The sequence below is a fragment of the Equus asinus genome, chromosome 20 (assembly GCF_041296235.1).
Source record: "Equus asinus isolate D_3611 breed Donkey chromosome 20, EquAss-T2T_v2, whole genome shotgun sequence".
NCBI classification, from domain to species: Eukaryota; Metazoa; Chordata; class Mammalia; order Perissodactyla; family Equidae; genus Equus; species Equus asinus.
Genome location: NC_091809.1, coordinates 19205784 through 19348933, shown reverse-complemented (window position 1 = coordinate 19348933; position 143150 = coordinate 19205784). Strand labels below are relative to the sequence as shown.

Below are 143150 nucleotides of genomic sequence, written 5' to 3'. Positions count from 1 at the left end.
TGACAATTACTGTGATTAAATGATAAGAACTACCTTCACCCAGCACTTGCTCTGCAGTGGGCATCAAGCCAGAAATCTTTACAAAGCCATGCTCGCATTGAGTAATTGGCATTTAAGGATTCCTGTATTAATTTTTATTTTTTGAGGAAGATTGGTGTTGAGCTAACATCTGTTGGCAGTCTTCCTCTTTTTACTTGAGGAAGACTGTCGCTGAGCTAACATCTGTGCCAGTCCTCCTCCATTTTATGTGGGATGCTGCCTCAGTGTGGCCCAATGATTGATGCTGTGTCCACGCCCAGGATCCGAACCCGTGAACTCCTGGCTGTTGAAACGGAGCTCGAGAACCCAACCACTGTGCCACCAGACCGGCCCCTTAAATGATTTTTTGACCGGATTGAGACTATTTCAACAAATTCTCTCTGGGCTCAAACGCTGGGTCCTTAGGGAGCCTAAAATTGTATTCTGAGGACATTCTTGAAGGAAAGAAAAAGGAAGGGGGAGAGAGAAAAAAAAAAGAGGAAACATATCGACCCCATTTGGGGATATTCTCTTAGGACGGTGGAACACATAAGCTGCAATATTTCTCCCTTTACATTGGCTCAAAGACAAATTTACACACAGCTTGACTTACCAAGAGACCCAGCACTTGGTAGTGTGAAAAATAAGTGCCGCCCTTTTTACAGACATTAGTTCATTTTTATTCTCTTCTCTGATTTTCTTACTTCAGTTTTAGCTTCTTGGGTATAGCTTTATATTGCTTTTTACTTTGAATGATGAGAGGGATATGTGCATAAATACTATATTAATGAAAACATGCCCAAAAGATACATAGTCCATCCATTTTTATGGATTGGAGGCTTTTAGGCTGAAGTGCGTAAACTCCTGGGAGGGGCATAAATAGACGTCAGATGGTCAGTAATCTTCCCAAATATTTAGGAAGCGGGTTTGAGTATCTACGTATCCTCTCTTTGCCCCCCAGAAATTAGTAGATTTCAATAGATTCTTAAATGGATCCATGACCCCCAAAATATTATGCGCCTCTGCTCTCGTTGGTATAAACGTAATTCCTGCATCAAGCAAGGCCATCAGAAAGTAGCCGTATCCCTCACTGGTGTCGCCCACTGTCAGCAAGGTTTAATCCAATGGGTCTGAACTGGTATGATTCTGACCTCCAGAGGACGTTTGGCAATGTCTGGAGACATTTCTGGTTGTCACACCTGGGGAGAGGGGAGGATGCTATGGCATCTAGTAGGAAGAGGCCAGGGATGCTGTTAAACATTCTACAATGCACAAGATAGCCCCCCAACAAAGAATTAGGGGCTCAAAATATCAATAGAGAAAGGTTGAGAAACCCAGGTTTAACTAAATTGTCTGTTGAAATCTCCCTGTCTTGCAGTCAGGGATGTTACAGGAACTAATGGTTTGAAAGCCAACGTTGCATTTACAATACTGATGCCTCTGTGCACACGATCCATTGGACATCCCTCGTCACCCCATTTGGACCTATTGCAATGACCCATCTGCGAAATTTCTTTCAGAACTCAGCACCAACCAAAGCTTAGGCTCTCTTGAGCAAGAAGTACGATTTTAATTTCTAGATACTGGGCATCTTATTCATTCAACAAGTGTTTACTGCCTGCCTGTGCTCTGTCACTGTCTTGGGCTCTGGGGACAAGCAGTGAGCAAAATACAGCCATTGCCTTCCTAAAGCTTTCACTTCAATAGGAAGACAGCCACTAAATAAGCTACATAATATATAATTACTAGCCACAAGGGAGGAGTTACTTGGGCGCAGAGGTGGAGAGGAGGTTCCTGGGCAGAGCAAAAAGCCTGTGCAAATGCCCTGGGGTGAGAAGAAGTACTGTATTTTGAAAGAACCATTGGCAACCAGAGTTGGAGGAGCCCTGAGAGGGAAAAGTTAAGTGGTGAAAAAAGCTGAGGAGATAGATGGCAACCTGATTATGAGACCTGGGCCTGGAGGCTGTGGCAAGGCTTTGATCTTTGTTCTAGAGATGGAAAGTTAAGGAACGTCTTAAGCTGTGAGGAGGATGCATTGTAGAGGGCAACAGTGGATACAGAGAAAAAGGAGACTTTGTGCAATTGTTTAGGGGAGAGCGAATGGTTGTTTTGACATCCATCCATCCATCCATCCATCCGTCCATCTGTCCATCCAGCAAACAGTCACTGAATACCAATTTTGCCCAGTACTCATGCCTTAAGTCTCTGCACGTTCTGTGGAGCAGCGGCAGCATCTGGGGGCTTGTTAGATCTGAAGAATCTCAGTAAGACCTACTGTACCAGAATCTGCATTTAAACAAATGATTTATATCTGGATTAAAATTTGAGGAGCACCAGCCTCAATATTCCCAATACCAACAAGAGTTGTCCCAAAAAGTGAGAGGAAGCATGACCAGCGCCTGCCACATGCTGTCATTTTCTGTTTGTACTATTGCAGCCTCCAGAATTGGGCTGATTCTGGGGTAGCTGTTTGTTTGCAAGGATAATTTGTAATCAATGTATGTGCTATTCAGGGACTGTTTCTAGACAAATGTGTCTTCTAAAGTACATTTGCAGTGCAGAATTTTCTAAATTACTGAAGAGGTAACACTGGCCCTCTCTCCTCTCTCTCTTTTCTGCAGGAGGAATTACTTACTTGGACACCAGAGCTCTGCTAAGCCTGGATGCAACCACAGGAATTCTTGGCGATCATCATGTACCCACATCTAAGCCTCCTGCAGAGGAGCTGTCCCAAGATGTGCGCCTCTCCCCTGGGAGACCCCCAGGGATATGTTCACTGTCCAGAGTTAAGAACATGAGTGATTCCTCTGTGGATGCCAAGAGGCACCCAAGCAAGAGAAAGCTGATGGGAAGGGCAGCGTCCAGCCCAGTCTCCTTGAGGCTACCTGTGAGGTCAGAGGGGCCTTTGAGTTCCCAGAAGCCAGGCTCCAGAGGCCAGGGATGGGACCCAGGAGGCACCAGGGCCCTGGAGCATCCAGCGACCCCTGCTCAGCCACATCCTCCACACTCAGGACTGAGACACCAGCCACACTCCCATTCCAGGACCAGAGAAAGTAAGTCTTTGCCGTTTGAATCTTCCAAGCAGATATTTTATTGGTTGTTAAAGTGTGTTATTGTCCTTAGTTCTATAGTCATTGGTTTAATAATAGTTGTGGAGGTTGTGTCTGATGCCCAGGGTCAAAGGATACTGCAGATCAATTTATGCAGGCTTCACGTGGCTCAGAGGCACACAGTGAAGGCAGACTTCAACCAAGTTGTTGCAATAAACTGTGATGATCTTGAGGAGAGCGGAAGGACCAGGATTCAGGCAGGGGGCCCTAACTTGGGCAAGGCCATCTGGTTTCTCCACTAGAAAATTGCAGCTGGATGAGAAGTAATTAACGAGCAAGGACTTAACTGATGTTTCTTCTCCCTCCTCCCAGCTTCCTCTTTCTTCCTCCTCTTTCTCTTTTCTCCCTTCCCTCCTCTTCTTCACCTCCCCCCACCTTCCCTTCTCCTCTCTCTATTTCTTATTTTCCCCTCCTCTCTCTACCTTCTCCTTCTCTGCTCGCCTTCTTTGCCCTCTTCTCCTTCCCCCTCCTATTCCTCCTTTGATTATTTTAAAACAGATTACCATTTATTTCTTGAATCCTTAAGGTCTTGGGCAAAGGCCCTGTGGCCCTTTTTTGTGAAGACCTCAAGCTCAGAGTAATTTTTTTTTTTTTTGGTGAGGAAGATTGACCCTGAGCTAACATCTGTGCCAATCTTCCTCTATTTTGTATGTGGGGAGCTGCCACAGCATGGCTTGATGAGTGATGTGTAGGTCCGTGCCCACGTTCCAAACCCACAACCCTTGGGCTGCCAAAGTGGATCTTCAAACCTAACCACTATGCCACCAGGCCAGCCCCATCAGAATGATTTTTACATATTTAAAGGGCTGGAGCAAAAACAAACTCCCCCCCAAAGAACAAACAACCCCCCCCCCAAAACAAAGAGGAAGGTACAGCAGAGACCACATAGCCCATGAAACTTAAAACAATTACTCGGGTCCTTTACAGGTAAAGTTTGCAGAGCCCTGAAATACATGATTCATATTATTTTCACCTGTTTCATTTTAGTTTTTGTTGTGTGTGGCTGCTAGAAAAGTCTAAATTACGTTGTATTTTGAATCGCTTTGTATTTCTACTGGAAGAACAGCTGGAGGGGGTTTCCAGCATCTGTCCCAGGGGGAACACATGGCTCCCTCTGCTCTTGCTCATCTCTGCCCCTCAGTGTTCTCCTGTGGGTGTAGGTCAAAGTGGGAAGGGGCGGGGAAGCCAGTGGTTATTCTTGTTGTCTGTGGCATTGGTTTGGGTTTGAATCCCAGCTCTTCTGCTTTCTGGCTGTGGACACACTGCTTAACCCATTTACTCTCAGCATCCTCATCTATAAAATGTGGACATAAGAACAATGCCTCTCCTCTGGATTTCTGTGAACATTTACTGAGATAGCATGTGGCAGACACTTAGCACAGTACCTGGCTCATGGAAATCATTAGGAGGATGGCTCCTTAAAGCCATTGGCTGGGGTGAGGTGGAGGGGGGCCAGCCGCATGGCCAAGTGGTTAAGTTTGTGCTCTCCACTTCGGTGGGCTGGGGTTTTGCCAGTTCGGTTCCTGGGCACGGAGATACACACACTGCTCATCAAGCCATGCTGTGGCGGCACCCCACATAGAAGAACTAGAACGACTTACAACTAGGATGTACAACTATGTACTGGGACTTTGTGGAGAAAAAAAAAAAGATGAAGATTGGCAACAGATGTTTGTTCAGGGCCAATCTTCCTCAACAACAACAACAACAAAAGTACACCTTAAAAAAAATAAAAAGCTATTGGCTGGGGACCCTGCAAGTCACCACCTCGCTGGGACCAAATGTGTTCTCTGGATATTTCAGGAGAGCCAGCGCAGCTTGGCCTGGGCTCTCCTGGTCTGGCCCCACCCGAACACTTCCCTGCAGCCCTTCCCAGCTGCTTCTGTGGACACTTGGGATTAGCAGCCCGTCATGGTGTTACCTGAGCTGGCTGACGCCACAGGTGTGACAGGCCATGAAGACCAGCAGGGCATGACCAACCCTGTGGCAAGAGTGAGCCCTCCAGGCAGCTGCGAAGTGCCACACAGCCCCTGTTAGGAGTGGAGGAAGTGCAGGCTGACCCCTGCCTGGCCAGCCAGCAAGAGCTGGGCAGCATGCGGTGCTGGATATTTAAAGATAGATGTGGAGCCAGCTCCCGCCCCTGCATTGCTTACCAGCTCAAAGCATCAAGCGGAGGCGTCTCGTTGGCACAAGCTTCATTCACTCACTCACTCACTCACTTGTTTAGCAAATATTTATTGAGCGCCCGCTTTGTGGCCATGCTTGTGCTGAGCAGGAAGGCTGTTCAGCGAGTGATACAATCAAGGCTTCTGCTCTCATGGAGACAGAAAATCTAGAAGGTTGCAAAATAGCGAACTTAGAGCTGGTGGGCAAGGGGCTGGGGGGCAACTTCAGACATGGGGGTCAGGGAAGACCTCTCTGAAAAGGTGACATTTGAGTCAAGACTGGAATGGCGAGAGGGATCCTGCAGAGGGGAAAGCATTTCAGGCAGATGGAACAGCCTATGTGAAAGCTCTAGGGAGAGAATGTGCTTGGCATGTCCGGGAAGCTTTAAGAAAGCCAGAGTGGCTGGGGTGTTCTGAACAAGAACGGGAGTCATCTGAGGTTGTTGATGAAAATAACCCATAACCAGTCTATAAATCAAAATTGGGGTGAGTTTATTGTCAGCCGGATCTGAGAACTAGCCTAACCTGGGGCCTTCCTTCCCCAAGGAAGGACACCAAAGCAGTGGGCGTACAGAGTGGTTATATACCCTCTTGGAACAAAGAGTATACATCACATGTGACAGGAACATCCCTTTTACAACAGTCACGAGATTGCCTAGTTGGCACAGCACAACTATTCACACAGTGTGCTAGTCACACAGTAGGTAGCAGGTCTGTTGTCTCAAGCTGGGTGGTCACAGGGTGAGTGCAGGAATCAATCCATAGCCGTGTGAGAGAATCTTATCCTTGAGGAAATGCCAGCATGGGGGAAGGTGCATCTTTATCTTAAGGCCATTTGTTCTTGTCTTTAGGACATAGCAAATGCTTAAAGCAGACATACAATGCATGCTCAATGCCCACATCTGGCCCTTTTGGAAAAAATGTCAGGCTGAATTAGATTTACACCAAACGGCTTCCTCGTATACTCCAATATCCTATTGCTTGCTGTTTGTTTATCAAGATGAGGTCAATGTGGGGGGCCGGAGCTCACTTGGGTGGGACATTTGTATCAGTCATCTATTGCTGCGTAACAAATTACCCCAAAGCTTAAACACTTAAAGTGACATTTATCTCACAGTCTCTGTGGGTGAGGAATCTGGGTGCAGCTTAGCTGGGTCCTCTGCCTCAAGTCTCTCACAGGCCATGATCTAGGCGTCTGTTGTGGCTGCAGCCATCTCAGGGCTCAATTGGGGAAGGCTTTGTGTCAAGTTCACAGTTGGATGGATTCAGTTCCTAGTGGCTGTTGGATGAAGGACCTTCGGTTTCTTGCTGGCTTTTGGCAGGAGACCACCTTCAATTCGTTGCCACGTGATCTTCTCCCACATGGTCGTTTGCTCCCTCAAAGCACGCAAGCCAGGAAGGCAACAGAGAGAATCCGACAAGATGGAAACCATAGTCTTCTGTAACCTAATCACGAAAGGGACATCCCATCATTCTTATCATATTTTACTCATTAAGTCCAGCCAACCCTCAAGGGGACGGGATTCCACAGGGGCGTGATTATCAGGAGGCAGGGATCATTGAGGGCCCCTTTCTTTTCTTATCTTTTTGTTTTTTTGTGAGGAAGATTGGCCCTGAGCTAACATCTGTTGCCAATCTTCCACTTTTTGTTTAAGGAAGATTGTCGCTGAGCTGACATCTGTGCCCATCTTCCTCTATTTTTTGTGGGATGCCAGCACAGCATGGCCTGATGGGCAGTGCTAGGTCCGCACCTGGGATCCAAACCTGTGAAACCCAGGCCACTGAAGCAGAGAGTGTGAACCTAACCACTATGCCACCGGGCTGGCCCCTAAGGGCCATTTTTGATAGTTGCCTACCGCAGCTTCCTCTGGCAGAGTGTGGCATTTGGGTCTTAATGTGAGAGCAGTGAACTGAGTAGGTGCTTACATACATTGTTTTGCCAATCTGCCTCTGGTAAAAGAAAAAGACAAAGGGTCTCAAGTTGGAAGAGGTAAGAAGGCTTGGTAGCTCTAGAGGTCAGAGTTTGGACAAGTAGAGGGAAGTTATGATTAATCACGAGAGTTGTGATGGAGTACCTTGAGTAAGGTAGTGAGGTCCCCATTACTGGACATATGCAAACAGAGGTAGGAAGATTCCATGTGGGGAATGCAGGGCCTTATAGGTTGGACAAGACCCAAGTATTTTCATGTAATTAAAATCTGCTACCATGGCACCATTGAAAAGACCACTTTTGGGAAGTTTCCCCCTGAAAGAAAATAGGAGAATAGTCTTGAATCCCTCAGAGGTCCTCTGAGAGATCTCAACCTGGGATGTAGGCCCCTTGCTCCCACCCCTGCATACCAGGGCTTAGGGACTCCTCAAAGATACCTTCCCAGAGATTTCACTGCTGCCACCTCCTTGGAGGAGGGTCCCCAGAGAAGGACGTCTCAGATGCAGGACTGTGGACGCCCTCATTGGTACATTCATCTACTTAACAAATTCACACTGAAGGACGCGCATGCACGCAAGCTTTGGACTCTGACCCACCTGGCTTCAAATCCTGCCTTTGCTCCTCCTTCATTAAATGACTAAGTTGACCAGTTTCTCTGAGCAATGGTTTCCACATCTGTACAAAGGAGAAAATAGTGCATACCTCTTAGGTTTGTTGTAAGGCTTAAAGAAATGAAACAAGACACTGCCAGTAAATGCCTTGGCACGCCGTAAGGAATCAAAAAGGAGTTAGTGGTGACTATGGTGATGAGGGTTGTTGGTTTGTTGGTTGGTTCATCTATTCACATAATCATTCAGAAAACATTTCTTGGAACTGGGCATTCACATCCCTCTGTGCTGCCACCAGCTTGGTGTCTGGTGGGAGCTGGCCTCCTTTGAGCCCTCCCCTGAAGTCCCTCCTGACTGGTCCCCTGGCGTATGGGTGTCTTATGGATGCTGTAACAAATCACCACAAACTTAGTGTCTTCGGTCAAAACCAATTTATTATCTCATAGTTCTGGAGGTCAGAAGTCTAAAAATGGGTCTCACTGGGCTAAAATCAAAGTGTTGGCGGGGCTGCATTCCTTCTGGATGCTCTAGATTCCTTGCCTTTTCCAACCTCTGGAAGTTGTTTACATTCCTCGGCTCACAGCCCCTTCCTCCATCTTCAAAACCAGCAGTGTGGCATCTGCGGGTCTCTCTCTGACTTTCTGACCCTCTGCTTCCCTCATCACATCTCTTTCTCTGACTCTGACCCTCCTGTCTCCCTCTTGTATGGACCCTTGTGATGACATTGGGCCACCTGGAGAATCCAGGATCTCCCCTCCATCTCAATATACTGAACTCCATCACATCTGCAAAGCCCCTTTTGCTGTGTAAAATCACATTCGAAGGTTCTGGGGATCAGCACACGGGCATCTTTGGGAGGCCGTTATTTTGCCAATCACACCTGGGTCCACCATCTCCTGGCCCCTGGCCCCTGTCTATTCAGATTTTTTCTAGGCTTCTCCTCCCTTGAATGAAACTTCTGCCCCAGCTCACTCTTGTCCCTGGGCTTTGGCTGCTGTTCCACCTGCTTAAACGCTCCTCTGCCCTCCATTTTTCTGATATTACTCACCCTTCAGGTCTCCACCCCGCCCCCAAGTTTCACCAAGTCCCAGATCAAATTAATCCCCCACCTCGTAAGTCATCTGACGTCAGCATGACATGCGTGCTAGTCCTTATTGCCTGCCTCCTTCAAGTCACTCTAAAGCCCCCTAAGGGCACGGGCTGTCACTCTTGTTCACTGATACGTGCTCATACCTGGCAAAGCACCTGGCAGCCCCTGGCAAAAACCTGTCAGTTTGAACTGAGTCATTGCCCCCTCCCCTCCTGCCCCTCTATTGGCTTCCTTGTTGCTATTTACAGGTGTATTGCTTTCCCAGGGCTGTTTGAACAAAGTATTACAAACTGGGTTGCTTGAGCAACAAAAATGTATTCTCCCACAGTTCTGGAGGCTAGAAGTCCACCTTCAATGTGTTGACAGGGTTGGTTCCTTCTGGGCGCCGTGGGAAAGAGAGAAGCCATTCCATATCTCCTCTCTCCTAGCTTCTGATGCTTTTCTGGCAGTCTTTGACATTCTTTGCCTTGTAGGTGCATCGCCTCAATCTCTGCCTTCATCTTCACTGGGCATTCTCCCTATGCATGTCTGTCTCTATGTCCAAATTTCCCTCTTTTATAAGGACACAATCATACCTGAGTAGGGCCCACTCTAAGGACCTCATCTTAACCTGATCACCTGCAAAAAACCCTCTGTTTCCAAATAAGGTCCCATGCACAAGTACTGGGGGTTAGGATTTTAACATCTTTTGAGGGGAAACAATTCAACTCATAATGCAAGGGTTCTGCCCTCAGAGTCATCTTTGCCTCCGTCCTTCACATAATTGAGGAAATATGGATAGAGAGACTTCCTAAGTATAATAATAAGTATAATAGACCATTGAGCTGAGGCCTGGAGACCCCATGGTAAGTCCTAGAAGGCATCTTATTCCTTCTTTCAGGATTTGCAAGTTAAGAAGGGCAAGTTTGCCTTTGGAATCCCTCTTTTTCAGACTGCATCATCCAAGAAAATGAAAATGAATAGATTTGGTAACTGCAAATAATTACCAGAATATATTTCCTTGGCCCTGTCCCCCTTCTTATTTCTTTTAAGTGTATCAAAGTCTCCCACAGGGCAATTGCAGAAAGTGTCTCATCTCATACACTCCCGGATAAACAACCTTCTGTCACCTCTCGCTGTCACTGGCTTTGCTACATGGGTGCGAGGCTTCTCATTTCAGCCTCAACAGCAACATTGCAAAGTAGGTGCTGTCATTGCTCCATTTCAGATGCACAGAAAGTGAGGTGATTAGTCAAAGCTGAGCAAAGAGCAAAGTGCAAAGTGCAAAGTGGAGGAGCCCTGATTGGAACCTGTGTGTCTGACTCCAGAGCATGTGCCTGTAACCCCACCTCCATAAATCACAGCCACAAGTTGATGAGGGAGAAAGTAGGTTCACCAGAAGGAAGGGGGTGAGTCTGACCCCAAAAACGCATAGATCATCGTGTTTTCCATTTTAAGGAGTTAGAACTTATACACCATAACATGCACAAATTTAAGTGTACAGCCCAAGGCATTGTTTTCTGATTCCTTATTGTGAAAAATTTCACACATACAGAAAGAATGTTGCAGTGAACTTTCATATACCCACCATCTAGATTCTACATTCACATTTTGCCATACTTGCTTTATCACATATCTGCCCATCCATTCATCTACCATCCATTCATCTATCTATCCATCCAAAATCCATCATCCATCATCCATCATCCTTCCATCATCCATCCATCCACCCATCCATTCATCCACCCATCCACCCATCCATCTATCCACCCATCCACCCATCCGTCATCCACCATATATCATCCATCTATCCACCCTACTGGCATTTTGTGAGTGGAGGTCAGGGATACTGCTAAACACCCTACAATGCACAAGATAGACCCATACGGTAAAGGATTATCTGTCCCCAGACGTCAACAGTGTCCAAGTGGAGAAACCATGATATCAGTAGACCTCCGATCCTCCAATCCACCTATCCATCCTCCAGAATTACCCAGCTGTGTCTGGATTTGAGATTGAGTTGGCTCAGGCTCCATAAAGGGTTCAAAAAGATCTATATATACACCAAGGTCGGAAGGAGGATGAAGCACCGAAGGGGTGTAGAAAACACAGGAGGTGCAGTGGCTGAATCTCATTTATCTGTTTATCCCCAGTGCTTGGTGCCTGGCGATTGGTAAATAAGTAAATGAACCAGTCAGCAAACTCTTTTTTATTTATTTATTTTTTTTGCGCGTCTACTGCTTGTGAGGTATCCTATGTGGTATTCATGAATCTAGGATCTGTAAGAGATAAAAACACAGAAGTGGGGCCGGCCCTGTGGCCAATGATTAAGTTCGCGTGCTCCACTTCAGCAGCCAAGGGTTTCGCCAGTTCAGATCCTGGGTGCAGACATAGCACCGCTCATCAGGCCATGCTGAGGCAGCATCCCACATAGCACAATCAGAAGGACCTACACCTAGAATATACAACTATGTACTGGGGGCTTTGGGCAGAAGAAAAAAAAATTGGCAACAGTTGGCAACAGATGTTAGCTTAGGGCCAATCTTTACAAAAAAAAAAAAAAACCCACAGATGTGTGATCACGTGGTCCAGCTCTCTTATGGAGGAAGTTACTGGATGCTCTGGAAACCAGGAGTGGAGTTAAGTATTCTGCCTGTGGGAGGCAGGGGGCTTCATGAATCATAGGCCATGTCAGCAAAGCCTTTGAAGGAATGTGTCAGGGGAAGAGAGAGAGGGCAGTCCTGGCAGAGGGAACAGCCTAGGCAAAGGTTTGGAGGGGAGAAGCCACATCAGGTGTTGGGGGGAAGGGTGGGTACTTCGGCATGGCTGACACACTGGTTTATGGGGAAATGGCGATTAGGTGAATGAGGGGGGCAGGTCTCAGGTCAAGGTGGACCTTAAGAGCCAGGCTGGAGAGTTTGAACTTGATCCTGAGGGCAATGAGAAAGCACTGAGGTATTCAGACCAGGGGCCGGGCATGGCCAGTTTTGCATTTTTCAAAGGTTACCCTTTTGGCTGGGTGGAGGGGAACTCAGAGAGGGTGGAGCTGGAGGTAAAGGATGAGTAAAGAGGCTGTTTCAAAAAGTCAGAGAAGATAAGAGCTTGACCTAAGGTGAGGTGGCTGGCAGAGAGTCAAGAATTATGTAGAAGGCTGTGAGGACAGAAAGGAAGGGGTCCGGGGCAGCGTTTCACAGCATGTGCTCCCAGAAGGCTAGCTCCTAAGGCTACTATGCCCTCATATTGATAAGTTAAAAAGAATAGGGTTCCCTTCTCAACCCCATCAAGGAAATCCTAGGATTTTAGTTATTTTTTTTTTTTAATTCAACAAACATGTGAGGGCCTACCGCATGTCATTCATGGAGGATACTACCATGAAGAAAGATGGACCCAGCCCCTGCCCATCAGGGAAGATAGAGACAATAGACTAGTAAAAAGATGGATGATAAAATTTAGAAAATTGGCATATGCTGGGGGGAAATAAAGAGGATGATGAGGTGGAGATCAACAGAGAAAGCAGTTTGGGGGTGGTGAGGACAGACTTCTCTCAGGTGACATCTGAGTGGAGGCTGGAGGGATGGGAAGGATCCAGTTGTCTAGAATTCCAGGCAGAGGGAAGAGCATGTGCAAAGGTCCTGAGGTGGCCCTGAGGGATGAGAAGGAATTCCTGTGAGGAAAGTTAGGCAGAGGAGAAACAGCATGTTTAAAGGCCCTGAGCTTGCAAAGCCTTCATGTGTGTGCAAGTTGCAGTAAGGAGACCAGTGTGTCAGAGAGAGATGGAAGAGTAGATAAAAAAGGAGACTGAGAGGTGGCTGCAGCCAGACCCAAGGGCTATGAAGGTCGTGGTGAGGAATTTAGATTTTACTCCAAGTGCCGCGTGGGAAGGGCATTGGGAGGTTTGAATAGGCGAGCCATAGAGAATGATTTGGAGCAGAGCAAGAAGAGAACCAGGAAGCCCAGTGAGTAGCGTGTTGTCATTGTTCGGGTGAAAAAAATATTCAGACAGTCTTTGGCTCAACACCACACTCTGCCAATTGCATTTTTAAAATTTTAAGTTAATTTTCAATACCTTTTTGTGGGGGTATAACATCCACCGAGCAAAGTGCACAAAATGTCTTCATTGTAAGTGCATGACTCAATGAATTTTCACGTACGCGTAACCTCCACACAACTCAAGACAGAGAACATTCCTGTCCCCTGGAACACGGCGTCTCAGCCTCTGTACTGGTGACATTTGGGGCAGGACAACTCTCTGTTGTGAGGGGCTGTCCTGTGCATTGTAGGAAGCTGAGCCTGGACGCCGGCCACGACACACTAGATGCCAGCAGCAGCCACACCTCTCAGGGTTTTTCTTTTTATTCCTGCAAGTTTTTACCTTTTGACCACCTTCACGCATTTCCCCCACCCCAACTTCCTGCCTCTGCCAACCACCAATCTGTTCTCTGTATTATTATGTTTTTTGTAGATTCCACATGCAAGTGAAATCATACAGTATTTCTGTTTTTCTATTTGCCATCTCATTTAGCATAGTGCCCTCAAAGTCCATCCATATTGTTGCAAATGGCAAGATTTCCTTCCTTGTATGGCTGAATAATATTCCATTGTGTGCATATATATATATATATATATATATATATACACCCAATTTCCTTATTCATTCATCCATTGATGGACATTTAGATGCTTTCTGTATCTTGGCTATTGTAAATAACGCTGGAATGAACATCGGGGTGCACATATCTATTTGAGTTTGTGTTTCCTTTGGATAGATGCCCAGAAGTGGAATTGCTGGGTCATAGGAAATTTCTATATTTTTACTTCCTGAGGAAGCTCCACACTGCTTTGCGTAGTGGCTGCACCAACGCATTCTCACCAATAGTGCACAAGGGTTCCCTCTGCTCCACACCCTCACCAACACTTGTTATCTCTTATCTTTTTTTTCTTAAGGAAGATTGGCCCTGAGCTAACATCTGTGCCCAACTTCCTCTACTTTATATGTGGGGCACCTGCCACAGCATGGCTTGATGAGTGGTGCATAAGTTTCCCACCAGGGATGCGAACCAGTGAGCCCCGGGCTGCCAAAGTGGAATGCGTGGACTTAACTGCTGTGCCACTGGGCCAGCCCCTGGGATCTCTTATCTTTTTGATAATAGCCATTCTAACAGGTGTTAAGTGATATCTCCCGACTGAGAACCACTGCTCCAGAAGTTTCCCTCGTGTTCTTTTTCCAGACGTTGTCCCCAGAACATTATTCTGACATCCATCTCCGTCCATCAGTCTCGCCTGTTCTTGAATTGTTATAAATAGAAACATATGATGCCTCGCCTTGTGGTCTTGTGTGGATTATATAACATCTTTGTGCCTCGGTTTCTTCCTCTGTGAAATGGGTTGATGAGTGCACCACCTCATAGAGATACCACAAGAATCAAATGAGCCATTAAGCTCTGTGAAGGGTGGAACTCAGAGAAAACATTGAGTAAATGCCACTTGTTAATACTGTGGTTTAATGTCGATACTCTCCACCCCTGGTGCCTTTCTTGCCCTGATGCTTGGCATACAGTAGGTGATCAGTAGACATTACTATTATTGTTGTCATTACTGCTGCCGTGGGGCAGCGGGGATTTGAACCCAGGCCGCCTCCAGTGCCCATCTCATTCCCTCTGGATTTCGAAGCCTGACAATCCAGCCTTGCCCGTTCTCCCACGTGGAAACTCCTTTCACAAAAATCACTGAGAGAGCCAGCCCTGATGGTCTAGTGGTTGAAGTTCAGTGGTCACCACTTCAGCAGCCCAGATTCATTTCCCAGTGGCAGAACCACACCATCTGTCTGTCAGTAGCCATGCTGTGGTGGTGGCTTACATAGAAGAACCAGAAACACTTACAACTAGAATATACATCCATACTCTGGGGCTTTGGGGAGAAGAATTAAAAAAAAAGAGGATGATTGGCAACAGATGTTAGCTCAGGGAGAATCCTTCCCTACAAAAAAAAAAAATCATCACTGAGAGCTTCTCTTGAGTTTCCTCTACTTCTGCCTTTTTTTGTGACGTTTGCAGGGAGACTCTCTCTTGTCCTCAAAACCCACTCCTCCTGCTGGTTCAGTGATGACACCAAGAGTTTCTCCTCCCACTTCTCTGACCATGCCCCTCCATCTCTACCTCTAGCTTCCCTCCCTCTTTCTGCCCAGGCAGTGTCCTCAGCCCTCTGTCTGTCTTGCTTGGCCAGCCCAGCCCAGCCCTGACCTTGCCCCTCTGCCCCCAGCAATGCCACCTGATAGGCAAGGCCGGCTCAGGCTCTGGTCAGTCTGGGAACAGTAGGAGCCTTTGCTCCTTCTCTGATGCTGTGGTTCCCTCCAAGCACACACAGAAGGGCAGGCGGAATCTGAGAGGAGGGCAACCAGGAACGTATCTCCATCATCCCCAATTCCCAAGCGGTCCTGCTGACGTAGATAAATCCTTTTCGGGGCAGAAAGGGGCCTACGGGTCCTACTCCATCTCTGTCATTGGTGCAGGAACCACTAAGCTGGGAGAGACAGAATAAAGAGACGCAAAGGGTATTTGTAGTCAAGATTAAGTAACTAAATACAAATATTATTGTTATCTTAAATAATCAAGATTATTTATGGTGGGTAGGCTCAGATCCCAGACCGGCGTTATCCAATAGAAAGAGAACCCAAGTCGCATATGTCATGACAGATTTTCCAGCGGCCATGTTAAGAAAGTAAAAAGGACACCGGTGAGTGAATTTTAATCATATATTTTATTTAACCTGATAGACCCAAATATTTATCATTTCAATAAGTGACCTGTATAAAATTGACCAAGAAGATGTTTTACATTCTTTTTCTCATACTATGTCTTTTAAATCTGGTGTGCATTTTAATCTTGGTAGAGCATCCCAATTCAGACATTGGGTTTTTAATCTGAACTACTAGATCTGTGTTTAGATGGTATGAAATTCCAGTTGAAAAAGTACACTCACTTGCCTGAGCTGTTCCAAGCCTACTCACATGGTTGCCAATAACTGCACTGATGAGAGTTTTCTTTTTTTAATTAAGACTAAATAAAATTTAAAGTTGATTCTTCAGTCACACCAGTTACCTGGGGCTCATAGTGGTCCTGTTGGATGGCACAAATGTAGAACATGGATATTATCATAGAAAGTTCCAGTCCACAACAGCCCAGCTTTGGACCAGGGTTCCTCAGTGGTACTATTGACATTTGGGGCTGGATAATTCATTGTCAAGGGGGCCTGTCCTGTGCACCAACGTCCCTGTTTTCTGCCCGCTAGATGCCAATAGCAGCCTCTCTTCCTGCCATGACAACCAAGAAAGACTCCAGGCATTGCCAAATGTCCCCTAGGGGAAGAAAATAACCCTTGGGTGAGAAACACTGTGCTAGATCAAAGCCGAGTTCAAATCCTAGCTCTGCTACGTGCTAGCTGAGTGACTTTGGACAAATCCTTGAGCCTTGGCGTTCTCATCCATGCAATGGGGGCAACAACTAGCAACCATGGAATGGTGTTGGAATGGAATTCCATGGAATGGAATTGGTGTGAGGATAAAACCCAGCTTCAGCATCGTGGTGATGACTGGAAGCAATGCCCAGCGCATAGGAGATGTTAAATAAACAGTGGCTGTGTTCACCCATCATGAACCTAAACCGTTTAAGCTCTGTGTGCCCCTCTTCAAAGTGATGCAGCTCCTGGATCCTGAGGCCTCACAGACCGGTGATGCTCGGAGGTGCTCTCTCTCGCTTCCTAGAGAAAGAACTGAATCACTTAATGGGAAGATTTTGGGAGTCCAGGGCTCTGGGGTCTAGTCTGAGGTCTATCATTGATCTTGCAGGTCCTAATGCCTTTGGGGGGCCCAATTTTCCCCTCTGTGAGATGGGGGGAGTAGAGCACAGTGATCTTGCACAGGACCTACTGACTTGGCACTTGTTTCTCTGTGATTGTTTTCTTAAGAGGGAGGGGGTCCCTGGGCAGAGAAGCAAGGGAGGGGGTGTGGACAAAACCCAGACTCCACTTCCGTCTTCCCACTGTCTTTCCTCTGGAACACATCCTTCTCTCCACCTCCTGTGGCCCCGCTGACTCCAGCTTATCCTTCAGGTCTCGGTGTATGTGGCATCTCCTCTGGGAAGACTTCCCTGATTCCCTGCCCCCTCTCAGTCTGGGCCTGGCATCTCCCACATACGTCTGTGCTTCTGCCACCCCAGCTCAATCCCCTGCACTTGCTCATCTGTCCATCTGGGCCAGGCTGTGTGCCTGGAGTGGAGTTGGGGCCTGAGGTATGAATCTGTCCTGAGAATGAATGAATGAACGAGAGCAGGGCAAGCAGACGGGAGAGAGTAGGTTAGCAGGAAGTTTCCTGGGACGTAGAAGGCCCTGGGAGTTTCTGCTAAGCTTGCCCTGGCCCCAGATGCATGCAGTTTGGCTCCGGGTACAAGAAGCAGGAGTGGTATGAGGCCCGCTGGAGTGTCCACTGCCTGCCACCTTGGCACTGTGCATCTGTAAGCACCTTCGCTTGGATGAGAAGATAAACCCACCTGTCGGGTTGTTAGAGGCGTGTGAGGAGGGGTGGGAGAGAGGGAGGGGTGAGGGTTTCCTCAGTGCTTGGATGAGGGAGGAGTGTTGGGGGCACTGAGGAGTATGGTACCCAAGGAGGATCTCCCTGGCAATCTGTGCTGGGCAGATGGCAGGAGAGAGGCCATTTCTGGGGTTCTTTCTTATCATCCCAGCCCAAGCCTGGGATGATAAGAAACCTGTGGGGGCTGTGGTCTTGTCAAAGAGGAGGCAGAGGGTCGGCCCCGTGGCCGAGTGGTTAAGTTCGGGCACTCCGCTTTGGCAGACCACGGTTTCGCCGGTTCGGATCCTGGGCGCGGACATGGCACCGCTCATCATGGCCACGTTGAGGTGGCATTCCACATGCCACAACTAGAAGGACCACAACTAAAATATACAACTATGTACTGGGGGATTTGGGGAAAAAGCAGGAAAAAAAAAGAAGGAGAAGATTGGCAACAGTTGTTAGCTCAGGTGCCAATCTTTTTTAAAAAAAAAAAGAGAAGGCAGAATCCCAGATCCATTTCCTGCCCCCATGCCAGCCACTCATGCTCCTCTCTGTTCCTGGCAGGGGCAACTGATGGGCTTGGCTGGGGAGTGAGTCCCTGCAGCCCCTGTGGGTGCCATGGGGGCCTAGAGGCGTACAGGGGTGGCAAGGGGTAGTGAGGGGTGACTCTTAGGGGCTCCCCAAAGTTACAATAAGCCCGGCCCTCAGCTCCCCTGGCAGCCAGGGAGTTCTCACACGGGAATGCATTATCGTTTCCGCTCCCCCACATTCCAAAACCCTCAGAGCCAGCCATGCCTCCCCCAGGGAGTGTCCACCCAGCTCTTGTCTGGTAGTGCCAGCCCCTGAGCAAAAAGGTGTCAAGTAGAACCTAGGGGGCTTTGAAGAATGGCACAGATCTATGTTCAGGTCCCTGTCCTCCTTTAAGCCCGGACAGACCCACGGGGGTCTTTCGGTTTGGCAACAGATGTGGAAGTCAGGCTTTGCTGGTGGATAAGGGTCCCCTCATGCCCCCCCTCACAGAGTATCCGCCAGCAGGTGTTAGTCACCACTCGGGCACTCAATAATGCCAGCTGACCTTTGCCAGCAGCGGCACCACAGCTCGGGCAGGCCCTGCCCCTCTTGGGAAGCTCAGCAAGGCGTGTCCTTACCGCCCTCCCAGGATCAGGGGCCAGGCTGGGCTGGCTTCAGTTTCAGGGACTTGTTCAAGGGTGAGGAGCACAGCCAGGCGGGCGGGCAGCAGCATGGACCGGGAGGGCCCCCGGCACCCGGGACACCACCAGCGCGGGCACCTGCTGGCTCTGACTGTCACTCTCCTCCTCACCTGCGGGCCAGGTAAGTAGAGCTGGGCTGGGGCAGTGGAGGAGTCAGGCAGATTCCTGGAGGAGAAGAGCAGATGTGGCAGGTGCCTCAGGCTTCCCAAGCCCCCACGGGGGCAACCAGGAGGTCTTTTGCTTTTTGGCAAAGGCCTAAATCACAGCCGGCAGGTAAGGCTGCCTTTTCTGGACTGACTTAGGCAAGTTCACAAAACTTTTCCTTTGTGTATCAAGTATCTGCCAGGATCAGTGAAGACGCCCAGGCATTCCTTCATTCATTGGCTCCCTCACACGCTCATTCCTAGGGTTTCTTAACTGACACCTGCGCTCCCAGCACCTGTGCCCAGCTCTCAGGAAGGAAATGAGCAAGTCGCACCTCTGGGCTTCCCGGAGCTCCAGGCTGGTGGGCGAGGCAGACAGGTACCCAGTCCCTGGGAGTACGAGGCTGAGCAGGAGTTTTGCCATCTTAGGGGCCCTGAGAGGAGGTGTTGGGGTTGGTGGGGATTTCTACAGACATGCTTAGCAGAAGAGGAGGAAGGGACCCTCCCGGCAGGAAGAACTGAGTGGGCAATGGGCAGGAGGCAGGAAGCTGCCAGGTGGGTTTGGGTAGTTCAGTGTCACATGAGCGCATATGGGCTGTGTGACGGGGGGATGCTGAGGGGAGAGGTGGAAGCAGACAGGCAACCTGTGAGGGTTGGGGAGGTGTGTTCTTACATCCCAAGGGGGACTTTGCAGGCCTGTTGCTCATATTGAGGATCAGCTGATCAGCTTGGACCTTGCTGTCCAGAGAAAGCCCACTGGCCTCAGGGAATGGTTTTGGTGTTGGTGGGAGGGACCATGCTCTCTACACTACAGAGAGAAGGTCCATGATCCTCCACATGTGGCTTCCAGGGCTGCCCAGACACCCAGACTGTTTTGCTCCCACAGTCAGGACTTTCCAGCCAAATCCCTCTAGTGTCTAAGGTAACCTGAGGCTTGTAAAAAGGGAGCATCTATGATGTGCGAGGTGCTTAAATCTCTGTTCATTTACTCGTCCCAGGAGAAAGGACTGTCCTCAAAGCTTGGCTGGGAAACGGAGGGCCTGAAGGAGAGTCGTGGTGGGAGCATCTTGCTTCCCCATCCTGAGAGGCAGCCTGGGAGCCACCTGTGGGAGGTGGGGGAGGGGGGCGGGGGGGGGGAGGCTGCAGCTCCTGGAGCAGGTGGGGAGAGTGCCCCAGTCTCCCAGTCCTGAGTCACCAGCTCTGGCCCCAGGAAAAGCTTTGTGGTTGGATGCCATTGTGAGGCATCCACACAATGACCTGAATGGTGGGCGGGTTTGTACGGGACAATCTCACCACCTCCGATGGGGTGTGTCCCCCTAACCTGTCCCCAAAGCACGTTGCCACAGACAGAGGCTGTTTAACTGCTTGTGTCCCCGAGGTTCACTCAGAGTCTGATGCTGGGGACTCTTCGAACTGGGTAGACCCCTGCTTCTGTCCCAGAGATTGTTGGTCACCTCAGTTATGGGTTGATATCACTCCTGACCACCCCATCATTTCCACAGTACACAGAACATCTCTCAGGGCCTGGATTCCCCTGGAATCGGTCCAGACCCCTCTAGGACTACTGACTTAAATGCTGGAAAAAGCTCCCTTAATCCCTGAGCAGGGATGAAAAGAAATTTAAATCCAGCACTGACAGGCTGTGTGTCCTTGGGCTGGACACCCAACCTCTCTGAGTTTCCATCTGCCGAAAGAGTCATTAAAAAAAAATTCAGAGCTGGAGGAAATTTATTCCTCACTCACCTCTCCCTCCACCCTGAACCCTGTCTGTCTGTCTGTCTTCTTCCACACTGGTATCCTGTGCTCTTCCCCTCCTTGCCCCTGGGGCTGAGACACCCCAAGATCCCAAAAGACCTCAGTAAATATCATTTTGTATTATGCATCTACTGTGTGTCAGGGAGTTATCTGTGTTATCTTGATTGAGCCTGCGTAGGTGAGAAGAAGGGCGCCTTTGCCTCCCATTTTACAGAAGAGGAAACTGAGGCTCAGGGAGGTTAAGCCTTTTGATTAAATCACACAAGGATCTGAATCCCAGTTTCTAGATGATTCTTAAGCCCCGAACTTCACCCTCTGCCTGGGAAGAGAATGAGGGTTGACAAAGATTTCTCCTCTCCTGGCAGCTTCCTGGCACTTGGTTGCCTGCCCCCCCAGGGAAGACAAGTGGCCCTCTTCCGCTGCCCCTCCCAACAGGGCTCCCCGAGGGCCCTGATGGCATAGAGCATATAAAGATCATGCTGTGCTCTGCTGAGCATCTTCCTGGGTCCCTGGACAGGGGTCATCACCCCAGCCTGGGCCTGGCCAGAGATATCGAGTTCCATGGAGGGGGATTATGAAAGGAGGGGGCATCGATGGGAGCAGGTGCATGCTCGGAGGGTGTTAGGAGCTGACCTGCTCTGGCCAGAATTTTAGTTCATCTTTCACACCTGTGACGTGTCTCCAGGAAAAGAGGAAAAATTTGCTGACGCACCCCCTGATCCTCAAGGGACAGAGTCACCTTTCTTTCCAGTTACTGGGTGGCCTCCCTCGAAAGGAATGTACTGGGTCCAGCTGGGCGTGGCAGGGCAGCCCTGGGGTTCTTCACGCCAACTTGTCCTTCTGGTCACTTGACGCTCCCAGGGCTGCCACAGGTCGTTCTCCTTCTGGAAGACCCAAAGTTTCAGAAGGCTAGACACCATGGCTCAACTAGGAACCCATCCACTCTGCACAATAGACTCAGTGGTTGAGATGACCAGCCCCATTTTTCAGGCGAGGGGACAGAAGCTCAAAGAGGAAGGTCCCCCCTGTAGACAGAGAAGAGCTGAGCTTTGAGCTCAGGTTGTCTGACTCCAAACACCCCACTCTGCATCTTCCTGCCACTGACCAGGTCGGACTCCTCGGCACAGGTACCAACCTATCTCCTCATCTTCCTGCTCAGAGCTCAGAGCTGTCCTCAGGGGTCTTAACTCATCATAGGCCCAGAGCTGTGGGGGGCAAGGAGCAGGTCAGGAGGGCACACCCTGGGAGGGTGACCAACCAACCGTCCTGGTTTGCCTGAGAATGAAGGAGTCCTGGGGAAGTGGGACTTTAAGTTCTAAAATTGAGAAAGTCCAGGGCAAACTGAGATACATCCACCCTGGTCCGTTTCCTGTACTTATTCCATTCCTGGCACCACTTCTACAGCTTGTCCCAGCCCGTGGCACACAGTAGACGTGTAGTAAATATTTGTTGCATGAATGAAGGAGGCAAAATCTCACTTGGTGAGAACTACTGTTCGACTACCTCATTCTCCAAAGTCACAACAGATGCCATGACGCCCTGGGGGATGCAAGCTCATCTGCAGAGTGCAAAGCAAATACGCCAACTTCTCGGGCTGCCAGCCGTGGCATGAAGACAAGCAAACATCTTCTCTGACAGCTGCAGCCTCCTCTGAGAGCCCCAAGACAAACCCAGCCCTCGGTTCCCCAGAGGTTCCTATAGAAGCATCCAGCTTTGCCACCTCTCCCTCTGCAACCCTCTTCATCCCTGCAGGGCACTCTGAAGGAGCCCCTGCGTTTGCGTCAAGAGGTACCCAGAGGCACTGCCTCTTCATCCAAGGCTCTGTCCTTGATCCCATCACGGTTTAGCTCCTCTGTCTTGGGAACATCCTCAGGGACTATATCCAGACTATTTTTTGAGTCCCTACCCTCTCAACAGCTGTGTCTCTGAGAAGCATGGCTCATCTGGGGCCATGTTCCTTGGAGGGTGCCCTGGACACAGAGGACAGCCTCCCAAGCTGGGGAGAAAAGTGGCTGGAGGAGGGTCAAGCCTTAGACGTTGCCTCCTTCCAGCGTCACTCAGTTTGCAAGAAATGAGCCACCACCCTCTGCCATGTGCTGGAAGCATGGAGGTGGCAGCTTCCTCCTCAGTGGCTGAGCAGGAATCCTGAATTATGGCCGCATTTCTGTTTCAGGATCTGTTCTGGGCTGTCTGCAACTCCCTCCTTCCTAGATTCCTTATCCTCATCTTCACACTCAGCTTCATTTCTGCTTTCATCCTTTGCTGCATCCTCATCATCTTATCAACACTATCATCATTACTGATAAGAAACAATCTAGCTGTAGGGGCATTCTTTTTTAAAAATCTTGAGTCTCTAAGCCTTGTGTGCTAGTCAGCATCCCTTGGGTTTTCAAGAGCAAACTCCTGCAAGGTCCCCAGGAGTCTGGGAGTCCTGCCCCCTCATCTCCAGGGAAGGCATTTACATCTGATGGCACTCCAGCTGCTTATAAGCAAGGGTGAGGAGTCTCAGCTCATGGGTTAGGAGAGCCTGCGATTTGCCTGCCCAGAAGGGAGAACCAGTCCTATGGCATCTGAGACCTGGCAGGGTGGATGAAACCACACATAGAGGTGTTCCCAGCAGCACTCAGGAGTAAGATGTGGAGTCCGAAAAACACAGCCCCAGATGTCAGCTTTGCCCTTCGTTTGGCTATGTTACCACGGAAAGTGACTTCACCACTCTGTGCCTCAGTTTATCAAAATGGAAACAATTTCACTGACTAAAGGAGAAAGAATATATAAAGTGCCCAGCATGGATAGCCCCTTGACCATTCATAAATGGGGACTAAAGATAATAAGACCAAGAAGTCTCAGGAGACAACAAATTCTGGACCTGCAGGTCGCTGCACCCTTTTCTACACTTTCCTTATGTCCATCCTCTGGGGCTCATTCCTGCTTTCTGGGGCGGCACGATTGAGCACTTGGCTCAGTGGGACCTGGGCAGGTGAGAGCGACCTGCATCTTAGAAGTGCCCAGGTCAGTGCTCTGCCCCTCTACTAAACTTCGAGGGTGGAGAACACCCTAACCTGGACCCTGTGAGAGAACACAACAGGACTATGCTTAGGGCAGGACAGAAGGTCACAGAGAAGTAGGTCACAACAGGACAGGTTGTGGACACTGGCTCCAGAGCCAATCCCGCTACGAAGCCGATCCCTGCTAACCCTTGGAGCAAGACAAGGAGGCAACCTTTGCTTTGAGTTGATGCCCCCAAAGGATTCAGGCAGTGCACAGGCCACCTCTTTTTAGGATATGTGTCTTCTTATTAAGCCAGTCAATATGAGGGGACGGGATGGCTCTTTCACAGATCTCTCTCCTCCTCTGCGTTTTAGGAAGCTGGCTCTTTCCATCCTAGAAGCTTACAGTGATTGAAATAATTGTAATTAATTATTATATTATGTGGATAATTTAGTGCCATTCAGCAGGTGTGTGTGCATGTGTGTGTAGATTTTCTCATTGAAGGCAGGAGCCATGCACCCCAGATGATGCTGTGATCTCCTGGGCATAGCGTTCCCCAGGGACACTGGATTCCTCTCTCCTGGATCCAAAACTAGATCCACTCGGCAGGCAAATTCCAAGGATTTCATTGTTGAAAAGGCAACTGAGAGAGGTCAGGAGATGTGGGCACAGGCTAGCTCTGTTCCTCCTTCCTGTCCTCATATAAGGAGCTGCTGCTTCCACCTACTTCCTGATGGAGGTTGAAATTTGGGGATGTGCTTCTTTGCTGGGAAGTCAAAGTGAACCTGAAGAATCTTCCAGACACTTCATGGGAGTTTCTGATCTTGAGGCCAGTCAACAAATGATGGATTACTGAGCACGCTTTCTGTGCCAGGCGCTGTGCCTGGTGCTAGAAATACAGCGGTGACAAGGCAGGCACAGGGGAGTCCAGAGGAGGGGAACTTCACCAAAGCCTGCTCAATCGACAACCCACATACTTGGCTTCCGTTTTGGAACCCTTGCTATCCGGTCACCTGCCAGCAGACTGACCTTCCTTTTTGCTTCCCAACTTTTAATCAGCAGACTGTTCAAACATTGAAAGAAATAGTGCCGTCAATATCCATAGACACTCCACCCAGGTTCAATAGCTTTTGGTATTTCACTCTCTTTGCTTTATCTTCTTCGCCGGGTAATTTCAAACTAAGTTGCAGGCACCACATCACTTTTCCCAGTATCTTAGCTCTTCCAGGCTGCTATAACAAAAATACCACAGACTGGGCGGCTTGCAAACAACAAAAATGTATTTCTACAGTTCTGAAGGCTGAGAAGTCCAGGGCACCGACAGAGTTGGTGTTGGTGAGGGCCCACTTCCCAGTTGTAAATGGCTGTCTTCTGGCTGTGTCCCCGCATAGTGGAAGGGGTCAAGGAGCTCTTTCTCTGCAACTTATCATTATTAACCCATGCATTTTAATTTTTCATGTGTTACAATCAGTCACTGTCATTATTCTTTTGGATGCTAAAAGTGTCCCAAATTGGTCTTTCAGGGTGCCTGCCTGCTGGCTTTGACGCCTACTATTTTCTGGACATGGTGCTAGCCCTCAGTGGGGGTTAGGATGTGAAGATTAATAAGCCATGGCCTCTGATCTTAAGGACTTTATAGACTCTTCTGTGTCCTTGTAACACTATCTCATTAGATTTTGCGCAATTCCTTGCTTTCTAGCAGAATTACCTTTGGAAAATATCAATCTGGTTATAACCTTGCCCTTTGCTTCAGACCCTCCAGGAATCTCCCATTGCATTTCAGACAAAATCTATGCCTCTAACCTTGACTGACATCATTAGCCCTTGCCTGCCTGGCTGATCTCACCTCATTCTTCAGTCCTCCTTGCTCCATGCGCTCCGGCCATGCTGGAGCTTTCTTGAAGTTCCCCAGATGGGTCGAGTTCATCCCAGCCTCTGGAACAAGGGCTTTTGCCTATGTTGTTCCTTCCACCAGGAAATGCTTTCTCTGTGAAAAGCAACTTCTCATCTCTCAGGGCCCTCCTTAAATATCACCTCCTAGGAGAAGTCTTCCCTGATCACCCTACAGAAAATCTCACACTGTCCCATTCATAGAGTTACTTCAAAACCCTCTCCACTCCCTGCGAGGACGTTTTTCATTGATCTGTTGGATGAGTTGTTGTCCAGTTCACCCACCAGAATGTAAACATCTTGAGGGAGCAAGGACCTGTCTTGTTCGTCACTCTGTCCCCATAACTTAGAATAGTGGCTGCTCCATAAGAGGTGCTCAAGAGATACTTTCTGGTTGGATGAATGTGGGACAGAGGGTCTGAGACAAATGAAATGGTGAATGAATGAGTCTTTATGTAGAGATTCCAATGGAAAGAACAGAAAGTTCAGAAGAAAAGATTTTCCTTCATGCTGCTTCTTGTGGAGATAACCGACCTGGGTCCATCCTCCATAGGGGTGCCATGGAATGCAGTGGCCTTTGCCCAGACCTCAGAGCAGGTGACATCTGAAGCTACCAGACAGTCAACACATAATCCTTCATCTTCAGCACCACTCATCAACTCCATGGGTAGGTAATAATAAAGGCCAGTAACAACTAGCGTTTATTAAGTTCTCCCTCTCTGCTTCACATGCATCACTTCACTGCATCTTCACAAAAGCCCTATGTTGGTATCTCCACTGGAGATATGAGGAGACAAGGCTCAGAGAGGTTAAGTGACTTGCCTTGGGTCTCATAGCAAGCAAGCCACAGATCCAGGATTAGAATCCAGCTGAGTCCATTTCTTCCAGATTCCTCCCACTGTGCATTTTCTTTCCTGTTCTGCAGAAGAAAGTTGCAATTGCCTTGATTTTAGAGGGAGGAGATAATGGATCTCCGGGAAGTGAATTGAACTGGAGGCCTGTGTGTGCAGACTCCATTTCTTCTGCCTTACTCATGAATGTTGGCTTCCTTAAGAGCAGACAGGAGAGAGACAGCCTGGCCCTTGTCCCTTTCCTTCTGATCCTACTGGCCATCCACTCATCTTCTCTCTCCATGTCTGCACAGTGTCCTGGATGCAAATGGTGTTGATGGACCTCAATCTGGGCCCAGCCATCAACTCTGTCACACACATGGGCAAGTTTCCTGTGGCCAGGACACTGCCCAGACATCCTGTTGGCAGGAACCAGTGCAGGCAAGAAGAGGGAATTTGAGGCCCAAATCCCACCTGTGTTCTTCATGCTGCCCTCCATTCCTTGCCCTGGGTGATGTGTCCTCCTCATTCCAGGAGTCTAGTTCATTCCATATATTTGGATGACAAAGACTTCATAAGCAACACAGTAGAGTAGTTCACAGTACAGACACTGGTGCCAGAAAACCTGGGCTCAAATCCCACCTCTGCCACTTCCTGGACTAGTGAAGTAAGCTCCCTGAGCCTCCAGTTTTTTTTATCTATATTGTGAGAATAAATGTGTGACTGAGTAGTTACAGAACCTAAATTAAGCTAGATGTTGCCTCAAATACAGTGCTTCTCAACTAGGTGTGATTTTGCCTTTGGGGGACAATGGGAAATGTCTGGAGATGAAGTAGTTGGTTGTCAGTGGTAGGAGGACAGAGGCTGCTGACATCTGGTGGGTATAAGCCAGAGATGCTAGTAAGCATCCTGTCCTGGCTTCTTCCAGTCCCTTCTCCTTGCAGGTAGAGTGCTCGGTCCCTACTGTCCTCTGTGCTGGAGTTCTTGGCATTAGGGGTTCTGTCTCCTCAGGAATATTGGTCTCAGTGTTCTCCTTCTATCTGCTTATCTCTGTCAGGGCCTCTGGGAGCATTTACACTAGTTTCTGGTCTCTGAGACACGCCAGTGAGACCTTTCTGTGCTCCATTCCCAAAACTTCATCCATCTCTTTAATTGCTTATACAATGGTGACCTGATATAATCACCCCTAAAGGCCCCTGCCTCCTAGATCTAGCAAGCTTTCCAAATCATGATCTTTACTTTGTTTTGAGATTTTACTCCTTACAAGTTGGAGGACAGAAAGACAGCATGTAACCTCAGGTTTGGATTTTTTATCAGAAGCTTCTCAGATAGAATTCTCAGTTCAGGGAAAGAATGAGCTGATGTGTGTACCATAGTGCCCTCTGTGTCTGAGATGGTTGATCCTTGTACCTTCCATTGCCCCCTGTGGAGACCATCATGCAAAGCTTAGACAGTACAATTGAAAGAGGGGCTTTTGGGATAGCTGGTGGCACTCAGGTACTGGAGAGAGCTGTGTGTACTATGGATGTATAGAAAATATGATTTCATTCATATTACGTCTGCATTCGGTTGTCCTGGCAAAGTAGAATGACATGATGGTGGAGAGCTTGGCTTGGGGTTCATTACCATGTGTTGTCAACATAAGAAGCAAATTCACTTGTTATTTTACCCTCAAAATGAGTTTCTTCAGGAATAGCCAAAAGAATCGTAATTCAGGATATGCATGCTATGGCAAACTATAGGCAAATCCAGAGAACAAAGGAAGGGAGCTGGTTTTATAGAGAAAAGGGTGGAGTAGGGAGGGATTGTTCTGAACAAAAGTCCATTGGGCGAAAGTAGCAGTTGAGGGGAGCGACAGCTTTTCATTGACTGAGATGCAGTGTTTCTCGTTGGCTGAGCTGTGCCATTTCTCATTGGCTGAGATGCAGTGTTTCTCATTGGCTGAGCTGTAGCATTTCTCATTGGCTGAGATGCAGCGTTTCTCATTGGCTGAGCCGTGGCATTTCTCATTGGCTGAGCTGCAGCATTTCTCATTAGCTGAGCTGTGGGGTTTCTCATTGGCTGAGCTGCAGCATTTCTCATTGGCTGAGCTGTGCCATTTCTCATTGGCTGAGATGCAGCATTTCTCATTAGCTGAGCTGTGGGGTTTCCCATTGGCTGAGCTGCAGCATTTCTCATTGGCTGAGCTGTGGGGTTTCCCATTGGCTGAGCTGCAGCATTTCTCATTGGCTGAGCTGTGGCATTTCTCATTGGCTGAGATGCAGCATTTCTCATTGTCTGGGCTGTTGCCCGTGTAGAGAGAAATCTTCCTTTAGTAGTAAAGTAGTTATACTACCTGTCGGAGATACGAGTGTTTGTCTATTCCTGTTTGGAGTAATTGACCATTTATGATAGGGAGTGAGAGCTCCCCCTACAGGCCTTGCCGACTCAAATTTAGTTAAGATTTCTTTTACTAATTTCCACAGTGTCAAACACTATTTGCATATATTAATTTATTCAATAGTAAGAACTTTATGGGATTGTTATGAAGAGTCAGTGAGGCAATGCATATAAAGAGACCTGGCACAGAGTTCTTGAACAGTTTCTTTCTTCCATTATTATCATCATTATCTCCATCATTCCCTACCATCTGGAGGTGACAGCTTTCTGCAGGACAGATTATCTACAGATTTCTAAGGAAGCTGACATCATCTTTAGCTCAGCACAACATTTCTATGAGTTAAGCCTCTATATTAAGTAGAGACTTAACACATATGAATGAATCAATGAACTTTACTTCCATCCTGTTAATATAATACACATGCCCAGGTTATATTCTCAATGAGTTGAATTCGTTCATGCGTTGATTCATTCATGCAACAAATGGATATGAAACTCTGTGGTATGTAAGTGAGATGCAGATTCCAAAGACAATTTCCATCCTTCAGGCGCTTCTGGTCTATTGCAATATGTCACCAAATAGTTGAGATACAGTATGATAAGTTTGATCAAAGAAACACACGTTGGTGCTGAGAGAACGGACAAGAGGATCATCCCACTGGGAAAGGGCTTCTCTTTTAGGTTCCTGGACCCGATTTCCAATGTGTACGTGAGGGAGGGCTCCCCACACAATGCAAAGCAATGCTCTAACACCAGCAGGTGCCTGGCAACCATCCCCCATCCTTAGGAGACCAAGGAGCTTTCCAAAAGTCACGTCATTAACATAACAAAAGACACCATGATGACTCAGCACTTAGGAAATTCCAAGGGTTTTAGGAACTCTGTGCAGAAACCGGGACAAAAACCAATCTATATTTCTAATTATAAATCGCAACATCACAGCTTCAAAGAAGACTTTTCAGAGGAGTGGATACTTGAGCCGTGCAGTTTTTAAATTAACTTCATAGGAGGAAAAAATGAACAGTGGTATGAACTTCCTTTTCAGACTTTCCTGAACCATCTGATGTTCTAAAATGAGCATTACTTTTGTCTTCAGGGGGAAAAAAAGACATTGTTAAAATGGAAGTGATGCATGCTCATTGTAGAACACTTGAAGAATTCAGTAAAGATAAAAGAATGAGAAAAATAGCTTAAGCTGAATCATCATGGAGGAATAGGAGTTAATTTGTGAAAAGGGCATGGTAATAATTGCAGACAGAGGGAAAGATGAGTGAAGAATTATGATTTGTTTGGCTGGGGAACTGCAAGAATGTATCTGTGACTTACAGAGGCCAGAGAGAGGTAAGGTTGGAGGGGGGTGTCTGGACCTCAGCACTATTGACATTTGGGGCCCAGTAATTCTTTACAGTGGGAACTATCTTGTGCATTGCAAGGTTGTTAGCAGCATCCCTTGCCTCTGACCACTAGATGGCAGCAGAAACCACTAGTTGTGAAAACCAATAACTAGCAAAAACCGCATAGACATTACCACATATCCCCTGAGTGGAACAGTCATACACGGTTGAGAACCACTATGTTAGAGAGAGAGAGAAAAGGAGACAGACCATACAGACACAATCTACTGAGGAATCCTATGGTGTAGGCACTGAGGACCCACTGAAAGGTTTGCAGGAAGGAACTGAGATGGTCAGATTTTCATTTTACAGAACTATCTATGGTGAGAACATCCTTTCTCTTGCAAAAGTTTGTGTGTTCTGGGTCAAAAGGGTTGCTCTATTTGCACCAAAATCCAATAGATACGGTAGCTTTTGTGGACACAGATTTGTCCAGGAGAAGCACAGAGATCCCAGCGGCATCTCCCAGCACAAAAAATGCAAGAAGCCCAGTAGCAGAAAGCCACCACCTGTTAGAGGACTACTCTTACACTCACATCCTGAGTAAAGTCGAACAATGCATGCTTGAACCCACAGGGCACACTGCGTCAACTGCTGCTAGACCCTCCTTGACGAGACAGAGCAAAAGGGCTGAAACCACAGTGGAAAAGGTTACTAAACCCACCAGAGACAATGTCCCAGTGGATATAGCTAAAGTTGTGACCATCGTGAAGAAGACGGACCAGTCCATTACATCCTTAGATAAGATGAAAGAAAATACTGTAAGTTTGAATGTCAAAAGGACGACACAGTCCTTACAGATGATGAACACTACACTCCATGAGTTATCGTCTAGAAGAAGTAACAATTTAAAGCAAACAAAAACCCCCAAATTGAATCAAGCAGTAATGACAACAGTGGGAAGGACCACGTCCACGACATCAGCAGAGCTCCAGTCTAGGAGCAACGCCAAGCACTCTCCCACACCCAGAACATGTGGAGCTGAGTGTACAACCTTCCCCACCGCAACAGGTCACCCTGAGGCAACATCCCAAGGCAGCCATGACTCAGACCCAGCAAGGACAGCGCCCGACGCTGCGCCCACGACAAAAAACAGGGGCGTGGTAAGCTTAGAACCACCGAAAGGCTCCCATCGAATGCTGAGGGGCACCATGTCAGTGACGCCAGGAACTTTGGAGGCCTCCGCAGGTCCCGAGGCAGTCCGCCCTCCCGAAAAGGCGGCCGCGACCCACGTGGGCACCGCCAGGCCCGGCCCGGCGTCCCAGTCCTCTGGCCCGGCGGCCTCGGCGGCCTCGCAGCCCTGGAAAGGCACCTCGGCCCCGGCCACCTCTGCCGCCGGGACGGCCACCACCGTGGCCCCGTCAAGGCCTGGCTCGGCCGAAACGACACAGATGGAGGCAGAGTCGGGGTCCGCCCGGGGCCCCGGGCTCACGGACGCCAGCACCTTCCCCCAGCAGCCCGGCTCGGCCGCCCGGACCACCTCGGCTCTTTCCCAGGCGCCCACGGCTACTCCGACGGGGGACCCCGGGACCGCGGCCGTGTCCTCCAGCAGGCCCTCCAGCCCGGACCTCGCTCGGTCCACGACGTCGGCAGAGCTCCGCGCGGGCGGCACCGCCTGGCCCCCTCCCGCCCCCAGCACTCCAGGAGCTGCGGACACGACCGTCCCCAGCCCAACAGGTCCCCCTGAGGCCACCTCCCAAGGCGCCCGGCCCTCGGACCCGGCAGCCACTGCCCCCCGCGCTCTGGCGAGGACCGCCGACATGGGCGGCGCCAGCTTGGAACCTGGCACAGGCTCGCCTCCCAGTCTGACGGGCAGCGCGGTTGCGACGCCCGCCACTTCGGAGGCCTCCGCACGTCCCGAGGCAGTCCGCCCTCCCGAAAAGGCGGCCGCGACCCACGTGGGCACCGCCAGGCCCGGCCCGGCGTCCCAGTCCTCTGGCCCGGCGGCCTCGGCGGCCTCGCAGCCCTGGAAAGGCACCTCGGCCCCGGCCACCTCTGCCGCCGGGACGGCCACCACCGTGGCCCCGTCAAGGCCTGGCTCGGCCGAAACGACACAGATGGAGGCAGAGTCGGGGTCCGCCCGGGGCCCCGGGCTCACGGACGCCAGCACCTTCCCCCAGCAGCCCGGCTCGGCCGCCCGGACCACCTCGGCTCTTTCCCAGGCGCCCACGGCTACTCCGACGGGGGACCCCGGGACCGCGGCCGTGTCCTCCAGCAGGCCCTCCAGCCCGGACCTCACTCGGTCCACGACGTCGGCAGAGCTCCGCGCGGGCGGCACCGCCTGGCCCCCTCCCGCCCCCAGCACTCCAGGAGCTGCGGACACGACCGTCCCCAGCCCAACAGGTCCCCCTGAGGCCACCTCCCAAGGCGCCCGGCCCTCGGACCCGGCAGCCACTGGCCCCCGCGCTCTGGCGAGGACCGCCGACATGGGCGGCGCCAGCTTGGAACCTGGCACAGGCTCGCCTCCCAGTCTGACGGGCAGCGCGGTTGCGACGCCCGCCACTTCGGAGGCCTCCGCACGTCCCGAGGCAGTCCGCCCTCCCGAAAAGGCGGCCGCGACCCACGTGGGCACCGCCAGGCCCGGCCCGGCGTCCCAGTCCTCTGGCCCGGCGGCCTCGGCGGCCTCGCAGCCCTGGAAAGGCACCTCGGCCCCGGCCACCTCTGCCGCCGGGACGGCCACCACCGTGGCCCCGTCAAGGCCTGGCTCGGCCGAAACGACACAGATGGAGGCAGAGTCGGGGTCCGCCCGGGGCCCCGGGCTCACGGACGCCAGCACCTTCCCCCAGCAGCCCGGCTCGGCCGCCCGGACCACCTCGGCTCTTTCCCAGGCGCCCACGGCTACTCCGACGGGGGACCCCGGGACCGCGGCCGTGTCCTCCAGCAGGCCCTCCAGCCCGGACCTCGCTCGGTCCACGACGTCGGCAGAGCTCCGCGCGGGCGGCACCGCCTGGCCCCCTCCCGCCCCCAGCACTCCAGGAGCTGCGGACACGACCGTCCCCAGCCCAACAGGTCCCCCTGAGGCCACCTCCCAAGGCGCCCGGCCCTCGGACCCGGCAGCCACTGCCCCCCGCGCTCTGGCGAGGACCGCCGACATGGGCGGCGCCAGCTTGGAACCTGGCACAGGCTCGCCTCCCAGTCTGACGGGCAGCGCGGTTGCGACGCCCGCCACTTCGGAGGCCTCCGCACGTCCCGAGGCAGTCCGCCCTCCCGAAAAGGCGGCCGCGACCCACGTGGGCACCGCCAGGCCCGGCCCGGCGTCCCAGTCCTCTGGCCCGGCGGCCTCGGCGGCCTCGCAGCCCTGGAAAGGCACCTCGGCCCCGGCCACCTCTGCCGCCGGGACGGCCACCACCGTGGCCCCGTCAAGGCCTGGCTCGGCCGAAACGACACAGATGGAGGCAGAGTCGGGGTCCGCCCGGGGCCCCGGGCTCACGGACGCCAGCACCTTCCCCCAGCAGCCCGGCTCGGCCGCCCGGACCACCTCGGCTCTTTCCCAGGCGCCCACGGCTACTCCGACGGGGGACCCCGGGACCGCGGCCGTGTCCTCCAGCAGGCCCTCCAGCCCGGACCTCACTCGGTCCACGACGTCGGCAGAGCTCCGCGCGGGCGGCACCGCCTGGCCCCCTCCCGCCCCCAGCACTCCAGGAGCTGCGGACACGACCGTCCCCAGCCCAACAGGTCCCCCTGAGGCCACCTCCCAAGGCGCCCGGCCCTCGGACCCGGCAGCCACTGGCCCCCGCGCTCTGGCGAGGACCGCCGACATGGGCGGCGCCAGCTTGGAACCTGGCACAGGCTCGCCTCCCAGTCTGACGGGCAGCGCGGTTGCGACGCCCGCCACTTCGGAGGCCTCCGCACGTCCCGAGGCAGTCCGCCCTCCCGAAAAGGCGGCCGCGACCCACGTGGGCACCGCCAGGCCCGGCCCGGCGTCCCAGTCCTCTGGCCCGGCGGCCTCGGCGGCCTCGCAGCCCTGGAAAGGCACCTCGGCCCCGGCCACCTCTGCCGCCGGGACGGCCACCACCGTGGCCCCGTCAAGGCCTGGCTCGGCCGAAACGACACAGATGGAGGCAGAGTCGGGGTCCGCCCGGGGCCCCGGGCTCACGGACGCCAGCACCTTCCCCCAGCAGCCCGGCTCGGCCGCCCGGACCACCTCGGCTCTTTCCCAGGCGCCCACGGCTACTCCGACGGGGGACCCCGGGACCGCGGCCGTGTCCTCCAGCAGGCCCTCCAGCCCGGACCTCGCTCGGTCCACGACGTCGGCAGAGCTCCGCGCGGGCGGCACCGCCTGGCCCCCTCCCGCCCCCAGCACTCCAGGAGCTGCGGACACGACCGTCCCCAGCCCAACAGGTCCCCCTGAGGCCACCTCCCAAGGCGCCCGGCCCTCGGACCCGGCAGCCACTGCCCCCCGCGCTCTGGCGAGGACCGCCGACATGGGCGGCGCCAGCTTGGAACCTGGCACAGGCTCGCCTCCCAGTCTGACGGGCAGCGCGGTTGCGACGCCCGCCACTTCGGAGGCCTCCGCACGTCCCGAGGCAGTCCGCCCTCCCGAAAAGGCGGCCGCGACCCACGTGGGCACCGCCAGGCCCGGCCCGGCGTCCCAGTCCTCTGGCCCGGCGGCCTCGGCGGCCTCGCAGCCCTGGAAAGGCACCTCGGCCCCGGCCACCTCTGCCGCCGGGACGGCCACCACCGTGGCCCCGTCAAGGCCTGGCTCGGCCGAAACGACACAGATGGAGGCAGAGTCGGGGTCCGCCCGGGGCCCCGGGCTCACGGACGCCAGCACCTTCCCCCAGCAGCCCGGCTCGGCCGCCCGGACCACCTCGGCTCTTTCCCAGGCGCCCACGGCTACTCCGACGGGGGACCCCGGGACCGCGGCCGTGTCCTCCAGCAGGCCCTCCAGCCCGGACCTCGCTCGGTCCACGACGTCGGCAGAGCTCCGCGCGGGCGGCACCGCCTGGCCCCCTCCCGCCCCCAGCACTCCAGGAGCTGCGGACACGACCGTCCCCAGCCCAACAGGTCCCCCTGAGGCCACCTCCCAAGGCGCCCGGCCCTCGGACCCGGCAGCCACTGGCCCCCGCGCTCTGGCGAGGACCGCCGACATGGGCGGCGCCAGCTTGGAACCTGGCACAGGCTCGCCTCCCAGTCTGACGGGCAGCGCGGTTGCGACGCCCGCCACTTCGGAGGCCTCCGCACGTCCCGAGGCAGTCCGCCCTCCCGAAAAGGCGGCCGCGACCCACGTGGGCACCGCCAGGCCCGGCCCGGCGTCCCAGTCCTCTGGCCCGGCGGCCTCGGCGGCCTCGCAGCCCTGGAAAGGCACCTCGGCCCCGGCCACCTCTGCCGCCGGGACGGCCACCACCGTGGCCCCGTCAAGGCCTGGCTCGGCCGAAACGACACAGATGGAGGCAGAGTCGGGGTCCGCCCGGGGCCCCGGGCTCACGGACGCCAGCACCTTCCCCCAGCAGCCCGGCTCGGCCGCCCGGACCACCTCGGCTCTTTCCCAGGCGCCCACGGCTACTCCGACGGGGGACCCCGGGACCGCGGCCGTGTCCTCCAGCAGGCCCTCCAGCCCGGACCTCGCTCGGTCCACGACGTCGGCAGAGCTCCGCGCGGGCGGCACCGCCTGGCCCCCTCCCGCCCCCAGCACTCCAGGAGCTGCGGACACGACCGTCCCCAGCCCAACAGGTCCCCCTGAGGCCACCTCCCAAGGCGCCCGGCCCTCGGACCCGGCAGCCACTGCCCCCCGCGCTCTGGCGAGGACCGCCGACATGGGCGGCGCCAGCTTGGAACCTGGCACAGGCTCGCCTCCCAGTCTGACGGGCAGCGCGGTTGCGACGCCCGCCACTTCGGAGGCCTCCGCACGTCCCGAGGCAGTCCGCCCTCCCGAAAAGGCGGCCGCGACCCACGTGGGCACCGCCAGGCCCGGCCCGGCGTCCCAGTCCTCTGGCCCAGCGGCCTCGGCGGCCTCGCAGCCCTGGAAAGGCACCTCGGCCCCGGCCACCTCTGCCGCCGGGACGGCCACCACCGTGGCCCCGTCAAGGCCTGGCTCGGCCGAAACGACACAGATGGAGGCAGAGTCGGGGTCCGCCCGGGGCCCCGGGCTCACGGACGCCAGCACCTTCCCCCAGCAGCCCGGCTCGGCCGCCCGGACCACCTCGGCTCTTTCCCAGGCGCCCACGGCTACTCCGACGGGGGACCCCGGGACCGCGGCCGTGTCCTCCAGCAGGCCCTCCAGCCCGGACCTCACTCGGTCCACGACGTCGGCAGAGCTCCGCGCGGGCGGCACCGCCTGGCCCCCTCCCGCCCCCAGCACTCCAGGAGCTGCGGACACGACCGTCCCCAGCCCAACAGGTCCCCCTGAGGCCACCTCCCAAGGCGCCCGGCCCTCGGACCCGGCAGCCACTGGCCCCCGCGCTCTGGCGAGGACCGCCGACATGGGCGGCGCCAGCTTGGAACCTGGCACAGGCTCGCCTCCCAGTCTGACGGGCAGCGCGGTTGCGACGCCCGCCACTTCGGAGGCCTCCGCACGTCCCGAGGCAGTCCGCCCTCCCGAAAAGGCGGCCGCGACCCACGTGGGCACCGCCAGGCCCGGCCCGGCGTCCCAGTCCTCTGGCCCGGCGGCCTCGGCGGCCTCGCAGCCCTGGAAAGGCACCTCGGCCCCGGCCACCTCTGCCGCCGGGACGGCCACCACCGTGGCCCCGTCAAGGCCTGGCTCGGCCGAAACGACACAGATGGAGGCAGAGTCGGGGTCCGCCCGGGGCCCCGGGCTCACGGACGCCAGCACCTTCCCCCAGCAGCCCGGCTCGGCCGCCCGGACCACCTCGGCTCTTTCCCAGGCGCCCACGGCTACTCCGACGGGGGACCCCGGGACCGCGGCCGTGTCCTCCAGCAGGCCCTCCAGCCCGGACCTCGCTCGGTCCACGACGTCGGCAGAGCTCCGCGCGGGCGGCACCGCCTGGCCCCCTCCCGCCCCCAGCACTCCAGGAGCTGCGGACACGACCGTCCCCAGCCCAACAGGTCCCCCTGAGGCCACCTCCCAAGGCGCCCGGCCCTCGGACCCGGCAGCCACTGCCCCCCGCGCTCTGGCGAGGACCGCCGACATGGGCGGCGCCAGCTTGGAACCTGGCACAGGCTCGCCTCCCAGTCTGACGGGCAGCGCGGTTGCGACGCCCGCCACTTCGGAGGCCTCCGCACGTCCCGAGGCAGTCCGCCCTCCCGAAAAGGCGGCCGCGACCCACGTGGGCACCGCCAGGCCCGGCCCGGCGTCCCAGTCCTCTGGCCCGGCGGCCTCGGCGGCCTCGCAGCCCTGGAAAGGCACCTCGGCCCCGGCCACCTCTGCCGCCGGGACGGCCACCACCGTGGCCCCGTCAAGGCCTGGCTCGGCCGAAACGACACAGATGGAGGCAGAGTCGGGGTCCGCCCGGGGCCCCGGGCTCACGGACGCCAGCACCTTCCCCCAGCAGCCCGGCTCGGCCGCCCGGACCACCTCGGCTCTTTCCCAGGCGCCCACGGCTACTCCGACGGGGGACCCCGGGACCGCGGCCGTGTCCTCCAGCAGGCCCTCCAGCCCGGACCTCGCTCGGTCCACGACGTCGGCAGAGCTCCGCGCGGGCGGCACCGCCTGGCCCCCTCCCGCCCCCAGCACTCCAGGAGCTGCGGACACGACCGTCCCCAGCCCAACAGGTCCCCCTGAGGCCACCTCCCAAGGCGCCCGGCCCTCGGACCCGGCAGCCACTGGCCCCCGCGCTCTGGCGAGGACCGCCGACATGGGCGGCGCCAGCTTGGAACCTGGCACAGGCTCGCCTCCCAGTCTGACGGGCAGCGCGGTTGCGACGCCCGCCACTTCGGAGGCCTCCGCACGTCCCGAGGCAGTCCGCCCTCCCGAAAAGGCGGCCGCGACCCACGTGGGCACCGCCAGGCCCGGCCCGGCGTCCCAGTCCTCTGGCCCGGCGGCCTCGGCGGCCTCGCAGCCCTGGAAAGGCACCTCGGCCCCGGCCACCTCTGCCGCCGGGACGGCCACCACCGTGGCCCCGTCAAGGCCTGGCTCGGCCGAAACGACACAGATGGAGGCAGAGTCGGGGTCCGCCCGGGGCCCCGGGCTCACGGACGCCAGCACCTTCCCCCAGCAGCCCGGCTCGGCCGCCCGGACCACCTCGGCTCTTTCCCAGGCGCCCACGGCTACTCCGACGGGGGACCCCGGGACCGCGGCCGTGTCCTCCAGCAGGCCCTCCAGCCCGGACCTCGCTCGGTCCACGACGTCGGCAGAGCTCCGCGCGGGCGGCACCGCCTGGCCCCCTCCCGCCCCCAGCACTCCAGGAGCTGCGGACACGACCGTCCCCAGCCCAACAGGTCCCCCTGAGGCCACCTCCCAAGGCGCCCGGCCCTCGGACCCGGCAGCCACTGCCCCCCGCGCTCTGGCGAGGACCGCCGACATGGGCGGCGCCAGCTTGGAACCTGGCACAGGCTCGCCTCCCAGTCTGACGGGCAGCGCGGTTGCGACGCCCGCCACTTCGGAGGCCTCCGCACGTCCCGAGGCAGTCCGCCCTCCCGAAAAGGCGGCCGCGACCCACGTGGGCACCGCCAGGCCCGGCCCGGCGTCCCAGTCCTCTGGCCCGGCGGCCTCGGCGGCCTCGCAGCCCTGGAAAGGCACCTCGGCCCCGGCCACCTCTGCCGCCGGGACGGCCACCACCGTGGCCCCGTCAAGGCCTGGCTCGGCCGAAACGACACAGATGGAGGCAGAGTCGGGGTCCGCCCGGGGCCCCGGGCTCACGGACGCCAGCACCTTCCCCCAGCAGCCCGGCTCGGCCGCCCGGACCACCTCGGCTCTTTCCCAGGCGCCCACGGCTACTCCGACGGGGGACCCCGGGACCGCGGCCGTGTCCTCCAGCAGGCCCTCCAGCCCGGACCTCACTCGGTCCACGACGTCGGCAGAGCTCCGCGCGGGCGGCACCGCCTGGCCCCCTCCCGCCCCCAGCACTCCAGGAGCTGCGGACACGACCGTCCCCAGCCCAACAGGTCCCCCTGAGGCCACCTCCCAAGGCGCCCGGCCCTCGGACCCGGCAGCCACTGGCCCCCGCGCTCTGGCGAGGACCGCCGACATGGGCGGCGCCAGCTTGGAACCTGGCACAGGCTCGCCTCCCAGTCTGACGGGCAGCGCGGTTGCGACGCCCGCCACTTCGGAGGCCTCCGCACGTCCCGAGGCAGTCCGCCCTCCCGAAAAGGCGGCCGCGACCCACGTGGGCACCGCCAGGCCCGGCCCGGCGTCCCAGTCCTCTGGCCCGGCGGCCTCGGCGGCCTCGCAGCCCTGGAAAGGCACCTCGGCCCCGGCCACCTCTGCCGCCGGGACGGCCACCACCGTGGCCCCGTCAAGGCCTGGCTCGGCCGAAACGACACAGATGGAGGCAGAGTCGGGGTCCGCCCGGGGCCCCGGGCTCACGGACGCCAGCACCTTCCCCAGCAGCCCGGCTCGGCCGCCCGGACCACCTCGGCTCTTTCCCAGGCGCCCACGGCTACTCCGACGGGGGACCCCGGGACCGCGGCCGTGTCCTCCAGCAGGCCCTCCAGCCCGGACCTCGCTCGGTCCACGACGTCGGCAGAGCTCCGCGCGGGCGGCACCGCCTGGCCCCCTCCCGCCCCCAGCACTCCAGGAGCTGCGGACACGACCGTCCCCAGCCCAACAGGTCCCCCTGAGGCCACCTCCCAAGGCGCCCGGCCCTCGGACCCGGCAGCCACTGCCCCCCGCGCTCTGGCGAGGACCGCCGACATGGGCGGCGCCAGCTTGGAACCTGGCACAGGCTCGCCTCCCAGTCTGACGGGCAGCGCGGTTGCGACGCCCGCCACTTCGGAGGCCTCCGCACGTCCCGAGGCAGTCCGCCCTCCCGAAAAGGCGGCCGCGACCCACGTGGGCACCGCCAGGCCCGGCCCGGCGTCCCAGTCCTCTGGCCCGGCGGCCTCGGCGGCCTCGCAGCCCTGGAAAGGCACCTCGGCCCCGGCCACCTCTGCCGCCGGGACGGCCACCACCGTGGCCCCGTCAAGGCCTGGCTCGGCCGAAACGACACAGATGGAGGCAGAGTCGGGGTCCGCCCGGGGCCCCGGGCTCACGGACGCCAGCACCTTCCCCCAGCAGCCCGGCTCGGCCGCCCGGACCACCTCGGCTCTTTCCCAGGCGCCCACGGCTACTCCGACGGGGGACCCCGGGACCGCGGCCGTGTCCTCCAGCAGGCCCTCCAGCCCGGACCTCACTCGGTCCACGACGTCGGCAGAGCTCCGCGCGGGCGGCACCGCCTGGCCCCCTCCCGCCCCCAGCACTCCAGGAGCTGCGGACACGACCGTCCCCAGCCCAACAGGTCCCCCTGAGGCCACCTCCCAAGGCGCCCGGCCCTCGGACCCGGCAGCCACTGGCCCCCGCGCTCTGGCGAGGACCGCCGACATGGGCGGCGCCAGCTTGGAACCTGGCACAGGCTCGCCTCCCAGTCTGACGGGCAGCGCGGTTGCGACGCCCGCCACTTCGGAGGCCTCCGCACGTCCCGAGGCAGTCCGCCCTCCCGAAAAGGCGGCCGCGACCCACGTGGGCACCGCCAGGCCCGGCCCGGCGTCCCAGTCCTCTGGCCCGGCGGCCTCGGCGGCCTCGCAGCCCTGGAAAGGCACCTCGGCCCCGGCCACCTCTGCCGCCGGGACGGCCACCACCGTGGCCCCGTCAAGGCCTGGCTCGGCCGAAACGACACAGATGGAGGCAGAGTCGGGGTCCGCCCGGGGCCCCGGGCTCACGGACGCCAGCACCTTCCCCCAGCAGCCCGGCTCGGCCGCCCGGACCACCTCGGCTCTTTCCCAGGCGCCCACGGCTACTCCGACGGGGGACCCCGGGACCGCGGCCGTGTCCTCCAGCAGGCCCTCCAGCCCGGACCTCGCTCGGTCCACGACGTCGGCAGAGCTCCGCGCGGGCGGCACCGCCTGGCCCCCTCCCGCCCCCAGCACTCCAGGAGCTGCGGACACGACCGTCCCCAGCCCAACAGGTCCCCCTGAGGCCACCTCCCAAGGCGCCCGGCCCTCGGACCCGGCAGCCACTGCCCCCCGCGCTCTGGCGAGGACCGCCGACATGGGCGGCGCCAGCTTGGAACCTGGCACAGGCTCGCCTCCCAGTCTGACGGGCAGCGCGGTTGCGACGCCCGCCACTTCGGAGGCCTCCGCACGTCCCGAGGCAGTCCGCCCTCCCGAAAAGGCGGCCGCGACCCACGTGGGCACCGCCAGGCCCGGCCCGGCGTCCCAGTCCTCTGGCCCGGCGGCCTCGGCGGCCTCGCAGCCCTGGAAAGGCACCTCGGCCCCGGCCACCTCTGCCGCCGGGACGGCCACCACCGTGGCCCCGTCAAGGCCTGGCTCGGCCGAAACGACACAGATGGAGGCAGAGTCGGGGTCCGCCCGGGGCCCCGGGCTCACGGACGCCAGCACCTTCCCCCAGCAGCCCGGCTCGGCCGCCCGGACCACCTCGGCTCTTTCCCAGGCGCCCACGGCTACTCCGACGGGGGACCCCGGGACCGCGGCCGTGTCCTCCAGCAGGCCCTCCAGCCCGGACCTCACTCGGTCCACGACGTCGGCAGAGCTCCGCGCGGGCGGCACCGCCTGGCCCCCTCCCGCCCCCAGCACTCCAGGAGCTGCGGACACGACCGTCCCCAGCCCAACAGGTCCCCCTGAGGCCACCTCCCAAGGCGCCCGGCCCTCGGACCCGGCAGCCACTGGCCCCCGCGCTCTGGCGAGGACCGCCGACATGGGCGGCGCCAGCTTGGAACCTGGCACAGGCTCGCCTCCCAGTCTGACGGGCAGCGCGGTTGCGACGCCCGCCACTTCGGAGGCCTCCGCACGTCCCGAGGCAGTCCGCCCTCCCGAAAAGGCGGCCGCGACCCACGTGGGCACCGCCAGGCCCGGCCCGGCGTCCCAGTCCTCTGGCCCGGCGGCCTCGGCGGCCTCGCAGCCCTGGAAAGGCACCTCGGCCCCGGCCACCTCTGCCGCCGGGACGGCCACCACCGTGGCCCCGTCAAGGCCTGGCTCGGCCGAAACGACACAGATGGAGGCAGAGTCGGGGTCCGCCCGGGGCCCCGGGCTCACGGACGCCAGCACCTTCCCCCAGCAGCCCGGCTCGGCCGCCCGGACCACCTCGGCTCTTTCCCAGGCGCCCACGGCTACTCCGACGGGGGACCCCGGGACCGCGGCCGTGTCCTCCAGCAGGCCCTCCAGCCCGGACCTCGCTCGGTCCACGACGTCGGCAGAGCTCCGCGCGGGCGGCACCGCCTGGCCCCCTCCCGCCCCCAGCACTCCAGGAGCTGCGGACACGACCGTCCCCAGCCCAACAGGTCCCCCTGAGGCCACCTCCCAAGGCGCCCGGCCCTCGGACCCGGCAGCCACTGCCCCCCGCGCTCTGGCGAGGACCGCCGACATGGGCGGCGCCAGCTTGGAACCTGGCACAGGCTCGCCTCCCAGTCTGACGGGCAGCGCGGTTGCGACGCCCGCCACTTCGGAGGCCTCCGCACGTCCCGAGGCAGTCCGCCCTCCCGAAAAGGCGGCCGCGACCCACGTGGGCACCGCCAGGCCCGGCCCGGCGTCCCAGTCCTCTGGCCCGGCGGCCTCGGCGGCCTCGCAGCCCTGGAAAGGCACCTCGGCCCCGGCCACCTCTGCCGCCGGGACGGCCACCACCGTGGCCCCGTCAAGGCCTGGCTCGGCCGAAACGACACAGATGGAGGCAGAGTCGGGGTCCGCCCGGGGCCCCGGGCTCACGGACGCCAGCACCTTCCCCCAGCAGCCCGGCTCGGCCGCCCGGACCACCTCGGCTCTTTCCCAGGCGCCCACGGCTACTCCGACGGGGGACCCCGGGACCGCGGCCGTGTCCTCCAGCAGGCCCTCCAGCCCGGACCTCGCTCGGTCCACGACGTCGGCAGAGCTCCGCGCGGGCGGCACCGCCTGGCCCCCTCCCGCCCCCAGCACTCCAGGAGCTGCGGACACGACCGTCCCCAGCCCAACAGGTCCCCCTGAGGCCACCTCCCAAGGCGCCCGGCCCTCGGACCCGGCAGCCACTGGCCCCCGCGCTCTGGCGAGGACCGCCGACATGGGCGGCGCCAGCTTGGAACCTGGCACAGGCTCGCCTCCCAGTCTGACGGGCAGCGCGGTTGCGACGCCCGCCACTTCGGAGGCCTCCGCACGTCCCGAGGCAGTCCGCCCTCCCGAAAAGGCGGCCGCGACCCACGTGGGCACCGCCAGGCCCGGCCCGGCGTCCCAGTCCTCTGGCCCGGCGGCCTCGGCGGCCTCGCAGCCCTGGAAAGGCACCTCGGCCCCGGCCACCTCTGCCGCCGGGACGGCCACCACCGTGGCCCCGTCAAGGCCTGGCTCGGCCGAAACGACACAGATGGAGGCAGAGTCGGGGTCCGCCCGGGGCCCCGGGCTCACGGACGCCAGCACCTTCCCCCAGCAGCCCGGCTCGGCCGCCCGGACCACCTCGGCTCTTTCCCAGGCGCCCACGGCTACTCCGACGGGGGACCCCGGGACCGCGGCCGTGTCCTCCAGCAGGCCCTCCAGCCCGGACCTCGCTCGGTCCACGACGTCGGCAGAGCTCCGCGCGGGCGGCACCGCCTGGCCCCCTCCCGCCCCCAGCACTCCAGGAGCTGCGGACACGACCGTCCCCAGCCCAACAGGTCCCCCTGAGGCCACCTCCCAAGGCGCCCGGCCCTCGGACCCGGCAGCCACTGGCCCCCGCGCTCTGGCGAGGACCGCCGACATGGGCGGCGCCAGCTTGGAACCTGGCACAGGCTCGCCTCCCAGTCTGACGGGCAGCGCGGTTGCGACGCCCGCCACTTCGGAGGCCTCCGCACGTCCCGAGGCAGTCCGCCCTCCCGAAAAGGCGGCCGCGACCCACGTGGGCACCGCCAGGCCCGGCCCGGCGTCCCAGTCCTCTGGCCCGGCGGCCTCGGCGGCCTCGCAGCCCTGGAAAGGCACCTCGGCCCCGGCCACCTCTGCCGCCGGGACGGCCACCACCGTGGCCCCGTCAAGGCCTGGCTCGGCCGAAACGACACAGATGGAGGCAGAGTCGGGGTCCGCCCGGGGCCCCGGGCTCACGGACGCCAGCACCTTCCCCCAGCAGCCCGGCTCGGCCGCCCGGACCACCTCGGCTCTTTCCCAGGCGCCCACGGCTACTCCGACGGGGGACCCCGGGACCGCGGCCGTGTCCTCCAGCAGGCCCTCCAGCCCGGACCTCGCTCGGTCCACGACGTCGGCAGAGCTCCGCGCGGGCGACACCGCCTGGCCCCCTCCCGCCCCCAGCACTCCAGGAGCTGCGGACACGACCGTCCCCAGCCCAACAGGTCCCCCTGAGGCCACCTCCCAAGGCGCCCGGCCCTCGGACCCGGCAGCCACTGGCCCCCGCGCTCTGGCGAGGACCGCCGACATGGGCGGCGCCAGCTTGGAACCTGGCACAGGCTCGCCTCCCAGTCTGACGGGCAGCGCGGTTGCGACGCCCGCCACTTCGGAGGCCTCCGCACGTCCCGAGGCAGTCCGCCCTCCCGAAAAGGCGGCCGCGACCCACGTGGGCACCGCCAGGCCCGGCCCGGCGTCCCAGTCCTCTGGCCCGGCGGCCTCGGCGGCCTCGCAGCCCTGGAAAGGCACCTCGGCCCCGGCCACCTCTGCCGCCGGGACGGCCACCACCGTGGCCCCGTCAAGGCCTGGCTCGGCCGAAACGACACAGATGGAGGCAGAGTCGGGGTCCGCCCGGGGCCCCGGGCTCACGGACGCCAGCACCTTCCCCCAGCAGCCCGGCTCGGCCGCCCGGACCACCTCGGCTCTTTCCCAGGCGCCCACGGCTACTCCGACGGGGGACCCCGGGACCGCGGCCGTGTCCTCCAGCAGGCCCTCCAGCCCGGACCTCGCTCGGTCCACGACGTCGGCAGAGCTCCGCGCGGGCGGCACCGCCTGGCCCCCTCCCGCCCCCAGCACTCCAGGAGCTGCGGACACGACCGTCCCCAGCCCAACAGGTCCCCCTGAGGCCACCTCCCAAGGCGCCCGGCCCTCGGACCCGGCAGCCACTGCCCCCCGCGCTCTGGCGAGGACCGCCGACATGGGCGGCGCCAGCTTGGAACCTGGCACAGGCTCGCCTCCCAGTCTGACGGGCAGCGCGGTTGCGACGCCCGCCACTTCGGAGGCCTCCGCACGTCCCGAGGCAGTCCGCCCTCCCGAAAAGGCGGCCGCGACCCACGTGGGCACCGCCAGGCCCGGCCCGGCGTCCCAGTCCTCTGGCCCGGCGGCCTCGGCGGCCTCGCGGCCCTGGAAAGGCACCTCGGCCCCGGCCACCTCTGCCGCCGGGACGGCCACCACCGTGGCCCCGTCAAGGCCTGGCTCGGCCGAAACGACACAGATGGAGGCAGAGTCGGGGTCCGCCCGGGGCCCCGGGCTCACGGACGCCAGCACCTTCCCCCAGCAGCCCGGCTCGGCCGCCCGGACCACCTCGGCTCTTTCCCAGGCGCCCACGGCTACTCCGACGGGGGACCCCGGGACCGCGGCCGTGTCCTCCAGCAGGCCCTCCAGCCCGGACCTCGCTCGGTCCACGACGTCGGCAGAGCTCCGCGCGGGCGACACCGCCTGGCCCCCTCCCGCCCCCAGCACTCCAGGAGCTGCGGACACGACCGTCCCCAGCCCAACAGGTCCCCCTGAGGCCACCTCCCAAGGCGCCCGGCCCTCGGACCCGGCAGCCACTGGCCCCCGCGCTCTGGCGAGGACCGCCGACATGGGCGGCGCCAGCTTGGAACCTGGCACAGGCTCGCCTCCCAGTCTGACGGGCAGCGCGGTTGCGACGCCCGCCACTTCGGAGGCCTCCGCACGTCCCGAGGCAGTCCGCCCTCCCGAAAAGGCGGCCGCGACCCACGTGGGCACCGCCAGGCCCGGCCCGGCGTCCCAGTCCTCTGGCCCGGCGGCCTCGGCGGCCTCGCAGCCCTGGAAAGGCACCTCGGCCCCGGCCACCTCTGCCGCCGGGACGGCCACCACCGTGGCCCCGTCAAGGCCTGGCTCGGCCGAAACGACACAGATGGAGGCAGAGTCGGGGTCCGCCCGGGGCCCCGGGCTCACGGACGCCAGCACCTTCCCCCAGCAGCCCGGCTCGGCCGCCCGGACCACCTCGGCTCTTTCCCAGGCGCCCACGGCTACTCCGACGGGGGACCCCGGGACCGCGGCCGTGTCCTCCAGCAGGCCCTCCAGCCCGGACCTCGCTCGGTCCACGACGTCGGCAGAGCTCCGCGCGGGCGGCACCGCCTGGCCCCCTCCCGCCCCCAGCACTCCAGGAGCTGCGGACACGACCGTCCCCAGCCCAACAGGTCCCCCTGAGGCCACCTCCCAAGGCGCCCGGCCCTCGGACCCGGCAGCCACTGGCCCCCGCGCTCTGGCGAGGACCGCCGACATGGGCGGCGCCAGCTTGGAACCTGGCACAGGCTCGCCTCCCAGTCTGACGGGCAGCGCGGTTGCGACGCCCGCCACTTCGGAGGCCTCCGCACGTCCCGAGGCAGTCCGCCCTCCCGAAAAGGCGGCCGCGACCCACGTGGGCACCGCCAGGCCCGGCCCGGCGTCCCAGTCCTCTGGCCCGGCGGCCTCGGCGGCCTCGCAGCCCTGGAAAGGCACCTCGGCCCCGGCCACCTCTGCCGCCGGGACGGCCACCACCGTGGCCCCGTCAAGGCCTGGCTCGGCCGAAACGACACAGATGGAGGCAGAGTCGGGGTCCGCCCGGGGCCCCGGGCTCACGGACGCCAGCACCTTCCCCCAGCAGCCCGGCTCGGCCGCCCGGACCACCTCGGCTCTTTCCCAGGCGCCCACGGCTACTCCGACGGGGGACCCCGGGACCGCGGCCGTGTCCTCCAGCAGGCCCTCCAGCCCGGACCTCGCTCGGTCCACGACGTCGGCAGAGCTCCGCGCGGGCGACACCGCCTGGCCCCCTCCCGCCCCCAGCACTCCAGGAGCTGCGGACACGACCGTCCCCAGCCCAACAGGTCCCCCTGAGGCCACCTCCCAAGGCGCCCGGCCCTCGGACCCGGCAGCCACTGGCCCCCGCGCTCTGGCGAGGACCGCCGACATGGGCGGCGCCAGCTTGGAACCTGGCACAGGCTCGCCTCCCAGTCTGACGGGCAGCGCGGTTGCGACGCCCGCCACTTCGGAGGCCTCCGCACGTCCCGAGGCAGTCCGCCCTCCCGAAAAGGCGGCCGCGACCCACGTGGGCACCGCCAGGCCCGGCCCGGCGTCCCAGTCCTCTGGCCCGGCGGCCTCGGCGGCCTCGCAGCCCTGGAAAGGCACCTCGGCCCCGGCCACCTCTGCCGCCGGGACGGCCACCACCGTGGCCCCGTCAAGGCCTGGCTCGGCCGAAACGACACAGATGGAGGCAGAGTCGGGGTCCGCCCGGGGCCCCGGGCTCACGGACGCCAGCACCTTCCCCCAGCAGCCCGGCTCGGCCGCCCGGACCACCTCGGCTCTTTCCCAGGCGCCCACGGCTACTCCGACGGGGGACCCCGGGACCGCGGCCGTGTCCTCCAGCAGGCCCTCCAGCCCGGACCTCGCTCGGTCCACGACGTCGGCAGAGCTCCGCGCGGGCGGCACCGCCTGGCCCCCTCCCGCCCCCAGCACTCCAGGAGCTGCGGACACGACCGTCCCCAGCCCAACAGGTCCCCCTGAGGCCACCTCCCAAGGCGCCCGGCCCTCGGACCCGGCAGCCACTGCCCCCCGCGCTCTGGCGAGGACCGCCGACATGGGCGGCGCCAGCTTGGAACCTGGCACAGGCTCGCCTCCCAGTCTGACGGGCAGCGCGGTTGCGACGCCCGCCACTTCGGAGGCCTCCGCACGTCCCGAGGCAGTCCGCCCTCCCGAAAAGGCGGCCGCGACCCACGTGGGCACCGCCAGGCCCGGCCCGGCGTCCCAGTCCTCTGGCCCGGCGGCCTCGGCGGCCTCGCGGCCCTGGAAAGGCACCTCGGCCCCGGCCACCTCTGCCGCCGGGACGGCCACCACCGTGGCCCCGTCAAGGCCTGGCTCGGCCGAAACGACACAGATGGAGGCAGAGTCGGGGTCCGCCCGGGGCCCCGGGCTCACGGACGCCAGCACCTTCCCCCAGCAGCCCGGCTCGGCCGCCCGGACCACCTCGGCTCTTTCCCAGGCGCCCACGGCTACTCCGACGGGGGACCCCGGGACCGCGGCCGTGTCCTCCAGCAGGCCCTCCAGCCCGGACCTCGCTCGGTCCACGACGTCGGCAGAGCTCCGCGCGGGCGGCACCGCCTGGCCCCCTCCCGCCCCCAGCACTCCAGGAGCTGCGGACACGACCGTCCCCAGCCCAACAGGTCCCCCTGAGGCCACCTCCCAAGGCGCCCGGCCCTCGGACCCGGCAGCCACTGGCCCCCGCGCTCTGGCGAGGACCGCCGACATGGGCGGCGCCAGCTTGGAACCTGGCACAGGCTCGCCTCCCAGTCTGACGGGCAGCGCGGTTGCGACGCCCGCCACTTCGGAGGCCTCCGCACGTCCCGAGGCAGTCCGCCCTCCCGAAAAGGCGGCCGCGACCCACGTGGGCACCGCCAGGCCCGGCCCGGCGTCCCAGTCCTCTGGCCCGGCGGCCTCGGCGGCCTCGCAGCCCTGGAAAGGCACCTCGGCCCCGGCCACCTCTGCCGCCGGGACGGCCACCACCGTGGCCCCGTCAAGGCCTGGCTCGGCCGAAACGACACAGATGGAGGCAGAGTCGGGGTCCGCCCGGGGCCCCGGGCTCACGGACGCCAGCACCTTCCCCCAGCAGCCCGGCTCGGCCGCCCGGACCACCTCGGCTCTTTCCCAGGCGCCCACGGCTACTCCGACGGGGGACCCCGGGACCGCGGCCGTGTCCTCCAGCAGGCCCTCCAGCCCGGACCTCGCTCGGTCCACGACGTCGGCAGAGCTCCGCGCGGGCGACACCGCCTGGCCCCCTCCCGCCCCCAGCACTCCAGGAGCTGCGGACACGACCGTCCCCAGCCCAACAGGTCCCCCTGAGGCCACCTCCCAAGGCGCCCGGCCCTCGGACCCGGCAGCCACTGGCCCCCGCGCTCTGGCGAGGACCGCCGACATGGGCGGCGCCAGCTTGGAACCTGGCACAGGCTCGCCTCCCAGTCTGACGGGCAGCGCGGTTGCGACGCCCGCCACTTCGGAGGCCTCCGCACGTCCCGAGGCAGTCCGCCCTCCCGAAAAGGCGGCCGCGACCCACGTGGGCACCGCCAGGCCCGGCCCGGCGTCCCAGTCCTCTGGCCCGGCGGCCTCGGCGGCCTCGCAGCCCTGGAAAGGCACCTCGGCCCCGGCCACCTCTGCCGCCGGGACGGCCACCACCGTGGCCCCGTCAAGGCCTGGCTCGGCCGAAACGACACAGATGGAGGCAGAGTCGGGGTCCGCCCGGGGCCCCGGGCTCACGGACGCCAGCACCTTCCCCCAGCAGCCCGGCTCGGCCGCCCGGACCACCTCGGCTCTTTCCCAGGCGCCCACGGCTACTCCGACGGGGGACCCCGGGACCGCGGCCGTGTCCTCCAGCAGGCCCTCCAGCCCGGACCTCGCTCGGTCCACGACGTCGGCAGAGCTCCGCGCGGGCGGCACCGCCTGGCCCCCTCCCGCCCCCAGCACTCCAGGAGCTGCGGACACGACCGTCCCCAGCCCAACAGGTCCCCCTGAGGCCACCTCCCAAGGCGCCCGGCCCTCGGACCCGGCAGCCACTGCCCCCCGCGCTCTGGCGAGGACCGCCGACATGGGCGGCGCCAGCTTGGAACCTGGCACAGGCTCGCCTCCCAGTCTGACGGGCAGCGCGGTTGCGACGCCCGCCACTTCGGAGGCCTCCGCACGTCCCGAGGCAGTCCGCCCTCCCGAAAAGGCGGCCGCGACCCACGTGGGCACCGCCAGGCCCGGCCCGGCGTCCCAGTCCTCTGGCCCGGCGGCCTCGGCGGCCTCGCAGCCCTGGAAAGGCACCTCGGCCCCGGCCACCTCTGCCGCCGGGACGGCCACCACCGTGGCCCCGTCAAGGCCTGGCTCGGCCGAAACGACACAGATGGAGGCAGAGTCGGGGTCCGCCCGGGGCCCCGGGCTCACGGACGCCAGCACCTTCCCCCAGCAGCCCGGCTCGGCCGCCCGGACCACCTCGGCTCTTTCCCAGGCGCCCACGGCTACTCCGACGGGGGACCCCGGGACCGCGGCCGTGTCCTCCAGCAGGCCCTCCAGCCCGGACCTCGCTCGGTCCACGACGTCGGCAGAGCTCCGCGCGGGCGGCACCGCCTGGCCCCCTCCCGCCCCCAGCACTCCAGGAGCTGCGGACACGACCGTCCCCAGCCCAACAGGTCCCCCTGAGGCCACCTCCCAAGGCGCCCGGCCCTCGGACCCGGCAGCCACTGGCCCCCGCGCTCTGGCGAGGACCGCCGACATGGGCGGCGCCAGCTTGGAACCTGGCACAGGCTCGCCTCCCAGTCTGACGGGCAGCGCGGTTGCGACGCCCGCCACTTCGGAGGCCTCCGCACGTCCCGAGGCAGTCCGCCCTCCCGAAAAGGCGGCCGCGACCCACGTGGGCACCGCCAGGCCCGGCCCGGCGTCCCAGTCCTCTGGCCCGGCGGCCTCGGCGGCCTCGCGGCCCTGGAAAGGCACCTCGGCCCCGGCCACCTCTGCCGCCGGGACGGCCACCACCGTGGCCCCGTCAAGGCCTGGCTCGGCCGAAACGACACAGATGGAGGCAGAGTCGGGGTCCGCCCGGGGCCCCGGGCTCACGGACGCCAGCACCTTCCCCCAGCAGCCCGGCTCGGCCGCCCGGACCACCTCGGCTCTTTCCCAGGCGCCCACGGCTACTCCGACGGGGGACCCCGGGACCGCGGCCGTGTCCTCCAGCAGGCCCTCCAGCCCGGACCTCGCTCGGTCCACGACGTCGGCAGAGCTCCGCGCGGGCGGCACCGCCTGGCCCCCTCCCGCCCCCAGCACTCCAGGAGCTGCGGACACGACCGTCCCCAGCCCAACAGGTCCCCCTGAGGCCACCTCCCAAGGCGCCCGGCCCTCGGACCCGGCAGCCACTGGCCCCCGCGCTCTGGCGAGGACCGCCGACATGGGCGGCGCCAGCTTGGAACCTGGCACAGGCTCGCCTCCCAGTCTGACGGGCAGCGCGGTTGCGACGCCCGCCACTTCGGAGGCCTCCGCACGTCCCGAGGCAGTCCGCCCTCCCGAAAAGGCGGCCGCGACCCACGTGGGCACCGCCAGGCCCGGCCCGGCGTCCCAGTCCTCTGGCCCGGCGGCCTCGGCGGCCTCGCGGCCCTGGAAAGGCACCTCGGCCCCGGCCACCTCTGCCGCCGGGACGGCCACCACCGTGGCCCCGTCAAGGCCTGGCTCGGCCGAAACGACACAGATGGAGGCAGAGTCGGGGTCCGCCCGGGGCCCCGGGCTCACGGACGCCAGCACCTTCCCCCAGCAGCCCGGCTCGGCCGCCCGGACCACCTCGGCTCTTTCCCAGGCGCCCACGGCTACTCCGACGGGGGACCCCGGGACCGCGGCCGTGTCCTCCAGCAGGCCCTCCAGCCCGGACCTCGCTCGGTCCACGACGTCGGCAGAGCTCCGCGCGGGCGGCACCGCCTGGCCCCCTCCCGCCCCCAGCACTCCAGGAGCTGCGGACACGACCGTCCCCAGCCCAACAGGTCCCCCTGAGGCCACCTCCCAAGGCGCCCGGCCCTCGGACCCGGCAGCCACTGCCCCCCGCGCTCTGGCGAGGACCGCCGACATGGGCGGCGCCAGCTTGGAACCTGGCACAGGCTCGCCTCCCAGTCTGACGGGCAGCGCGGTTGCGACGCCCGCCACTTCGGAGGCCTCCGCACGTCCCGAGGCAGTCCGCCCTCCCGAAAAGGCGGCCGCGACCCACGTGGGCACCGCCAGGCCCGGCCCGGCGTCCCAGTCCTCTGGCCCGGCGGCCTCGGCGGCCTCGCAGCCCTGGAAAGGCACCTCGGCCCCGGCCACCTCTGCCGCCGGGACGGCCACCACCGTGGCCCCGTCAAGGCCTGGCTCGGCCGAAACGACACAGATGGAGGCAGAGTCGGGGTCCGCCCGGGGCCCCGGGCTCACGGACGCCAGCACCTTCCCCCAGCAGCCCGGCTCGGCCGCCCGGACCACCTCGGCTCTTTCCCAGGCGCCCACGGCTACTCCGACGGGGGACCCCGGGACCGCGGCCGTGTCCTCCAGCAGGCCCTCCAGCCCGGACCTCGCTCGGTCCACGACGTCGGCAGAGCTCCGCGCGGGCGACACCGCCTGGCCCCCTCCCGCCCCCAGCACTCCAGGAGCTGCGGACACGACCGTCCCCAGCCCAACAGGTCCCCCTGAGGCCACCTCCCAAGGCGCCCGGCCCTCGGACCCGGCAGCCACTGGCCCCCGCGCTCTGGCGAGGACCGCCGACATGGGCGGCGCCAGCTTGGAACCTGGCACAGGCTCGCCTCCCAGTCTGACGGGCAGCGCGGTTGCGACGCCCGCCACTTCGGAGGCCTCCGCACGTCCCGAGGCAGTCCGCCCTCCCGAAAAGGCGGCCGCGACCCACGTGGGCACCGCCAGGCCCGGCCCGGCGTCCCAGTCCTCTGGCCCGGCGGCCTCGGCGGCCTCGCAGCCCTGGAAAGGCACCTCGGCCCCGGCCACCTCTGCCGCCGGGACGGCCACCACCGTGGCCCCGTCAAGGCCTGGCTCGGCCGAAACGACACAGATGGAGGCAGAGTCGGGGTCCGCCCGGGGCCCCGGGCTCACGGACGCCAGCACCTTCCCCCAGCAGCCCGGCTCGGCCGCCCGGACCACCTCGGCTCTTTCCCAGGCGCCCACGGCTACTCCGACGGGGGACCCCGGGACCGCGGCCGTGTCCTCCAGCAGGCCCTCCAGCCCGGACCTCGCTCGGTCCACGACGTCGGCAGAGCTCCGCGCGGGCGGCACCGCCTGGCCCCCTCCCGCCCCCAGCACTCCAGGAGCTGCGGACACGACCGTCCCCAGCCCAACAGGTCCCCCTGAGGCCACCTCCCAAGGCGCCCGGCCCTCGGACCCGGCAGCCACTGGCCCCCGCGCTCTGGCGAGGACCGCCGACATGGGCGGCGCCAGCTTGGAACCTGGCACAGGCTCGCCTCCCAGTCTGACGGGCAGCGCGGTTGCGACGCCCGCCACTTCGGAGGCCTCCGCACGTCCCGAGGCAGTCCGCCCTCCCGAAAAGGCGGCCGCGACCCACGTGGGCACCGCCAGGCCCGGCCCGGCGTCCCAGTCCTCTGGCCCGGCGGCCTCGGCGGCCTCGCAGCCCTGGAAAGGCACCTCGGCCCCGGCCACCTCTGCCGCCGGGACGGCCACCACCGTGGCCCCGTCAAGGCCTGGCTCGGCCGAAACGACACAGATGGAGGCAGAGTCGGGGTCCGCCCGGGGCCCCGGGCTCACGGACGCCAGCACCTTCCCCCAGCAGCCCGGCTCGGCCGCCCGGACCACCTCGGCTCTTTCCCAGGCGCCCACGGCTACTCCGACGGGGGACCCCGGGACCGCGGCCGTGTCCTCCAGCAGGCCCTCCAGCCCGGACCTCGCTCGGTCCACGACGTCGGCAGAGCTCCGCGCGGGCGGCACCGCCTGGCCCCCTCCCGCCCCCAGCACTCCAGGAGCTGCGGACACGACCGTCCCCAGCCCAACAGGTCCCCCTGAGGCCACCTCCCAAGGCGCCCGGCCCTCGGACCCGGCAGCCACTGCCCCCCGCGCTCTGGCGAGGACCGCCGACATGGGCGGCGCCAGCTTGGAACCTGGCACAGGCTCGCCTCCCAGTCTGACGGGCAGCGCGGTTGCGACGCCCGCCACTTCGGAGGCCTCCGCACGTCCCGAGGCAGTCCGCCCTCCCGAAAAGGCGGCCGCGACCCACGTGGGCACCGCCAGGCCCGGCCCGGCGTCCCAGTCCTCTGGCCCGGCGGCCTCGGCGGCCTCGCAGCCCTGGAAAGGCACCTCGGCCCCGGCCACCTCTGCCGCCGGGACGGCCACCACCGTGGCCCCGTCAAGGCCTGGCTCGGCCGAAACGACACAGATGGAGGCAGAGTCGGGGTCCGCCCGGGGCCCCGGGCTCACGGACGCCAGCACCTTCCCCCAGCAGCCCGGCTCGGCCGCCCGGACCACCTCGGCTCTTTCCCAGGCGCCCACGGCTACTCCGACGGGGGACCCCGGGACCGCGGCCGTGTCCTCCAGCAGGCCCTCCAGCCCGGACCTCGCTCGGTCCACGACGTCGGCAGAGCTCCGCGCGGGCGGCACCGCCTGGCCCCCTCCCGCCCCCAGCACTCCAGGAGCTGCGGACACGACCGTCCCCAGCCCAACAGGTCCCCCTGAGGCCACCTCCCAAGGCGCCCGGCCCTCGGACCCGGCAGCCACTGCCCCCCGCGCTCTGGCGAGGACCGCCGACATGGGCGGCGCCAGCTTGGAACCTGGTACAGGCTCGCCTCCCAGTCTGACGGGCAGCGCGGTTGCGACGCCCGCCACTTCGGAGGCCTCCGCACGTCCCGAGGCAGTCCGCCCTCCCGAAAAGGCGGCCGCGACCCACGTGGGCACCGCCAGGCCCGGCCCGGCGTCCCAGTCCTCTGGCCCGGCGGCCTCGGCGGCCTCGCAGCCCTGGAAAGGCACCTCGGCCCCGGCCACCTCTGCCGCCGGGACGGCCACCACCGTGGCCCCGTCAAGGCCTGGCTCGGCCGAAACGACACAGATGGAGGCAGAGTCGGGGTCCGCCCGGGGCCCCGGGCTCACGGACGCCAGCACCTTCCCCCAGCAGCCCGGCTCGGCCGCCCGGACCACCTCGGCTCTTTCCCAGGCGCCCACGGCTACTCCGACGGGGGACCCCGGGACCGCGGCCGTGTCCTCCAGCAGGCCCTCCAGCCCGGACCTCGCTCGGTCCACGACGTCGGCAGAGCTCCGCGCGGGCGGCACCGCCTGGCCCCCTCCCGCCCCCAGCACTCCAGGAGCTGCGGACACGACCGTCCCCAGCCCAACAGGTCCCCCTGAGGCCACCTCCCAAGGCGCCCGGCCCTCGGACCCGGCAGCCACTGGCCCCCGCGCTCTGGCGAGGACCGCCGACATGGGCGGCGCCAGCTTGGAACCTGGCACAGGCTCGCCTCCCAGTCTGACGGGCAGCGCGGTTGCGACGCCCGCCACTTCGGAGGCCTCCGCACGTCCCGAGGCAGTCCGCCCTCCCGAAAAGGCGGCCGCGACCCACGTGGGCACCGCCAGGCCCGGCCCGGCGTCCCAGTCCTCTGGCCCGGCGGCCTCGGCGGCCTCGCAGCCCTGGAAAGGCACCTCGGCCCCGGCCACCTCTGCCGCCGGGACGGCCACCACCGTGGCCCCGTCAAGGCCTGGCTCGGCCGAAACGACACAGATGGAGGCAGAGTCGGGGTCCGCCCGGGGCCCCGGGCTCTCGGACGCCAGCACCTTCCCCCAGCAGCCCGGCTCGGCCGCCCGGACCACCTCGGCTCTTTCCCAGGCGCCCACGGCTACTCCGACGGGGGACCCCGGGACCGCGGCCGTGTCCTCCAGCAGGCCCTCCAGCCCGGACCTCGCTCGGTCCACGACGTCGGCAGAGCTCCGCGCGGGCGGCACCGCCTGGCCCCCTCCCGCCCCCAGCACTCCAGGAGCTGCGGACACGACCGTCCCCAGCCCAACAGGTCCCCCTGAGGCCACCTCCCAAGGCGCCCGGCCCTCGGACCCACCAACTATCTCCTCCTTGTCACAGTCTCACTCCTTTTTTACTCACCGTTTTTCACACTCAGAGAAGACCTCTCTTTTCAGTTCTGGTTCTGCCCCTGTGTCACGCACGTTCCATCCCTCTCCAGGAGAAAGCAGCTTTCCATTTTCCTCAGTGCCCTCCCACTTTTTCCAAACAAGCTTGGCAACTATAGCAAGTTCCTCTTCGTTTCCTGCCTCCACCACATCTGCCAAGGTGCCCACTTCGGAACCCTCTTCAGATACAGCGGAAATCCTTCCTTCCACTTTCACAGCAGTTAACACTGCTCTGACCAAGAGTTCTGGATATGATCTCCCCTCTTCTTTCACAATCCTCTCTGAGCCGTCCACCCTCACATATTCAGCATTCACTGCCCCATTCATGAAAGAGACATTCATTTCCTCATCACCTCCTTCCTTCTCTGAGACTACAGCTTTTGAGAGAAAACTTCTTTCTCATTTGACTCGTGGACAGAAGGAACCAAGCACAGCCCTGGACTCCAGCTCATCTACACCCGGAAAAACACTTTCTTCTCCTTTCCCCACTCATCTTTCAATGAATCCCAAGACTGATGCCACCTCTTCTCTGAAAATATCTGTCCCTTACCACCTTCCTTCTTTCCCGTATACTGAAATCCCCATGAAAACCGTCACCCACTTTTCTGCTTCTCTCCCCATTACAGGGTCCACTTCGGTGACCTCCTCCCCTTCTGTTCCTGTATCTGAAAGTGCTCATCACCTAAGCACAGATATGGTATCTTCCGCTGAGACGATTTTGGCCAACACATTGACACCTTCTCTGTCAGAGTCTATGGCTTCCTTTACCACACCTGGACTTCCTCATGCCAGCTCAGCTCCCTTCTCAGTCAGTTCATTTTTTAGGACAGTATCAGGTCTTGGGGATGTTACTATGTCCACCATTGCAGAGAGCCTACCTTCATCAGCTTCAACACCCTCCCCCTCTTCAACCTTCACTACCACTCACTCTTCAACTAGCCCAGTGCTCCATGAGATTACTTCCTCAACTGCTACCCCACCTACAGCGGACACCGACCCCAAGGCAGAGAGCAGTACTGCTGAAGGACCCTTGGTTATGGCCAGCACTTTGGAGACGTCTTCTCCGTCAGTCAGGACATCTTTATCACCCGTTATGGATACCAGAATGACAGAAAGTGTTGACTTGGCAATAGTGACAAGTTCTTCTCAGGTTCTTCCACACTCAACACAGTTGACAAGTAAGGACCCACAGCTCCTATACTCCCAATATTTGGGGCTCATAGGAAATGGTTCCTTTCCTGAGAGGTAAAAAATGAGTTAATTAGGGGTTTATTACTGCACCAGAAACTCTTTTAGCAAACATTTGTATATCTATCCTCAGTTCCAGGCACTGGAAGAGGTACTGGGGAGACAAAGATAAATAAGCAACCAGCTGAATAATTATGGTACCATGATAGATGTTCTAACATTACTAATAATGCTGCTGCTGATAATAATAATTATAACAAATGTTTACAGAGCACTTATTCTGTGTCAAGCACTGTCCCGTTATTTAATTCTCATTTGAATTCACTTGGAAGAAGGGACTCTTATGATCCCATTTCACAGATGAGTAAACTGATGCAGAGACGTTAACAGCAGCTCAAGATCACAAAGCTGGCAAGTGATAAGAACTCAGACCACGTGCCACTAGGAATCCATGTTCTTAACCATTAGTCTATGCAGTACTGCTCAGAGAGGTAGGAGGAAAAGCTAGAGATTCTGGAATCACAGAATCCATAGGAAGGGAGAGTTTTAGGAAGGAGGAATGGTCCGTTCTGTCAAATGCTACAGGACAGCCCAATTGAAATGAGTTGAGAAATTCTTTGACAACGTGTGGGTCCTCAGGGATGCTAATGAAGGGAATAGCAGTGAGCTGTAGAGGGCTAGAACAACACCTAAAATAATACAGAGATACAGGGGAGGGATTCCGCCTTTGAGTTGAGCTTGTTTCTATATTGAGAACAGTGTCAAAGGGAAGGGAAATATGAAAGAAAATGGTGTGCAAATGAAAATCAAGGGAACAAAGTCCTTTTGGACATGGGAGGGACCCAAGCCCAGGAGGAGAAAGGCCACCTCCAAGAGATCAGTAGATGAAGGAGGGATACTATTCTTCTGAAAAGTTAAATTTGATCCCCACTTTTATTCTGGACACTAGTCCAAAGAGACCCTCCAACTATTGCAGCTGCTTCACTAAATATCTGTAGGAGGATGACGTGATTCTCTCTCACACTAGTTTTAACAATTCACAGCAAAGTTAGACACATCGATGGCTATTGACTCATGTCTTCAAGCATGGCTCAGTAGTTGAGTCATGGATGTTTAGTAAGGAAGTCATGAGTTGGATGGTAAGAAGGTAGAAGTGTGGTTGGATGGGTGGAAGGATGAAAGGAAGAATGGAGAGATGGATAAATGAAAGAAGAAAGGCTGGATATATGGAAGGAAGAAGGGATGGATGTATAGAAGGAGGAAAGGATGTAAAGAAGGAGGGATGGGTGGAAGGGAGGATTCAAAGAAGTAAAGATTGAGGAAAAGAGTGATGAAAAGGTGAAAGGAAAGGAGAAAGGACACATAAAAGGACAGATGCATGGTAGGAAGAAAGGATGAAAAGAAAGATGGAACGAAGGAAGAATAGATGGGTAGATACAGGGATAGATGGATGAATCTATGGGTGGATGAATGGATCCATGGACAAATGTGGCCACTTATGGCATATAGCACTGGCTTAAGTCCATACAAATGGACTTGAGATGAATTGAGTTGTACAGTGAATTAAGTGGATCCATTTAGACAGTGCTGTCCTGGATGAGATGAGTTACCGTAGGTTTCTTCCCCGCCCTCACCTGCAGGGACTGATGGCATCATAGAGCACATCACAAAGATACACAATGAAGCAGCACATGGAGGCACCACAGGACCAGTTTGTGTCCCTCCAGCATCGCATCATCTGCTAGTCTTAGAGATAGGTTCAAGTTCACTTACTTCCCAGTAATCCCACTTGTGGCCTATTTCCTATGTTAGAGAGACGAAAGGTTTGTTTATTTAAAGAAAGAATTGTGTGCAGTTGCCATGGGCTTCCCTGTCTTAGCTGGATCTTTGTCTAATGTTTACTAGGTGGATATTACCAATTTTCCTTTTCTCATAGCATGCTGAGTAAGTTTAGTTCAAGGTTAGATATGTCAACTTTACAAATTTGACCCAGTTTAACTTACTGAAAATAGTTATTAATAGCTTTCTGTGTGTTCAAAGAGAAAAATCTGGTGAAGTGCTTTGCCATTGCTCATCATCATCATCAAATACATATGAAGCTCTTTAGGATATCTGCTCTCAGAAATATGGTTTTTAGGATATTCTGAGCAACACAGGGACACTGCTTTATCATCAGAGTCAAAATCTCCTTCATTTTGTCCCTCCCCCTATGCCAAGCTCCCGAAGACTCTGTGGTCTTTATAGAGAAGCTCCACGTACTTCTTCCTTCCTCCTGGGAACCATTTTCTGAAGCCCTGGTCAGTGCTTTCTGTCTCAGCCAATGCCACTTGACTCTTCTTCAAGGCTGAATTCCAGTCAGCTTTTGTATTTCCTGGCAAATTCAATGCAGTATAGGTTTATTTTGTAGTAGAAACACAAAAAGTAGAAGCAATAGTAACAGTAGTAATAATATGCAGCAGCAGTAGTAGCGGTAGCAATAACTCCAGTAACAGTCGGTAAGGGTAGCAGTAGTAACAGGAGTAATAACAACAGTGATAGGTGGTAAGAGTAGTAGTAACACCAGTAACGGTAGGTGGCAGCAGTGATAGTAGTAATAGTGGTAGTAGTTAGTAGCAGTGGTGGTAATAACAGTAGCAATAGCAGACAGCAGCAGTAGTAGCAGTAGCAATAACTCCAGTAACAGTCGGTAAGAGTAGTGGTAGTAACAGTAGTAATAACAACAGTGATAGGTGGTAAGAGTAGTAGTAACACCAGTAACGGTAGGTGGCAGAAGTGATAGTAGTAATAGTAGTAGTAGTAGCAGTGGTGGTAACAACAGTAGCAATAGCAGACAGCAGCAGTAGTAGCAGCACTGTCTTATTGTGAGCCACGAGGCACTTTGCTTGGTGCATTGTTATCAGCACACTGAGACGGCCACTGTACCTATCCCTACTTTATAAAAGAAAATGGATGTCGAGCAGGATTTGGTAACATCTATTCAGTGGTGGAGCCTGAATCTTAGTGCAAGACTACCTTATTCCAGACCTCCCCATTCTTAAGCACAATGATACATGATCACTCTTAAGTCAGAGGAGACCTGCCTGTGTATACATCCATCCATGTATTCATTCATTAATTCATTCACTCATTCATTCATTCAAAAAATAGTTGTTGAGAACGTAGTGTATGCCAAGCAGTCAGACATTAATAGCTATTACCAAGAAGACTGTGAGGGGTGGTACAGTACTGGTTCAGACAGTATGAAAAGGAAATATTGAGGAGAGACATATGAATTCTTACATGAATTTGTAAAGGTAAATTTCAGCTGGCATTTGAAAAGGGGCTGAACATAAGAAGTCTGATGAGAAATAGACATGTCAGGCAGAGAAAACAGCTTGAACAAAGGCTCAAAGGCTGGAGGGGACCAGAGAGTGCTCAAGAATTCATGGGGGAGTTACAGCCTAAGATGAGGCAGGTAGGGCAGGGGAATGGCAATCACAATTCCTTTTCCCATTCCAGAAGCATCGCAGGCACATCCTGGGCGGAGACATTTCTCTCTCTTTCCTCATGTGGAGAAAAAATAAACTACTACCAGTCCAGTAAGTGGTAATAATTTTGTCTAAATTGTGTGTCCATCCCACAATTCACAGGACTACCAACAGGAGGGACGGAGAGGGCAGAGACAACTGCTACAGCGCCTTTGACCGCCAGAGTCTCTACTCCCACTTCAAGAATGCTGACTTGTCTCATGACTTCCAGTAAAATGGCCAGCACAAGCACAACTGGAGTGACCATCACAACCCCAGATGTTACCCCTGATGTTCCTGAGATGACAACCTTGTTGGTCACCAGACCTAGAGCAGAGACCAGCACAGCAGCTCCCAGGACAATGCCACCTATTTTCAATAAAGGATCAGAGACCATGTCCTCACTGGCCCCTAGTTCTGGGAAAGAAATGAGTTCAGCTGTTCCAACTCTGATTGTTTCCCTTGCTGAGCCAGAGGCCACAACCTCATGGGCCATCTATCCTGCAGAGACCAGCTCAACTGTTTCCAGCACAACTCTGAATGTTTTCCATAGTGACTCAGACAGCACACCCTCAGCAGCTACCAGTTCTGGGGAAAAAGTGAGTTCAACTGTTGCAACTCCGACTGTCTCCCCTGATGTACCGGGGATGGTGACCTCACTGGTTACTAGTCCTGAGGCAGAGACGAGTATGGTTATTCCAACTCTGACTGATTCCCAAGATCAACAAGAGACCGAAGCCTCATGGGTCACCCATCCTGAAGCACAGAACAGCTCATCCATTCCAGCTCCAGCTGTCTTCTCTAGTGTGCCAGGGATGGTGACTTCACTGGATACCAGCTCTGGGGCAGAGACCAGCCCAACTGATCAAACTCTAACTGTTTCTCCTGGTGAGCTAGATACAGTAGTCTCATGGGTTACCCATCCTGGAGCACAGACCAGTTCAGACATTCCAACGCTGGCGCTCTCCCCTGGTGAATCAAGGGTAGAAATCTCAGTAGTCACCAGTCCTCAGGAAGAGACTAATAGAACCTTTTCAACTGTGACTGATTCTCCACACAAACTAGACACAGCAGCCTCGTGGGTCACCCATCCTGGGACAGAAGCCAGTTCCATTGTTCCAACTTTGGCTGCCTCCCCTGGTGAGCCAGATACAACAGCCTCATGGGAGCATTCCTCAGAGACAAGGACACCTGTTTCCAGAACAACTTGGAGTTTTCCCCGTACCGAATTAGACACTACATCTTCAACAGCCACCAGCCTGGGAGTGGAAGCCAGTTCAGCCATTCCGACGATGACAGTCTCACCTGATGTACCAGCTTCAGTAACCTTAATGGTCACTAGTTCTGTGACAGACACCAGTACAACTTTTTCAACTCTGATTGAGTCCCTGAAAGAACCAGATACAACAATCTCCTTGGTCACCCATCCTGAAGAGTCCAGCCCAATTGTTCCCAGGACAATCCCCAATGTTTCCCATAGTGAATCAGACAGCACACCCTCGATGGCCACTAGCCTTGGGATGGCAGCCAATTCAGCCATTGCAACTCCAACTCTCCCCCCTGATGTATCAGATATGGTGACCTCAAAAGCCACTAGTTCTGGAACAGATGCCAGTATAGTTATTCCACCTCTGACTCTTTCTCCTGATGAATCAGAAAACACAGTATCATGGGTTACCCATTCTGGAGCACAGACCAGTTCAGCCATCCCAACTCCGACTGTCTCAGGGATGGTGACCTCGCTGGTCACCAGTTCTGGGGCAGAGGCCAGTACAACTTTTCCAACTCTGACTGATTCCTCACACGAACCAGAGACCACAGCCTCGTGGGTCACCCATTCTGGGACAAAAGTCGGGAAAGCTGTTACAATGCTGACTGTTTCCACTGGTGAGCCAGATGCAACAGCCTCATCGGTTACCCATCCTGTGTCACAGACAAGTTCAACCATTCCAACTTTGTCTGTTTCCCCTGGAGTATCAGGGGGGGAAATATCACTGGTCACCAGTCATGGGGCAGAGACCAGTACAACTTTTTCACCTCTGACTGATTCCCCACATAAACCAGAGACAACAGCCTCATGGGTCACCCATTCTGGGACAGAAGCCAGTTCAGCTGTTCCAACTCTGACTGTTTCCTCTGGTGAGACAGATACAATAGCTTCATGGGTCACTCATTCCACAGAGACCAGCATACCTGTTTCCAGAACAACTCCAAATTTTTCCTATGGTGAATCAGATACCACACCCTCAATGGCCATCAGTCCTGGAGCAGAAGCAAGTTCACCTATTCCAACTACAACTGTTTCTTCTGGTTTACCAGATATGATGACCTCACTGGTCACCAGTTCTGGAGCAGAGACCAGTATAGCTTTTACAACTATGACTGATTTCCTACATGAACTAGAGACCACAGCCTCATGGGTGACTCCTTCTGAGACAGAAGCCAGTTCAGCTGTTCCAACTCTGACTGTTTCTTCTGGGGAGCCAGATACAACAGTCTCATTGGTCACTCATCCTGAAAAGACCAGCCCAACTGTTCCCAAAACAACTCCCAATGTTTCCCATAGTGAATCAGACACCATGCCCTCAGCTGCCACAAGTTCTGAGGCAGAATCCAGTTCAGCTGTTCCAGCTACAACTGTCTCACTTGGTGTACTAGGGGTGGTGACCTCACAGGCCACTAGTTCTGGGGCAGAGACCAGTACAACTTTTCCAACTCTGACTGATTACTCACATGAACTAAAGACCACAGCCTCTTGGGTCACCCATTCTGGGACAGAAGTCAGTTCAGCTGTGACAACTCTGACTGTGTCCCCTGGGGAGCCAGAAACAACAGTCTCATTGGTCACCTATGCTGCAGAGACCAGCCCAACTGTTCCACAAACAATCCCCAGTGTTTCTCATAGTGAATCAAACTCGACACCCTCAATGGCCGCTAGCCTTGGTGCTGAAGTCAGTTCAGCTGTTGCAACTCCCACCATCTCCCCCAGTGTATCAGATATGGTGATCTCACAGGTCACTAGTTCTGAGGCAGATGCCAGTATGGCTATTCCAACTCTGACTCTTCCTCCTGGTGAACAAGTGACCACAGCCTTCTTGGTCACCCACCCCAGTGTAGAGACAAGCACAAATATTCCTGCTTCAACTGTTCTTCCTCATTCACCAGAGACCACCCCCTCACCATCCATCCAACCTGGGTTGGAGATTAGTGTAGCTCTTCCCACTCAGACTGTTTCCCTCAGTCCACCAGAAACAACATCCTTCACCACACCTGTGACCGAGACCAGCATAATTGACCTAGGTCCAACTGTCTCACTTGCTGTTCCTACGGAAACAGCCTCACTCTCCACCCATCCTGGGACAGACATCAGCACAACTATTTCAACTTCAGCTCTCTCCCCTGATTTACCAGAGACCACAGACTTATTGGTCACCATTCCTGCAGCAGAGGCCAGTACAAGTATCCCAACTCTGACTGTTTCCCCTGCTGTTCTCAGGCCTGCCAGTACCCCTGCAACAGCTGGTGAGCCTCACACTGTAACTTCATGGAGCACAGACACCTCACCACCTGCAACCTCAGTGGGACTCGAAGAATTTACCGAGACTGTGACAGGGGACACTGTGACCTTGATAGCATCACAGACCCCAACACCACCTAAGACCAGTCATGGAGAGGGATCAGGTTCTACTACTATCCTTAAAAGTACAACTGTTGAGACCACTAACTTAGCTTCCACAGGTTCAGGCCCCACAGTGGCCAAGACCGCAACCACCTTCAATACACTGGCTGGAAGCCCCTTTGTCCCTGTGACCACAACTGGGACGTCCACCTTGGCCCCTGTGAGTGTGACTTCAGGAACAAGTAAGAATAACTTTTTTTTAATTGTGGTTGTGTATATATTTAGATAATAATATTTGCCATTTTAAATGTACAATTCAGCAGCATTAATTACAGTCACACTTTGTGCAACCATCACCATTTCCAAAACATTTTTTTATCTAATGGGTAACAGGATCTGTGTACCCATTAGACAATGACTCCCCTTTCACCTCCCCATTCAGCCCCTAGTAATCTGTTTACTATCTCCATGAATGCACCTATTATAGATATCTCACGTAAGTGGAATCATATAATATATTTGTCCTTTTGTGTCTGGCTTATTTCATTTAGCATAATGTCTTCAAGGTTCATCCATATGGTGGTATATATCAAAACTTCATTCTTGTTTATGGATAAATAATATTCCATCTTATGGACATACCACATTTTATCTGTCCATTCATCTATTTATGGACACTTGGGCCGTTTCCACCTTTTTACTACTGTGAATAATGCTGCTATGAACATGGGTGCACAAGTCTGTTTGAGTCCCTGTTTCCAATTCTTTTGGAATACCTAGAAAAGGCATTGTTGGGTTGTTTGGTGAATTAGTTTCTTAGGACTGCCATAACAAAGTATCACAGACTGAGTGGCTGAAGCAACAGAAATTTATTGTCTCACAGTTCTGGAGGCTGGAGGGAAGTCCTAGGAGAATGCATAGAATGTGCACCTTGGAGTCATTCCTTCTGGGAGATGAGGGAGCTAGAGTATTTATACACCAACTCCCATCAGTCATTGCCCAGCATGCTCCCTGGGCCTGTTAATTCCTCCATGACAAAGAGATTCAGGTGCTGGCATGAGCTGAAATGTTACCCTTATGAGCCAAAGGGATGTGGAAGTAGGGTGATCAACTCATCCCACTTTGCCCAGGACTGCCACACTTTTAAAACTGAAAATCTGCATACCAGAAACCCACATAGTCTTGGGCAAACTGGGATGGTTGGTCAACCTATGTGGGAGGGTCTTGGACAGTGACTACTCCACAAAGTGTCTCAAGTAGGACAGCCTAGGCCAGACCCCAACTCAGCACTGGAGTTATAGTGTGTCCTCAGAGCCTTATTACCCCCCTGACCCAAGGCCTGACTCAAGACTGGCTTCATTTTACTCTTCCCCACACCCTGCAGCTGCAGTTCCTTTCTTGATGCCTTTTACCGTCAACTTCACCATCACCAACCTGCACTACACAGAGGACATGGGAAACTCGGGCTCTGAGATATTCAATGCCACTGAGAGACACCTGCAGCACCTGGTGAGAGAGTCCCCCACCAATGCCCATCTCTCCCCAATCCCACCACACCCTACTGTCTTGGTCCCTCCTGCTCATCTCCTTTTCATTCTCTTCCAGCTCGAGCCCTTGTTCAAGAACAGCAGCATTGGTTTCCTCTACACTGGCTGCAGACTGGCTCTGCTCAGGTGAGACCTCCTCCAAAGCATCTGCAGAAACCCCAGTTCTCTTCTTTCTTGATCCCCCACACCCTGGTCAACCACGGCTACTTGGGCCTTTGCTGAGAGACGGTATATAAGTGGATCCAAAGTGCCTATGTTTGAACCCCAGTTATCCCATTTGCTAGCTGTGTGACCTTGGGCGAGTCACATAACCACTGTGTTCTTCAATCATATTATTTATAAAATGATGATAACAACCGCACTTTACTCTTGGGGTTGTTAACCGTTCATCACAATGCCTGGTACATTGTGAGTGCTCAAATAATGGGATCTTGTATTACCAGCTGGTGTAGCATCTTTAACAACTGTGTCCCCAGAGTCCCTGACACTCTCCCTGCTCCAGCTCATCTCTACCCTATTGAGGACAGACTCTACACACTGCAGCTCTGCCCTTTATTCCCTAAAAATAGGTAGGGACTTCCTTTCCCAAAGAAGTCTTACTGAACCAAAGAGAAAAGCAAACCAAATATTCAGTACAGGCAGTATATATTGCAATTTAAAAACTCAAATGGACCTTAACTCTGCAGAAATGGCCTGTCTTCTCCTCTCTGCCTCTGTCCATCCAGTGTCCTCTGAGGTCAGGGAGCTCAGGACCCTTTCCTTACACTTCATGGACCCTGCAGCCTCTATTTGGGGTCTTCCATCCAGCCAACTCAAGTTGTCCTGCCAGAGAGGGGGCTCCTCTACCCACATGGTTCCAGGAGGAGAGATTTTTGGAGTACTGTAGATAAAAATTGTCCTCAAAGGAGATGCACCACCACACCGGCCCTTATCACTCCATAAGATGGGGAAGCTGGGGGAATCAGTAATAATAATATTGCCCACACTACATGCTGCCCGATAATCTAAGTGGTTTACATGTTTTCATTCATTTCAGCCTCAGAACAACACGATTATTATCCCACCTGGCAGATGAGAACACTGAGGTTCAGAGTAGTCAAGCTGCTTGCTTGAGAGGAGCCAGTATTTGAACCGAGGTGTTCTGGCTCCAGAGTCCCTGCTTTTAGCTGAAATAGTAGCAGAAATCAAGCTTTCTGTGCTCAACAACATTTACATTCTTAGAAAAGTACTCAGAACTCCAAAGAGCCTTTGGACTTGGAGGTTATATCTGTCCAAATTTACTGTATTAGAAATTAAAACTGAGAAATTTTATAAATATTTATTCATTAATGATTAAAAATAACAAACCCATTACATGTTAACAGAAAGAACATATTTTTATGAGCAATAGCTATATTACCCCCCCCCCAAAAAGCATAATGAGAAGAAGGCCATTGTTTATATTTTTGCAGATCTTTTTAATGTCTGGCTTAGTAGAAGACAACAGGATATCTACTTTTGCATTCAGTATTTTACAATATTCCACCTCGTGGCCTCTGGAAAAAATTTCACTGTATATTCCTGAGAGAATGAAAGTGAAAATAATGTTTTAGTATTATTTTGAAAATATATTTTACTTGGTGGATGCCCTGTAAAAGTTTTGTGAACAGGGTCCCTGGACCACACTTTGAGAACCTCTGCCCTACACTATATGGGCGTAAAATGGGAATTCTTTGAATAGCATGGATAATAGCAAGCAGAATTCCCAGGCAAGAGAAGAAGGGGATCTTTCTCCGTACCTGTAAAGCCCTCACTTTGGGTGAATCACTGTAGGATCAGCTCAAATTCAGGGTGAAGATATTTTTGAACCACACTGTCCCCTTGTTACTTCTTAACTCATTTTCTCTGTTTTTCCCCAAACTTGGTTGCCTGCCCATAATGTGTTCCCAAATTGTTGACCTCAGCCTTGAGATCCACCAACTTGAAATAAAGTCCCTGTTTCAGGCCCCATGATGGTTGTTGACAGCATCACAGCCAGTTGTGGAAGTGATTCACTCACCTTCCCCAAGGTCTCCAACCTTCCTGTTTTTTCCCTTCCACATGCTTCCTGGCCCCAGGATTCTCAGGATTTTCTTCACTGGGAGCTCCATATGCCCAACCCCATGGCCCAAGCAGGACTCACCTGTTACTGGAGTGGACACCATGTATATTTACTTTCATGAGTGGACAAGGAGCATTCTATGGGCTGGTAGTGGGAAGAATGAGCTTGAAACAATTAATAAAAAGAATGGGGAGCAGCAAAAGAAAGCTAGCTAAGGAATAGCCCTGGTGAACACTGCATTTATGAAGATGAGGGGTCTGAATACCCACATGAGACAGAAAAGATGTGTTCAACAAAGCAGATGAGACCCAGGGAACAGCTCTGACATCGAAACCAAGGGCTACAATAGAGGAAGGAGTTGTCAAGAGTATCCAACTTTCTGATGTCTCTGCATGTCCCTATTCTCATGTCTCTCCTTCCTCAGGGCTGAAAAGGATGAAACAAGCACCAAAATGGACATGGTTTGCACTTACCGCTCAGATCCCACAGGCTTCAGGCTGGACAGAGAACGGCTGTACTGGGATCTAAGCGAGCAGACTCATGGTGTCACTCAGCTGGGCCCCTATACCTTGGACAGGAACAGTCTCTATGTCAATGGTGAGTAATTATTCTGCAGCTTGGGTCTCCTCCTGTTTCCCAGATGGGGTCTTCTTGCAGTACAACTCCTCTTCACTCATGTTCATAGCTCTAGACCAACCTAAAATTTCCATGGGGGATCAGTTCTCTCTCTTCGTAACATCTAAAAAGCACCTTTCAAGTTCTGGAAATGAAGGTTTCCCCCATAGTCTTCTTCATTTCAATGGCCATTCACAGAATCCCCAGTAAAGCATGCAGACGTGAGAGAAGGAAGAGGGTAATGCATGCCCATGATGGCCATTGGGGTTAACTCTCCCACAAGAGGCAATGGGTTCCCAATGCAGTGACTGTTCCATTTCTTTATCTTCTTTATGGCAGCATGTGGTCCTGTACCCATTCTCCAAGGGCCAGCTGGAACCACATCCCACCTGAGAAACAAACAAAGCTGTTAGTAATTTTTTTTAGCAATAAATTCCTTTGCAACAATGCTCTTAGCAACAGCACCCACAGTAATACCTATACTGAAGACTAATATTTTTTGAGGGATTCCTATAGTCCAGAACATTATGTATATTATGCCTGACTAACCCTGCCCAACACTCTGAGGTATTATGTATATTTTCCAGAGGAGCAAACAAGGCTTAGGGAGGAAAATCCATTTCCCCAAGATTAGGCAGCTAATACATGTGGTAGAGTTGTGACTCGAACCCTCAATTGACTCTAAAATCTAGGCCCTCTAACTGCTAGGCTATACTGCAGACTAACCCAGCTAGAGCGAGCCTCAAATCTCAGGATGGGAAGTCATATCAAGGGACCTATAATGTACAATTTCAACTAAAGCTCAGTTAATTATCTCCACTATATCACATTGGACATTTTCTTTCTACCTGGATTAAAACTTGTTCTGTATTTCAACAGTCCTTGGCAATTACTTTAAAGCAGTAGTTACCACTGTGGGTTTTGGTGAATTACAGGTCTTCTTTAATTAAGCCCTAGTCTTGCCTTTTTATCCTATGTGGCCCTGAACAAGCCTTGCATCCTCTCTATGGTTTAGTGTCCATTTTCAGAATGGAATTTTTTAAAAAATCACCTGAGACTAGTGTGAGAGTCAGATGAGACAAAACCCAAATAACTCAATAGATCACAGAGTTCTACTTGGTCCAGCCTCAGATAAGACTTTCATTTCAAGAAACCCAGTCAGACCATCAAATATAAAGCAAGTCTAAGTTTTATTAGCATTACTTACATAGCATCAAAGACGATCCAGTCCATGATCCAGAACCATATTTATTCAAATACTCCTTTCCCCATTTTCTCTTATTCTCCAACTTTATAATCTCTGGCTGACCTCTGAGTCTTTCCCCTCTCCGTAAATCATTCCCTCCCTCTCCCTCTCTCTCTCTCTTTCTCTCTCTCTCTCTCATCCAATTCAACATTACAGAAGTCCAAGAACTACACTGTCACAGATCAAGCTGTCTTTGGAGAGTTGGGTGTGGGGAGAAACTCAGAGAGCAAGGACAAAATTATAGTCAATGGAAGAAAAATAAAACAAAAATAAGGCTGGAAAGACTCACGTAAAATTGTTGTCCTATTATTCATTTGATGAGGTTGATACCATTCCAAGCACCTAGTAAACCCCACGTGATTGAGAGTGCTATGATCATTATTGTCTTTGTGGTTAATGGTAATGAGGATGAAATACTGTGAGCATCAGAGAATGAGGCAGTTAACTCATATGGAGTAGCCATCATTATTTATTGATGAATCTCAGAGAAACACTCAGGAAGGTCTATGCAGTTGTGCTTCTAGTCCTACCTCATCACTCTTTTCTCAACCTTCTCCTATCATCTTACTCTTCCTCTCTGCCTCTCTCTGCAGGTTATAACCATCGATACTGGATTCCCACCACTAGCAGTAAGTAATGAGGGTGAATGTCTCTTCACCCCTGGGGCCCTTGTTCCCTAAGCTTGCCCCCCCCTGGGAGGAAGTATCCCATATGCCCCAGGTTCGCAGTCCCAGATGCCCAAAGTCTCGGGCTAAGCCAAGCTAGAGATGCAAGTTCCCATGAACGGCTCTGCCATCTCATTGTTTCATGATAGGGTTCAACAATTTTTATACATGTTGAATTTTCTTTCAGCTCTGGTGACCTCCACATTCTCTCCAGGGCCTCCAGCATCTTTGACATCCACCCCCAGCTCTACAGGTAGGAATCTAATCTGTGAGTCCCATCAACTGCCATTCAGTGGCTGATGAATTCCTACATGGTCTGGACCCTGATGCCAACCCAGCCTCAGTCTGTCACACTGTCTACCTTGCTCCCTAATCTCTGGCCACACCAGCCTCATCTCTGTTCCTTCAGGGCTCAAACATCTCTCCATGCTCAGGGCCTTTGTACTTACTGTTCTTGAAACCCAGCTGTGCCTGCTTCCTCCTTGTCCTCCAAATCTCAGCTCAGCATGCTCTTACTCAGAAAACCTCCTATAAAGTAGCATTTCCTCATGTCTCACACAGAACTAATCTCTATGACCATTTCCCCCATGGAAATTACTACCCTTTGGATTTCTTGATTGCTCAAGTATTTGTGGTCCACGACCTGAGCCCAAAAGGTCTTGGTCCCTCTCTTCCCACCAAAATTTCCGTGACTTGTCAGCCTTTGGACACTCTTGGGTGAGACGGTTGAGGTTCCCTTTTAAGCTGACATCACACATCTAAAAATGAGGTCCCTTGTCCTCCCACAAGCAGCTGAGGAGGGAGGGATATCCTCAGTCGGATATCCCAGGCCTCACTTACTGGAGACTATGGACCAAGAGATGGCATTAGTCCCTTTCCCCAATATTCAGATCAGGCCTAACACTGTGATGGGTCTCCTCTCTCTCTCCCTCCAGCAGCAGATGTTGGTCCAGCCTTGGTGCTGTTTACCCTCAATTTCACCATCATCAACCTGTTCTATACATCAGACATGGGGCACCCAGGCTCTGCAAAGTTCAATTCCACCGAGAAGGACCTGAATCACCTGGTAAGAGTCTGTCAGTGCCTATGCTGGCCTGCCTTACCCTTGTGCCACCCAGTCCCCTCAGCTCACCTCCCTCTCCCTCTTCCCCAGCTTGATCCTTTGTTCAAGAGCACCAGTGTTGGCTCACTGTACTCTGGTTGCAGACTGACCTTGCTCAGGTAAGACCTCCCTCCCTCACAATATGAAGGGCTGTACTGTCACAGGCAAGCTCACTTGGAGGTGAGGATTTGAAGATGACAACTAGAAGGCAAGAATCATAAATGATTGGAGCCTTCCAGGAATTCAGATGTGGAAGGTTTCCCCTCCGGCTGAGTGCATCAGAGAGGGCTTCCTGAAAGATGTGGCTGTCAAAGGTCTTAAATTATTTGGATAAGCAGATTCGCAGAGCATTCATACTCATTGGTGAGAAAGGGCAGCAATGACTCATTCAGAAAACATTAAATGAGGCACTTTAGGCCATGTTCTGTGACAGGTGATAAGGGCACTGAGAAAATCAGTCATGGGCCCTTCTCTCAAAGTGCCCACAATGTAGAGAGAACAACAGCCATATGGACTTAAAGCCGTAATATGAAGAGGGTTAGTACAATAATACAGCACTACACAGGGGCCATAGGAGCCTAGAGAATGGACTTTGAGCTCAACCTGGGGGAGTGGAGTGGAGGCTGTCTGGAGAAAGTGATGCCTGAGCCAAGTTTTGACAATGAGGTGTGCATTAGCCAGAAGAAATGCTGCCAAAGATATTTTAAGGGGTGGCATATCTTAAGTAATAGGACAAATGTGAGAAATATCCCAATACATGAGAAAATTTCTATGAAATTGGAGTGTGGGGCAAACAGCAATTGAATGAAAGAAAGAAAGAGGGAGAGAGAAAGAGAGAGAGAAGGGAGGGAGGGAGAGAGGGAGGAAATGAGGCAGGGAGAGAGGGAAGGCAGGAAGGAAAGGAGAAAGGAAGGAGGGAAGGAAGGAAGGGACGGAGGAAGGAAAGAGAGATATAAAGGAAGGGAGAGAGGGAGGGAAGGAAGTTGGTTGGCTGGGGGACTGACTGAGTGATGGATGGGTGTATGGGCGTGTAGTTGCAAGAAAGGTGGATAAATTGTGGGATGACTTTGGAGTAGTAGATATCGCCAAGAGTTCAGTTGGAGCTGAGGTCAAAGGCCATACTAAGGAGTTTTCATAGTATTTTGCACAGCAAAATGTTAAGCATTAATGGTTACAAGGTCCACATGTGTGAAGTCACATCCCGTTTCTGTCACTAGCCATGTGATATTTGGTAAGTTCTATATGACTTTGTTTCCTCAACTATAAAGTGGGAATCATATCAGCATCTATCTCATAGAGTTGCTGAAAAGATAAAAAGAGATAGCAAATGGAAGAGTAGGACATCTTGTACATGTCCCATGAATATCATCAACCAGTAGATGTTCCATAAATATTAGTTATACTTATTCAGAGCTGTGGGAAATCATGGAGCTGTTGTAAGCAGAACCCTGATATGATATCATTTTAGGTAGAGTGCTGGTAGGTATGGGGATGGAAAAAATTAACATGATGATGGGACAGGATATGGGGAGACCTGTGAGATGTTGGACTGGACCTGGATATTGCTTAGGTTGGGGTATAATGGTTGGAGAAAGGTCCAGGAAGCCTACTACATCTCTGGCTCTGGCACTGATGTGGAAACATGGGAGGAGGAGCAGGTTCTGTGTTTTTAGGGGGGAAGGTGATGAGCTTAATTTGGGATATACAGAATGTGATAGATCTGCCAGAATCCCTGAGGCTGTCGGTTACATGGCACAGAGCTCAGGAGAGAAGTCTTGGATAGAGAGAGCAAGACTGGATCTCATGATAATAAAGGTGGCAGCTGAAACAATGAGTATGAACACAGGACCCAAGAATAATGAAGGGCAAAAGGATAAAAGTTGGCTGAGGATGAAGGAATGGAGATAAACCACTTTATGGAGTAGGAAGCTACCTAGATAAAGAGGACCCAGAAAAGAATGTGCCTGAGAAATCAGACAAGGCCCAGTAAAGAGAAATGTCATAAAACCGAGGGTCAATTTGAAAGAGAGAGTTGAACAAAGTATATAACTCTCCCACATCTCTGGATGCCCCTATTCCTATGTCCCTGCCACCCTAGGACTGAGAAGAATGGGGCAGCAACTGGAGTGGATGCCATCTGCACCTACCATCCTGATCCCGTGGGTCCTGGGCTGGACAGAGAAGAATTGTACGAAGAGCTGAGTCAGCTGACTCGTGGTGTCACCCGCCTGGGCACCTATACTCTGGACAGAGACAGTCTCTACGTCAATGGTGAGTGCCTGTGCTGCAGCTGGGTTCTCCTACAGTCCCATGTCTCCCTATACCAGTAGTTCTCAACTGTGGGAGATTCTGTACCCCAGGGGACATTTGACAATGTCTAGAGACATTTTCATGTCATTACTGGAGGGGTGCTAACGACATCTAGTGAGTAGAGGCCAGGAATGCTGCTAAACATCCCACAATGCACAAGGCAGCCCCCTACCATGAAGAATTGTCTAGACTAAAATATCAATAATGCTGAGTTTGAGAAATTGCTGTATACAGATTCATAGTTCTGGTACAAATCTAGAATTTCCTTGAGGACTTATTTTTGAATGCTTAACACACCATGGGAGGCCCATTTCCTTTCTCTTTTCACCTCTTCAGATGAAATGTTTCCTCTTCCATATTCCCACTGCTTCCCGTAGGAGTCCAACTGGAGTGTGCAGACTCTGGGGAAAGATGATGCAGGGCCCTGTGTTTGTCTTCCTGATGGGCAGTGGGTGCCAAGTTCAGCCCTCACTCTACTTCATTCTCTCCGTCATGACAACTTAGGGCAATTTTCGAAGTTTCCACAGGCAAGCTGGAATGACACTGACTTCCTGAAACACCACCACACTTAGCAAACACTCCATGAATAATAGCTGTTTACACAACACTGTTGGTGACAGTGTCCCTAACAGGAATGCTAACACTGTGACTAATAACTATAATAGTGGCTAATTCTTATCAAAAGGTTTTTATATGCCAGGAATTTTGATAAGGTCTTTGTTTGTATTATTTCATATTAATGTTACCCAAAACCCTGTGAAGTTATCATCCTTATTTTTACAGAAAGCTATTATTCATTCAGGCGGGAAATCATTTGCCCAAGATAATACAGCCATTATGCATGGCAGAGTCAAGACTCAAACCCAAGATTGAATCTAAACTCCAAAATCCTAACCACAAGGCAACACTGAAGACCATTCAGATAGAGAAAGCCTCAAATCTCAAGACAGGAAGGGGCATTGACGACCTCTAGCCAAGCAATCTAACCTAATGCTTGATTAGTTATTTCCCCTCCATATCAACTTAGAAACTTCCTTTATACATGGTTTGAAATATATATATTGCTTTGTGTTAACAATATCACATCCTATTTTGTGTCCATAGAAAGTTTAATTCAAGGATTGGGACTAACTTACAGCAGTAGTTAATGTATGGGGATTAATGAGCTGTTCTGTGTGATGCTGGACAAGCCATGTCATCTCTCTAGGTTTTAATATTCCATTTGTAGAATGGAATAAACATATATACCAGGCAGGATTGTCCTAATAATCAAAGGAGATAATTCAACAATAACCCAAGTAAATCACAGGGCTCCTTGGGTCTAGTCTTTACTCACATCTTTCACAGAGCATCAAAGGAGATGCAATCTAGGACCCAGAGAAACAGTCATGGAAAATTATCTTTTCCCTAATTCCTTTAAGGCTGAAATTTTTATATCATCACCTGACCTCTAAGTCTCATCTCTTTATTACTATCCAACCTCATCTCCAGATTTTCTCTGAGATTCCAAACCACATGTACATTTCCCTCTCTCCATCTCACTATATTTTCATTTCCACATACCTCATCTCTCAACCTGCCACAATTTTGTCAATTCTATATCACAAAGAAACAGAAACTAAACTAGAAAAATAAAATCACACAATAAAATTTTGTAAAGGGAGAGGAGCTGAGCGAGTAGGGATAAAATTATCTTTATGGATTGAGAGAACGTGGATAAAGATGGAAGACAAAGTAATTCCTAAATTTTCCCCATTACCCTTATAACGTGTTCAGCATTATTTCTGCATGGTACATTCCCAATAAATAAGGGAAGCTATTATTATCATATTTTGAATTTGGCAATGTTAGCGATGATGTTCAACACTATTTTCAAAGGACAAGGGACATAAGAGGCACCACATAAAATGTAGCTGTTGTGGTTCCTTCATATTATTGATTGATAGTATTCATTATAGATATTATTCATTATTGAAATTGTTTTGAATCTCAGAAAGTTTGTTAATGACGCTCATTTCTAGGTCTACCATCCACCACTTCCTTGACTCTTACCCATCATAACAATCCTTCTTTACTCTTTTCTTCCTATTTACAGGTTATAATCGTCGGTACCGGACCCCTACCACCAGCAGTGAGTATTTAAAATTGTGAAACTTCAATGCCCACTGGACCTTTATTCCCCAGAGTGCCTTCTTCAGGAGAGAAGCTACCAGTGCCCCCTCCCCAAGTGCTGGGCCGCAGCCGCAGAGCAGCTCCTAATCAACCCAAGGTCTTCCTCTGAGTCAAGAGAGAAGCCCAAGTTCCAATGAACAGCTTCCGCCCCACATTCCTTCAGGATGAGACTCAATCATGTTTCCTCTGTTTCTTCTTTCTCAGCTCCAGTGACTTCTACATTCTCTCCAGAATCTTCCACATCTCTCTCACCCATCCTCAGCTCTACAGGTAGGAATCTGCTCTCTGGGACCTATGCAACTTCAACACTGTATAGTCTGGTCTCTACTAACCCCCCGCCTCAGCCTGTCCTACTCACTCTCTCCCTTACTCACTAAACTTCGGTCACATCAGATACTGGTTTGTTCTTCTAGTGTCCTAACCTCTATCTGGCCTTTATACTAGCTCTTCCTGGAGGTCAGCTATGCCTGACGCCTTATTGCCTTTCAAATCTCAGCTCAACCATCACCTTCTCTGAAAGCCCTTCCTGACCACCTTGTATGAAGTAGCACCTCTGAATACGCACCTGGCCCACAGATTTTCTCTATCGTATCACCATGAGTATTTCTTTCATGGAATTTACTACTATTTGCTTTATTCAGTCTTTATGTATTTGTCTTTTTGGAGCTGAGCACCTAGTCCACATTCACTTTATATTTATTGCTTGAATGAATGGATGGATGTAGCAATCTCTGTTTTTGTCCACATTTGCAGATTCTATTTGAACACCCAGAAAATCATTGAGGGTCTTAGTCATGAGTTTGATTCTTGCCTTGTCTCCTCAACTTGTCCAGATGTGGATCTGAGGGCTCCTGAGTCTCTGGGAACATCATGCAGAAGCTTGATTTATGCCATAAAAGCTGGCTTGTGGCTAGCCCCGTGGTGTAGTGGTTAATTTTGGGACACTTTGCTTCAGCGGCCCAGGTTCGTGGGTTCAGATCCCAGGTGTGGACATACACCACTCATCAGCCATGCTGTGGTGGCATCCTGTATACAACATAGAGGAAGATTGGCACAGGTGTTAGCTCAGGGCGAATATTCCTCAACAATAACAACAACAAAGCTGTCTTACCCATGCCATTAAGATTTATTGTAAAAGCTGAGTCTATGGCTCTTTTTCATGCTAATATCATGACCCAGACTGGGCATCTCTGGCCCTTAACCCTGCCTTGTGAGTCTGGAGTTATGAGATATAAACTGGTGTTCTGTAATTAGAATTCTGCTTTCAAACATTCTGTGTTTTGTAGTCAAGACACTGCACACTATCTATATGCTTTAGACAGGATGCACACTCCCCCTTCTGACTGCTCCACCCTGATCAATTCAACCATTTATGCAACATGACTGGCTCCTGTAGGCTTTTAAATATGTGACATGTGCTATAAACCAAATCATTCCATGACTGGTGATGTCTTTTTTCTCTAGATACTTTCACGACTTGTTTTTCATCTTTGGTTTTCAGCAGCTTGATTATAATGTTTCTGGGCATTGCTTTCTTTGAGTTTATCCTGTTTGGGATTTTCTAAGCTTCTTGAATCTGAAAATGCATGTTTTCAAGAAATTTGGGAAAGTTCCAGCCAGTATTTCTTCAACTTATTTTTCTACACCAATTTATTTCTCTTGTTCTGGTCCTCCAATGAAATGATATTGTCACATGAGTCCCTGAGGCTCTGTTTATTTTTTTTATCAATCTTCTTTTCTCTGTCCTTCAGATTTAATAATTTCTATTGATATATCTCTAAAATCACTGACCCTTTTCTCTATCATCTCTATTCTGCCCATCAAGTGAATTTTTTTTATCTCAGATACTGTATGTTTCAGTTTTAAAACTTCCATTTGTTTTTTTTTATTGAGGTCATAATAGTTTATATTGTGAAATTTCAGTTGTGCACTATTATTTGTCAGTCACCATATAAACATGCCCCTTCACCCTTGTGCCAACCCCTCAACCCCCATTTCCTCTGGTAACCATTTCATTCCTCTTTTTTAGTTTCCATTTCTCTTCTGAGAACTTCTATCTTTACATTTATTTCAAGTGCGTTTACCTTTAGCTCATGAATCATGGTTACAACAGCTGCTTTAAAGTCTGTACATGACCATACCAACATCTGGTCACCCTGGAGTTTGCATCTGTCAGTTGTCTTTCCCTTGAAGACTGGATACATTTTTTTCTGGTTCTTAGTATGTCATGTAATTATGTCACAATATATTGTGAATATATATTGTGAACGTTATGTTTGTGTATACTCCAGTTTCTATTAGCAGGAATGTTTTTCTTGTTCTTGTTTGTTTGTTTTAACAAGTAATCATATCTCCTCTATGGCCCACAGGAACCCCATTTTCTAGTTCCATCTGGTCAGAAATACAGGATTTCTAGGATAACTTTATCTATCTATTCCCTCATTCCCTCATACACAGTTCTATGCTAAGATCTGCCTTCCGAATAAACTTGTGAGAGAAAATAAGGATGAAAAGAGTAAAACTCACCCTTGTTCAAGTCACTTCAAGTTTTGACTGCCCTCCACAATTTGCCTGTTTTTATTTACTTTTCAGCATCCGGGGTAATTGATTTTTGTATTTTGTCTAAATGTTTTGATTGTGATCACTGTGGGTGATGGGCTGTAATGAGCTTATTCCACCTTGACCAGAATTTTAACTCATTTAGTCTTTGCCCAAACCCTAGCAGGAAGCTACTACCATTACCACTATTTTACAGAGGATGAAATTGAGGTACCGTGTTATTAAGTATTTGTCCAGTAAACCATCTAGTGAGTAGCAGAGCTGGCATTCAAATGCAGACAGTCAGGCTCCAAGGCCAAACTCCCAACCTTTACGTCATAGGGGAGATGTGGATTTTCTGGGGAAAATATATTGATTTTTTATGTATATTGTTGTTTCTTAAAATTTTTAATTGTGATAAAATACACATAACATAAAATTTACCATCTTAACCACTTTTCAGTGTATAGTTGAATAATGTTAAGTATATTTACACTGTGAAACCAATCTGTAGAGCCTTTTCATCTTGCAAAAATGAAACTCTATAGCCATTAAACAGCAACCGCTATTCCTCTTTCCAAGCCCCTGGTACCCACCATTCTACTTTCTGTCTCTGTGAATTTGGCTATTCTAGATACTTCATATAATACTGTATGTGGAATGATACAGCGTTTGTCTTTTTGTGACTGGCTCATTTCACTTGGCATAATGTGTTCAAAGTTCATCCATGTTGTAGCATGTCAGAATTTTCCTCCTTTTTAGGGCTAAATAATATTCCACTGTATAGATGCATCATATTTTGTTTATCCATTCATCTGTTGATGGACACAGGGTTTGCTTCCACTTTTTGGCTGTTGTAAACAGTGCTTCTACGAACATACGTGCACAAATAGAAAGATACCTATTTTTGAGCCAAAAAGATATTATAGCTGGGCCATTTCTTTGTCTTCGGGACTTCGGAAAATTTATTCTGTCTAATCTTCGTTTCCCTATTTGTAAAACAGAACTGGTAAGACTTACCTCTCATGACTGTGGTGAGGGTGAGCTGGCATCCTGTGGATGACGTGCCCAGTACAAAGGCTAGCACATAGTTAGTGCTCACACATGAAATATATGGAGGGTGCAATCACCCAGCTCAGACATTTGGCCTATTAATTCTTCATATTCTAACCCCAGGATGACCATTCAGGTTTGGTTTTGTTTTTCCATCTTGGGGTGCTTTTGAGACAAGAAGGGGGGTTGCAATGAATATTTGCATGAGTGCAATGTGACAGTCCAGGGAAAATCAAGAGATGTGATCACTCTATCTAAAATCCACCTTCAAAGATGGTTAATAAAGCTGAGGCAGGGGCCATTCTTATGAGAGGAACAGGCTTGACCACTCAGCAGTTGCACATTTTCTCAAGGAGAAGCCAGAAGGCTAAGGGAGAACTCTGCCCCGGGGGCAGCAGAGTGACTTTGCTTCCATTCCTCCCACCAAATGTCTGCCAGTTGTTTGTCTTCACATATATTCAGCTGAAAAGAGTTGAGGTTCTTTTTCCAGCTAAAATTATCCATCCAGTGTGGAGGCTCCTCTCCCTCTTTAAGTTTGGCTGGATGCAAGGGGGACACAGGTGGGACATCTCAAACCTGATTCGCTGGACACTAAGTCTAAGGACAGCCTCAAACCCATTGCTTACAGCCATTCCAGCCAGAGATCATAATGAACTCCCTCTCTCCCTTTCCAGCTGCAGGCATGAGCCCTTCTCTGGTGCCCTTCACCCTGAACTTCACCATCACCAGCCTGCACTACACAGAGGACATGGGGCCCCTGGGATCTGAGCTATTCAAGACCATGGAAAGGATCTTGAATCGCCTGGTGAGAGCCCCTCCAGTGTCTGCTCTTGTCCTGCCCAGCACCTTGGTCCATCTACTCACCTCCATCTCTTTCATCCCCAGCTCAAACCCTTGTTCCAGAACAGCAGTATCGGTCCCCTCTATTCTGGCTGCAGATTGACCTTGCTCAGGTGAGACTAGACTTTCAGAGTAGACACGAAGGCAATGTATGGGGGAGGTTACCACAAACTGGGCCCTAACATCCTGCACCCACTATCCCAGGGACAGCTGACCACCAGCTCCCACTCTGCCTCACATTGTGTTCTGAACCAGAAGATGCAGAATCCTGTTAGTCTCTCCATCCTAGGAGATAAAGTTGAACTTTTCAGAGAGATCTTTTTTCTGGAACTCATCAAGAAAATAATTAGTCAGCCATGTCTGCTTCATCACAACAGAGCAGTAGTTTTCGATCAGGAGTGATTTCGCTCCCCAGGGGATATTTGGCAATAATATCTGGAGACATTTTTTGTTGTCACAACTCAAAGGTGGGTGTTGCTGGCAGTATCTAGTGACTGATGCCAGGGATGCTACTAAATATCCTAAAATGCACAGGATGGTCTCCCAGGGCCAAGAATTACATGACCTGAAATGTCCGTGGTGCCAAGCCTGAGAAACCTTCCTCTAGAGGATTCATAATTCTCTCTCCAGCTTTTCCTAAATTTTGACGAATGATTGGCCTGTCTGTTATACCCAGCAAGCCCTCCCTTCTCCTACTATCCTCCAATAATGACCAAATCTTGCTTTCTGATCAAGCAGAGGTGGACTTGGGATGTCTGCCCACCCCTAGAAGGATTACTGAGCCATAAAGCACGGTGGTTATACGATTTTATTTGGAGTCTGACATGCCTATGTTCAAATCATAGCTCCCCTGCTTCAAGGCTGTGTGACTCTGACAGGTTACTGAACATCTCTGCACCTCAGCCTCACCACCTATCAATTGGAGGGGCTCAGTTTGCTTTTCTGCATAACAAATTCAGCCCACAATTCTGCTGGATGGTGATTTGGGCCACATTCTACTGAGAGGTTCTCCTGCCTGGGCTGGCTCTGCTGATCTCAGATGAGGCTCCTTCATGTGTCTGCAGTCAGCTGCTGGCTGGGGGACCTTGGTTCTCCTCCACAGTCTCTCATCCTCCAGCAGGCTAGCTTCAGCTCTTTCACATGCTCAGAGTTCCAAGGGCAGCAAGTATTGGCAAGCCCTAGGGCACATGTGCTTTCCAAGCCTCTGCTTGCATCATGTTTGCTAATGTCCCTTGGTCAATGCCAGTCACCTGGCCAAGCCCAGATTCAAGAGATGGGAAAATAGACTTCACTTCTGATTGGCACAAAGAATTTGTAGTCTTTTTGTGAACACAGTGAGGATTAAAATTAAATATGCTTAGCAATGACCTAACATAGAGAACATGCAGTGAATTATTCACAACCCTTCTTAGAGCCAGGTACTGAGAATGACTCCAGCATGTGGGAACCCCCACACGTGCACTTGGGTCACCTTACCCGTGTGATCTCTCCCAGTTATGGACCTTTTGTCTGAGGATGGAATGCCCCCAGAGCCAAAGATACTCACCAGTGTCCTCTAGCCATGTTGCTATGTTTTCCCGTTTCCACTGGCCCTGAGATGTTTCTGGCTCTGGAATACCACACAGCCCCATCCCCACCTCCACCCTAGGCTGCCTGCTGGCCTCAGTGTTGCCTTCAAAAAGCTGATCTCTCTCATTGCAAGGTCTATTCACACCAAGAATATTGGTCTTCTTAATACCTGATAAATATGACTCTGTTTTATTGAGGCTTACTAGTGCTGAGTGCTGTAAGAGCTATACTGTTACCTCATTTGAGAGATGAAAAGATGAGCCACAGCGAGACTGAGAGACTTACCCAGAGTCACCCAGCACTTGAGTAGCAGAGCTGGGCTTTAAGTAATTTGACGTTGTCTTCTTTCACCTTGTCAAATTCCCAGATTCCTTCCTTCCACCTGTCTGTCATGCTTCTGTTGTTAGGATGTGTGTAGCCTTGTGGCGATTGACATTTTAAAATTTGGCACAAATGTCAACATTTGGAGGTGCTACATCCTCTATGTTCAGGGACCTTGACTGTCCTATTCATTTCCAACTTTCCCCAGCACCAAGGCCATTCTAGGCTGCCCAGCAGGCCTCCTACTTTCTGTGTCTCTTCCCTCAGTGAGGCCTTTCAGGGCTCCTTCCAGAAGTCCCCACCTCCCCATCCCTGTGCTCCTCCCTGCCCAGGCCTGAGAAAAATGGAACAGCCACTGGAGTTGATGCTGTCTGCACTTACCATCCTGAACCTGTGGGCTCTAAGCTGGACAGAGAGAGGCTATACTGGGAGCTCAGCCACGAGACTCATGATGTCACCCAGCTGGGCTCCTTCACGCTGGACAAGGACAGCCTCTATGTCAATGGTGAGAATCCTTTTAGTAGGTACAAGTTGAAGCTCAGAATCTGCCCACAGAAAGGATGTGGACTCTCCAGTTTTCCCCAGGACCCATCCTATGTAGCATGTTCCACCTGAGCAATCTCCCTGATGACTCAAGGGCCCCCAAGGCCCTCCAGTTTGCAAATCCCTCTCTTCCCTTTGCATCTCTGCATCCAGGGACATGATTTGTGCACTTGTCTGAGGAACTAAAGCCTTTCTCGAGACAGATAAAAGAGAATATCCCTCCGTCTGAAGCCAAAGGCAATTCAAGAATCTGACTATTCATCTTTCTCCCTGCCAACATTTCAAAATCCCCCTTAGATCCTGAGAAACACAGTTAGCAAACCCATGTTCTGGAAATGTTGGCATAGTTATCTTCTCAAGTAAATTGCAAGCCCATGAAAACAGGGACTGGATCTTTGATTTCTCAGATCTTTAGGAGCAAAATATAGTTGCTCCTAAATCATAATGATTGAACTATCTAGACTCAAAGTCTCAGTTGGGGGTGGGGGCTAGTGGGTCTTGGGATGTGTCTTGGACATGCCTCCCCTGCTTGCATCCCAATTCTGTCCCCTTTTCTCATTGTAGGTTACACCCATCGGACCTCAGCCCCCACTCCCAGTGGTGAGTATTCAGGGCACTGATGACCATGCGCTCTGGGCCCTCTTGTGGACAGCAACCTATCCCCCGACTCCAGGGCCTCCATGGGAGAAGAAGCCAGAGCACCTGTCTGTCTTATTCAACCCCTCTACATTCAATGGCTCAGGCTGGACAGAAAAGATGCACACAGCAGCATCCATACCCCACTCAGAATCCCTATTCTCACTTCAGATCATTTCTCTTCAGCTACTGTGACCTCCGTGCTCTTCCCACGGACCTCAGTGGTGCCAGCACACTTCTCCAGCTCCGCAGGTAGGTGACTTCTCTCTCCAACACAATCTAGGAAGTCAAGGTGCTCAGCCTCAAAACTAAGACCTGGGAGTTGCAGAGAGAGGCTGCCATGAGGGAACCTGGAGCTGCCACGGGCACCCTCTGCTCTGCTCTAATCTCCTCAAGAACAGGGGACAGGACCTCCTCATCTGTCCAGCTCTGTTGACCTTGGGCAATTTACTCACCCTCTCAGTGCCTCAGTTTCCTCACCTGCCAAGTGGGAATAATAATACTCCATAAAGTCATTGTGAAAGTTAAATGAAAACGTATGTAGCAACCCAGCACAGGGACTGCCAGGGAATTTAGCTTGACAGATATTTATTGGGCACATGTTCTGTGCTAGGCAGAGGGGACAAGATGTTAAGTCCGGTGTGTCCTTCCCCTCATCAAGTTTACAATGCATTGAAGGAGACTGAAATTGAAAGTGCAATTACAATGGATAATAATTTAAAAAGATACCCATGTCGTTTGGCACTTACTATGTGCCAGGCTGTGTGCCATTCTTTCTTTTTTAACTTTTTATTTTGAAATAAATATAGACTCACAGGAATTTGCAAAAAATAGTACAGCATTCCCTGTATCCTTCACCCAGTTTCTCCTCAATGGTTAACATCTTGCCTAACTGTAGTATAATATCAAAACCAGGAAGTTAATCGACATTGTTAAAATCAAAGACTTCAGACCTCAGATTTCATCAGTTTTACATGTATTTGTGTATGTGCGTGTGTGTAGTTTTATGCCATTTTATCATATAGGCAAATTTTTTTGTAACCACTACTGCATTCCAGATACAGAACTGTTCCATCGCCACAAACATCTCCCTCATGCCGCTGTTTTATAAATCACACTCGCCCAGCCCAACCCCTGGCAACCGTTCATCTGTTCTCCATCTCTATAATTTTGTTATTTTGAGACTATCAATGGAATCACACAACATGTGACCTTTGGGGCTTGGGTTTTTTCACTCAGCACAATGCCTTTAATAAATAGTCCTTTAACCCTCATAATTTCCCTACAGAGTATGATTCTCCCCATTTTGCAGTTGAAGAAATGGAGGGAGAGACAGATTGAGGAACATATCCCTGGTCACATGGCTGGGGAGGGGCTGAGAGGGGATTTGAAACCACCATGGAATTTACCATTGTAACCATTATTAAATGTACATTCACAATGCTGTGCGACCATCACCACTATGCATTTCCAGGGCTTCTTTATCATCCTAAGCAGAGACTCTGTAGCCATTAAACACTAATTCGCCTTAGCTCCCTCCCCCAGCCCCTGGTAACTTCTAATCTACTTTCTGTCTCTATGAATTTGTCTATTCTAGGTACCTCACATAAGGGGACTCATACAATATTTGTCCTTTTGTGTCTGGTTTATTTCACTTAGTATAATGTTTTCAAGGTTTATCCACGTCATATCACGTATCAGGAGTGCATTCCTTTTTATGGTCGAATACTATTTCATTGTATATACCAACTTTTGTTTATTCATTTATCTGTTGATGAACACTTAGGTTATTTCCACCTTTTGGTTAGTGTGAATGCTGCTGCTATGAACATTTGTCTTCAAGCATCTGAGCCCCTGTTTTCAATTCTTTGGGGTATTTACCTAGGAGCAAAATTGCTGGATCATATGGTAATCTTATGTTTAACCTTTTGAGGAACCACTAAACTGTTTTCCATTGAAACTCCACCAGCCTTCCCACCAACAATGCATAAGGGTTCCAATTTCTCTACACCTTTGCCAATACTGTTTATTTCCCTTTTTTTTTCAATAATACCTATCCTAATGGACGTGCCCGCTACGGCACTTAATAGCATCTCACTTTGCTCCTTATCTTGCCTTCTGTCTTTGGTCCTAAGGTAGCCCACCTGCCTACTTTGAACCCCTGCTTCCTCAGATCTCGACCCTCCATCTCTACCCCCAGAAGTTGCCTTAGAGCCCAGCCCAGGTCTGACTCAGGCGTGGCCTCCTTTTTCCTTTCCCCCCTGCAGTTGCAATCCCTTTCTTGGTGCCGTTCACCCTCAATGTCACCATCACCAACCTGCACTACGAGAAGGACATGCAGCACCCAGGCTCCTGGAAATTCAACACCACAGATAGGATCCTGCAGGGTCTGGTGAGAGTCCCACCCACTGGTGTCAGCCCCACCCACTTCACTCATGACCCACCCACTAGCGCAAGCCCCACCCCCAGCTGTACCCCGCCCATACCACCTCCTCCTCATTCACCTCACCAATGCCCCAGCTTCTCCTGGCCTCCCTCGAGGGTTCCTTCTCACCTCGCTTCTCCTTTCTAATAGCTCAAACACTTGTTCAAGAATAGCAGTCTGAGATTCCTCTATTCAGGCTGCAGACTAACCTCGCTCAGGTGAGACCCTCCCCAAGAACACAGCTAACAGGTGGGTGGATCCTAACCTATGGGCTCCCTGCCTTTGTCCATACTTAGAACAACTACTCCCCATGGATACCAAGCATCAACAGCAACAATAATACCAGCAGTGAACAATTATGGAGACTCAAAGCACTGTGCTATTACTTTGTATTTAATCTCATCAGTCCTCACAACAGCCTCATGATACAGGAAAAGAAGGTGAAATTAAGGCTCAGAGGGATTAAGTAGCTTGTTCAGGTCACACAGAACAACCTCAGAATTTTGGGTTCTAGATCCAAACTCCTAGCCCTCAAGCAGCGCTGCTGCTCTGCCCCCATCATGACCTTGCAGGGTGTGGAAAATACCAATCTGACAACTTCTCTAAAAGAACTTTCCAGAGAATCTAAGAGGGGAGGAAAAGCAAGTGTTAGGTGAGGTGAATGGGGCGGAGGTGGTGTGGGTGGAGCATGGGTGATATGGGTGGGCTGGGGCTAGTGGGTGGGGCTTGCATCAGTGGGCGGGGCCATAGGGAAGCTTTGAGGATTACATGCTTTGCTTTGAGGATGCTTTGAGGAATATAGCCCATAGGGGTGCTTTGAAGATTAAATGACCTGATCGTGAATACAAAGTGCAGGGCATATCACATAGTAAGTATTTGATATTGGTAGTTGTTATTATGGGAGGTGTTCCATCCGTGGCCCCAGGGCATGGGAGCCCCTTCTCTCCAAATAATAGTGTGTGACTAGGTGGATGGGTAGGCGGGTCGATGTCCTGTAGCTGGAGACGGGAGATGAGACACAGAGACTTTCCTTTGGACAAGTCATGCTTTCAGACACCCACCAAAAAGGCATCTCTCTCAAGCCATTTAGTCTCTTGAAGTCTCTTTCAAAATGTCCCAGCCCTGCTGGTACACAGGATCTAGAGAGGATGACTAGCTTTCTGACCCCACCATTTGAAAGCCCCAACTCTCTGCAGGAAAACGTCACCAGCCATGCCCTGGTCACATGTCATGGGACCACTGTCACCCATTACAGCATGACCCTAGGCACCTTGTTGTGTCCATCAAAACCTGTGACAGGATTTGGATGTCGTGGTTTCATTTGGCGTCTTCCAGGATTGTTCACCCCCCTCAATAGTACCTTCTCTGTATCTTTCATACACCCAGTGATTTCAGAGGCTTCTTGCCCAGGCATGCAGGAGGCTTGGAGTTCTGTGGTTTCCTAGTTATTTATGAAGGGCATCTCCCTGAAGGCAGCAGCTCCCTTGGAAACCAGGGCTTCCTAAGATTCTGCCTTAGGGACTGGCAGAGAGAGGGAGAGAAGGATGAATAGATGGAGAGATAGTTGGACCAACCATGTGGAGGTTTTTACCCAGGCCTGAGAAGCACGAGACAGCCACTAGAATGGATGCCATCTGCACATATCGCCATGACCCTGAAGGCCCTGAACTGGACAGAGAGCGGCTGTACTGGGAGCTAAGCCAGATGACGCATGGTGTCACCATGATGGGCCCCTACACCCTGGACAGGAACAGTCTCTATGTTAACGGTGAGCAGCTGTGATTTGGTCAGAGTCTTTTCCTCCTCACTGAGCAGCCTTTGCTCTCTAACTTGAGATCACACCCCATCTGGCTCTTAGCGGCCCGGCTGTGCTCTCTGGATGTGCTCATTCAGGTGTGGACCTTGTGGTTTCTTCTTCGTCTTGGGCTTACTTCATCCTCAGGGCCTTGTTTCATGACGTGAGGGTGCTGATGGAGAATCCCCCACAGCCTCTGTCTCGTGAAACCCCCTCCATTGCACCAGGGTAGCCCTGATCCCTATTTGGTCCCCCACCTCTCCCTTAACTCTCATCCACTATCATCCCTTCTTCTTGCTACAGGTTTCACCCATTGGAGTTCTGAACTCATCATCAGCAGTGAGTATCCCACTGATGCCTAGTGCCCTCCACCTCAGGCGGGGAAGGAGCGGACCCCTCCTCAGGCACAATTATGTCCTCTCCAGGAGAGAAAGAGTTCCTGGGAGGGTACAAGTTATTTACCCTCCCCTCTTCCCCAGTTCCAGAGAGAATTCCAGCTCAATCCCCACATACAGCAAGCCCAATACATAGTCTGTCCTTCTGGCATTTCTGCCATGTGATGCTTTTCTGTTTTCGCTGATGAGGGCTTTTCCTCAGCTCCTGGGACCTCCACAGTGGACCTGGGAACCTCTGGGACTCTAGCCCCCTTCTCCAGCCCCACAGGTGAGTACAGTCGATGGCACATCTGTTAGAGAGTGCCTGAGGAGTGTGAACATCTCTGACATTAATCTCTCAAATAAAGATGAAAAGCCGTAGTAAATCTAGTGATAATGAGTGAACCAACAACCTTTATTGAGCACCTACTCTGTGCCAGGCCATGGGGATATGGCAGGGAACATAGAACAGAAAAACATCGCTGTCCTCATTGAGCTTATATTATCGTGATGATGATAATAATGATGGTGGGGTTGATGATGAGGACGATGATGCTGGTGGTGGTGCTGGTGACTGATGAGGATTTTTAGCCTGGTTAATTTTAAAACTGCAGATGAGAAGCAGGCTCTGAGGAGTGGAATTTGCTTGCCACTTTGTTGGGAAACATTTACATTTCTAAGGGAAACTTCCATCTGTAAAGATGCCTTCCTCTCTGTGCCAGGAAAAAGGGGGATGGCCTTATCTCTAGAAACTCTTAATCAATGCCAGAGGCAAGAACTTAAGTTGTTTACTGTCTGGCAACCTCATGTAACTGACCCCCCGCCCCAAATCCTCCTTTGTCTTTAGCTGAGGATAATATTCAAGCAGTGACTTCTGCCATTTACTCATTCCGGTTTGATTCTTAACTAAAAGTTGTGGGACTGCCCAATGGCCAGACCATATGGGCACTGATACCATTTTAACGTTTTTACATATTCTTTGTCTTGTAAAGAGATAACTCACATACCTATGCTTTAAATTTAGCTCTAATCCTCAATTTGGGGCAGCAGAAGCGGCAGCAGCAACATGCTGGCAGCAGCTCTGCCTGCCCATGGGTCCTGTCCCCATGCCAGCGGTGGCAGCAAGCAGCTCCCCATGCCAGCAGCATCTCTGACTGCCCATGGGTCCTGTCCCCATGCTATTCTATACTATTCTCTAAATAAAAGAGCACTACTGCCAGATCTTGAGAGTCTAAGAAATCTTTCTTTTGACTCCTCGGCTCACCGACCCCACATCAGTGATGATAATGATAGTTGTGTTGATGACATTAATGTTAATGATGATGGTGGTAGTGGTGATGGTGATGACAATAATCGTGGTAATGGTGACAATGATGATGATGGTGATTGTGAAGGTGATGATAGTGGTAGTGACAGTGATGATGATGGTGATCAGAAAGAAAACAGGCAATATCTCACATTATTGAATACTGCATACAAACCAAATGCTATGCTCAGCATCTAACTAGTATTATTAAATATGCTTTTTAAAAACTTTCTATCATTATAGACAAGGAAGCCGTGGAAACCTTTTATTTATCACTCACTTTAAATCCTGTTACTTATTTTTAAAAACAATTCTTACATTTATTAATAAGTGCAGACTCTTAGATTTTTTTCTGCTTTTGAACATTTTGTTTTCTGTTGATCCCAATGTTAAGTAAACCTGCCACATGGAGCAACTGTGTCTTACTCCTCTGTGCTTCCTTAGTGTCTACCACAGTGCCCTGTGCATGGTAGGTCTACAAGAAATGTGTAGATTCTCCCAGGAAGGGAAGGAATGAATATGCTTTCTTGTAATGTGTGGTAACAGTCCATTCCTGTCCTGGTTCAAATGTTTAATGACTCTGTTAGATTCTAACCAGGACAAATGTATGGCATCTGTGCCACCACTCCTCTCATCCATGGCAAACGTCACTAATGATAATGGCATCCATTCCTTCTGAGCTCAAAACATCTCCAGAATCCTTACCAATAAAACACACCAGGCAGTCGCTACCAATTCAACTGAAGTTGTCACAGGATTCTGGGAAAGAATTCCAGGAAATTTGGTCCCTTGATGATGAGCAAAAGGCTCCTTGGTTTTCCTGGAAGGCATCTGTGAGTTGGAAGGCTCAACTCAGGCTCAGCTGGGTCATGACTGAGAACACCAGTTTGATCCAAGCTTGATTACACTAGCTAACTAACTTCCTATTAGGTTCAGCCAATAGGAGGCATTGGTAGGACAGTGGTGGGTGGGGCAGGAGAAGAGCCAGGATATTTCTTCACCTCTGTGAGCTTCATACAGCATCTCCAGCAGGGGCTGTGTCTCCTCCATGGTCTCAGCAATCTCAGTATGCCACTCTCTCATCCCTTTGTTCCCTCAGCCCCACAGGGCTAGAGGCTTCTTGATTTTGCTAATCTCTGTGTTACCTTTTCAGGGTTTTTTTTTATATTACATTATTCTTATTGAAATACCTGACATAAGTTCTATTTTCCTAACTAGAAATATATGTGCCCAGTGCCATGGTGATGCCTCACACATAGCTGGTGCTCAATAAATATTTATGCAACAAATGAATGAATGAACTCAAATTGTAACTAGGAACCTGAGGCCTGAGTCTGGTCACATGACTGGGCCAATATAGAGGAAGCCTGGGGGTCACATTAGGTACCGCAAAATCAGAGCTCCTGGGAGAAAAACCAACTCCGTATACTAAGAGCTGTTGGGCATGACTGAAATAGTGGTCCCTGGCTGCTTTGGATTAAGAACCAAGCTGGATGGAGCCCTCTGGTGGAGAGAATGAGAGCTCATGGGTGTGAGGGCCCAGGGAGGCTGGAAGAGGGACTGGACAGAGAGCCATAGCAAGCTCAGGACAGGTTCTCTTATCTGCCTCCCCTGCTGCAGCTACAAGCCCTACCCTGGTGCCATTTACCCTCAACTTTACCGTGATGAACGTGCAGTACATGCCAGACATGGGACATCCAGGATCTGCAAAGTTCAACATGACAGAGAAGGTCCTGCAGCACATTGTAAGAGCCCCGAGATGCCTGATGCCCACTCCTCCTCATCCCTTCAAGGCCCCGTCTCCTTCTCCTCCTTACCGCTCTCTCCTTCCTCCCCAGCTTGGTTCTTTGTTCAGGAGCACCAGTATCGGCCCATTGTATTCCAGCTGCAGACTGACATCACTCAGGTGAGACACCCAGGAGTGGATGCTCACATCCCATGCCTCTGTCAACTAAAAATCTAATTCTCCTGTTATTTTACCCTCAAATAAGTTGATTCAGGAATAGCCAAAGGGATTGCAACTAAGGATGTGCATGCTGTGGTGAACCATAGGCAAATCCAGAGAACAAAGGAGGGATGCTGCCTTTATAGAGAATAACGGAGAGTAGAAAAGGGCTGTTCTAATAGAAAGTCCGTCCGGGGAAAAGTATCAGTTCATGGTGGTTTCTCATTGGCTGAGCTGTGTTTCTCATTAGCTGGGCTGTTGCCGGGTAAGGAGAGAAATCTTTCTACAGCAGCAAAATAGTTGCACTTGCCGTCAGAGGTGCAAGTGTTTGTCTTTTTCTGGTTGGAGTAATTGACAAGGTGTGTTGAGTGTGAGGGCTCCCCCTAGAGGCCTTCCCCACTCCAATTTAGTTGAGGTTTCCCTTACTCGTTTCACACCTCCCAGATTCACTTCCTCTCCTCCACCGCATACATGTTCCCCACCTGCCCAGTGTAGCAGGCTCTGGGCACCTGTGATGCTGCATATACTGAGCCCTCTGCCAGTTCCTGTCTTCTTAGACTTCCTTAAAATCCCAAACAAGGTGTAGAACATCTCCCAGGAGTTAGTGCCTTGCAATTTCCAAAATTATTCTGTAATTTTTAAGGCAAAAATGAACAGTCCTTGGGGCATGCACATTTCTAAACCCACATTTAAGGTGTTCAAAAGAGATGCAAGATTTTGGGGTTGTGCCCACTTTTTTCTTTTTTTCCCCTTGGACCAATCTGAGTGGGATGGTAGGAGGCTGGTACGTGGATGATGAACAAACATTGTGCCAATCCGAGTCCTAATTCACCTTCTTCATCTACTGATCTTTTATAAATTCTAGATATTTTGTCTCCTTTTTTTTTTTTTTTTTTTTGCCTTCCAAAGAAGGTGATTTCAACTTTGTGGCTTTTCCAGGTATTGTCATTCTTGCAAGTCGCCCTCATCATCAGTCCTGCATATGACCCCATCCCTGTGTTCCTCCCTCTCCAGGCCCGAGAAGGATGGATCAGCCACCAGAGTGGATGCCATCTGCACCTACCGCTCTGCGCCCACAAGCACTGGGCTACACAGAGAGCAGCTGTACTGGGAGCTGAGCCGTGAGACCCACGGCATCACCCAGCTGGGCTCCTTCGCCCTGGACAAGAACAGCCTTTATGTTAATGGTGAGTGAAAGCGCTGCAGCCCCGGTCTTCTCCTGCTTCCCCGTGGGTCTCACTGCAGGCAGTGTGCTCTGGGTTCATGACTCACATTCTGGATCTCCTGTCCTCTCCAGTGTGGGGAGGATTTGAGCTTGTCCCAAACTGGCCTTCACCTCTAGTTCTTTCCCTCAGGAAAAGGCATACATTCACAGCTTTTCTGGAGATATATTGAGGGATCAGACACTCAGAGAAGGAGGAGGGGACAGATGGCAGAGGGATAGACCACGGATGACCTGATATAGAAATTCTTCCCTGTGCTCCAGTGACATTCTTTGGGGTTTGTGTATAGGATCTGCACTTTGAGGGTGTTGTATAAATATTACTTAAATAATAGATTCATAGAAACCCAAAGAGCCCCAGATTTTTGCCACTTCCTCCCATCCTGCATCCTTACAAGTTCTCATCCCCTCTCTCCATCTCTTTCTTCAGGTTACACCCATCAAGCCCTGACCTCCACTCCCAGCAGTGAGTAGTAATTTGGGTCCTAGTGTTGCGTTGCCTTGGGGCCCATTTCTCCTCTCTGCTGTCCCTACTCTGGTCTTTCCCCACCTTCACACCCTGGCTCAGAAAAGACAAGCCCAGCACAGACCTGAGGCTGAACAAGAAAATGGTCTTAAGGTCCCATGATGAGTCCTCTTTGGCTGAGGAAGCCCTCCCTTCTGCCATGTTTGTCTCACTTTGTTTTCTTCCCAGTTGCTATGGTCTCTACCATCTCCCCAGCATCTTCAGCGACCCCAGTCCCCGTATCCACAGGTAGGAGCTTTCTTTCTGGGATTCCCTCCTGAAAGGTCTGCTGCACTTGGCCAGTGGGAGGTATCATGTGGAGAGCCACACTCATTCATTCATTCATTCATTCAATAAGTATTTATTTATCACTTACTGTATAAAAGTCCCTGCTCATGCAGCAGTAAACAGAATAGAAAGGGCCCTACTCTTTGATGGGCTTCCATCAAGAAAGACAGAGAATGAACTCTTGAGTGTACAAATAGGTATTGAATTACCATCAGCATGGTCTTAGGCTAAGTTTTGCAGATATGCATGGAGGGCTTCTCTCTCTCAGGTACTTAGTTTTCCTTTCCAGGAAAGAAGGGAACAGCATGAGCTGCATATGTACCTAGAAAATGCCCTCTTACAGGTCCTGGTCAGAGACTTGAGCAGACTCTGATTGGACTAAGGGTCAGCTTCCCATTCCTGGCCTCCCACTGACCCATGGTAGATTTCCATACCACCCATCGACCCTGCTGAGGGTCCTAGATGAGCCATCATTACAGCTGTCTAACTGGAGTCTCTAGTCACTTATCCTCTAGGGCCTCCTGAGGGCATTCTGACCGCTGACCACTCAGGCCCAAATGAGCCGCCACTGTAGGTGGGACCTGCCCATGGTCCCAGGTGGAGGGTTAGTGGCACAGACTCTGGGACCACAATGCCTGGGTTCAAACTACGCTATGCCATTTATAGATTATGTGACTTGGGGTAAATTATTTAACCTTCCCTGGGCTCAGTTTTCACATCTGTAAAATGGGGATAAGAATATTATGTCCTTCTGAAGAGTTTGGTCCAAGGTTTAAATGTAAATGAAGCACTTAAAACAGGGGCTGACCCATAAAAATGCAATGTAAGCATTTCTTCAAAAATTTTAAAAATCAATAAAGAGGTGGATCTCAGAGAAACAATTGGATTAAAAAAAAAAAGAAAAACCTCAGGAAAAGAGCATGCGTGTATAGATTTTAGCCAGCCCGAGGGTCAGATATGCTTGCTTCCTGCTTGATGATGCATTTACGCCCATAGTGCAATTTTCCATACTTAGCCCCAGTGCCCCTCAGTTAATGCTGATGTCTGGGATCTCCCTATGGAAACTGCTAGTCTTGGAGGAAGACCCTCCCAATGCACGTAGACAGGCATGTGAGATGCCCCACGCTTAGGCTCACTCAGCACACAGTAGGTTCAGTGGGCGTCTCTCTCCCACCCCTACTGCAGGCACTGGTCCTCCTCTGGCTCCCTTTACTCTCAACGTCACCATCACTAACTTGCACTTTGAGGAGGTCATGCATCGCCCCAGTTCCTGGAAGTTCAACACCACGGAGAGAGTCCTGCAGAACTTGGTGAGAGCCCCTCCCACAGGTGCACGCCCCGCCCACTTCTCTGCCACGCCTACCAAAGCAGAACTCACCTACCACCCTTGTCCGCGTAGATGCAAGCCCCGCCCATTGATCCCAGCCCTACCCATCTCACTTCTGCCCTGCCCACAATCCATCAGACTTCTTACTCTCCCTCTTCTCCCTCCACCTCAGCTCCGATCTTTGTTCAAGAACACCAGTGTGGGCACCCTGTACTCCGGCTGCAGACTAACCCTGCTTAGGTGAGACATCGGAATAGCCTGCTAGGGCTCCTTCAAGTGCTCCCAGACCCGAAAGTTTGTTCCACTTCCTTCCTGCTCTTCTGCTTCCTTCCTTATTTCTCTGTCGAATCCTCAAGCAGAGGTGGAATTCAGGAGGCGCTGACTCCAAGACCAACGCCTCTTCTGATTATAGCCCTGCTAAGTGTCTCCGGATCCGGCAAAGCCCATCAGCAGCATTGGGCCTCTCCTCTGGTCATCCTTCTAAATTCCCTCCTCCCCTCCCTTTGACCAGTGAGGACATTTCCTTCACGTTTTCAGTTCTGTCCCCAGGATTTCCCTAAAGAAAAACGTGCCTTTTCCACTGGCTTTAATCCCAAATTCCAGCTCTTCACTTGTCTTAAATATGAGTTCTCCTACTCCTGTGCCTTGAGGAAACAGGTTTCGAACTTGCAAATTAATAAAAATTATCCCACCTGCTTACTCTGCTCATGGTCTCAGGGTGCCTGGAAGTCAGGGCACTCAGAGGATCTAAGGCTGGCTTCTCACCTCTCTAGCAGCCTTCTCATTTCCTCTGGCCCCTTCCTGTCTTGCCCCTAGGGATCTCTGGACCCCTCCCTAGGGACTTTATTTATTGTTATCCCCCTCACCCTCCCTTCCCAGGCCAGAGAAGAATGGGAAAGCCACTGGAGTGGATGCTGTCTGCACTCACCGCCCTGACCCTTTGGGCCCCGGGCTGGACAGAGAGCAGCTGTACTGGGAGCTGAGCCAGCTGACACATGGTGTCACTCAGCTGGGCCCCTACACCCTGGACAAGGACAGTCTCTACATCAATGGTAAGGGATTGCCATCTTTTTTTTGCATTTCAACACGTCCCCCATCCTCCCCCTCCAATCTTCCCTTTCTTTCCTCCTGCACCCCCTCACCTTATCTCCCTCTACCTGTGCAGGTTACACCCGCAAGACTCAGGCTACCACCCCCAGCAGTGAGTATTCTGAGGCTTCAGAAGTCTCTAACCCTGTAAGTCCCAGCACCTAGGAATGGAAGAGGCCAGGAGCCCACTGCCTCCACTTTGCACCCCTACTGCATCCTAGCCTTGGGTGAACAGGGACCCCACACCCAAGAAATCCCCAGGCACGGCCACCCCTCCCTGGTGTCTCCAAGGTGATGGTTCCCCACCCCAGGCTCTCAGGGTTTTTTCTCTCTCCAGCTTCTATGGTGGTCACAGTTTCTGCAGGGATGTCAACCGCCTTCTCCAGTTCCGCAGGTAGGCATTCTTTCTGAAGATGCTCCCAGTAACTCCAGTTGAGCTCTAAACACAGGATGTAGGAGGAAGGGTGGAGTATGTGGCATCTCTCGGAGCCTAAACCTGACTCTGAGGATCTGATGAGACCTACCCAAGTTCCTGGGAATTTTTTGAATACCGATCCCAGCCCCAGCACTCAGAGTCCTAAGCCATTCTCTGGAACCACGTTTCCAAAACTTGTAGGTGGCCCCTGATTTCCGAATCATCCAGCAACCCTTGGTAGAATGCAAAGCAGACCTATTCACTGAGAATAGATTTGTCCAGTGGCCAGGGTGCCAAAGCCAGCTCAGCAAATGATCAATTCCCCAGTTTACCCGATTAACCAATCCACCAACAGCTTGCTTTAAGGAATATTCTTCGTGAATATGCTGAATAGATATGACTTTATCCTTCTTTTAATGTCTTTATGAATATGTTCCTTGTGAACATATGTAGTCTGTCTTACTACAGTCAATGCATACAGCCATTTTATTTTAGTGGCATTTTAAGGAATGTTTGATCTCTCAGAGTCTAGAGACCATGGGCTCATTTCAGCATTTCATGAATATTTTGTGTGTCTGTGTTTTCCCCCCACTTTTTATTAAGAAAATTGTCAAAAATAGCAGAAACGTTGAAAGAATAGGGCAAGGAACATCCATCTGTCCACCACAGTCATTGACACTTTGTCTCATTTGCTTCCTGCATGTTGCAGTGCTGCTGTAACGTGACACAGGTGTTCCTAACATGTGCTGTGCAAAAGTCACACAATGAAAACCACAGGGCTTATGAGAAAAGTGAGATTTGGAGTCAACCCTCAAAAACCTTGTCAGTGACATAAAAATTAGGCATCTAATAAAACAACAAAGTTTTGCATATGTTAAATGGTTAGGAAATACATAAATGCTACAATAAATATAGCATTTTACCCTGGCAGAGGCCTGACATTTGCTTGTGGAAGGATTGAAGCTTGTGAGTTATTGTGAAGAGGTTTGAAAGGAGGGTTACCTGAAAGCATACAGAAATTTAGAACCCAGCATGGATATGGGTATCCCTCATAACACCTGAGGGGCCCCTGATGGAGCTGGGAGATGTCTGAGCTGTGCGCATGCGTTTTGTGTATGCCTGTGTAGCTAGGTTCAGCTGGGTGCAGTTTTCTGCATTGACCTAGTGTTTCTCTTGTGTGCCTTGCAAAAGATTTTGCACATAAGCCAATATGAAATTTATATTATGTTCAAATTGTTCCCTAATGTATCAATGCCCCTGGAAAAGATCATGTTTTCAAAAGAGGCATTGTAGCAGAACTGACTGAGTATAGAAGTAGACATAATTTTTTTCTGAACCATTTAAGAGTTGCACATATCATGATGTTTCACCTTTAAATATTTCAGCAAGAATCACCAAACATCAGGACTTTGCCAATGCAACCGTAATTCCATTACCACGCTTCAGAAAATAAGGATACTTTGGGGGCTGGCCCTGTGGCTGAGTAGTTAAGTTCCAGTGCTCCACTTCGGCAGCCCAGGGTTTTGCTGGTTCGGATCCCAGGTGTGGACCCAGCCCCGCTCATCAAACCCGACTCACGACATGGCCTCTCCTCCACTTCCCCCCCTGCAGCTACTGGCCCTGCTCTGATGCCCTTCACCCTCAACTTTACCATCACCAGCCTGGGCTACACAGAGGACATGCAGCCGGGCTCTGCCAAGTTCAACTCCACAGAGGCAGTCCTACAACACCTGGTGAGAGGCCCCTCCTCCATATCCCTCCTTTCCAACTTCCTCCCCACCCTCTTGAGTCTCCGTGCTATGCTGTTGGAAGACACAGAGGGCTCAGGAGGCAGACAGGCCCAGATTCAAAACTTGGTGCTGCCACAGACAAGTGACTTGACTTTGGAGTAGTGATCTCGCCTTTTGCTACTGCTTCCTCGTCTGTAAACTGAGATAACAAAAGCGCTTATCCCAAAGGGTCCTTTTGAGATAAATGTGGGATGAGATGACTAGGGAGCTATTGTTTTATTCAAAAATACTGTGTCTTAAGTGATGAATAATTTTACATTTATTTTCCATTCACCCACTCTTTTCCCCTCAGCTCAAGTCCTTGTTCACCAGCAGCAGCATCGGTTCACTCTATACTGGCTGCAAACTGACCACGCTAAGGTGAGTCTTGCTCTTTGTCTTGCTTTTAGTGGTATAGTAAGTGTGGGTGTGTTGGGTTGGCCAGGGCCCAGACTAGGGTGCACAAACAAGGTGCCCAGGGCACAAAATTTATTTAAGGAGGTGCTAACTCTGTACTTGCACAGCCCTGAGACTGAGCACTCCTTAGAGGTTGTATCTAGGTCTTCGCTCACCTCGCTCGCGCTGTTCCCAGCTCTGGGGCTAGTCCTGCGCACTGCCCTCTGTAGCCCATCTTAAATGCAGTCAGACAGTCAGACTCTCCAGACCTGAGTAAGCCATCCATGATTTCAGTTTCACCTAGAAGGATATGGACAGAAAACGGCATACCAGCAGGACAGCACTGACATTTATTTTTTGCAAGAGCCTTCTGGGCAGCCCAAGGGCTATATTTTTGGCCTCCTGAGTGACAGTTCACGTGCAAGGAAATTAAATCTCAATGGATAGGTACTGAAGCCACCCTGGGTTAGATGCCCCATGTCCCAAAGAGGAACCAGTCCTTTATGAAAGAGCTGCCCAGTTATCAGGGTCACCACACATGCAAGGAATCCCACAGCTATAGCTTCCTGCCAGGTATTGATGTCTATTTACAGTCTTTCCAGAAAAGATGTAGGTCCTCAACAAGGATCATTTTCAGCATAAGCAGCATCACTGGGCATAACAACTGACACTGTGCCCTCGTCAAGTCTCTAGGATGACAGAACTAGTGCGGAAGTAGCTCAAGGCTGCTTCCATCCCGCTGAGGTGCAAGAGACACTCCATTTCTCCACTATAATGCTCTCTGGCAGTGCCACCTGCTACATCTCCCAGGTTATCCCTTCAGGCCTCGTTTCTCCTGCTGCCCCAGAGAGCTGTTTCTGCAAGAGGCAGGTGGGCAGTGGGTGGGGATCTCTGCCATGCAGTATTTCATGCTCAGACGCTCAGATCCAAAGACTGGGTTGGATCATCTTTCTGAGAGCTGATGAGTCTCTTTTGAGAGCTGCTATCCACTCTTGCCAGGCATTGTGGCTGCTCTGTAAACATTTGTTTAATTAAGCAAATAATTAATTAACGAGCACTTATCATGTACCTGGCACCAGGGCTGAGTATTTTATGTCAATAATTTCTGAATCCCATCACATTCCAACAAAGTGGTTACAGCATTATCCATGCTGCAAAGATGGGAGAACGGAGTCAAAGAAGCTTACGTGGATTAGTCAACAGGTGACAGAACTAAGGTTTAAACCAATGGTCACCTGACTGTAAACTCCACTCTGGTCTTTTGTGACTTGAAGATGCTCCTTTTCTTGTGAGCGGCTCATGCCTGGACCAGGAGAGCAGATAAGCAGGCGTCCACATACAAGTGGGCTGATGAAAGGATGTCCTACCAGACATGCCCTTCTGTCCTAGCCCAATACCCATGTCCTTCTCTCCCCAGGCCTGAAAATGGTGGAGCAGCCACGGGAGTTGATGCCATCTGCACCCACCGTCCTGACCCTGCAGGCCTCAGGCTGGACAGGGAGCGGCTCTACTGGGAGCTGAGCCACCAGACCCATGGTGTCACCCAGCTCGGTTCCTACATCCTGGACAGGGACAGTCTCTATGTCAACGGTAAGTGTCCGGTGGGGGCAGGGGTCTCCTCCTGTACCCCAGGTGGCTTCCTCTGTTGCTGCTCTGAGCTCTGACCAGAGGAGGCATCCATGTCTGCTTCTAGATTTCTCTCTCCTCAGTCTTTTCCTTGTGAGGTCCTCTTTCGCCACCAAGGCCTACATCACACACATAGAGAGATAGAAAGTCAGAGAAAGGTTATAGGAGGCACAACTCACTGTCTGGAAGAGACACAACCTCCTGATGGCATCCATTCTTCTGCCAATGGCCTAGCCCCTTCACCCCGTCCTTCAGCCTTTCAAACATCCCACCTCACTCTCACTCTTACCCACTCTCTGCAGGTTACACTAGACCAGCTTTGACCTCCACCCACAGTGGTAAGTGTTCAAACCCTAAGTGGCCCCATGCCCCTCCAACACCTTGTGGGGGCAGCTAGTCCCTCCTCCCCAAGTCCAGGGCCTCATGGAGGAAGGGTCCTGGTTACTCACTTACCCCCACCTCTGCCTTCTGTGACTCAGGCTGGGCATCAAGCCCTCTCTCTCTGGCATCTCCAAGGTGATGAGATGGCATCATTCTCATTTCTGGTGCTCTCTCCTCAGTTTCTGTGGCATCCACACCCTCCTTGAGAACATCCACGGCACCAATCTCCCTCTCCAGCTCTACAGGTGAGAACCTTCTCTCCATGTCTCCTTCCTTCCCACCTACTTGCCTCCATGTTTAGCAATGAGAAAGACAAGAAAGTACACACAGGCAGGTCAAAGCAAGGGGACAGGGTAGGGAGGATGAACCTTTGGGGCCACACCCTCACCACAGACCAGTCCAAGGCCATCCCTGGGTTTGGAGAGCTCTGTGACTCCAGGTGTTCAATCCTAAACTGAAGGAGTGGCTCCTAGTAATCTACTCTTGGCTTTCTGTTAAGGTTTTGTATCAGTTAGCTTGCTTACAAACAACATAACCAATGACCCCCAAATTTAATGGATTAAAACAATCATTTGCTGCTGCTCGCTAGTATATTGGTCAGCTGGGCACTCCTCTAGTCTGAACTAAGCTTCCTTATGTATCTACAATCACCTGCAGATTGCTAGTGACTCTGCTTCTGGAGGATGCCTGACTGATGGTTAGGGTGCCGCAGTTCTCCTTCACATAACCTCTCATCATCCAACAGACTGGCTTTGGCTGGTTCAGATGGTGGTCATGGAGCCCCCAACACCGAGGAAGGGCAAGCCTCAATGCAAAAGCACTTTTCTCACCTCTGCTTGCATCACGTTTCTCTTGTCCCATTGGCCAAAGCAAGTCATGGCCAAGAAATAGACTCCCACGTCTTGGTGGAAGGGGCTGCAACACCACACTGAAGGGTGTAGATGCAGGGAGGTGAAGAATTTGTGGCTATTTTTACAATCTATCCCAGGTGACCTACCAGGGACCAGCTTGTGACCATGTTGGCCTTAAGGGACCTGGAGGGGTCAGTTAGTGAGAACAGACCCAGCAGTGCATTCTAAAACAATTCCCAAAGCTTCACCTTCTGCAACAACTGAATGGGAGTAGTCAAGGGTAAACCCAGAACTAATTCCCAAAGGGCAGAGACTAAAGGGGTCGGCAGAGAAAGTAGACACAATGGTAACAATGACAACAAAGCAATAACAGCAGCTTTCATTGTCACATAACCGAGGCTCTTCTTTACATGTATGACCTTCAACCCCTGCAGGTAGACACTGCTATTTCTCCATTGAAGAGAGGCATAGAGTGGTTCTTGGCAAGCTCAGTGATTTTCTGAGGTCACACAACCAATAGATGGGCAGGACTCAACTCTAAGTCATTCAAACACTAGAGTCAGAGCTTCTGCCCTAAAATAGCTGTGTGATGTTGGGGAAGTGATTTAACCTCTCTGAAGCTCATTTTCATCCTCTGTCAGTTGGGTATAGGTAACAGGACTCACCTCCAGGGGTTGGGTGAGGGGTGAGGAACACATGAGATCCTGGATGGAAAGTGCTACATAGCACAGAGTGTAGCATAAACTAAGCTCTTAACAAACATCAGCTGTTATTATTGCTGCTATTTTTATTGTCATTTTTATTATCATTACTATTAATAGAATAATAAAATAAAGCTTCCCATTCTGGGAGGAGACATTCTGAGCTCTTGCACCAGATGTGAGTGCACTGGGCAACTGAGATGTGGATCCAGACTCTCCTTGATGACCCCTAAATCTAGCTCAGGTGGTGACTCAGGGTGTGACTTCTCTCCTAACCTCACTGCAGTCTCTGGACCTGACCTGGTTCCCTTCACCCTTAACTTTACCATCATCAACCTGCGCTACATGGAGGACATGCAGCCTCCTGGCTCAGCGAAGTTCAACAAAATAGAGAAGGTTTTGCAGCGCCTGGTGAGAGTCCGCCTCTCCCCTGCCCCTCCCACCTCTCCCTGCCTCCCAACTGATGCTGGCCCTGCCCACCTCATCCTGGTCCTGCTCTTGTCCTATGCAGTCTTTCTACTCACCTCTCTCTCCTTCAACAGCTCAGACCCTTGTTCAAGAACACCAGTGTTGGTCCCATATACTTTGGCTGTAGACTAACTTCGCTCAGGTAAGACCTCCAGAGAAGACGGCCCGGTGACACATAGTGGAGATTCTTACCCACAGTCCTCTAGGTCTGGGGCCTCCCATTAGCCTCAGTCCTTTGCAACTCTCCACCTGGGACAGCTACTGTGCCTCAGGCTCCTGACCCCCAGGCCCTGCTCTGGACCTTCCCATCCTCTTGAGCCTCAAATCTCCCATGCATTATTGACTAGGAACAAAACGACAAAATGTAGCACCCCAAAAGTATGCACCAAATTCCTTCATAAAGGACACACCCACAGACTCCCGTGCCTCCAACCCCACACAGCATATAAACATTTCTGAAGGCTAACATACAGCGAGCACTTAGTATGTGTCAGACTTTGGGGTTCTTGACACACAGTCACTATTGACATTCTGGGTTAGATAAATAAAGTTGTGGATGGCTGTCCTCTTCACTCTAGGATATTCATCAGCATCTTGGCTTCTGCCCACTAGATGCCTCCAGCACTCCAGTTGCTCAAAGTTGTGACAACCAAAAATGTCTCCAGGCATTGCCAATTGTCCCCTGAGAGTGCAAATCCAAGGGGACAGCTATATGGTTCCCATACATCATCTCCCTGAACTCTTTTAACATCACTATTAATATCCTCATTTTACCGTGAAGCGTTAAGGCACAGAGATGTTAAGGAACTTTCCCAAAGCCAGTAGTTGCCCATTGGTAGAGCCAGGATTCCAACCCTGTCTCCTCAGAGCCCATGCTTTTTCTGCTAAGCTTTGCCTCTTTTCTTTTGGAAGAACCATAGGTTCACATCCCTTCCCCATGAGCCCAGCCTGCAATTCTCTGCTCCCTTCTGGTGCAGACTTGTGGAACTCCCTAGTTCAGCTAGTGATGGGGGTTCCAGAATATGAATAGCCAGCTCCATTCTGAGGTCTCTAGAAGGTTTAGCTTCAGTGGGCATCTCCCTGGAATTTTCTCCATGCCTCCAAAATTAGAATTTGAGAAAGGATTTCCTCCCTGAAGTGCTAGGAGAGAGAGAGATGGAAGGAAGTCATCTTTCTTAGAGCCTAGCCTAGGATGCTGATGCACCCACAGCAAAAGGGGCCTCCCCACTCCCCTGGCCTGGAGTTCCACAGATTTTCTTTCCTTCCACAGATGTTGCTTGAGCACCTGCTGTGTCCAAGCTCTGCTCAGCTCTGAAAACTCGATGGGGACCAAAGCATAGACTCTGCCCTCAAAAAGAGTGCATCATGTTAATGATCTATAAATGTATGCAAACATATGTATACATATTAACTAATAGTAAACATATAATTAATAGTAACAATAATGGAAAATAAAATAATAGCAGCAGACGCTCACTTAGCACTTAGGATGTACCAGATACTATTCTAAGCACATTACTTCTATCCATAGATTTAATCCTCACAAGATACACGTGGGTACCATGATTACACCCATTTTATAGATGAGAAACCAAGGTCCAGAGAGACTTGAAGTGCTGAGAGGTGAGAGAAGTATAGTGGATCTAGGAAGAACTGAGATGGGAGCTCATACCTGGAGAGCAGTAGGCGATGGCCAGGAGACACCACTCCATGCCGGGAGGAGTGTTTCAGGGAGAGGGAACACAGGTGGAGAAAGCAGTGGCTAAGGTAGAGAGAGCATGCAGGACAGAAATACTCAAAAGCAAGGGGAAGGTGGAGAGGTGAGCCGGGCAGGCCTGGATGCCGTGTTGTGCTTGTTGGGACGTTGGGCTTCACCCACAGCCAGTAAGGAGCCAAGGAAGGATTTCAGCAAATGTCTGTTGACAAGAGCCCCAGCACTTTCCAACTTTCCCTACGGTACCCCCCACAACATTCTCAAGGACCTTCCACAGATGACTCCTCATTGTCTCTACCCCTGTATCCCTCCCTCCACAGACCTGAGAATGATGGAGCAGCCACTGGCGTGGATGCTGTCTGCACCCACCACCCTGACCCCGTGGGCCCAGGGCTGGACAGAGAGCAGCTGTACCGGGAGCTGAGCCAGTTGACCCAAGGCATCACCAAGTTGGGTCCCTACACCCTGGACCAGAACAGTCTCTATGTCAATAGTGAGCAGTGGCCACCTTTGCTTTGCTGAATTATTGAGCCTGCATTCTCACCCTCCATGCCTTCTTTATTCCTTCTCCACCTCCAGCACCTTCTCTCTCTCTTTCCCTCTCTCTCTGCAGGTTACACCAACCAGACTTCAGAAACTACTCCCGGTGGTGAGTACTCAGTGGTCTTCTGAAGGCCCCCACCAGGGAAGGAAGCAGCAAGGCCCTGTCCACATCTCCAGCTGTCAGGGAGGGAAAGAGTCCAGGACACAGGCTGGGAAATCATTTCAATGAGTCATCTGTGAATCACCTCTGTGTTATCTGCTGAACACAGAAAAGTGGCCACTAAATGTTGGTTGGGTGGATGGATGGAGGAAAGTAAGTGAACAATTGAACTGAATAAGAATGGTGGGTTGTAGACGGTCTCCTTTAAAGCTTCATAGCTTCCAAATCTTTCCCTCTTTCCCCTGAAGCATTTGATGGTCTAACATTGTCCATACTGGTTATTCTGGCATCACCCCAAGCACCCTCAGCCATCGCTGTGGTCTCCAGCGAGATGGCTGTGGTTCTCAGGGCTATGGTGCCAGGCCCTGCCCCCATTCAGCTGGACTCAGCATGGTCTCTCCTCTCCTTCCCCTGCTGCAGCCACAGAACCACCCCTGGTGCCTTTCACCATCAACTTCACCATCACCAACCTGCACTATTTGGAGGACATGTGGCCTCCAGGCTCTTTGAAATTCAACACCACAGAGAAGTCCCTGCAGTCCCTGGTGAGAGCCCTGCTCACTCCATCCAGCCCCACCCATTGATGCCAGCCCTGCCCGCCTCACCTCTGCCCCACCCATTGATGCCGGCCCCACCCAGGAAGCCAATTCCACCCACCTAACCTCCATCCTGCATACTGATGCCAGCCCTGCCCACTCATGACCACCTCTCAACTCCTGCCCCATCCCCTGGTGCTAGGCTCGCCCTCTTCACTCTTGCCCCACTCATCAGATGACCATCTTGCCCTGGCTTTCAACCTATCTATTTGCTTCCCATTCCCTCATCCACAGCTTAGACCCTTGTTCAAGAACACCAGTGTGGGCCCCCTGTACTCCGGCTGCAGACTGACTCTGCTCAGGTGAGACCTTGGAATAACCAGCCAGGGCTGACTCCAGTGCTCTCAGACCTGAGGAGGAGTTTGGTTTGCTTCCTCCCTGACCTCTCTGTCAATGTCCTCCACAGAGGTGGAATTCAGGAGGCACTGACTCCAGGACCAACACCTCATCTGATTGTAACTCTCCCTGCTAAGTGTCCCCAGATTCTGCAAAGCCCATCAGCAGGATTGGGCCCTAGCCTGGTCATCCTTCTGAATTCCCTCCTCCTCTCCCTTTGACCAATAGGGGCATTTCCTTTAGGTCTTCAATTCTGTCCCCGGGATTTCTCCCAAGACAAGCATGGCTTTTCCACTGACTTTAATCTCAAATTCCAGCTTTTCACCTGTCTCAAGTATGAGCTCTCCTGTCCCCCTGCCCTGAGGAAGTAGGCTTCTGCCTTGCAATTTAATGGTAATTTTCCCACCTACTGACTCGGCTCACAGTTCCAGGCTTGCTGGAAGTCAGCGCACCCAGAGAATCTAAGTCTAATTTCTCACCTCTCTACTAGCCTTCTCATTTCCTCTGTCCCACCCCCAGGGATCTCAGGACTCCTCCCTAGGGACTCCATTTATTGTCATCCCCTTCACCCTCCCTTCCCAGGCCTGAGAAGAATGGGGCAGCCACTGGAGTGGATGCTGTCTGCACTCACCGCCCTGACCCCAAGGGCTGGAGCCTGGACAGAGAGCGGCTGTACTGGGAGCTGAGCCAGCTGACACATGGTGTCACTCAGCTGGGCTCCTACACCCTGGACCGGGACAGTCTCTACATCAACGGTGAGGGGCTGTCATCTTTCTTTGCATTTCAACAGGTCCCACATCCTCTGTCTCCATTCTTCCCTTTACCTCATCCCGCCCCCACCTCAACCAATGTCCCTCTATCTGTGCAGGTTACACCCACAAGATCAAGGCAGCCACCCCCAGCAGTGAGTATTCTGAGGCTTCAGAAGTCTCTACAACCCTCTGAGTGCCAGCCCTTAGGAATGGAAGAGGCCAGGAGCCCACTGCCTCCACTCCCCATCCCCACCTCACCTCCAGGCTCAGAAAACAAGGACCAATGCCCTTTAAAGCCCCAGACGTGGGCACCACCTTCTTGGCATCTCCAGGATGATGAGGTCCCCAACCCAAGTCCCTGGGCTATTTTCTCCCCAGCTTCTGTGATGATAGTGTCTTCATCAATGGTGAAGAGCTGTGTTGGGTGTGGGTCTCCTCCTCCACACTGAGTGGGCTGTGCTGCAACAGATTGCGCGCCAAGTTCACCTCTATGGGGGCCTCACATTTCAGAGTGCTTTGAGCAAGTCTTTAGCCTCTCCGAGGATGGGAGGGTGGATTTTCTCTCTTCTAGGTGAGCACTCTGTCTTCCTTTTAAGAAGCCACAGCTGTGATGGTCCAGCTGCCATCTCTCCAATGGCCGAGTTGCTTCTTCATTGTCTCTCCCTCCCACCTTCCTCAGCATCGCTCCCTCTATTTGCAGGTTACAGTCATCCAGCCTTAGCCACCACCCCAAATAGTGAGTATTTCAGACTTCTGTGCACCTGTGACCACTGTCCTGCCCCCAGAAATGGGAGCTGCTCAACCAGCCAACTCTTCCCCACTGTCATTCACCATCTGGACGGAAAGGAGTCCAGAGGACATGCATAGAAATGTGGCCTGAGAGGTAACAGGACTTATCTCCCACCTCCCACCTCACACAACCGAGGATGATATCCTAACTCCAGACTAAATGGTGCATAGAGAGAGGTGTACATTTTATAACGAGAGCCACCACCACTGCCACCATTTCCTTAAAGGTATAGCACACTTTGGATGCGATTCCTGATTGTTTTTTCCCTCAGCTGCTGTGACCTCCACATCCTTCCCAGTGTCCTTTCTGGCTCCATCCCCCACATCCTGCTCACAGATAGGAAGGCTCTTACTGGTACCAAAATCATTCGTACAAAATCATTTGTACCAGATCACTTCTTCCCTCGTTGCTCACTCATCTGAGGTAACTCATCCATTTCTGTGGATTTCAGAGATCATCTAGCTGCTCTGAATCCAAACCCTGAGTCCAGCCCACACCACACAGCAGCTCCTGACCCTTGGTCCACCCACCTCCTGGACATCACCCAGTCTGTGGCCCTGGAGTCACCATCTTCTCCCAAACTTGCTCTATCTCCTGATCACCAAAGGCAGGGACATGGGCGCCAACCTGCACCCTCCCTCCCACTCACCTCCCTCATCCATCCATCACCAAATCATCTCTTCTCCCTTTGGGATCTCTCTCGAGTCCTTCCTTTCTCTGCATATGCATCACTCTGCCTTTATTCAGCCACTGCCATTTTTCACTAGGACGACTGCAGTAGCCTCCATTCTGGTTTCCTACAGTCCTCCACACGGCAGCTGCAGCGTCCCTGCCAGTGTACCTATGTCCATATGATTCCTGCCTGATTGACAATCTTTGGATGATTCCACCTGCTCTACAAATTGTTTTCAAACCCCTGTGCTGCATAGTCACTCCCTCCTCTTTTGGGACTCAGAGAATCCCTCCAGCCTCACATCTAGGCTTCCCTGTGACCATAACAAAAGGACTTCAAGTTCCTTGAGTTCACTTGCTCTGTAGTCCTGCTGGGCCTTTACCTAGGCTTGTCCTTTTGCTTGAGCTCTCTTACCACTTGCTCAGCTCCTGTGACCTAACTCTTACTCATGCTTTTGGTCACACCTGAAATGATGCTTCATCTGGGAAGCTTTCCTCAGTCACTGGTTGGCTGCTCCTCCTGGAACTGCCTAGCCCCCAGTTTCCACTGAAGCATAATGGTCTGGTCCACACAATTGAGAGATTATGCTCTATTTGTCCCATAAGAGCCCAGCACCGAGCCTCACATACATTAGGTGTTCAATAAATGCTCACTGAGTGAATGAGTGAAGGTTCTTGATATCTTTGGAATTCCATAATGTTCTCCTTCAGGTCCTGTAGCCCATGACTGTATTTAGTCCTCTGCTGCTGCCCCTTGGTTAGAGCCCCAGGCAACCCTGGTCATTATTATGGTCCCAAGTGGACACCTTTCTCTTCCTCCCCCACTGCAGCCCCTGGCCTCACCCTGGCGTCCTTCACCTTGAACTTCACCATCACCAACATGCATTACACAGAGGACATGGGGCGCCCAGCTTCCTCAAAGTTCAACGCCACTGAGAGGATCCTACAACACCGGGTGAAAACCTCTTGATGACCACTGTTAGCCCACCTCACTCCTGCCCACATAGCCACTCAGCCCTTCTGCTCACTGCCTCCTCTTTCTCCACCAGCTCCGGCTGTTGCTCAATAAGACCAGTATCGGTCCCCTCCACACTGGTTGCAGACTGGCCTCACTCAGGTGAGACACCAGATGGAATGATTCGTTGGATCAGGTGGACCTTCGTTCACCAGCCAGGAGGGCTCAGTTGCTGGGCATGCTCCTGGAACCAGTGGCCTCCAGCACCCACCGTGATCTCTTCATGCCTTCTTCAAGCCTAGTGGATGAGAATGCTCAAGGCTTGGAAATGAGGCATTGTGTTTAGAGTTTATGGAATCCCGATGATATTTAGTTTCAAATGAAGGCTCTCTTCTTAGAAGAGGGCTAGCCACTGTATCCTGTCTTCAAATTCTAATTAAAGTGTTTTCTGTCCTTAATTGTGAGGGGGTTGTCTCAGACAAGAAACACTTAGGATAGCCCCTCCAGACATCAGACCGAGCCCCTCAGCATCTCCATCAGCCTCCTCCCTTCCACTTTCCACACCCGGAAGGACCCCTGCTCGGTATCCCACATCCCCATCTTCTTCCTTCCCCAGGCTTGAGAAGGGTGGAGCAGCCACCAGAGTGGACATTGTGTGTACTTTTCACTCTGACCCTGCGGGGCCTGAACTGGACAGAAAGCAACTCTACTGGGAGCTGAGCAATGGGACACATGGCATGACGCAGCTGGGCTCCTTCACCCTGGACAAGGAAAGCCTCTATGTCAATGGTGAGGGGCTATAGCCATGGTCTCTCTCCTAGTCAGAGATTTATGTTGCCTCCATTTCTCTGAAGTAAGCTATGGTCCATCTTTTTCTCCTTCTGGTCTGGGTTTAATCTTCCCGTCACAGGGTGATCATTAAGTCCAGCCACCTTCTGACTTGTTGCCTCTCTTAAATGTCCCTCCACTGCCTCTTCCATTCTGCTTCTCCCACAAAGGTCCCTGAATCCTCCCTCTCCCTTAATCCTTTGTGTTCACTCCAACTCTTGCTCAGCTCCTCTCGCCATCTCTCTACAGGTTACACCTATGGAGCTGTAGCCCCGACTACTACCAGTGAGTATTTCTGGCCTTATCTCCTGGGCTCTTTCCCCATTTGGGGTTGAGGAGCAGTTGTTCTCCTTCACCCCATGCCTTTGGTGAGGGAAACTCCGAAAGAGCCCCTAATTCATCCCTTCTCTCTCTCCCAGGTTCTGGTGGAGAGTCCTAGCCCAGGGTGAGAAAACCTTAGACACAGACGTGTTCTCCGCCCCATTCTGCCCTCACATGGTTTTCACTTTAATTGTCTTACAGCCCTGCCCTTGGTCCTCCTTTCTTCTCCTTTTATTCCTATCTCTGCTTGTTGATCTGAGAGGTTCTCCACATCAGTGTTGTACCAGTTGTGGTTGGATTTCCAGTGAACATTTGTTGAAACTGATCACCTTCCAGGCACCATGCTAAGTTACACACTGTGTTAGTTTGCTATGGCTGTCGTAAAAAAATACCGTATGCTGGGTGGCTCAAACAACAGAAGTATATTTTCTCACAGTCTAGAGGCTGGTGTCCAAGTTCAAAGGACCATCAGGGTTGGTTTCTCCCAAGGCCATCTCCTTGGTTGCAGATGACCGCCCTCTTGCTGCCTCTTCATGTGACTGTCCCTCTGCACACACATTCCTGGTGTCTCTCTGTGTCCTAATTTCCTCTCCTCATAAGGACATCAGTCAGAGTGGAATAGTGCCCGTCCCGCAGCCTCATTTTAACTTACTTACCTCTTTAAAGGCCATATCTCCAAATACAGTCACCTACTGAGGGACTAGGAACTAGCTCTTCAAAATATGACATTTGGGGGTACACAATTCATTTCAGAACACATACACTCCACCCTTTAATTCTGACTGCAACCATGTCACTTGGCTCCATTTCACAGATGAGGAAACCCAGACTCAGAGAGGCTTTCAAGTCACACAGCAAATAAATAGCAGAACCTGGAGTTCTTATCACTCTCAAATTTGTGATCCCACTCTTGATGCTTTTCACCATCAGTTAATTTATTCCTAAAGATATACTGATTTTAGGTACACACCTATTATATGCAGGAACTCCCTTTGCATCCCCAGCAAACCCTTGTAGGTTTTCAAGGATTAATTGCCCTTGCATTAGGGGTGTGTTTTCTCAATCCCCTCAAACTATCCCTGGGTCAATCACTGGCCTTTTACATCAAAGCAGCCTCTCTCACTCCTTCCAACCACAGCAGGGTTCTGGGCTCCTGTAGTCCAAAAACAGGTGTCTTTTCCCAAATTATAGGAAGAAAAATAAGTTAAAAGTCAGCTCCATTGACTCCTTTGTTTACCACTGTCCAGTCCTTGGAATAATTTCTGAGCATTTTAGGACCAAGTCAATGTCCATGGAGGGAAAGCAAGATGGACGGATAGAAGGAAGAAAAGATGAATGGAAGGAGAGAGGGAGAAAAGATGGATGAGCAGATGGAAGGAAGAAAAGATGAATGGAGGAAAAAAAAGAGGAGAAAGGGAGGAAAGATGTATAAATAGATGGAAGGACAAAATAAGGATGGGAGGAAAGAAAAATGGATGGATAGATGGAAGAAAAGATGGACAGAAGGATGCATAGAGGGAGGTATAAAGGGGAAGAAATAAAGAAGGAAAGGAGTGAGTTAGGAAGGAATGATGGATGGATGAATTGATGAATGAATGGATAGATGGATGGATGGATGGCTGATGGGATGGATAAAGGATTGGATGAAAGGATGGGTGGATAGTTAGATAGATGGTGGAAGAAAGCAAGGAAGGGATAGAGGGAAGAAGAAGAAAAAATGAATGGGTAGGAGGAAAGATGGAAGGAAGAAAGGGGAAAAGGAAGCTTGGAAGGAGTGATGAACAGAAGGGAGGAAGAGAGGGGAGTTTTTCTCCCAGAGTTTTGTCTTGACTATTTAGCTGCTGCATTGCTTATCTTTACTAGAGTCAGGCCACAGGACTTCTGGTCTTGCCTCAATCATTTGTTCTACTTCCCCTGGGCTCTACACAGGTCACCCCAATTATTGAGCACTGCGCCAGAATCAGTCTGAGCAAGAGCATAGCAGGTAGCAGGAGAGTTCACAAGCAAGGACTCGGGGGTCAGAGGACCTGGGTCCAACCAGACTCTCCCTCCCTCCAGTGATGTGACCCCGGGCAGGCGACCATTTCTGTACTTTGGTTTCCTCCTTTGTTTAATGTGGGTAATTCTAGTACCCAGCATATATTTATCCGTGTAAAAAGCTCTGTACATACTAAGTGATCAAAAAGCATTTGCTTATTTATTTTATGTAATAAACCCTTACACAGTGTTTACTCCATGCCCAGCACTGTGCTTAAGTGCTTTACAAATATTAACTTGTTTAAACCGCATAACAACCTTTGAAGTAGGAATCATTATGATCTCATCTTACAGATGAGTAAATTGAGGTGTGGAGAGGTTGGTTATAGCTGCTAGGATTGTTGGCTTTTCTAACCAAATGCACAGAAGATTGGCATACCTAGTTATAAGGGCAGGAAAGATAGATGATAGGCTATGGTTGATAGGTAGATAGATAGATAGATAGATAGATAGATAGATAGATAGGTGATAGATAGATAGGTGATAGATAGATAGGTGATAGATAGTGATTAGATAGATAGATAGATAGATAGATAGATAATAAATAGATAGATAGATCTCCTCTTCTGATGACCAGATATGCCAACCTTCTATGCAGAGGTCTAAAAAGCCAACAATCCTGGAAGATATAGATATAGATCTATCTATCCACATAGAGAGAGAGAGAGAGAGACCGAGGCACCGAGAGACAGAGGTAGACGGGTAGAGCAGAGAGAATGTGGTTGAAAATCTCTGGGGTCATCAGTTCTGCATCAGTGTGGCAAATTGGAGCTTTTCCTCCTGGGAAAGTACAAGCCACGAGTGTTTTCACAGAGCCCTCCACTCCTGCATCTGGGAGGGAAGGCCATCTCAACCCCCCAAATCATTAGCCCTGCCATTACTTGCTACTGGAGTGTCTCCATTAACAAGTGACCCTCAGGCTTATGTGGAGGAGGATGTGAGGCTTTTGAAGCCCCAATCTAGGGTGGACGTAGGGCCCCCTGACCTCCCCTCGAGCCTCTCTCTGCATTTACCATAGCTGGAGAGGTCAGTGAGGAACCATTCACTGTGAACTTCACCATCGACAACCTGCGCTACTCAGCGGACATGGGTCGCCATGGCTCCCTCAAGTTCAACATCACAGACACCCTCATGCAGCACCTGGTGAGAGGACTCTTCCCCCTCCCGCTCTCCGTGACCCATCCTTGGGGCTGTTGCCCACCCCTGACCACCACTGGCTCTCGCTTCCTCTCCAGCTCAGCCCATTGTTCCAGAGGAGCAGCCTGGGTCCCCGCTATGCAGGCTGCAAGGTCACTTCCCTAAGGTGAGAATGCTCCCCCGCCCCATGACCCACCACCAAAGGACATGGACTTCTGACTATGGGGGCCACCCCCAGTTGCCACAGGCTATTCTTGGAGGGTCTTTTTCTGCATCCATTTTTTATTACATTATTAATTTTTGAAATTGTGAAAAAATACATATAGACATAAAATTAACCATTTTAACCATATTTAAGTGTGCAATTCAGTGGCATCGGTTACAGGCACAATATTGTGCATCCATCACCCCATCTAGTTCCAGAACTTTTGGTCACCCCAAGCAGAAACTCTGTACCCACTAGGCAGGTACTCTCCCATCTCTGGATCAGGTTGCGTTCTGTCGGGATTTATGAAGCACTTCTCCATTCCTATTCTCATTCCGCTGATGCCGATGGTACAGCTCCTCTGAAGCAGGTGGTGAGACCCACAGGGACAAGACGAGGACCACCCCTTCCCTCATCTAGTGGAGAAAACAGATACTAAGCAGGAGAATAAATACCTGTGTAAGGTGATTTCAAATGAGGTAAGGTGATGTGGAGCATAGATATAGAGTGATAGGAAAGCAGCTTAACCAGGGGACAGGATAGCGTCTCTGTGGAGGTGACTTCTGAACTGTGACCCAATTGGTAACAAAGATTCAACAATTAAAACTGTTCCAGGCAGGGAAACAGCATGTACAAAAGTCCTGAGATGGGAATGAGCTTGGCATGTTCAATGAACAGCAAGGATGCCAGTGTGGCTGGAGCAGAGAGGGAGAAAGAGAGGGGGAAGAGAGGGGATTTGAGATATCAGCAGGGTCTACACCGCGTAGAGTCTTGGAGGAAATTGATTTTTTGTATCCTTTCCTTTTTTCTATTTTATTGAGGTCATAATGGTTTACAATATTGTGAAATTTGAGGTGTACATTATTATTTACCAGTTTCTGTATAGACTGCATCATGCTCACCACCAGAGGTCTGATTTTTATCCGTCACCCTATATATGTGCCCCCTTACCCCTTTTGCTCACCCCCCAGCCCCATTCTGGTAGTCACTAATCTGTTTTCTTTGTCCATGTGTTTGCTTATCTTCTATATATGAGTGAAATCATGTGGTGTTTGTCTTTCTCTGGCTTATTTCACTTAACATAATACCCTCAAGGTCCATCCATGTCTATCCATGTTGTTTCAAATGGGATGACTTTGTCTTTTTGTGGCTGAGTAGTATTCCATTGTATATATATACCACATCTTCTTTATCCACTTGGGTTGCTTCCACATCTTGGCTATTGTGAATAGTGCTGCAATGAACACAGGGATGTGTAAGTCTCTTTGAATAGTTGATTTCAAGTTCTTTGGATAAACAACCAGTAGTGGGATGGCTGGGTCATATGGTATTTCTATTCTTAATTTTCTGAGAAATCTCCATACTGTTTGCCATAGTGGCTGCACCAGTTTGCACTCCCACCAGCAGTGTATGAGGGTTCCCTTTTCTCCACATCCTGTCCAACATTTGTTATTTTTTTGTCTTGCTAATTATAGCCATTCTAACAGGTTTAAGGTGCTATCTCATTATAGTTTTGATTTTCATTTCCCTAATAATTAGTGATGTTGAAAATCTTTTCATGTGCCTGTTGGCCATCTGTATATCTGTGGAAAAATGTCTGTTCATATCCTCTGCCCAATTTGTGATCTGGTTGTTTGTTTTGTTGTTGTTGAGTTGTATGCATTCTTTATATATTTTGGAGATTAACCTCCTGTCAGATGTATGATTTGCAAATATTTTCTCCCAGCTACTGGGTTGTCTTTTCGTTTTGTCACTGGTTTCCTTTGCCTTGCAGAAGCTCTTTAGTCTGATGTAATGCCTTTTGTTTATATTTTCTTCTGTTTCCTATGTCTGAGTAGACATGGTATTGAAAAGATGCTACTAAGATTGATGTCAAAGAATGTACTGCCTGTATTTTCTTCTAGGAGTTTTATGGTTTCAAGTCTTTAATCCATTTTGTGTTACTTTTTGTGCATGGTATAAGATAATGGTCTACTTTCATTCTTTTGCATGTGGCTGTCCGGTTTTCCCAGCACCATTTATTGAAGAGACTTTCCTTTCTCCACTGTATGTTCTTGGCTCTTTTGTCAAATATTAGCTGTCTGTAAATGTGTGGTTTTATTTGTTGGCTTTCAGTTCTGTTCCATTGATCTGTGTGTCTGTTTTTGTACCAGTACCATGTTGTTTTGATTACTATGGCTTTATAGTATATTTTGAAGTCAGAGATTGTCATGCCTACAGCTTTGTTCTTTTTCCTCAGGATTGCTTTTGCTATTCGGGGTCATTTGTTGTTCCATAGAAATTTTAGGATTCTTTGTTCTAAGGAAATTGATTTTTTAAATTGTGGTAAAATATACATAACATAAAAATTACCATCTGAATCATTTTAAGTGTCCTTTTCAGTAGTATTATGTTCACATTGCTGTGCAACCAATCTCTAGAACTTGCAAAATTGAAACTATATCCCTTAGAGAACGACTCTCCAGTTCCCTCTACCCCCAGATTTTGGCCACCACCATTCTACTTTCTGTCCGTATGGACTTGACCACTCTGGGTACCTCATATAAGTGAAATCATATGTATTTGTCATTTTTTTACTGGCTTATTTCACTGAGCATAATATCCTCAAGATTCATTCACGTTGTAGCATGTGTCAGAAGTTCCTTCCTTTTAATGGCCAAATAATATTCCACTGTGTGTATGTATCATCGTTGGTTTATCCATTCATCAGGACTTTAGTTTTTACATGGAGAAGTAATGTACTGGAGGCTTGGGCTTCAACATGACAACAGTGAACTATGCTGTTCCTTTACCTGACCACATGGAGATCACCATCTGGAGGAAGTAGGGACAAATAATATATGCTCACACAGTGGGTGACCAGGGCTGTGATGGGGGAAGCATGGGCACTGTGGGAACCGGAAGAGGCCCCTGAACCAGCTGGCAGGGTTCTTAGAGGAGGAGGAGGAGGTGTCTAAGCTGAGACCTGAAGGATGAGCGGGGAATTACCCAGGTAAGGAGAGAAGGGGAGAGACTTCCAGACAGAAGTCACTGTATGTGCAAAGATCCTGGGGTGAGAGAGTATGGCCCAATGGAGAAACTGTGAATGGTTCAACAAGGCTGGAACACACAGTGTGAGATGTGTAGTGACCACAGCAGGAGAGGTGCCAAGTGGGCTGCATTCCCCTAAAGGTCAACCTCTCCTTCTCCAGGTCTGTGAAGAATGGTGCCAAGACAGGAGTGGACATCCTCTGCACCTACCGGCAACCCCCTAGTGGCCTGGGTCTGCCTGCCAAGCAAGTGTTCCATGAGCTGAGCCGGCAGACCCGTGGCATCACCCGGCTGGGCCCCTATTCTCTGGATAAAGACAGCCTCTACCTCAATGGTGAGTGGTTCTCAGCCTACCTCACTGGGGCCACGCCTGAATCCTAGAAGGCTCTTCATTTACCAGTCAGTTCTCTAGGGGAAAACTTGGGACAAACTCAGGTGTGAATCTCGACTCCACACTGACCCCACACAGCCACCCTGAAAGGCTGGTCCTTGATTAAACCCATTTTGCAGATGAAGAAACTGAGGCTCAGGAAGGTTAAGTAATTTGCCCAAGTGAGTGTAGCTTGAGAGTGGTACAGCCAGGGCATGAGCCCCAGTTGTCAGCATCCAACGCTGTGCTCCACTCGACACATTAACTCATAGAAGAGTCTTTGAAGGGGGCCCTGGGGAGAGCAAACCCAACATCTCTCTCCCCTCCCTGCTTTCTTCTCAGCCTCAACCAGGGATGGGCTTCCCTCCTGGGTGGGGCCCTGAGGCCAGGAGGGAGGCAGGCTCTCTGAACATCTGAAGGGCCCAAGCTTTGGACCTACTGGACATTAGCCTAGAATCCAGGAAGGGACAGCATTTACGATGGTGACTCTCATTTTGGGCTCTAAGATGCAGAGTTTGGCCATGGGGAGGTTGATTGGAATGACTCAATTTCCCTCCTCTCTGTGTCCAACCTGGTAATGGCATTTGGCAACTCACACTGCCTTATCTCCATAGCCCCATCAGGTGGGAGGAAACGATCCTGGTCCTGTATGACCCATTTTAGCAAAGAGGGAGATGGAGGTACAGAGAAGAGAAGGGACCTGACCACACCCCCAGGAGGTCTGTGGCCAGTCTGGGTCTTGATGTTCTGAGTTCACATCTGTTCCCATCACCTCGGCCACTGCAAGGGCCAGTTTAGGATTTTCTGCTCGTAAACCGCACAATGTACATGCTTCATTTTGTTCACTCGTTCAGCATTGACCAAGCATCTACCATAACCCAGGCCTTGTGCTGGCACAGGGATGGAGGTTGGCTACACGCACAACAGTCCTAATGTAGCTCCAGTGAGGCAGAGACTGTTATGTTCAGTGCTGTCTTCCCCAAATGTAACGGAACCTGGCACATTGTAAGCTCTCAATAAATACTTATTGGATGGAGGGATAGACTGGAGGGAGGGTGGAGGGGCAGATGGTGGGACGGATAGATATGTTGGGGGATGAATGTGTGAACATAAATATGACGGGAGCCTCTTGTTGGGGGCATGATGGAGAGGAGGGTAGGGAAAAATAATTTCCAATCAAAAGATCAGGAAAGCCTTTATTAGTGGAGATGATGTTTGAGTCTGATCTTAGAAGACATGTAGATGAGCACGTTGTACAGAGGGAAGGGCATCCAGGCAGGAACCCCACATGGACAAAGGCATAGAACATTTGAGATTGTTTTGCCATCTCCCCTTAACATGTGACTTTTTGGTTTCCAGGTTATAATGAACGTGGTCCGGATGAGCCTCCTACAAGTATGTATCTTTGCCACCAGTGCCCATTTCAGCCTCAATGGGTCTTGACAAAACTTAGGCCTCTCTTCTGAGTGTCAGTGGGAGGAAGAATGCTGAGTCCTTGGCCTCTGTTTGGACCTGCAGCCATGGTGTTGGCTTTCTGAATTTTCTACATCCCTCTAGGTTAGAAAAATAAATTTGAACAAGCGTTCCCTATAGGGATAAGGGTTGAGGTCAGATAATGACCTTGTAGTCCATGCCCCCTGAAAGCAAAATCTCCTACAGGGACCACAAAAGCCATCTCTGTCATGCTGAAAATTCTGGTGGCCCTTCATTTGTTTGACCAAATTTTCCCATTCATTCTTTCAGGGGTCCATTCATAATCTTTTAACCTATCCATTTTTCCATCCTCCCAGTTATCCCTTCTCTTGGACTCCTTCCTTCCTTCCTTCATCCATCCTTTCATCCTTCTATCCATCCATCCTTCCAACCATCCTTCTGCCCACTCACCTCTTTGTCCTTCCTTCCTGCTGTCCTTCCATCCTCTTTCTTCCCATCCCTCCAACTGCTCTCCTTGTCTTTATTCTTCTTGCTTCTCTCTGACCCTTCATTTGTCCATTCTTCCTCCATCCATCCAGGTATCCCATCTGTCTGTCCATCTTTCTGCTCATCCATCTGTCTTTCCTCTGTGTTCAGTCTCTCTCTTATTCACCCATCTCACTTTCTTGGGTTCATCTCACCCACAAGCTTGCTCATCCCTCTACTCACACTGTCACCCCTTCCCTCACTCTCATTTATGGTTCACCTGTGAATGGTGGTCCTGGGAGACCACTGCTACAACCCAGGTGAGCCTGGGGGCTTCTCCCACTCTATCCCTCCTTGATGACAGCCTTTTCCACAGCTCCTGAGCCGGTCACCACGTTCCTGCCCACTTCCTCATTACCTGTGCAACCAGAAGCCACCACAGGTATCTGGGGTGCCCCTTTTATTTCCCAAGAGAGGCTCTCCAGCCCCACACCTCCACCTGCCAATTGTAAACCAGGATCTGGGAAGCCAAGGTGTGAAATTATGGTTTTAAGGCAATCATGCTAATCACAAAGATTATACCAACAATGAAGTCTGATGCCGTCCCTCAGAGAGCCCCTGGTCTTGTGAAATTAGCACACTATTATAACACAATGTGGGACGTTTTGAGGAGAGGCACCTGGCATAATTTGAAGAGGAAGAGCTTGCTAGAGAAAGTTTCACTGGAATGGAGTCTTCAAGAGTGAGTAGGAGGGATCCAGGTGCATAGAGGATGAAGACTTTTCCTGGCAGAGAGGATTCCATGAACAAAGGCTCAGGGGCCAGAAACAGCATGGTGTATGGAGAGGATTGAGAGCAATGTGGTTTCCATGAAGCATAAATCTTAACCCAGAGTAGATGGATAAACTGAGACTGAAAGGTCGGCAGGAACGTGCTTGGGAAGGGCCTTGAGTGCCAAGTCAAGAAGCTTGAACTTAATACTGAAGGCCATAGGGAGCCATGGGTGGTACTAGAGCAGTGGCAGCCCTAGTGAGATTTTCACTTCAGAAAGATTTTTCTAGTGTTCCGTGTACAGAGCATCCTTTAGACAAAGCATCCAGTGAGCCTGCTGGAGTTTGGTCCAGGTAAAAGAAGGCAAGACCTGAGCTGGGACAGACATGGAGAGCAGGAGTATATGTGAGGACCACTCTGCAAGTGGAATTGGTGTTGCTGGGAGGGAGGAAGAGCTGAGCACATATGCTGTTTCTGACTTGGGTGACCACATGAGTAGGTGGTGTACCACTGGGTGTGAAGACAGCAGATTGTAATGAATCCAGGACTCTGATCTGGTCTCAGGCCAGCTGTCACTGACAGCCATAGCTTTCCCTCTCTTCTTGCAGCTTTGGGACACAACCTAAAGACCCTCACAGTCAACTTCACCATCTCCAACCTCCAGTATTCAACAGACATGAGCAATGGCTCAGCCATGTTCAACTCTACTGAGAGGGTCCTGCAGAGCCTGGTAAGATGCTGGCCCCAGCAGCTCCTGGTAGGCTAAATTCTAGCCAGCCCCTCCCCCACCCCCTGTCCCTCCTGCTCACCCTCCTCCCCCTTCCTCCCCAGCTTGGATCCTTGTTCAAGAAGAGCAGCCTGGGCCCCTTCTACTCGAGTTGCAGGCTCATCTCCCTCAAGTAAGACCTTTTCCTGAGCATTTGCCAGTAACGACCTCTTTTGTGACTGCCCCTCTGTCTTCCCACTGTCCTCCCGTTTGCTCCTCCCTCCTTCTGGCCCCCACCCGCAAAGGTTTCAGGACCTCTCTCTATAGTCTCCACATTCCTCTCTCCCCAGGCCTGAGAAGGATGGGGAGGCCACCAGCGTGGACGCTGTCTGCACCTACCACCCTGACCCCGTGGGCCTCGGGCTGGACAGAAAGCAGCTGTACTGGGAGTTGAACCAGCTGACCCACGGTGTCACCCAGATGGGCCTCTACACCCTGGTCAGAGATAGCCTCTTCGTCAATGGTGAGTGTTCATGTGGACTTGGATTCATATGATCGCTACTTGTCCCTGTTCTATTTTATTTTCTATTTAACAAATCAGCCCACGTTCTGGTTGGGGGACACCCTCCCCAAACCCCCATGGGGAGGGTCCCTGCTATCATGTCAGTCAAACAGCATGAAATTCTTTGATCAAGTAATGTAATTAATTTTAATTCAAAACCAAAATCTCTGACCCATGGGGTCTCTTGGGACAGCGAGTCTTCTCTGTGATGTTCCTCGAGGCCAGTTTCTTACCCAGGGGTGACTCTGCCCCCAGGAGATAGTTGGAAATGTCTGGAGACATTTTTCATTGTCACAGCTGGGGGAGGGAGCTCCTGGAATCTAGTGTATAGATGCCAGGGACATTGCTATTATCTTCCAATGCACAGGACACCCCCCAGGACTTATACAGCCCCAAATGTCAGTAGTTCTGATTGTTCTGCGAGTGAAAGACCTCACTGCACGTGGTCCCCCAGTTCCTAAATGGGCACCAGACCAACACTTACCACACTCCACTGCAATTAATTGTTTAATTATCCAACTCCCCCCTCGCATTCTGAGCTCTACCACATTAGGGACATTAGGTTATGTCTAGTGAGGTTCTATATCCTCTGTTCATAATATGTGGGTTCATCATGGTACCCAATAAATGAGTGAAGGAATGATCAAATGAGAGATGAGTATCTTAGGCCCTCATATTTGGGAATCCATTGTAGCTCACATTCATTCATTCATCAAACACATATATATGACCATTCTGTTCCAAGCCATGTGCCAGGTACAGAGTTAGAAGATACAGGTTCTTCCCCTGAAATTCACAGTGAAAGTGAACTAAAGATTTTTTATGGACAAAAAAAGGGCATAAACACTGTTATTAACAGGGTGCCATGGGAGTTGGGAGGAGGGACAAGTCAAGGAGGGCTTCCTGGAAAAGGATTTTATGTTCCCTAAACTGTGCTGCACGCTGGGACATGGCAAGAACAAGATAGATGAGTCCCTACTCTCATGGGGCTCCATTTCACTGGGCTCCTGAGGCATGAATAGGAGCTTTCCAGGAAAAGAAGAGGGTAGAAGAGCATTCCAGGAAGCTGGAACTGCATCAGCCCAGCAGAAAACCTCAGCTCAGGAGAATTCTTGTAAAATTCCAGTTCTCCCCCACTTTGGGGTGACTTTCCATTTGGAAACCCTCACAGCCCCCAGCTTGTGGGCTTGATTCTGGATGATTCTGACAGTAGGCAGGAGGCCCCTGGGCCACCATGCTTCTGTGCTGAAAGTTGAGAGTCTCTGCCTGTCTATTCTTCCTCTCGGTGGCTGCAGGCTATGCCCCCAAGAGTTTATCTATCCAGAGAGAGTACCAGCTAAATTTCCGCATCATCAACTGCAACCTCAGCAGCCTGGAACCCACGTCCTTGGAGTACACCACCCTGCTGATGGACATCCAGGACAAGGTGGGTGTCTCCCCATTTCCCATCTCTCCTTGCCCTGGAGGCCCCTCTCATTCCTCCGTCTGACTTACATTTATTAAGTGATTGTCTCAACTCTTCACTTTCTCTGTGTGCTCCGGGTTCTCTCAGGTTCCAGAGACAGTGCCCTAGCTGCCTTCCCCATTCCTCAGATGGGTAAACTGAAGCTAATAAAGGGGAGCTGTGTGCTTAAGATCACACAGTGAGTTAGGGGCAGAGAAAAAATGTGAACTCAGGTCTCCTTTTCTACAAGGCCTGTGATCTTTCACTGGCTCTAGTGGTCCCCTGCAGCCCCAGGAGAACTCCATCTCACCCACTCTCCTTATCCTTTGTTCTAGGTCACCAAGCTCTACAGAGGAAGCCAGCTACGAGACATATTCATCTCCTGCCTGGTCACCGACTTGACGTAAGTTGAAGAGATTGGAAGCATTGGCTGATCTGGCAGCTGTTGGCTCTGCAGTGATGACATTGACCATGGTCAGTCTCCTGCTGAGCACTTTTGTGCAAGATCATCTCATTTAGTTCTCACAACGGCCCCCATGAGGTGGATACAATGATCATCCCCATTGTGCAGGTGGGAAAACTGAGGCTCAGAGAAGTGAGGTGAACAGCCCAAGAACTGTCACAGTTGGGTTTGATCCCAGGTCTCTGAGGGTTGGATGGAGGAACTAGGACGTCTACACTTGGGCAGAAGAAGGTCATAGGACACAGTGCTGACTTTGAGTATTTCCAATCTTCAGTTCCTTCATCTTTAACATGAGGATAATTGTAACAATACCTTCCACCAGCGTGATGGTGAGGGAATGTGTAAGTCAATTCTTAGAGGTGCTCCATAGATGTTCATTATTTTTCCTGTTATTGCTTCTGTCCCCAAGTCCTGGAAGCCTTCCCTTTTTGGTCAGGGTCTCTTCTCTAGCCTGGGGGAAGAGGCAGCCAGATAATCCCCCACTGCTTGCCCCTAGGTGTCTGGTTGTATAAAGCAGGAACTGGGGAGACACTGCTGGTGTTGGGTGCTGTCTGACTTCATGTGGTCTCTGTCTCCAGGTTGGATTCCATGTTGGTCACCATCAAGGCACTGTTCTCCTCCAATCTGGACACGAGTGTGGTGAAGCAGGTCTTTCTAGACAAGACCCTGAATGCTTCATCTCACTGGCTGGGTGCCACCTACCAGTTGGCGGACATGCATGTGACAGGTGTGAGATGAGGGGGCTAGCATTAAGCTGGAAAATATTAGTCTATGCAGATGGATGGGACTTCTGAGTAACAGTGGAATGGATCGAGGCTCCAGAGGGAAAAAGGAGGCTTTCTGGAAGCTCATCTTGATGACCCACGGCAGTGTGTCATCCAACAGGAGGCATGAAGAAAAAATGTAGCAGTTGCACCCAAGGGAATGGTTACTTTTCACATGTCAATTTTTCCAACCCCAAATGTGAAGGATCCTGGGTTTCCTTCTTAGGTCCCCAGTTATGAGTTATTGATTGATTGATTCATTCATTCATTCATTTATTCGTGCATTCAACGAACAGTTAATGAGGGTAAATAGGCACTGGTGATACATTGTGTTAATTGCTGTAATGGAATGTCAAGAGCCCATGGGAACCCCAAGGAGGGGCACACAGCCCTGTCTTGGAAAGTTTTCTAGAGGAAGTGATGAAGAAACTGAGATGTGAGATATGATGGAGAAAAGGACCTAGCCAGAGGGAAGAGATGAGGAATCATGCTACATGTGTCTGTAATCTAGAAAGTAGATGGATCATGGCATATTTGAGGAAGCTGTGAGAAGTTTGGTGTGGCTGGAGCATACACTTTGACATGGGAGAGGTGACAGTTGAGGCTAAACATGTGGGCAGGGAATTTCTTGGGCATTGGAGTGGTTTGTGGAGGAACATGACACACTCAGAGTTCTGCTTTAGAAAGCTCATCCTCTGACGCTGTGTGGAGAATGAATTGGGAGGGGGAAGAAGACCAGAGGCAGAAAGACCCATGAGGAAGCTGGGTCAGCAAAGGTGTATGACAGATGCCCGCTGGGGGATCAACACCTGCGCTTGCCATCTAAGCCCCAGAGAGGCCCAATATCCTCTTCCCCACATCCTAGTGAACTCATAATGCTTGGTGGAGAGTTGGACAGGTAGACGAATGAATGGATTCAAGGTGGACAGGCAAATGGAGGGTCTTCTGTAGCCCACTTTTAAAAACCCAGCTCAGGTCACATTTCCAGGAATAAGTAGACTGGCTGGAATGATCCATTTGTTAAAACCTTCCCCAGATAGGGGACTTTTGTACTTTCTTTTCTTTTATTGTAGAACTGGAGCCGACAATTCATCTACCGACAGACAAGCCAACAAGTAGTCCCAGCTCCCAGCACTTCCAGCTGAATTTCACTGTCACCAACCTACTTTATTCCCAGGACATCGCCCAGCCAGGCACCAGCAAACACCAGCAGAACAAGAGAAGTATTGAGGCTGCGGTGAGCATGGGGTTGTGTGTCCACTCTGTTCCCAAATAAAGACTGACCTGTGGATCCTTGGGAGTCAGGGGGTGACTGTTCATAACAATTCATAAAGACAGGTCCTTATTCCCATTTTATAAATTAAGAAACAGACACAGAGAGCTTCAGTAGCTGGCCCAGGGTCACATAGCTAAGTCAAACCTTAGAACAAGACAAAGACGCTGGACTAGCGTTTTTGAGACAAGAATGAATAGATGGGGAAGTGTGCTCTGTGGCAGAAAACTCTCTGATGCCACTGGACCCGGGATTCTGACCAAGGAAGTGTTGCCCTGTCTTTCAGCTCAACCAGCTCTTCCGAAATAGCAGCATCAAAAGCTATTTTTCTGACTGTCAAGTTTCAGCATTCAGGTGAGTTCCAACTCAGGACCCAATCACTCTGGAGACTTCTGTTGTCCTTTAAGTAAAAGTGTCTCCATGCCATAATCTCCCAGTACCTATCTCTTATGGAAGAGAGCCCTAGGAATACGAAGCTGTTACCTAAAAAACGGCTTCTTCCTAAAGCAGTGAGCACAACTGCCTGAGAGACTCGAAAGACCTTCTGTAAACCTTAGCAAACATGGCAATGCCTGGCGCTGGGAGCCATGGAAATGGTGTATAGAAACACTGCTTCAAGACATCACCTACTACAGTCAGGATCCATGGAAGGTGGGGGGCTAGAACTGGTTGCCATAGAATCCGGCAGTCTAACTCTGCTGTCCAAGAGTGGAGCCACTAACCACTGAGGCAGTTTAAATGTTTTATACTCCTATTGAGATACGATTCACATACCGTATGTGTCTGTGTGTGTGTGTCTGTGTATTTATGATTTTTCTATATACAATATTGTGTCATCTGCAAAAAGAAATAGTTTTTCATCTTCCTTTCCAATCTGGATGTGTTTTATTTCTTTTTCTTGCCTAATTGCCCTCATTAGAACCTCTAGTACCCATGATTAACATATGAGATGAGGGCAGACATCATCGTCTTGTCCCTGGTCTTAGGGGGACATTTTTGGTCTTTCACAATAGAGTATGATGTTAGCTGTGGGTTTTTCGTGAATGTTGTTTATTAGATTGAAAAAGTTTTCTTCTATTCCTAATTTGTTGAGAGTTTTTTAGTTATGAAGGATGTTGTATTTTGTGTAATTCTTTTTTGTCCGTGTGGATCAAGATTGTGTGGTATTTGTCCTTCCTTCTATTAATATGGTGTGTTACATTAATCAGTTTTTCAGATATTAAGTCAAGCTTTCAGCTAGAGGTGAGAGATTGAGACCTTCTCAAGTCCTTCCTGGGCGTGCACACAGCCCTGAATATTTGTGGCCTTCTAGATCTCCACAAATGTGTTGGATATTTTCAAAGTTACCCATGAATATCTCGTTCCCCCAATTTTTCTTTAATGTTTTTGGCTCACCTCTTGCCTGCCTCAACTGCATCACTCACTCAGGGAGCTAGAATGTAAAACAATTACCACTGATTGTTTTTAGCAAGTGTCCTTGGAATGGACTTTCCTCACTGAGCAAGATCTGAGTTAATTATGGACAAGCCCTGAACACGGGGCTCTTTCAAGGAGCTGCCAGGCAGGTCAAATAGTGACAGTTCAATGGGGATAGGTCTTTTGGGAACTTCAAACCCATTATGGCTGCTAGGCTGCTGGTTTTCACAGCTGGCATGGTTCTGAGACTGATGGCTTTCAAAGATATGGAGGATCTTGTGAAAGCAGGCAGGGAATAGTGCAAGTTATAATGCCACAACGTTTTCTGCCTTTAACAAGATGCCACCGTTTTTCTTAACTCTGTTGCATGCCTTTGATGAATTTCTAGACTTCTGAAAAAGTTGATTTTGACCATTTTTGCCAGTGTTCTTGTTGTTTTAATGCATTTGCAGAAGTTCTTACTCCAACATTTCAAAAATGTTGTCTCTGGGGCTATTTATTTATAAACTAATTACATCAAATTAAATTCCATGATGGGGCTAATAATGACTGCATTGGACAATGCAGACACAAATGTTTTTAACCTTGCAGAAAGTTCTCTTAGACAGGACTTAGAAGCAGGGAATCTAGAATCAGGGTAGAATTCCAGACACCCTTGTTCATCCCTTGTGCGCTTCCAGGTCTGTCCCCCACAGTGACCACACTGGGGTGGACTCCCTATGTGCCTTCTCACCATTGGCACGGAGACTGGACAGAGCTGCCATTTATGAGGAATTCCTGCGGCTGACCCAGAATGGTACCCAGCTGCAGAACTTTACCCTGGACAGGAAAAGTGTCCTTGTGGATGGTAAGGCTCCTTGGTCACTGGGGAAGAAACCGACGCCTTTCCTGGGAATCTGGAGGCCTGGGGCTGAGACAGCATTGAACTTTCTGAGGCTGGCAGATGGCAGGCTTTTACCCATCATTGGGAGTGAGAAAAGGACACCCAGTAGAATATAGGAGGTCATTGCCTTCTGCTGGACAGCTCTGTGACCTCAAGCTGATCAATTCTCCTCTCTGGACTTCTGTTTCCTTATCTCTGTGCTGAAAGCCACTTGGCCAGATGGTCAGTGAGGGCCTCCAGCTGTGTGTACCAGCTTTGGCAGGTGTAGGGTGTGGACCTGTTTTCTGATCTGCAGGTTGTATAAAAGCAGACAATGGGCCTGACTTGGTCCACAGCCTGTAGTTTCCAAGTCCTGCTCCAGATCAGCACCATACACTAGAACTTCCTGCAGTGCTGGAACGTTCTATATCTGTGCTGTCCAGTGCATAGCCACATGTGGCTGTTGAGGACTTGAAGGATGATACTGTGACTGGTTTTTATGGTTACTGAGTTTTAATGCTGCTGAGGTACCAGATTTATTTTATTTAACTAAGATTAATTTTAATTTAGAAAAGCACTTGCTGCTCCATATCAGACAGCGTATCTCTAAGAGATTGTCTAGGGAGAGGGTGTACAAATAGCGGAACATGCAACCCTCCTCCCGTATCCATTGGCTGCTGTGTGGCCCTAGCCTCCTGGAGCTTATGTTGTAGTTGGCCATAACAAGAATAAGCAACCGGAAATTTAAATTATTTGATGTGAACCAATCCATGCTTGGGGTGGTAATCAGAAAAGTCTTCCTGGAGGAAATTACATTGCAGGTGAATCCTGGATAATGAATATAAAGCAACTCAGTATAGGAAAAGGGGATGAATGTGTTTGTAGGCAGAGAAGAAAGCATTTGAGAATTTACAGCTTTAGAGAGATCCCATGTCAACTATTATGACCCATTCGCCCCCTGACCATCATTAGATGGCACAGCCCAATTTCAGTCCTCCATGCCTACAGGTGTGAATTTGATTTAATTTATTGCACTTTTGTAGTGTGATAATGGCCTTGGATTATGTAGCAATGTGTCCTCATTTTTTAGAGATGGAAAGTAAAATGGGGTGAAATATCATGAAGTCTACTTTAATATTTCAGTGAAAATATGGGATGAAGCAAGAGTGGCAAGTGTTAGTAATTTTTATGTTGGATGAAATATTGTTTTAAGTGAATGAAATATACATTGTTAAATCTAGGTCATGGACGTTTATGAGATTGTTCTCTCCATTCTTTGTGCTTGAAAAGAGTAAAACACATTCACATGCATTCTTCATTTCATTTGCTTCCAGGATATTCTTCCAACAGAGATGACACCTTGACTGAGAGTCCTGGTAAGCCTCCAGGAAGCCCCAGCCCAGGGTGGGGAGGGAGCATCTTGATGCTGTGCCCCATCAAAGAGAACCACTCGCACGGGGTCTTGGATAATGATGAGGGCTGGCCAACCCATGTCAAGCATTGTCGAGGCACAGTGGTGGGACGGGAGAAGCTCTGGGAGAATGACAGGAGGTGGCTCACCCAAGCACTTGTCTCCCCAGACCTCCCCTTCTGGGCCATCATCCTCATCTGCTTGGCAGTACTCCTGGTGCTTGTCACATGCCTGATCTGCTGTCTCCTGGTAAGCCAGGAAGTGTTGCCTGTCTTCTTACTATTGGGTTGTAAGAGCTCTTTACATATTATAAATACATGTGCTTTGCTAGAGGTATGTTTTGCAAATATTTTCTCCCACTCTGTGTGTGGCTTGCCTTTTCCTTTTCTTAACAACATCAGTCATTTGGAAAATGCAAGTGAAAGTCATAAGGCGATAACACCACACCTGAGAAGAGCTAACATTAAAAAGACTGACTATAGAAAGTGTTGGTGAAGAAGTCAAGCAACTGGAATTCTCACTGGTGCTCGTGCAAAAGAGCTTGGGTGCATCTTTAAAAATGACATGCACCTAAGTAGCCATTCCACTCCTAGGAATCCATCCAGGGGAAGTAAAAACATGTGTCTTTACATAGACTTGTACACACATGTTCATAGTAACTTTACTTATAGTAGCCCAAAATGGAAAACAGCCCAAATGTCCACCAACAAGTGAAGGGATAAAGAAAGTGTGGTGTATCCCCACAATGGCTTACTATTCAGCCATAGAAAGGAATGAATTCTTGATACATGCAATGACATGGATAAATCTCAAAATGATTAGGCTGAGTGAAAGAAGCCAGATAAAAATGAGCACATCTATAAACACCTCCTGGAAAATACATGTGAATCTGTAGGGATGGATACCAGACCAGTGGTTGCCTAGGAATGAGAATGTGTTTGCAAAGGGCAGGGAAGGAGGAATTACAAAGGAGCATGAGGAAATTTGGGGAGGATGGGCGTTCCTTGTCTTGATTGTGGTGATAGTTCAGTGTCATAATCAAAACTTAAATCATTTACTTTAAATGTATAAAGTTTATTGTATGTCATTAATACCTCAATTAAGCTAGAGCTTGTGGGTTAGGGAGAGCTGAAAGAGGGAAAAGGGAAGGACAAGAAGGACCAAGAGGGGGGCCGGCCCCGTGGCGCAGCGGTTAAGTTCGCACGTTCCGCTTCTCAGCGGCCCGGGGTTCGCTGGTTCGGATCCCGGGTGCGGACATGGCACTGCTTGGCAGCCATGCTGTGGTAGGCGTCCCACGTATAAACTAGAGGAAGATGGGCACGGATGTTAGCTCAGGGCCAGGCTTCCTCAGCAAAAAGAGGAGGACTGGCAGTAGTTAGCTGAGGGCTAATCTTCCTCCAAAAAAAACAAAAAAAACAAAAAAAAAGAAGGACCAAGAGGGAAAATTAAGTGGAAAAAAGGAAGAGAGGGACACAGGAAGCATCAGGTCTCTGTGTCTTTGGTATCTCCTTGCTCTGGAGTCTCCCATACGGGGCAGCTGACTGGTCCATTCTGATGCTTGATCCTCACTTCACAGCTCACCATCTGCCGGCGGAAGAAGGAGGGCGGCTATCAAGTGCAACAACAACGCCTGGGCTATTACCTGCCCCACCTTGACCTGCGGAAGCTGCGATGACTAGATCTGCCTGAGACCCCCTTTTCCCAGCCCGGGTCCAGAGGAGCTTGGCTGGAACAGAAATAAACCACATTGGTCAGACACAGCCTTCAGGCTTTTCTAAACTTGACCCCTGACTGGTTCACAGGGGACTCAGATAAAAGGTTTCCCCTTCTTTAAGACCTGAAGGCAACTGAAACTTCTGTACTGTGGCTTCACACCATTTCATCCCTCAGGGACACGAGAACTGGTGAAACTGGCACAGAGATTGTCATCATATAAAATCAAATCCCCACCTCAGTGCGAGGTTTCCTTTCTCAGGCAACTTTGGAGCACTCTCCCCTTGCCTCTGTGCCAGCCATCACACCCCTCTCAGTTATTCCGTATTTTCCCATGCCCTTGAAGCCTTGGCAGTCTCAGGTTTCCTATATCTGCTTCATTCTCTGAAGCTCAGGTTCACCAGGACTTCCAGATCCATCTGCCTCGGTGGCTCCTCTCCCTGCTCATAGGTCCTTCAAGATGGGAAACAGGCCAAGATGGAAGGAGTGGGTCAGACGTGACTCTGCAGTCACATTGGGACCTGGGAGCTGAAATAACTAGGTGTCTGGGAAGCCTGAATCCCAGAGTAACACCAAGGCTCTAGAAGGAGAGTGTCTGCTTTGGATGTAAAAATGAATAAAACTCTGCTGTAAAAATCTGAAGGAAAAGAAAGACAGTCTTTTTTTCATCTCTTTCTGCACAGAATCCATCTAGACTTACAGTAGATGCTCCCCAACAAGCAGCCCAGAGCATCCCAGGCATGAGGCAGGCTGCACTGTCCTGTGGTGGGTTTGCAGGAATCAATTATTTCAACTGTACACGCTTTGCAGACCACAGCTGAAGCTCCCCAAGGGCTAAGAATTAAAATCACTGTCATGCCAACTGCTCAGTCTTCAGGGTGTGAGCTTCACATTCTCAGTCTTAAGCAGTCATTCTCTTGAGAATACACTCTCTGGAGATTATAGTAATAATAATAGCTCTCATTATCGACTATTTAATGTCTGCTAAGCAACATGATCGGTGAGCTCTGTGCCTTCAGTCAGTTACACTCAACATTTTTAGGATTTTATTCCTATTTTAAGCTAAAGATATGGAGGCTCAGAATTATTAAATAACTTGACAAGGGAGGAAAAAATATTACTACAAAGCTAAGTTAAACCCCTAGCCAAACTGTCTGTCAGAGAAAGAAAGACATTATCTGACATACAGGCAGACTCAAAGTTGACTTCCCGCAGGCTTCAGTGAAAGAATCGACAAAGAATGTACGTCAGGAAGAAGAAATGTGAACCCAGGACAACATAACAGGAGTCATAAGTAAAAGAAAAATATAGGGCATCTAATTTAGTATTAATTTTTTTTGAGGAAGATTAGCCCTGAGTTAACATCTGTTGCCGACCCTCCTCTTTTTTGCCGAGGAAGACTGGCCCTGAACTAACATCTATTCCTATCTTCCTCTACTTTATATGTGGGACACCTCCCACAGCATGGCTTGACAAGCAGTGTGTAGGTCCACACTCAGGATCCGAACTGGGGAACTCTGGGCCGCCAAAGCAGAATATGTGAACTTAACTACTGTGCCACCAGGCCGCCCCTCCCCCAATTTAGTGTTAATTTTAAAACAATACATTAAAAACACACTCTAGCCAAATTCCAGATGATTGCCACATGGAAGAATAGAAACGAGAAGATTTAACTAAAAAATAACTGATTATTTAGGGAAGATATAAATACAAAGATATTCTATTATTGTTTAACACATTGCTCTCAGAAACTGATAAATCTGTCAGACAAAAGTAATGATAGAGGATTTGAATAATACAACATAGTTGATCAGCCAATAGACAAATTCCAACCCACAGTGGCTTATTGTGAGATTTATTGCTGAAAACAGTCTTTCTCTTGATAGCATGATACCCCAAATACATGTCAATTTTCATGAATTCGATTTCTAACACATATAAATCTAAAAAACCGAGGGAAGTCTGGTGTTTCATTATATGCAACTATGAATCAACGTGCAACAAATAACAGAAAAACAGAGACCCAAATACAGATATCTTTTTTGAGAACACAGATGTGACAGCTCTTTAATGAAATATTATGTTGGAATCTGTTGGAATATTACACAAAAAAGATAATCCACTTGGCCTAGGTAGGTTTACTCTGACTGTGAGGGCAAAACTCTAAAGAATCCTATGACTTTGAAAACTCTCTGTTGACCTTAAAATACAAATAAATAATATACTTACAAAAGGAAAATGAGAGAACAACATGAAAAGATCTCCTTTCTCTCCCACCTGAAACCCAATCTCTCACCTCAAAAGGATCACTGTCTATATTTTCTATGTCACACCAAAGAACTGAGTGAAAGAAAAGTATTGGTATATTCTAAAGTTTCTAGAGCTCAAAGCAAGAAAACATTAGGAACACTGCAAAGAGGCATCAATATCATGTGGTGTTCCATGTCATCTGCGCCATCTTCTCTTTTTTTCATAGTGTTTGTCAGGATGTCCTTCTTGGCCCCTCACTCTCTCCGCCTCACTAGCAAGTCTGTCTGAAACCAACGTCATTGTCAGTCTCTCTCTTGCCATCTTCACTTTCCCTTCCTGTTTCCTGATATCTTCCTCAGTCACCAGAAATTGTTTACAGAGTTGCTGGGGGATGTCCAGACCAGCTCTTGGAATCATCTCTGCAAAATCTAAAGACCTGAAAGGGGCAGGCATGGGACTGGAGTTCAGACCACCCATGAGCACGCCTGGCAGGGATGTGCCTGTGCAATTGGGTGTAAGGTTGTGCAAGGCTTTGGCAAGATCCAGAGGGCTTAACAGTTCTCCTGCGCTGCTGCAGGCCTGCAGCCCTTGCAGTCTCTTCTGCGAGCAGACTTGTTGGGACCGCTCCAAGGTTTCTTCCCATTGATGACATCTGATCTCATTGCCAGGATGGGATGTGATTCTAGTAACTGGCCTCTGGAAGATGTAACTGGACAGCCTCAAAGGGATGGAGGTGCTTAACCCAGGCTTTGGTTTGGATTGGTTCCTCTGTGAAGACTTGACCATCATACTCATTTTCCTCTTACCCTGTAAAAATAAATTGTGAGATTGGATCAAAATGATAAATGAGGGGCTGGCCCTGTGGCTGAGTGGTTAAAGTTCCACATGCTGTGCTTAAGAACACTGGGTTCATGGGTTTGGTCCTGGGTGCGGACCTATTCCATTTATCAACCATGCTGTGGTAGCATCCCACATACAAACTAGAGGAAGACTGGCACAGACGTTAGCTCAGGATGAATCTTTCTCAGAAAAAAAAAAAAAGCACACCAGTACTGAATACGCATTAATAGTAATAATTAAAAAAAATAAATGAAACCTGCCTTTTTGGGACAATTATCTCAGCTCTCTTGTACTTCCACCATCCCTCGCTCCGTGTGGGGATAGATCTGACCTGTGTCCTGGGACATCATCAAAGAGATGTGGGTCAAGACCAGAAAGCTTACAGTCAAAACTCAGGACTACTCTAGGTCATTTCCCCTCCACCATCTCGTAAGAACCTCTCCTTGTTTGAGTAGGATTTTACTCTTTTTTTGTCCTTGTCACTCTCAACTGCACTATCCCTGGTGCTCCCTCTCAGGACACATGATTCCCAGTCTTTTCTAAATCCTAAATCCCACCATTTTTCTGTGTTATATGACTATTCATGTGATTAACCCATTGACCGCTTTATGTTTGTAGCTCCTTTAGAGCGTAAATCAATAGAGAAATTAGCATCTGCCCCACTCCTAGCCACTCACTTTCATATCCCAGATGTTTCCATCAACCCAAATGGTCACGTTCAAAAGTAAATAATTCAGAAAACATATTCACCCATCACAAATTCCCGATTTCTGGTTTTTTTACTCAAACATTCATACAATAGATACCCGTCCCTCAGGATCAGAAGAGATGCCAGATCCCCATATCCTCACTTTATCTTCTCTTCTCCTGTTCCTATCCATGCTGGATTGTATGGTCTATGATCTCAGTAATTCCCTCGGAATGATCCAAAATTCCTTACCGCTCATCATGTCTGCTTTGTAAAACTTCAAACCCAGAAGATCCCGATTATCTGCCATACCTTAGCTACTGCTGGTCTTATGATAACTGCTAGGAAAAGCATACAGTGTGACATTTTGGTTCCACTGTCAATTCAAAGTCATCTGAATCAACTGGGAAGCATACATAGTGTCAGGAAATTTTACTTTCTTTTATGTGTGGCATATTTACTCCTTGATTTTTCACAAAGTTTTTTTCAAATGTTCCTCACATTTCTTTTTCCTTCAGACATATTCAAGGCCCCTTAGCTTGTCCGATATTTCACAGATAAATTGCTCTCTCTAATGTTTCCTCACAGCTGTGAACCACCGAGAAAAGGTCATCTACATCGTGTGTCTCTGTGGCCTCACCTCCAACCACCCCCTCAGACCACCCCACACTCCATCTGCCCTCACCATTCTATGGTGCTTCCTGTATAAGCTCACAGTAACTCCTTTGTTACCAGACCCGATAGTAACTTTTCACTAGTCATCCAACATGATCTTGAAGTGGAGCATTTTTAAGTAACTTGGAACAACTTGTTACAGGCTCTTAACATCAGCCCTGATATCAGTCCCCCACATTGAACCCAGCGTATATGGGGTTAAAACTAAAACCCAGCACCCCCTTTCCTGCTTCTCTAGCTCCACTCATATGTAAATACCTGTTTCTTTAAACTTGGACTCCTTGAGCTTTACAACTAAATGGGAGTTACAAATCGTTAAAAACCCAGGTGGCCTGGTGTTGGAGGCACACTAAAGTTTAGCTAATCATGTGTCCTTGAAGTTTGCCAGGAAAGCTGCTGTCTCAAGAATATCAAGGAGCGGAGGCTTCCCAGACCTCAACTCCTTGACTCTGGCGCTCGAACCAGCCTCAAACAGGAAGAGGAGACAAGGGCGAAGGACGCCCACCTGCCATCCTCCTATCTCACCATCCCCCCCCCGCCTGGCTGCAAGCAGCCTCTCAAGGCCAAACGCAGGCTGGTGGGAAAGCCCCAACCTGCACAAGTTACATGCGCTCCCTCCCCTACCCAAAGCCCCAAATAAAAATCCCTACCCATTCCTCATCGGGGAGCTAGCAATTTTTGAGGCATGAGCCCTTGCTTTGCTCCCTGTGCCTGGCATGGTAAAAACCTTTCCTCTTCCACTCAAGACTCTGTTCTCGTTATTTGGATTGGCATTGGGTTCAGAGACCGAACTTTCGGTTACAAACTCAGATATGTGAATCTTATTTTACAGCTGGGAATGTTATAATATCTCAATACAGAGAATGTATATCTGAAAAAATTCAACTTACAATTTCAGATGGTGCTGTAAGTGGAAAGTACAAACTGGATTTGTGGAACCCAGCAAAAAATGTAAACTACCTCATTGTTCGTTTTTATATAGACTGCACGCACAAATGATAATATCTTGGTCATAATGGGTTAAAATATACGATTACAATTAGTTTCACCTGTTTTCACTATTTAAAATATGACTACTGGGGCTGGCCCCGTGGCCAAGTGGTTAAGTTCGCGTGCTCTGCTGCAGGCGGCCCAGTGTTTCGTTGGTTCGAATCCTGGGCGCGGACATGGCACTGCTCATCAAACCATGCTGAGGCGGCGTCCCATATGCCACAACTAGAAGGACCCACACGAAGAATATACAACTATGTACTGGGGGTTTGGGGGAGAAAAAGGAAAAAATAAAACCTTTAAAAAAATAAAATAAATATGACTACAAAAAATTTGAATTCCATATTACAGAGTGCTTAATGCTACTGTTGGACAGTGCAGGGCAAGTCATGAGTGAAAAGAAAGCAGTTAGGAAATTTTTTTCCCACGGAAAGGAGTCTATGCCAGTCTACAGGGCAAGATTCAGCACTCACTCACTCACACACACACACACACACACACACACTGAAAGAATGAAACAAATATTGTCCTACAGTCCCAACAGTACTTCTCAAACGGCGTGAGGTTGCACTCCTACATAGTCCTAAGTGCACTAATCTCAAGAAAGAAGTTGGAAGTCAGGAAAATCTAAAACCAGACACTAAAGGTCAAGATTTTTTGTGAATTTCCCATCATGGCTTAATAACCATCATGGTTATTAATTCAATATGTCAGGGAGACTTTTTCATGGAAGGTTGTTTTAAATCTCACTTTATCTTTACTATTTAAAAATACGCAAGATATGTAAAGTATAACAACTCTAATCAATGAAAAGGAAATGATAAAACATGAATGTCATTATCTTAAGTCACTACTGGGTTAGTGAGTCAGTCAGGGAACAGATGACATTGGGTTTATTTGGACCTTAGTAGGCTGATTCTGATTGCATGACCATTATTTTGATTATATTATGCTAGGACCTGTGAAATGTGCCGGCCTCCCCTACTATTTACCTACCAAGGACTGCCAACAAGACCAGTCCTTGCTGACAAATCCCCAGGCTCCACCTCTTCTGATGACACCTGGAGGATGTTCCCCAGATCGCACTCTGTCTCTTCCACCTGCCTCAGGTCGGGGAAACATTTTCTCCAACACTCATGCACTATGTGTACCCAGCTCTGAGATGACATTTCTCCCTTGAGTGAAGAAAAGGATCAGAGCGCAGACCCTGTGAACTGCAGGAATTGGACAGGACTGGGGTTTGCTGACAGAGAAAAGAGAACTTTTAGTGGACATGGTTACCAAGGTCCAAGAAATCTCAGTGATTCCTGGATAGAATCAAAGAAGATGTTGCAGGACAGAGCAGATATGCTTGTGTGTGACTTGGCTTGGCAATACCTATAGAATGACAGAGGTGACATTGGTAATGCATTCACCAATTTTGTACATTCATTTCTTCATTGTGTGTCACGGAGTGCTTTCTACACACATCCAGGCAATAGTCTGACCCTCTGGGGATTATGGACAGCGTCAGGAGAATTTTTAAATTTAATTATAATAGGTAGATATAGTGCTTCTCTTATGCTTGAAAAATAAGCATTTTTTCAAACATTAACTCCTTTAATATTCTCTATGAGCTTACAAAGTAGGTATGCTTATCGTCATTGCCACATGACAGATGAAGAAACTGAGGCACCAACAAGGTAAATAACTTGCCCAATCCTAGCATCTAGTAAGGGATTGAGCTGGAATTTGAACATAAGGTGTTGGCTCCATAGTCTCTGCTCTGAACCATGATCTTTGCTGGCTAAAGACTTCACATCATGAAAAACTGTGATAAGTATCCATTTTCTTGCTACATCCAACAGCCATGCTATTTTGTCTGTGCCTGAATAATATACTCCCTGCGTAGAAACTATTGCATATATACTCTCAAATTACTCCTGCCAGTATTCCCAGTCCCTAAAAACTAATGCAGAGGATATTTCAAAATATTGCTTGTCCAGGCTGGGAGGGCTCTGAGGAAATATCATTGTTCATCTAATAAGCCAAGGGCAGGCTGGGAGTTGGGTCTCAGGGGAAAGGTGGCCTCAGGAGAACCACTGAATTAGAAAATTGATGGGAGGGTCTCAGGAGCAAGTGAATTCAGGATCTTGTGGTGTTTCAACCTGGGTGCTCATTTTCTGGCTGTGGGTTTAGGGGTTGGCGCTGCAGTACAGGGAGAGGGGGTGGCTCATTGTGTTCCCAGGGGAACCAGACCCACGAAAGGGAGGGAAAGATACTTTCCTTAAACAATGGACTTGTGGTGGTAAAAATTCAGGCTGAAAGAGACAGTTGTGTGTCTGGTGGAACCAGAAGGAGTTGCATCTTCTTCAGCCAAAGCAGAGAGCCCTTCCTCATGGACTCCCTTTATCTCAACGGGATCAAGAAGGAGGCAATAATGCAATGCTCTTCTCGATGTGAGATCTGTGATGGTAGAGACTGTGCTAGCAGGTTCTGAAAGGCCTCACTGAGGTGACATTTGCTTAGCCAGAATGACAAGTGTGAGCCATCCTTGCCTATGTCTGGGAACAGTTAGTGTGTCAGGGAGAAGGCACTCCTGGTTCAGAAACTTATGGGAAGAAGTGAGTTTCACCAGAGGAGGTCAGAAAGGTGACCAGAGTGGATGGAGGGAGCCTGAGAAGAGAGAAGAGGGGAGAAAGGAGGGTGATAGGGCTGGACCATGGGACGTGGTAGACTGCGTTAGTTTCTGTTACTCTGTGACAACGTTACTCCAAAAGCTTTCACCTATAAAGAACAAATATTTAACATCTCACAGTTCTGTGGGCCAGGCATCAGGCATAGCTTAGCTGGGTGCTCTGCCTCACAATCTCTAGGACACAGGGGCTGCAGTCTCAACAGGGCTTGACTGGGGGAGGATTCACTCCCAAGTTCACTCATATGAGTGTTGTCAGGATTCATTTAGACAGATTCTGAGTTCTTGTCTGTTGGCTGGGCACCCCCTCAGTTCTCTCCTATGGAGCCTCTACACAGGGCAACTGAAAACATTAGCACTTGCTCTCTCAGTTCCAGAGATAAGACAGAGAGAGAGAGCTGGAAATAGAAGGAGAGAGAGAAGAAGGGAATACAAGAAAGCCAGTAAGAGGGGAGTGAGAGATATTTTGTAATTGAAACTTGGAAATAACATCCCACCATCTTGGCTGCATTCTGTTGTTCAGAAGCCAGTTACTAACCACTTAGTGGTTATACAAGGGCGTGCGCTCCAGGAGGGAGGGAGCCATTGTGGAGGCTGCCCACCACATAGGCCAACATGAGGCACTTGGGTCTGATCCTAAGTAAAACAGGAGACCATGGAAGGTTTAATGCTAGTAGATGACAATAACTGACCTTCCTCTAATTTCAGCCCCTTAAAGGTACAGACATGAAAATGAGGCCCAGGTGAGCAGTGACTGTCTCAAGATAATACACCTGGAACCCAGGGAAGTTTTATGTGGTATTCCACGTTACATCCTACTCCTTCTTGTAACTCTTCCATCTCTAAGTTTCTGTATCACACACATGTGACATTAGCCCACAGGTGTTATAGGTATTATTACACATACCCCTGACAATGTCCCTAGGAAGCTGTTTTTAGTACCATCCCCATTATGCAAGTTGGAAGACTGGGGAGATCTTAAGAGGCACAATGGCTTTTGCAGGACACAGAACTGATAGGAAAAAAGAGGTCTGGACTCAGCTGTGTCTCCTCAAAGCTTGGGCCCTGGTTCCACTCCCAAGGAGCTGTGGAAAGAGCAGTGATGAATATTTATGAACAGTGATGGAGATGACACGGGCAAAGAGGGAGAGCAGTCAACAGCTGAGAGGGGGCTTGGGTGGGTATGATTGAAGGAAGGGGCCCAGGTAATGGAAACTTGGAGAAGTGACTTTACTTCCTTGGTGACAGATGCCAATAGAACTCGGCATTCTGGTTACCAGGCAAACACATTCTAGACACAGCCTCCTGTCCAGCTCACCTGAGTGGAGACACTCAACACAGCAGGATGTTCTTATGCTGTTCCCCAACTTTCTGAATCTTTGGCTGCTAGAAAGCTGAGAATGAGAGCCTCTTCAGTTGCTGTAGACAATGGCTCAGCTCTCACATCCAATGTCTCTGGCCATGTGGCAGGAGGAACCCTCAGGTAACACAGGGCAGCCCAGGGCAGGCTACTCCAGGTCAGGTCACAACTCATCCCACCTGCGCAGCTCCAAACCACTTGACCCTCATTGTGTGTGTTGGGGGGGGGGACGGGGTGGAGTTAGGGAAGGTTGGAATAAGGGGGTACCTACCCTGGGCAGGAGCAGGTAGTTAGGTGTTGGAATCCCAGTGGTGTATCATGTTCATACCCCAGATCTTGGCAGGAAGGATAGGAAGGTGAGTGCTGGGGACCAAGCTCCTTTATCCATATGTGAATCCCAAGCCCTTACGGTGTCATTGCATTGGTGGAGGTCTATGCAGATCCCCTCTGAGCCTGATCTGTGGTGGGGGTTCCCCTGGTGGTGAAATCCAGGCAGGCCCCTGATGCCTTCTGAACTGCCAGGCACTGTCTTTGCAGAGCTGCCCCCAGGAAATGGTCGAGGAACTGGTGGATGGTTTCAACTACACCACCTCCCTGGACAGGAGGCAGGTGCACCAGGCCACCAACAATGACCAAGGTTGGTCTGAAGTGAGCATGGATGCTGTGGGGTCTTCAAACCCGGGACTCTGACATGACCGAGGCAGTACCAGCATCCAGACTCAAATCTGAGATTCCCCTGGGACCCTCCCAGTGTTTTCTCTCTGGAGTGTCCCACAGCCCCACTCCCAAAGGAATCATGACCTCCCCTCCTACCCCCCAGCTACATAGGCAGGAAGAAAGTCACCTCAATCCTCTTGGTGGTTCAAGGTGATGCCACTGACTGTGTGTCCCTCCTCCTTCCACCCAGTGTGAAGATGACCCCACTGTGAATTTAAATGAGACCTGCAGGATGCGTGCCCTCCAGGCAGGCCCAATGGAGACTCCGACAGAGTCCATGGCACCAGCCTTAATGGGTAGAAGCATCTCAAATGTCACCACCTTTGTGTTCAACTACTCAGCCTTCAACATATCCCACCTGGTCTTGGACCAGCTGTTCACTAGGTGAGTGCCTGCCCCCCTCAGCACAGTGGTGATTCTGCCCACTGCCGACTATGTGTCTTGCAAATGTCACTGCATCTCACTGAGCCTCAGTTTGCTCCTCTGAAGAGCGGGGTAGGAGAGGATAAATTTCATGGGCTTCTTGTACGGACTGACGGGATCAGGCATGGCGGGTGCTTACCTGGTGCCTGGCTCTGCAGATGGGGCTGTGGGGTGAGTTGTGGTTGTTCATCGTTATTATTGCTTCTTCCCCATGAAAAGTAAAAGTAGTCTGTCTCACTCACCTCTGTGAAATGGTCTTTCTGAGTTTGGCAAAGCACAGGGGAAGCACCCTGTCAAGGATTTTGAGATTCCATCCAGCTGGTCCTGGGCCTTGTGCTTGGTGGAGCCAATTAAGGATCTCTGGGCTTCAGAGGGGCCCCAGGCCCACTCATATCTGGGATGGTTCTGGTTAGACTTCAGCCATTTGACCATGTATATTAAACACCTACTACTTGCAGGACATTTGGAGGCACTTAGTATAACTCAGTGAATGAAGCAGAAAAAATCCTTGGGCCTCAATGGTAGTCTGAGAGTCAAACAGTCACACTAGACATCTTTCACAAGTCCTGTCCTCCACAAAACATCCCAAGTGATGCCTTCATAGCCTCCTCTACATGTGAAGGCATCTTTCCTTGTTCCAACCAAGAGGGCAGACCACCGGACCACCCAGAAAATTGAGTGGTCTTTGGGTCCAGAAGGAGGGCTCCCTATCTCTGCAGAACAGGATAGGGGTAGAGTATGGGGGCTGTGGCTGAGGCAGGCCTGGCAGAACCCTGCATCTCACACATATTTTGATTCCCATGGGAGGGCTTAGGTCTGATGGCTTCCACTCCAGGTGGACAGGAGTCAAAAAGCTGTGGATCCCAGGACTCCTGGGAACCAGAGTGGAGGCTGGGCTGGGTTGTCCCCTAGAGACCACAGTCCCATCTTGATCTGCCTCCCCTTCTCCACATCCACCTCTTCTGACCACCACCAGGCCAGAAGAGGTGGCTGTGAGCAACTTGCTCACAAATTGGCCTCAGTTCTCAGTCCAGTTGCACAAGTGCGTGGGGAGCTGGGGCAGGCCTTGTACAGGCCCTTTGAGAAGAGAATGTTGGTGGAAAAAAGAGATTCACAACAGACTCTGTGCAACTTGCTGGATGAGCAGGCCTGCCACCACCAGGACAGCCACACAGGGGTCAGGGCTGGGATGGTACTCTCCTCTGGATGGGAATGGGCAGGCAAAGGGCCCAGACCCAAACAAGAGTGGTTTGCGTGGGCAGTGTGGAGGGAAAGACCAGGCCTCTGAATCTGTTGCACAATTGCACCCCAACCCAGCGCCATCTCTACTCTGATGGGAACCTGCCTGCAGGTTTTCCTGCCATGCAGGATTTCTGGAAGCCTCTGCACTTCAGGATGAAGCTGGCCCATGTACATGTGAGCTCGCCTGCCTCAGAGCTGGAGGGCCACGCCTCCCTCCTCCAAGTCCAGCTGGAGGCTCCAGAGCCCCTGGAGGCAGAGCTGAAAGGTGAGGGCCCTGCAGTCTGGGAAGACGATTTGCAGGAGGTTCACAGGCTGGGTTCTCTTAAGGCAGTGGGGTCCTTCCTGTCTTTGGAAAGCCTCAGGGGAGGTCATCTACTTGATGATACTTTTTCTTTATGCTGCTCCAGGACCATCTCCAGAGCTCCCACCAGCTCCAGAGCCAGAGCAGGGGCCAGCTCCATGGCCCGGGCCAGCTCCAGCTCTAGTTCTACCACCTGTGCTAGAGCTGGAGCAAGTGTCACCTCCATCAGCCCCTCCAGGGCCAGAGCCGTGCCAACAACAGCTCCAGCCCCAGGGCCAGATCCAGCTGGAGCCCGCTGGACCCTTGTCTCCAGGGAGAATTCTACCTCCATGTGGAGAGAGAACATCAGAGCCGGATCCAGCCCCAGAGCCCACCTGCCCCCGGGCTGTGACCACCAAGAGCCTGCTGTGGGAGGAGAAGCCTGACTTCCTGGGGTTCCCTCCCCAGCTGATTGCAGAGCAATTTACACTGATGGATGCGGTGAGCAGCGGGGTTCTCAGGGCAGGTGGGGCCGGCCTTCCCTGTGCCATCAGAGGCCCAAGACCTGCCGTTTCCTGATACAAAATCTCATGACCTAGGTCCAGTCTCAGCTTCCCCACTTACGATCATGTGCCCTGGGCAACCTCTTAACTTCCAAGCCTTTGCTCTCCTCATGTGGACACTAGAGATGGACACTAAGGGCATCTGCCATGCAGACTGGCTGTGCAGATGAATGAGGCGGAACAGAGAGGAAGTTGGGCAAAGTCAGGCCCTTGGGTCGGGGAGAGGAGTTCACTGAAGTGCTGTCAGGTCCTTGGGTTGATCATCTATTTGCACAGGAGGCCTCAATAGCCTCAGCATTTATTAGGCACCTCATGTGTACATGACTAAATGGGAGACAAACAAACATAGCCCATGGTTGTCACTGTCTGAGAGGTATGTGCAATTGAGTGGGGAGTCGCGCCCCAGGGTGATCAGAATGGGTGGACGAGGCCCCTTATGATGGTCAAGTATCAGCGGGG

At 52.0% G+C, this 143150-nt stretch overlaps 2 protein-coding genes across 2 annotated transcripts; one reads left to right on the top strand and one right to left on the bottom strand.

The window, feature by feature from the left end:
- Nucleotides 1-55128: 55128 nt before the first annotated feature.
- LOC106825765 (mucin-16-like) lies at nt 55129-130625 on the top strand. Its single transcript, XM_070491477.1, has 67 exons — nt 55129-57004; nt 60644-64381; nt 65524-65648; nt 65745-65812; nt 68191-68363; nt 70221-70256; nt 70480-70545; nt 71228-71358; nt 71446-71513; nt 73493-73665; nt 75800-75835; nt 76081-76146; nt 80142-80272; nt 80353-80420; nt 82530-82702; nt 83305-83340; nt 83563-83628; nt 85644-85768; nt 85952-86019; nt 87397-87569; nt 87900-87935; nt 88194-88259; nt 90897-91021; nt 91115-91182; nt 92236-92408; nt 92874-92909; nt 93138-93197; nt 94422-94546; nt 94736-94803; nt 95443-95615; nt 95729-95764; nt 95990-96046; nt 97679-97800; nt 98150-98217; nt 99650-99822; nt 100161-100196; nt 100419-100484; nt 102078-102202; nt 102334-102401; nt 104294-104466; nt 104587-104622; nt 105097-105221; nt 105507-105574; nt 106191-106363; nt 106477-106512; nt 107061-107096; nt 108653-108777; nt 108872-108939; nt 109394-109566; nt 109855-109890; nt 112982-113106; nt 113199-113266; nt 116497-116669; nt 118065-118100; nt 118981-119046; nt 119984-120105; nt 120207-120274; nt 120432-120604; nt 121939-122069; nt 122423-122490; nt 123129-123277; nt 124388-124551; nt 124874-124941; nt 126684-126850; nt 128200-128241; nt 128446-128525; nt 129853-130625. Exons 1-67 carry the CDS (start codon nt 55129-55131, stop codon nt 129949-129951), a joined length of 11925 nt encoding a protein of 3974 aa, XP_070347578.1. The 3' UTR covers nt 129952-130625.
- Nucleotides 130626-132434: 1809 nt separating this feature from the next.
- Nucleotides 132435-133117, bottom strand: LOC106825764 (methyl-CpG-binding domain protein 3-like 1). The gene has a single exon (XM_014832738.3). It carries the CDS (start codon nt 133032-133034, stop codon nt 132435-132437), a length of 600 nt encoding a protein of 199 aa, XP_014688224.3. The 5' UTR covers nt 133035-133117.
- Nucleotides 133118-143150: the final 10033 nt, after the last annotated feature.

Excerpts from the sequence above, each read along its gene's own strand:
- LOC106825765 (XM_070491477.1), top strand. The coding sequence starts at position 55,129 with ATGGGCGGCGCCAGCTTGGAACCTGGCACAGGCTCGCCTCCCAGTCTG. Across the intron at positions 80,421-82,529 it reads TGCAGATTGACCTTGCTCAG|GCCTGAGAAAAATGGAACAG; the intron begins GTGAGACTAGAC and ends CTCCCTGCCCAG. Across the intron at positions 82,703-83,304 it reads GGACAGCCTCTATGTCAATG|GTTACACCCATCGGACCTCA; the intron begins GTGAGAATCCTT and ends TTCTCATTGTAG.
- LOC106825764 (XM_014832738.3), bottom strand. The coding sequence starts at position 133,034 with ATGAGTATGATGGTCAAGTCTTCACAGAGGAACCAATCCAAACCAAAG.